The 131,817-nt window shown below is 64.1% G+C and overlaps 9 protein-coding genes and 1 long non-coding RNA gene across 21 annotated transcripts in view; 6 read left to right on the top strand and 4 right to left on the bottom strand.

Annotated features, from left to right (window-relative positions):
• LOC115640964 (valine--tRNA ligase-like) overlaps positions 1–11,999 on the top strand; it is a 16,516-nt gene extending 4,517 nt beyond the window's left edge. For both annotated transcript variants that reach the window (XM_030544022.1, XM_030544023.1), the window contains exons 6-31: positions 69–153; positions 1,298–1,398; positions 1,686–1,813; positions 1,953–2,117; positions 2,248–2,329; positions 2,773–2,892; positions 2,986–3,094; positions 3,736–3,824; positions 3,942–4,032; positions 4,437–4,561; positions 5,012–5,115; positions 5,634–5,792; positions 6,030–6,120; positions 6,501–6,606; positions 6,747–6,817; positions 7,136–7,261; positions 7,374–7,478; positions 7,769–7,837; positions 7,949–8,027; positions 8,629–8,756; positions 9,006–9,161; positions 9,813–10,019; positions 10,493–10,604; positions 10,712–10,887; positions 11,315–11,464; positions 11,792–11,999. In XM_030544022.1, the coding sequence (XP_030399882.1) occupies positions 69–153; positions 1,298–1,398; positions 1,686–1,813; positions 1,953–2,117; positions 2,248–2,329; positions 2,773–2,892; positions 2,986–3,094; positions 3,736–3,824; positions 3,942–4,032; positions 4,437–4,561; positions 5,012–5,115; positions 5,634–5,792; positions 6,030–6,120; positions 6,501–6,606; positions 6,747–6,817; positions 7,136–7,261; positions 7,374–7,478; positions 7,769–7,837; positions 7,949–8,027; positions 8,629–8,756; positions 9,006–9,161; positions 9,813–10,019; positions 10,493–10,604; positions 10,712–10,887; positions 11,315–11,464; positions 11,792–11,860 (3,003 nt within the window). In that variant the 3' untranslated portion in view covers positions 11,861–11,999. The remainder of the gene's footprint in view (positions 1–68; positions 154–1,297; positions 1,399–1,685; positions 1,814–1,952; positions 2,118–2,247; positions 2,330–2,772; positions 2,893–2,985; positions 3,095–3,735; positions 3,825–3,941; positions 4,033–4,436; positions 4,562–5,011; positions 5,116–5,633; positions 5,793–6,029; positions 6,121–6,500; positions 6,607–6,746; positions 6,818–7,135; positions 7,262–7,373; positions 7,479–7,768; positions 7,838–7,948; positions 8,028–8,628; positions 8,757–9,005; positions 9,162–9,812; positions 10,020–10,492; positions 10,605–10,711; positions 10,888–11,314; positions 11,465–11,791) is intronic.
• Positions 12,000–12,398: 399 nt separating this feature from the next.
• LOC115640716 (von Willebrand factor A domain-containing protein 7-like) lies at positions 12,399–29,879 on the top strand. 6 transcript variants are annotated; one of them, XM_030543599.1, is made up of 17 exons: positions 12,399–12,424; positions 15,507–15,758; positions 16,486–16,767; positions 17,996–18,092; positions 18,463–18,585; positions 19,322–19,520; positions 19,856–20,025; positions 21,133–21,245; positions 21,795–21,911; positions 22,287–22,466; positions 22,744–22,921; positions 23,009–23,161; positions 23,493–23,585; positions 24,057–24,343; positions 24,999–25,135; positions 26,173–26,341; positions 28,690–29,879. In XM_030543599.1, the coding sequence occupies exons 1-17, from the start codon at positions 12,422–12,424 to the stop codon at positions 29,062–29,064; spliced, it is 2,928 nt and encodes a 975-aa protein (XP_030399459.1). In that variant the 5' UTR covers positions 12,399–12,421; the 3' UTR covers positions 29,065–29,879. The 6 variants fall into 6 exon arrangements, with proteins under 6 accessions (XP_030399459.1, XP_030399465.1, XP_030399461.1 ...); XM_030543601.1 differs by lacking the exon at positions 12,399–12,424 and adding an exon at positions 12,561–12,744; XM_030543600.1 differs by lacking the exon at positions 12,399–12,424 and adding an exon at positions 12,778–12,835.
• Positions 29,880–30,881: 1,002 nt separating this feature from the next.
• On the bottom strand, positions 30,882–33,159 carry LOC115640965. The gene is made up of 3 exons (XR_003997987.1): positions 33,073–33,159; positions 32,429–32,554; positions 30,882–31,679 (listed from the first exon to the last, which is right to left on the bottom strand). It is a non-coding gene; the product is annotated as an uncharacterized LOC115640965 (long non-coding RNA).
• Positions 33,160–48,769: 15,610 nt separating this feature from the next.
• On the top strand, positions 48,770–61,624 carry LOC115640969 (chloride intracellular channel protein 1). Its single transcript, XM_030544031.1, has 6 exons — positions 48,770–48,880; positions 56,578–56,687; positions 57,829–57,954; positions 58,356–58,462; positions 59,650–59,831; positions 61,403–61,624. The coding sequence occupies exons 1-6, from the start codon at positions 48,842–48,844 to the stop codon at positions 61,562–61,564; spliced, it is 726 nt and encodes a 241-aa protein (XP_030399891.1). The 5' UTR covers positions 48,770–48,841; the 3' UTR covers positions 61,565–61,624.
• Positions 61,625–68,842: 7,218 nt separating this feature from the next.
• LOC115640972 (N(G),N(G)-dimethylarginine dimethylaminohydrolase 1-like) lies at positions 68,843–80,259 on the top strand. Its single transcript, XM_030544033.1, has 7 exons — positions 68,843–69,031; positions 74,184–75,513; positions 76,552–76,651; positions 77,038–77,111; positions 77,618–77,737; positions 78,100–78,243; positions 79,004–80,259. The coding sequence occupies exons 2-7, from the start codon at positions 75,223–75,225 to the stop codon at positions 79,118–79,120; spliced, it is 846 nt and encodes a 281-aa protein (XP_030399893.1). The 5' UTR covers positions 68,843–69,031; positions 74,184–75,222; the 3' UTR covers positions 79,121–80,259.
• A 244-nt stretch (positions 80,260–80,503) lies between these two features.
• Positions 80,504–87,717, bottom strand: LOC115640710 (TNF receptor-associated factor 1-like). The gene is made up of 7 exons (XM_030543585.1): positions 87,481–87,717; positions 85,541–85,752; positions 84,383–84,452; positions 83,639–83,890; positions 82,802–82,979; positions 81,762–81,910; positions 80,504–81,655 (listed from the first exon to the last, which is right to left on the bottom strand). Exons 1-7 carry the CDS (start codon positions 87,715–87,717, stop codon positions 81,434–81,436), a joined length of 1,320 nt encoding a protein of 439 aa, XP_030399445.1. The 3' UTR covers positions 80,504–81,433.
• Positions 87,718–90,070: 2,353 nt separating this feature from the next.
• LOC115640959 lies at positions 90,071–96,550 on the top strand. Its single transcript, XM_030544015.1, has 7 exons — positions 90,071–90,195; positions 91,353–91,676; positions 91,870–92,211; positions 92,907–93,027; positions 93,599–93,645; positions 94,932–95,008; positions 96,122–96,550. Exons 1-7 carry the CDS (start codon positions 90,123–90,125, stop codon positions 96,236–96,238), a joined length of 1,101 nt encoding a protein of 366 aa, XP_030399875.1. The 5' UTR covers positions 90,071–90,122; the 3' UTR covers positions 96,239–96,550.
• Positions 96,551–101,177: 4,627 nt separating this feature from the next.
• LOC115640712 lies at positions 101,178–105,833 on the bottom strand. 3 transcript variants are annotated; one of them, XM_030543589.1, is made up of 7 exons: positions 104,899–105,833; positions 103,706–104,020; positions 103,318–103,605; positions 103,136–103,235; positions 102,868–102,905; positions 101,766–101,868; positions 101,178–101,431 (listed from the first exon to the last, which is right to left on the bottom strand). In XM_030543589.1, the coding sequence occupies exons 1-7, from the start codon at positions 105,038–105,040 to the stop codon at positions 101,389–101,391; spliced, it is 1,029 nt and encodes a 342-aa protein (XP_030399449.1). In that variant the 5' UTR covers positions 105,041–105,833; the 3' UTR covers positions 101,178–101,388. The 3 variants fall into 3 exon arrangements, with proteins under 3 accessions (XP_030399449.1, XP_030399448.1, XP_030399450.1); XM_030543588.1 differs by having other exon boundaries at positions 101,774–101,868; XM_030543590.1 differs by lacking the exon at positions 101,766–101,868.
• An 89-nt stretch (positions 105,834–105,922) lies between these two features.
• Positions 105,923–117,498, bottom strand: LOC115640711 (phosphatidylserine lipase ABHD16A-like). 2 transcript variants are annotated; one of them, XM_030543586.1, is made up of 20 exons: positions 117,320–117,498; positions 115,741–115,800; positions 115,245–115,311; positions 114,611–114,697; positions 114,421–114,506; positions 113,734–113,807; positions 113,395–113,499; positions 112,519–112,633; positions 112,261–112,362; positions 111,369–111,432; positions 110,630–110,679; positions 110,242–110,365; positions 109,976–110,080; positions 108,718–108,781; positions 108,079–108,135; positions 107,773–107,835; positions 107,593–107,669; positions 107,310–107,408; positions 106,968–107,014; positions 105,923–106,203 (listed from the first exon to the last, which is right to left on the bottom strand). In XM_030543586.1, exons 1-20 carry the CDS (start codon positions 117,440–117,442, stop codon positions 106,120–106,122), a joined length of 1,653 nt encoding a protein of 550 aa, XP_030399446.1. In that variant the 5' UTR covers positions 117,443–117,498; the 3' UTR covers positions 105,923–106,119. The 2 variants fall into 2 exon arrangements, with proteins under 2 accessions (XP_030399446.1, XP_030399447.1); XM_030543587.1 differs by having other exon boundaries at positions 115,741–115,797.
• Positions 117,499–119,101: 1,603 nt separating this feature from the next.
• Positions 119,102–122,838, top strand: LOC115640713 (lymphocyte antigen 6 complex locus protein G6f-like). 3 transcript variants are annotated; one of them, XM_030543594.1, is made up of 7 exons: positions 119,102–119,290; positions 119,560–119,853; positions 120,146–120,442; positions 120,895–121,015; positions 121,455–121,492; positions 121,697–121,756; positions 122,539–122,838. In XM_030543594.1, exons 1-7 carry the CDS (start codon positions 119,236–119,238, stop codon positions 122,562–122,564), a joined length of 891 nt encoding a protein of 296 aa, XP_030399454.1. In that variant the 5' UTR covers positions 119,102–119,235; the 3' UTR covers positions 122,565–122,838. The 3 variants fall into 3 exon arrangements, with proteins under 3 accessions (XP_030399454.1, XP_030399452.1, XP_030399451.1); XM_030543592.1 differs by having other exon boundaries at positions 120,892–121,015; XM_030543591.1 differs by having other exon boundaries at positions 120,889–121,015.
• The last annotated feature ends 8,979 nt before the right edge of the window (positions 122,839–131,817 follow it).

Here is a 131,817-nt window from a genome sequence, read left to right as displayed (position 1 = left end):
ACCCCCCGTGGCGAAGGGCAGCATTACACGTCCTTTCTCTTTTCTTCTCTCGTTTCCGCGGGAGCCAGAAGAAAGCAAAAGCTGAGAAGAAAGAGAAGAAAGACCCCGGGGTTCTGACCTACGACACCCCCACGCGCCTGGGGGAGAAGAAAGGTACTAGGGGGGGGCATTCGGCCTGTGATTGGGGGGGGCTGCTCAGCATCAGGGCCCCCCCCCCAGCAAAAGGGAGGTTGCTGCTGGTCTCAGCTGGTGGGGTTGAGGGATGCTGCCAGCAGCGGGAGGCGGAGCCAGCAGTGGAGGCGGAGCTCCCCTCTGCCCCACCCCAATTGGTGTCATAGGGGTGTGGCTTGGTGGCAGTTGGGGATTGGCTGATGGCGGCTAGTTAGGTAGAGGTTGGGATCTGCTTGATTGCTGATGAGTGACTGGTTGGACGCGACTGATGTCTGGTCACTGGCGATTGGTTGTCAATAGTGGGTAGGTGGTTGGGTGTGATGGCTGGTGATTGGCTAAAGCAGCCGGCTCTGGCCAACTGATTGGTTGGTGGTCATGGAGAGTTGATTGGCTATGGTGGCTGGTTATGGTCACTGGTTGGTTAGGGCTGGGTGATGGGCGGGTGATGGTGGTGGGTGCGGGGTGACTGGCCGAGCAGCTGATCGGTCAAAAATTCCCTTTTGGGTTCAGACGTGGAGGGGGTGCTGGATGGGGGGTGTCGCGCGGTTTTCAGAACCAGGCTCCGGCTCTGGGCTGGGGAGATGGCTCCTTCGCCCGGGGGCCTCACGGGGCCCAGCCGGCTCGTCGGCGAGCGAATGGCTTGGAGATCTTGGCTGTTCGGCCTGATTCGAGGCGGGGGTGTGGTAGATGGTTTGGGGGAGTTGTTGGGTGGATTGATAGTGTTGATGGATGGATAGTTGGGTTGCTGGGGGGGGTTGCTGGTTTGGGGCATGGATGGGTTGTTTGGGGGGCAGGTGGGTTGTTGAGGGGCTGGTTGGTGGTTGGATGGTTGGGATGGATTGGGGGGTAGTTGGTTTGCAGGGGGGTTATTGGGTGGATGGATGGCTGTGTTGTTGGAGGCATGGGTTGTTGAGGATGGCCAAACAGACGAACAGCCGGACTGACAGCTCATGCTGAACATCTCGGGCTCTGGAGCCGGGCTGGCTGGCGACGGTGGCTGACCGATGACTGGCTGGTTAACGACGTTTGCCTGTTCATCTCCAATCACTGCTCTGATGTACATGGGGGGGTGCGGATCAGGACCCTGGGGGATTCCTGCTCAGGCCTCTCTCTCCTTCCCCTGCAGACGTGACTGGCCCCATGCCCGACGCCTACAGCCCGCAGTACGTGGAGGCGGCCTGGTACCCGTGGTGGGAAAGCCAGGGCTTCTTCAAACCCGAGTATGGGGTGAGTGGGGGCTGGGCGGGGGCCCAAGGCTGGAATTGAGTGGCCCTCAGATAACAGGAATTGCCCCTGTGCGTGGGAGCAGAAGGAGGGATAAGATACCCAGGACAGGGCTGGTCCCCTCCAGCAGGGGGCGCTGACCCAGGTGTGGGGCTATTTTGGGTGCCGCCGAACCAAAACCAGCCTTGGCCTCCCAAATCTCAGCCTCGTGTGCTCTCAGGGACTCACCCTCCGGGCGGGCAGTACGGGAGTTCTGACACACAGTCTGATTCTCCCCCTGCTTCCCCCAGCGGCAGTGCGTCTCGGAGCCGAACCCCAAAGGGCTCTTCATGATGTGCATCCCACCCCCCAACGTCACCGGCTCGCTGCACCTGGGCCACGCGCTCACCAACGCCATCCAGGACGCCCTGACCCGCTGGTGAGACGCCCCCCACGCCCACCCCACAGCCCCTGAGCTCCCCGCAGCCCTGCTGGTGCCCCTCACTCCCGACCCGCAGCCCCCAGGGCTCCCCGCAGCCCTGCTGGTGCCCCTCACCCTGGCTGTGACATCCCGGCAGGCACCGGATGCGCGGCGAGACGACGCTGTGGAACCCGGGCTGTGACCACGCCGGCATCGCCACGCAGGTGGTGGTGGAGAAGAAGCTGTGGCGGGAGCGGGGACAGACGCGGCACGACCTGGGCCGGGAGGCGTTCGTCCGCGAGGTCTGGAAATGGAAGAACGAGTGAGTGCCGGGATCGGGGTGTCCCCACCCCAGAGCACAGCCCCCTATCGCTGCCTCGGCTGCCAGGGGAGAGCCCCTTGCAGCACAGCACACCCTAGCGCCGCCCTGATTCTCCTCCGTCTCCCCACAGGAAGGGCGACAGGATCTACCATCAGCTCAGGAAGCTCGGATCGTCCATGGACTGGGATAGAGCCTGCTTCACGATGGATCCGGTACGCTCTGCCATGCGCCGTGGGACCTGTCCTCTTTAGGGGGCGCCGGCTCCCATCCGGCCCCAGGGTGGGAACTGGCTGGCTCGGGGGGTGGGGAATGGGGCAGGGACCTGTCCCCTCTAGGGGGTGCCGGCTCCCATCTGGCCCCAGAGGTGGGTCCATGCAGCTCCTATCACCCCCCTCCCCTTTCCCCAGTTCTGCCGTGTGCAGTGGCGTGCCCCCCACCTCCAACGTGAGGAACATCCCATGATTCCCATCCCTGGGGCAGTCAGAGGTCACACTGGGGCGATGTGGGTCAGAGCCGGCCCCGTGGGAACTTGCTCCACACGTAGGAGAATCTCCCTCCCTGGGTGGCAGTGCGGGGTGCAAGACACGGGGATGTGTGGTCTGACGTCTCTCCGGCAGGGGGCAGGGATCTCACCTCTCCTCTTGCTCCTCCGCAGAAACTGTCCTACGCTGTGCAGGAAGCCTTCATCCGGCTGCACGAGGAGGGGGTGATTTACCGCAGCAAACGCCTGGTCAACTGGTCCTGCACCCTGCACTCTGCCATCTCCGACATTGAGGTGTGTGTGAGGGGACCTGGAGCTGGGAGCGGGGTGGTCCAGCTAGAGGGGCTTGCGGGAGGGTTGGTGACGTCTCGGCTTCCCCCCTCCCAGGTGGATAAGAAGGAGCTGTCCGGCCGGACCCTCCTGCCCGTCCCCGGGTACAAGGACAAGGTGGAATTTGGGGTGCTGGTGTCATTCGCCTACAAGCTCGAGGACTCAGGTAGGGCCAGGGAGGGGGATGGGGCAGGGAACAGGACATGGGGCCTTTTCCCTCCGATTTGGCCCCAGGGTGGGGACTGCCTGGCTTAGGGGGGCAGGGAAAGGAGCACAGGGCCTGTCCCCTGTAGGGAGCGCCGGTTTTGATCCTGGGCAGGGAATGGGGCACGGGTCCTGTCCCCTGTAGGGGGCGCCGGTTCTGATCCTGGGCAGAGGTGGACAGGGAATGGGGCATGGGGCCTGTCTCCTGTAGGGGGCACCAGTTCTGATCCAGGTCGGGGAGGGGCAGGGAATGGGGCACGGGTCCTGTCCCCTGTAGGGGACGCCGGTTCTGATCCTGGGCAGAGGTGGACAGGGAATGGGGCACGGGTCCTGTCCCCTGTAGGGGGCGCCGGTTCTGATCCTGGGCAGAGGTGGACAGGGAATGGGGCACGGGGCCTGTCTCCTGTAGGGGGCACCGGTTCTGATCCAGGTCGGGGAGGGGCAGGGAATGGGGCACGGGGCCTGTCTCCTGTAGGGGGCACCGGTTCTGATCCGGTGGGGCAGGGAATGGGACCTGTCCCCTGTAGGAGGCGCCGGTTCTGATCCGGGGTGGGGGTGGGGCTTACTTGGGGGGAGTCTCACCATTTGACACTCTCCCCACAGACGAGGAGGTTGTCGTGGCGACGACGCGGGTGGAGACCATGCTGGGGGACGCGGCCGTGGCGGTGCATCCGCAGGACCCCCGCTACCAGGTGCCTGCCGTGGGTGGGGAGCGTGTGAGCTGGGGAGGGAGGGGCTTGCTGAGTGACCCCGGGGGTGTCTGGTTTTGGGGTCCCCCAAGTGACCCCCTCGTCTGCTCCCCGTTCCAGCATCTCCATGGGAAGCATGTCCTGCACCCCTTCACCGGGCGGCGCATGCCCATCGTCTGCGACGACTTCGTGGACATGGGCTTCGGGACTGGTACGTGGGGGCGGGGCCTAGGGCAGAGGCGGGGCCTAAGAGGGAAAAGGGAGGAGAGGAGGGGCCTAATGGAGTGGGGGCGGGACCTGACAAAGGAGCCAATGGGGCCAGGACCTAGTGAATGGGGGTGGGGCCTAGGGAGGTGTGATGTGAAACACAGGAGGGGCCCAGCCAAGGGAAGTGAAGGGGGGTGGAGTGACTTGGGGTGGGGCCCAGAATCATGGGAGGGGCTATGGGGCATGGAGTGAATACAGGGCCAGGGCCAGGTCCCAGGGTTGTGGGTGGGGTCTTGGTGAGGTCAATGCCTGGGGAGTGGAGTGAGGCTGGGGGTGAAAGGGGAGGGGCCCCAAGGCTGCAGTGAATCACAAGGCTTGTCTGACACCTGCTCCCCCCACCGCCCCCAGGTGCGGTGAAGATCACCCCGGCCCACGACCACAACGACTATGAGGTGGGGCAGCGCCATGGCCTGGACTACGTCACCATCATCGACGACAGCGGGTGCCTCATCAATGTACCTCCCCCCTTCCTGGTATGGGAGGGACCAGCGGGCTGGGGGGTGGATACTGTGCTGGATGGGCCCAGGGCTTGGATCGGTGGTGTCAGCAGTGGGGCATCAAACTGGGGCTGGGGAATTCTTAGGTCTGATCTAGGGCAGGAGATACTAGACTGGATGGGCCCCGGTGTGGGGTCTGATTTGTGCTGGCAGTAGTGGGATACTGGGTTGGGCGGTCCCCAGGGCTCTGATCCGTGGTGGGAGTAGTGGGATGCTCTGTTGGACAGGCCCCAGGGCTCTGATCTGTGGTGGCAGTAGTGGGATACTTGATTGGGCGGGCCCCAGGGCTCTGATCCGTGGTGGCAGAGGTGGGATAATATGAGGCTGAACAGGCCCTGGTGTGCAGTCTGATCTGTGGTGGGAGAAGTAGGATACCAGGCTGGATGGGCCCCAGGGATCTGACCCTCCTTGCTTCCCCCAATGCAGGGTATGAAGCGGTTCGAGGCCCGGGGGGCTGTGCTGGAGGCCCTGAAGCAGAAGGGACTGTTCAAGGAAGTGAAGGACAACCCCATGGTAGTCCCGGTGTGCAGGTGAGGGGGACTCTTTGATGGGGCGGAGGGATATCCTCATAGGGGGGCAGGGGTTAGAGCAGCGCTCGCTAAGGGAGGCGGAGGGGTATCTGTGAAGGGGGGGCTGATTGGCCAGTGGGGGACTTTTGAGGGGTGGGCTGTTGGTGTAGGGGGCCGGGGTGTGGCAGGATACAGGGAGTCGGGGTGCAAAGGGCGGAGGGATATCTGTGCATCAGGAAGGATGTGGGGGGCCGGGTATCTGAAGGAGAGGTGAGGGCGGCTCTCGGTGGCGGAGGGATACGTGTGCAGAAAGAAGGAGTTGAGAGTTCAATCCTTGAGGGGGCTACTTAGGAATCTGGGGCAAAATCAGTCCTTGGTCCTGCTAGCGAAGGCAGGGGGCTGGACTCGATGGCCTTTCAAGGTCCCTTCCAGTTCTAGTTCAAATAAAAATAAAAGCTATGGGGGGCACCGGACGGCTGCCCCATGAGGGGAGCGATAGGGCTGGCGGAAGGACACAGGGACTGTTTGTCACCCCCCAGCCGCTCGAAGGACGTGGTGGAGCCGCTGCTGAAGCCGCAGTGGTACGTGCGCTGCGAGGGGCTGGCCCGGGGGGCGGCCGATGCCGTGCGCCGTGGGGAGCTGCGCATCCTGCCCCCCTTCCACTGCAAGACCTGGTTCCAGTGGATGGACAACATCAGGTGAGGCTCCGGGAGCGCTCCCTCCGCTGCAGCCACGATAATAGGGCTTTTATCCACCTGCTTCACACACCTCTCCGCATTGGCGCAGCTGGAACCTGCTGCCTGCCTCCCTTCCCCCCTGCAGGCCCTGCCTCCCTGGCTGTGGTACAGCAGCGGTAGTAGATCTTTTATCCACCCTGCCCTGCCACAAGGAGGCAGTAATATCCCAGGTGACATCTGAGGCATTTTCTCCCCCAGGGACTGGTGCATCTCCCGGCAGCTGTGGTGGGGCCACCGCGTCCCGGCCTATTTTGTCACCGTGGACGACCCCTCGGTGCCCCCAGGAGAGGTGAGGGGGGGACAGAAACCCCAGGAAGTATTTGGGGACGGGAACAAATTTATGTCAGTGCCCACCCCAAAACCGTAGGTGTGGGGCAGTATTGTGGAGGCAGCAGAAGGAAACAAACTGACACAAGGGAATTCAGCTTTGATTCATGTTAACCTGTGGAACTCACTGCAACATGATTATGTAATGGAGGAAACCGAGCCAGATAGAGCCCTGGATCTGAGCCAGGAGGGGCAGGATGCCGGGGTCGATGGGCCCAGGAGTCTGAGCTGAGCCAGGAGGGGTAGGACGCTGGGGTCGGTGGGCCAGGGGTCTGAGCCGGGAGGGGTGGGACGCCGGGGTCGATGGGCCCTGGGTCTGATGTCTGGTAACTCCCCTCCCAGGACATGGACGGCCGATACTGGGTGAGCGGGCGAAGCGAAGAGGAGGCCAAGGACAAAGCGGCTAAGGCCTTTGGGGTGACCCCGGACAAGATCTCGCTGCGGCAAGGTATGGCGGGGGGGTCCTGGGGCTGCAGGTCGGGTGTGGGGGGCGCTGCTTTTACAACAGCGCCCCCTTCCGGTCGCCTGGCGCGTGCCATGGGCTCCTGTACTAATGTCTGTCCGTCTCTCCATCGCTCTTGTTCTCAGACGACGACGTCCTGGACACCTGGTTCTCCTCCGGCCTCTTCCCATTCTCCATCTTCGGCTGGCCCAACGCCGTGAGTCTGCGATGCGGGGAGGGGGACCCAGGCATCTGGGACAGGGGTGCTGGGTGCTCACCCCTGGGAGGGGCTGGGGGAAATGGGACCCAGGCGTCCAGGTCAGCAGCACAGGGCACCACACCTAGCTGTGTGGGTTGGTGGAGACCGGGCTGGAGAATGGGACCCAGGCATCCAGGGCGCTCACCCCTCGGGAGGGATGGGAGATGGGAAGGCAGCACAGGGGCTCACCGCAGTGGGGCTGGGGATGCGGCTGGGGCTGGGGAATGGGACCCAGGTGTCCAGCTCGGTCGCGTCACCATCTGTCTGTCCCGGCAGAGTGAAGACCTGCAGGTTTTCTACCCGGGGACCCTGCTGGAGACGGGCCACGACATCCTCTTCTTCTGGGTGGCCCGCATGGTCATGCTGGGGCTGAAGCTGACGGGCAAGCTGCCCTTCCGCGAGGTGAGAGCGGGGCACGGTGCCCCCCCCGCCAGTACGGAGCCCCCCCCAACCCCGCCTGGGGGCCTCGGGGTGACCCTGACACCCTCCCCCCCCCAACCTGGCTGTGTTTCAGGTTTACCTTCATGCCGTTGTCCGCGACGCCCACGGCAGGAAAATGAGCAAGTCGTTAGGCAATGTCATCGACCCGCTGGATGTGATCAGCGGTATCACGCTGGAGGTAACCGCTGGGGGGGGGACATCTGGCCCCCCTAACCCATCCTCCCAGATGTAACCGAAGCCCTTGCCCTGCCATGTAGCCCAACAGCCGCCTGGATCGGCAGGGGGCTTCCCGTCTGTGCCTACAGCGGGGTTAGCTGGAAGCTGTCCATCAGTAGGTTTCAGAGTGAACAACCCGTGGTGATTCCTGGGATGGTGTGCGGCTCTCCAGGCAATACTCAGGCTCTCGGCAGCCTGGGCCCATGTCCCCGGTTGGCGCCGTCCTTAGCTGTATCCATTCTCCCTCTGCAGGGTTTGCATGCGCAGCTCCTGGAGAGCAACCTGGAGCCGGCCGAGGTGGAGCGGGCCAGGCAGGGCCAGGTGAGGGGCTTGGGGGGAAAGCGGGGAGCCCGTGGGGCTGAATGTGGGGGGCAGTGATGGGGGGACAATGGCGTTGGCTGGGAGTTGATCCCCCTCTTTCCATCCTTCTAGAAAAGCGATTACCCTGCTGGGATCCCAGAGTGCGGCACGGACGCCTTGCGCTTCGCCCTCTGCGCGTACACCTCCCAGGGTGAGTTCCTGGCTTCCCCTGAGAGTCCTGCCGTGGGGCCAGGGAGGGACCCCTTGGCTGGCCCGGCCCCCCTGCTCCCAGCCCTGGCTGCCCTCCCAGGTCCCCAGCCCCTCGGCTGATCTGGGCTAAGTTTGCCCCCAGCTAGCCCCTTCTGTACTACTCCAGGACCCTTTGGCACCCCTGGGGGAGCCGTGCAACCTACACAGGGAGACTGAGGCACACCTGTGTGCCATAAACACAACAGAAAATTCCCTCGTTGTCTCTGGCTCCGTCTCTCTGTCTGTGGGCACCGGTGTCTCTCCCTGCAGCACCGTCCTGCCCCCAGTCACCTGCCCCTTTCGTTCTCCAGCTTGCGGCCTGGCTCTGCCCCATGTCGACGGCTGGGGGCCGGCCACCCATTGCCGTGGGTCTGTTTCAGCTCGCCCTATAGTGGCCTATTTGCACCACCCCAGAGATCTGAACCCCGCCAGGCCCTGCCTTGCCCTGGCTTCTTAGCTCTTCCCATGCTGAGCCCCAGGGAAACTGAGGCACACATCGGCCTCCTGAAAACACGACTCAAATTCCCACTTTGTGTCCCCCCCCCCCTTGCCTCGCCCGCCAGGCCGTGACATCAACCTGGACGTGAACCGCATCCTGGGCTACCGGCACTTCTGCAACAAGCTCTGGAACGCCACCAAATTCGCCGTCCGCAGCCTGGGGGCTGAGTTCCAGCCCCCGCCCGGACCGGAGGTGAGAGGGACCTGCGGCCCGGTGCCCCGTTATGTCCCCGCCTGGGGCCCCCTGCTGAGCCCATGGCCCAGGGCCCCCTGCTGAGTCTGCGGCCCGGCACCCCCTCTTGTCCCCCACCTGGTGCCCCCTGCCGAGGCCCCACAGCCCAGCACCTCCCTGCGCCCCCTGCCGAGGCCCCACAGCCCGGCGCCCCCCGCTGCCTGCAGCACCAGCCCTCCCCGCTCAGCAGCGTCTCGTCCCCGGCTGTAGCCCAGCGGCGCCGAGAGCCTGATCGATCGCTGGATCCTGAGCCGGCTCAGCCTGGCCGTGGAGCTGAGCGACGCCGGCTTCCGGGCCTACGACTTCCCGGGCGTCACCACGGCCATCTACAACTTCTGGCTCTACGAGCTCTGCGACGTCTACCTGGTAAGGGGGGCCCTCGGGAGGGGTGGGGCTGGCCCCTGGGCACAGGGCTGGCTGGGGGTGTGAGGCAGAGGAGATGGTGCATGGGGCTTCCCCCCCAGGGATGCCGGCTCGTGGCTGGCTGGGGGTGTGAGGCAGGGGAGATGGGGCATGGGGCTTCCCCCCCAGGGATGCCGGCTCGTGGCTGGCTGGGGGGAGGGGCAGGGAATGGAGCATGGGGCTTCCCACCCCCCCAGGGATGCCGGCTCGTGGCTGGCTGGGGGGAGGGGCAGGGAATGGGGCATGGGGCTTCCCACCCCCCCAGGGATGCCGGCTCGTGGCTGGCTGGGGGGAGGGGCAGGGAATTGTGCATGGGGCTTCCCACCCCCCCAGGGATGCCGGCTCATGGCTGGCTGGGGGGAGGGGCAGGGAATGGGGCATGGGGCTTCCCACCCCCCCAGGGACGCCGGCTCGTGGCTGGCTGGGGGGAGGGGCAGGGAATGGGGCATGGGCCTTCCCCCCCCTCCCCCCCGGACGCCGGCTCGTGGCTGGCTGGGGGGGGAGTTCCCCCCAGGGACACCAGGTCCCAGCCCCAGGGCAGGGACTGGGGAGGCTCTAGGAGACGGGGCCTGTCCCCCCCGGGGGCGCTGGCGCTGACCTGCCACCTCCCCCCAGGAGTGCCTGAAGCCCGTGTTCGCCGAGGGGGAGGCGGCTGCCGTGGTGGCCGCCCGCTGCACCCTCTACACCTGCCTGGACGCCGGCCTGCGGCTCCTCTCCCCCTTCATGCCCTTCGTCAGCGAGGAGCTTTTCCAGCGCCTGCCCCGCCGCGCCCCCCAGGCGCCCCTCAGCATCTGCGTCACCCCCTACCCCAGCCCCGAACAGGTAACCGGCCGGGCGGGAGTGAGGGGCACCAGCGGGGCGGGGGGGTGACACCCAGGGGCGGCCGAGCAGGAGTGAGGGGCACCCACGGGGCATGGGAGGGGACACCCGGGGCGGCCGGGCGGGAGTGAGGGGCACCCACGGGGCATGGGAGGGGACACCCGGGGCGGCCGGGCGGGAGTGAGGGGCACCCACAGGGCACGGGAGGGGACACCAAGGGGTGGCCGGGCGGGAGTGAGGGGCACCCACGGGGCATGGGAGGGGACACCAAGGGGTGGCCGGGCGGGAGTGAGGGGCACCTGTGGGGCGGGGACCCAGGGGCTACTGGGACAAGGGCTGTGGGGTGGGGGGGGCTGGGCTAGCAGGGGCTGCGGGTTGGGAGTGAGGGGCACTGCGGGGCGGCAGGGACACTGGGGCTGCGGGGCGGGAGTGAGGGGCACCGTTAACCCTCTCCTCTCTTCTCCTCTCCGCTCCAGTTCTGCTGGCGGGACGGGGGGCTGGAGGGCTCGGTCGAGTTCTCGCTGGGCATCGTCCGCGCCGTGCGCTCCCTGCGGGCCGACTACAGCCTCACCCGGACCAGAGCAGACTGTGGGTATCCGCCTGGGGGGGGATCTGCCCCCCCAAACCCCGTGATCTCTGACCTCTCTCCCAGCACCCCCTGACCTTTCTCCTGTCGCCCCCCTCCCCCTCTCCAGGTTTTCTACAGTGCCTGGACTCGGGTGCGGCCGACGCCGCCAGCCGCTGCTCTGCCTACATCCGCAGCCTCTCCTCCTCCGGCCTGGTGCGGGTGCTGGGCCCGGGCGAGGCCCCCCCCACTGGCTGCGCCGTGGCCGTCGCCTCCGACAAGTGCACCGTCCACCTGCTGCTCAAGGTGAGAGGAGCCAGGGCCTGGGACCCAGGCGTCCGGGCCGGCAGCACAGGGCTCTCAACCCTAGGGGGCTGGAGACTGGGCTGGGGATTGGACCTAGGTGTCCGGGGGAGAGGGGGTTCTCCCCTAGATGGCTGAAGCCAGCAGGCAGGACCCAGGCATCCGGGTGGCCCTGCGGGGGACTCTTCCCATTGATCAGGGTCCAGGACGGCCCTGCAGGGGGGCTCTCCCCACAGAACCGCAGCCAGCGAGTAGGGTCCGCGATGGCCCTGTGAGGGACTCCCCAGCGAGCGGGACCCCGGCGTCCGGGTGGCCCTGTGGGGGGCTCTCCCCAGTGAGCGGGACCCCGGGTGGTCCTGCGGGGGCCTCTCCCCAGCAAGTAGGACCCCAGCATCCGTGCGGCTGACGGGCAGGGCTCTGCACCCCCCAGGGTCTGATCGACGCGGAGAAGGAGATCACCAAGCTGTCTGGGAAGCAGGGTGAGCTGCAGAAGCAGATCGACCGGCTGCGGGAGCGGATGGAGACCCCCGATTATGGCACCAAGGTGCCCCCCAAGGTCCAGGAGTCTGACGCTACCAAGGTACCCAGCTGTCCCCCCAGCAGGGGGCTCCCACCCTCATGCTTCAGGGCAGCCCCCCTGCTGGGGTCAGGAAGGCACATTCCTTCTCGAGGCTCTAGGGGGTGCTGCAAGTGGGGGGCTGTTCTGGGGGGCTAGGGAGGAGATGCTGTGCAGGGGGACAAGGGGGTGCTGCGATGTGCGGGGCCAGGCAGGGGTTGTTGGGGGGACTCGGGAGCAAGGGATGCTGTGTTATGGGGGGGGTTGAGCAGGGAAGCTGGGGAAGGTGCTGTGCTGGAGGGGGCCCGGCCGCGTGTCCCCCCCTCACCCCCGGCCGCGTGTCCCCCGCAGCTGCAGCAGAGCCAGACCGAGCTGCAGAAGGTGACGGAGGCGATGGAAACTTTCCAGAGGATGATCTGAGACAGATGGACCCCGCAGCCCCTCCCCCCCGCTGGGGGGCTGCCCCACGGCCGGCTTAATCCCCAACCCCACTGCTCTCTGATTTCCCCCTGCCCGCTCTATTTTTTTTTTTGGAGATATTAAACTATTTTGCCGATTTAGAAAAGCTCAGGTCTTCCTTGGGGTGTTTGGGGGTGGGGGCTGCGCCGTGGGGGGTGCTCCACCACCACTAGCAGCAGGTGGGCTTTTATCCTCCCTTAATGTGGGGCACCGTGTCTGACTCGCCCTTCACCCCCCTCCAGCACCGGGGCATTCGGACCCCAAAGGGGGCGGGGGAGAGTGTCCTGGTGGGGAGGATGTGGGGTTTAGGGGGAAAGAGGCAAGACTCCAGCCAGCCCCCCTGGCCCCTAGCTGTGGGGCTGGGCTGGCTGGGTCGCTGGTGCACCCTGCAGGCCACTTTCCCTCGTCCCGTCTCTGCCAGGCTGGGGTGACTCAGCGCTGGGCCTGGGGCCAGGGACCTGCTCGGCTGTCGGCTCAGCCGCAGTGCAGGTGGGGGGAGGGCATGGGACCCAGGCGTCCGGGATGGTAACGCAGCGCTTTCGTCCCTAGGAGGGCAGGGAGTGGGGCCCAGGAATCCGGGGAAGGGCAGTGGGGTCTGGCGGGGGGTGGCTGGGAGCCAGGACTCCTGGGTTCTCTGGCTCTGGGAGGGGAGTGGGGTATGGTGGGATACATCAGCGAGGAGGGGGGCTGGGAGCCCTGACAGCTCGATTCTATTCCTGGCTCTGTGCCTCAGTTTCCCCAGTAGGATTTTCCTCCCCTGGTAGCCCCCCTGTCCTGTCAGAGGGAGGCGCCCCAGGCCCCCCTCCCTCCCTCTCTCCTGCCGTCGCTCCAGCCGGAGCTGGGAGGTGCGTAGGGGGCTGGGTATGTGTAGGGGGGGGGACCGCCCACGGGGAGTCAGAAGAGGGGGAAGGAGACGAGGAGGACGGAGCCAGCCAGGTACAGAGAGCCCCGTGTTTGGGGGGTTAAAGGGTGCTGGGGCAGGTGGGGGGGTGATATCCCAGGGAAGGCAGGGGGTGGGTTAGGGGATCCCTGAGGGAGGGGTCAGTTCTGGGGTCTATCCACCCTGGCTGAGCCGGTAGTTGGGGGGCCAAGCTGAGACCCACGTGGCTGAGTAGTTATAGGGAGTAGGTGGTGCTGGGCTCTGGGATTTTGGGGGGGAAGCTTGAGGGAGGGAACCCAGGCATCCGGGGGGCAGGCGTTTGGGGGTGGTTGTGTTCTCTAGGGAGTTGGGGGTGGGGATCTGCTAGCAGCTGGATGTGGTGTCTCGGGGGGGTGGGGGGGATGTATCCCGGCTGGGCGGGATTGTGTGGTGGGGAGAGGGTCTGGCAGTTGCGTGTGGGAGGTGTCGAGTGGTGTCTATAGGTGGGGTGTGGGTTGTTAGTGACACTGGGGGGGGGGTGTTGTGTAATGTGCATGTCTCCAGAGGATTGAGTGTGTTGTGTGTCTCTAGGAAATGTGTTGTGAGGGGTGGTGTGTGTATGTGTGGGGGTGTCTCTCTGGCAGGTATTGAGGGGTGGTGTGGGGTGTGTCTAGTTGGTGTGCACAGGTGTTGTGTGTTTGTGGGAGGTGATGGTGCGTGTTGCGTGTGTGTGCAAATGTATGATGTGTGTGTTGCGGGTGTTCGTGTGTCTCTGGGCGGTGTTGGGGTCTGGCTGTGCTGGGGGGGTTGTGTTAGGGTCTCCAGGGTTGTGCGGTGGGGTGCGTTGTGTCTCGGATGCAGGGGGGAACTGCTGGTTGTGTGTGTGGGGCGCCTGGGGGGATTTGGGGTGTCTCTGCTGTCTGGGACCCCCAAGGAGGCTGGATCCCACATGCCCCCCCACCACCTGGGAACCCCTAACTCACCCCCTGCCCCCAAATGTGTCCTGCTGAGGGCAGATCCCAGTTTGCCAGCTGGGCCCCCCCACCTCTGTGGGTCCTGGCTGTGGGGGGCATAGTGGGGATTGGGGGGGAGGGCATTGCCTGAGAAGCCACTGCTCCCTGGGAGAGAAGCGAGGACCCAGGAGTCCGGGCCGTTACTTCCCCAGGACCCCGCCCCCGTTCCCCACCCTACTGCTCTGCAGAGATAACGTGTGGGGAAGGGGGGAGGCAGCAGCACCCAGGGAGACAGCGGGGAGCTGGGCAGGGGGGCTCTGGGGAGCAGGGTGCGGGCAGCAGGGGGTGCTGGGCTGTGGCAAGCAGGGGGGGCGCTGGGGAGCAGGGAGCGGGGTGGGGGCAGCAGAGGGCGCTGGGCTGTGGGAAGCAGGGTGGGGGCAGCAGGGGACGCTGCAGGACCCAATGCCCCAGGGCGGCACTAGGGGGCGCTGAGCTGTAGGGGGCAGGGTGGGCAGCAGGGGGTGCTGGGTGGGGGGGGCGCTGGGGAGCGGGGTGGGGGCAGCAGGGGGTGCTGGGTGGGGGGGGCGCTGGGGAGCGGGGTGGGGGCAGCAGGGGGTGCTGGGCTGTGGGAAGCAGGGAGCAGGGTGGGGGCAGCAGGGGGTGCTGCAGGACCCAATGCCCCAGGGCGGAAGTAGGGGGCCCTGGGTTGCAGGGAGCAGTGTGGGGGGCAGTAGGGGGTGCTGGGCTGTAGGGAGCAGGGTAGGGGCAGCAGGGGGCGCTGAGCTGCAGGAAGCAGGGTGGGGGGGTCACTAGGGAGCAGGGTGGGGGCAGCAGGGGGTGCTGGGCTGTAGGGAGCGGGGTGGGGAGTTTCTAGGGGGCGCTATGCTGTGGGAAGCAGGGTGGGGGCAGCAGGGGGTGCTGGGCTGTAGGGAGCGGGGTGGGGAGTTTCTAGGGGGCGCTATGCTGTGGGAAGCAGGGTGGGGGGCAGCAGGGGGTGCTGGGCTGTAGGGAGCGGGGTGGGGAGTTTTTAGGGGGCGCCAGGCTGTGGGAAGCAGGGTGGGGGGCAGCAGGGGGTGCTGGGCTGTAGGGAGCGGGGTGGGGAGTTTCTAGGGGGCGCTAGGCTGTGGGAAGCATGGTGGGGGGCAGCAGGGGGAGCTGGGTTGCAGGGAGCAGGGTGGGGGTCACTAGGGAGCAGGGTGGGGGCAGCAGGGGGAGCTAGGCTGTAGGGAGCGGGGTGGGGGTCACTAGGGAGCGGGGTGGGGGCAGCAGGGGGTGCTGGGCTGTAGGGAGCGGGGTGGGGAGTTTCTAGGGGGCGCTAGGCTGTGGGAAGCAGGGTGGGGGGCAGCAGGGGAAGCTGTGTTGCAGGGAGCAGGGTGGGGGCAGCAGGGGGTGCTGGGCTGTAGGGAGCGGGGTGGGGAGTTTCTAGGGGGCGCCAGGCTGTGGGAAGCAGGGTGGGGGGCAGCAGGGGGAGCTAGGCTGTAGGGAGCGGGGTGGGGAGTTTCTAGGGGGCACTAGGCTGTGGGAAGCAGGGTGGGGCAGCAGGGGGAGCTGGGCTGCAGGAAGCAGGGTGGGGGGCACTAGGGAGCGGGGTGGGGGCAGCAGGGGGAGCTGGGCTGCAGGAAGCAGGGTGGGGGTCACTAGGGAGCGGGGTGGGGGCAGCAGGGGGAGCTGGGTTGCAGGGAGCAGGGTGGGGGGCACTAGGGGGCACTGCAGGACCCAATGCCCCAGGGCGGCACTAGGGGGCGCTGCCCTGCCTGGAGCAGCTTCCCCCATTTTAACCCTTTGCTCCCTGCAGCTCCATGTCCCCGCTATGGCGCGTTCTGCAGCCCGGCCGTGGGGCCCCCTGTGGGCCCTGCCCCTGCTGCTCCTGGCGCCCCACGGGGCCCTCGGCTTCTTCCCCAACTTCTGGTCCCGGGCCATGGCCCTGGCCTGGGGCTCCACCACCCACCAGGACCTGACGGAGGACGCGCTGCTCAACGCCACCCTGGAGCTCTTCCGGGACCTGCCGCCCCCCCACGGCCGGCGCCCTGCCTGGGAGCAGTTCCAGGTGAGCCTGGGCCGGGGGCAGCCGGCGCCCTCTAGAGGGGCCAGGGCCCTGCCCCATTCCCTGCCCCCTGAGCCAGCCAGTCCCTGCCCTGGGGCCAGGTGGGAGCTGGTGCCCCCTAGAGGGGAGAGGTCCCGGGCCCCATTCCCTGCCCCCTGAGCCAGCCAGTCCCCCCCCCGGGGCCAGGTGGGAGCTGGTGCCCCCTAGAGGGGACAGGCCCCTGCCCCATTCCCTGACCCCCTGAGCCAGCCAGTCCCCCCCCCGGGCCAGGTGGGAGCTGGTGCCCCCTAGAGGGGAGAGGTCCCGGGCCCCATTCCCTGCCCCCCTGAGCCAGCCAGTCCCTGCCCTGGGGCCAGGTGGGAGCTGGTGCCCCCTAGAGGGGAGAGGTCCCAGGCCCCATTCCCTGCCCCCCTGAGCCAGCCAGTCCCCCCCCGGGGCCAGGTGGGAGCTGGTGCCCCCTAGAGGGGAGAGGTCCCGGGCCCCATTCCCTGCCCCCCTGAGCCAGCCAGTCCCCCCACCGGGGCCAGGTGGGAGCTGGTGCCCCCTAGAGGGGAGAGGTCCCGGGCCCCATTCCCTGCCCCCCTGAGCCAGCCAGTCCCCCCCCCGGGCCAGGTGGGAGCTGGTGCCCCCTAGAGGGGAGAGGTCCCGGGCCCCATTCCGTGCCCCCCTGAGCCAGCCAGCGCCCCCAGGGAAGGCACCGGCGTCTCACGGCCGCTCTCTCTCCCCCCAGGGCCGGCCCCTGCTGGCGGACGAGGTGTTTGCGGCGTATTACGGCCCCGGGGCGTCGGCCCGGCGGTTCCGCGCGGCGCTGGTGGAGGTGGCCAATGCCAACGCGGCCCTGGACTTCCTGCCGGCGGCGCGGGACGACCCGGTGCTGCACTTCGACGGCGAGCTGCTGCGGCCGGCCAGCGCCTCCCTCCTGCACGCCCGGCACGAGGTGCTGCAGGCCCTGGGCGCCGAGCTGTACCTCCTCGCCCGCCAGCGCCTCGGCCAGCTGCTCCACTCCCTGCAGGTCTGCCCCGGCCGCCGGGGTCCCTCCGCCCCCTTGTCCAGCCCCGTCTGTCCGCCCGGCGCTGCTCAGCTCCAGCCCTCTGGTTACCCAGCATCTGTCCGTCCATCTCTGCCCCCGTTTGTCCATCTGTCTGTCTCTTCCCCCATCCATTCATCCACCTCTGCCCCCATCCATCCGTCTGTCCATCCATCCACCTCTGCCCCGATCCATCCCTCTGTCCAATTCTGCTCCCATTTGTCCATCCATCTCTGCCCCCGTCTGTCCGTCCATCCATCCATCCCTCTGTCCATCCATCTGTCCGTCTCTTCCCTCGTCCATCCATTCATTCATCCACCTCTGCCCCATCCATCCGTCTGTCCATCTCTGCTCCCATCTGTCGGTACATCCACCCACGCCCCCATCCATGCCACCTGTCCATGCTGTCTGTCCATCCATCTGTGCATCTGTCCATGCTACTGCTTCATCTCTGCCTCCGTCTGTCCATCCATCCATCTATCCATTCATCCACCTCTGCCCTCATCCATCCCTCTGTCCATCTGTCTATGCTACCCCTTCATCTTTGCCTCCCTCTGTCCATCCTTCTCTGCCCCATCCATCTGTGCATCTGTCCATGCTACTGCTTCATCTCTACCTCCGTCTGTCCATCCATCCATCTATCCATTCATCCACCTCTGCCCCCATCCATCCATCTGTCCATCCATTCATCCACCTCTGCCCCCATCCATCCCTCTGTCCATCCATCTGTCCATCCATTCATCCACCTCTGCCCCCATCCATCCCTCTGTCCATCTGTCTATGCTACCCCTTCATCTTTGCCTCCATCTGTCCATCCATCCATCCATCTCTGCCCCATCTGTCCATCCATCTCTGCCCTGTTCATCCATCTGTCCATGATATCCATCTACTTCTGCCTGTCTGTCCGTCCATCCATCTGTGTCCATCCACGCATCCATCTCTGCCCCCTTCTGTCCATCCCTCCATCCCAGCTCTGTCCATCCACCCATCTCCTCCCATCTCTCTCCCGGCTGCTGCCCCCCTTCCCTTCCGCCCAGCGTGAGGCAGGGGCAGCCTGCGGTGGGGGGGGGGGTGCTCTCACACTTGACGGCCCTTGGGGTGACCCAGAAGGCCAGGAGGGGGTGGCCGGGGGTGCTCCATGGTCCGTCCATTTATTTCTCTCTCTCCCATCTCCCCCCTGCTCCCCCCCCCAATCTGTCTCCCCTCCTGGCAGGATTTCTACAGCCATAGTAACTGGGTCGAACTGGGTCACCGCAGGATCCACCCGGACCTGCTCCAACCCAGCCGTGAGCTGGGCTCCATTGCTGGAGGTACCAGCCCCACCCTGGCCGTCTGCCCGGCCTGAGATCGGGGTCCCCCTTGCGCCGGGCGCTGCCCAGACCCCCCAACCGAGATTGGGGCCCCATTGTGCCAGGTGCTTCCCAGCTTCCCCACACACTGAGATCAGGGCACTGTCACAATGGGCACTGCCCAGACCCCCCCCCACCTGAGATTGGGGCCCCGTCGCGCCGGGTGCTGCACTCCTAAGAAATTCCTGGTCCTCCTTTCTCCTGAGGAAACTGAGGCATGGAGCAGCCACGTGCCCGGGGGAGGGGAGGTTCTGGGACGGCGCTGGGGACAGAACCCAGGTGTGCGGCCGGATCTACCTTCGGACCCCCCCTTTCCCGGTCTCTCCCGCAGCCGATGTCCGGACCTGCTGCTCCTGCACCGGCTGGACGTGCGAGGGGAACCTCCTGGGCTCGCTGCGGGAGCGTGGGCTGCTCACCAGCGGGTATTTTGGCTCCGAGCCAGAGAAACCGCCTGGTATGGCTCAGTGGGGCTGGGTTTGGGGGTGCCCGTTCTCCCCTGGGTAGGGGAGACACCCCCCAGTACCTTCCTCCTGCACAGCCTCCAATTTCCCACAGCCTGGGGGTCTGCAGCATTGACCAGCACCCCAACATTTTGCAGTGCAGAGGGAACAAAGGGGGGCTCTGATCCCCCCAGGGGGAGGGCTTATGTGGGGGTGATGTGGAAACACCAGTCTTGGGGTGCATGTCTGGTGTCTGCCAAAGCATTAGGGAGGGGCTCCCAAGATTTTAAGGGGTGATACCAATGTCGGGGGAGCTATGAAGCTTGCTGATTTGGGGTTCCTGGTTAGGTGGGGGGGCAGAGGGCAAGACCCCAATAATTTACGGGGATGCTGCTTATTTCTGCTGCAAGCAATGAGCACCCAATACTGAGGGCGAATGGGTTTGGGGGGCAAAGACGGTGACCCCGATAATGTGTGGGTTACCTTTCAGGGAGCTCAGGGTTGCTATGGATGATTCGGGGGTGAAGGGGCGGCTGGCTATGCTTTGGGGAGGCAGAGGTGACCCCAATAATTGGGGAGCAGGGTTGGGGTTGATATTGGGATCATGGGGCATCAGCAAAGGGTGACCCCAAAAATCAGGCAGGACAATGTGGGGGGAGATTTTAATGGGGAGGGGTTTTGGGGGGTCCTGGGGGCGATTTAGGGGAGCAGGCAGGCTAATTGAACCCTTTCTCCTCTGTACCCCCCCAGGGAAATGCAGCCATGGGGGGCAGTTCGACAGCAGCCGCCTGCGGGACCCCCAAGGGGGGATAAACAAGGACAGTTCGTCCCCCCTCTTCTCCCCCCACCACTATCTGCACGGCCCGGCGGCCAGCCTGGCCCTCGAGGCCTCGGCCCAGTTCCTGCGCGACCTGCGGCGGGACCTGGCCCATGACAAGCGATTCATGAGGTGACAGCCCCCCACTGCGAGCCACCCCCCCCACCCCGCTCGGGCCCCCTCCCCACACCACCAGATCAGCCCTGTGCCCCCCACCCGGCTCGTGGGGTGATGTCCACCTGCTCAGGCCTGGCCCCCCACACCTGTATCGGCCCCATCCCTGGATCCGGGGTGTCCCCCCACTTGGCCCTGGCTCCCATACCCAGATCCTGGGGTGACGTCGCCCCACTCGGACCAGGCCCCCACAACCAGATCCCCCACACCTAGATCCAGGGTCACATCCCCCTGCTTGGCCCCATCCCTCCCGGCGGTGACCGAGCGTCTGTCTGTGTCCCCCGGTCCCGCAGGCTGCTGGACGTCAGCCCCGCCGTGGGGCTCAGCTTCGTGCTGGACACCACGGGCAGCATGGGCGAGGAGATCGGGGCTGCCCGGCTCCAGGCCCACGACATCCTCACCCGCCGGCTGGGGGGGCCCGAGGAGCCCGACTTCTACCTGCTCGTCCCCTTCCACGACCCCGGTGCGTTCGGGGGTCCCTGGGCCCGGGGAAGGGGGCGATGGGTCCCCAGAGTCGGTGGGAGGGGGGTGGGGCGTTGGGGGTCTGGGGGGTGTGACAGGTTCCCCCTGGGGTCCCACTGAGGCCACCTGACCCACCAGCCCGGGATCCCTTGGCACTGCAGACCCGGTCCCGGTCTCACCCTTTCACCAGCACACGACCCGCCTGGCTGCGGCTGCCCCAGACGCTGGGATCGGCTCCGCATGGGAGGGCGAACCCCAAACGTTACCATCTCGTCCTGCCCAGCGCAGGCTCGCGAAGTCCGCCCCCTCCTTCCGTGGGAAGGGGACCCCCCAGCTTTCTGCCCGGGGCAGGATTCCCAACTCCAGGTTCTAGACCAAACTCACCAAGTTTATTAACTCCAGACGAGAGATTTCCCGTGCCTGTGCGGCGTAGCGAACGGATCAGAGCAACACGCAAACAAAGTTTAATGTGCTAAAGCCGCTGGTTGTAAGCAGCAAGTTCCCCCCCAAACGCCGTCCCAGGCAGCTGGCGGAGGTTTTTGGGGCCAGCTGCCCCGGCCTGCAGCTTAACCCCCCAGTTGTTCCTGTCACAGGCCAGACACCCCCGGCCTGGGCTCAGCCCGTCCCCCCCAAGTCCAGGCTCTTTGCTCTCAGCTGCATCGGCAGCGAGTTATACGGGCCTGGCTCCACCAAACACATGAGCCTGGCTCCACCAGTGTCTGGGCTTCGGGGGGCCCTGTGTTTCGGGGGGACGCCTGGGGGTCAGCAATGGGGCCAGCAGCAAGGGAACGACCGGTCCCACCCCGTCCCGCCAGCTCCCAGCGTCACTCGGGGGCGGAAGCTGGAAAGAGGCGGGATGGGGGCTTGGGGGCAGGGGTGGAGTGTGGGTCCATCCCAGGCTGAGTCCAGGCTAGTGGGTTTTCCCCAAGTGTAGACACGTCTGTAACAGACACACGTCATGGGCTGTGGGGTTCAGAGGGAGAATTGGGGGGCTGGGTGAGGCCGCTCAGGGCATTTGGGGGTGGGGCCCAGCGGGATTTTGGGCGATTGCTCTTTGACTCCCGCCCTTCCCCGAGCCTGGCCCCCCTGCCTCAGTTTCCCCCTTCAGGCTTCGGGCCCGTGCACAAGACGAGCGACGCCGACGAGTTCCTGAGGATCCTGAATTCGATCAGCCCCCTGGCCGGGGGCGACGAGCCTGAGATGTGTTTGTCGGCTCTGCAGGTACCGGAGCCGGGTCCTGCCCCTGGCAGCCCCCCCCCCATTTCTCACCCCTGCAATCTTGCCCCCCATGACCCTCCCACTTCTCAGCCCCCCATTCCCTGCCCCGCAGCCTCAATCCTGCTTCCCCTGCAGCCTCCCCACTTCTCATCACTCCCAATCCTGCTCCCCGTGCCTGCCCCCATAACCCCCCCATTTAGCCACCCAATCCCTGCTCCTCAGCCCCGCAATCCTGCTCCCGCTGCCCCCCACAGCCTTCCCACTTCTCATCCCCCCCAATCCCTGCCCCTCAGCCCCCAATCCTGCTCCCCCGCCGCCCACAGCCCTCCCACTTCTCATCCCCCTCAAATTCCACCCCACAGCCCCCAATCCTGCTCCCCTGATTCCCCCAAACCCCCAGTTTTTACCTCCCGTTCCCTTCCCCTCTCCCCCATTCTACTCCCCCTCTCCCCACAAACCCCCATTTCTGATCTCCCGCTCCCCCCCAACTTTGGTCCCCCCAGGCCACAGCCCCTCCATCTGTCCCCCCCCAACAGCTCTGTGTCCCCCCAGCTGGCCCTGCTGCACTCGCCCCCCATGTCCGAGATCTTCGTCTTCACAGACGCCTCGGCGAAGGACGCCCACCTCCGGACCAGCGTGGAGGCCCTGATCCAGGAGCGCAGGTGCAAGGTGGGCAGCCCCTGGCGGGTGAGAGACCATCCCAAAACAAACGGATGCCCAAGAGACCCTACACTAACAACCTGGCAGAGCAAAGCAAACCGATGTCAGGACTTCCGGGAGGCCCTGCGATAACAAACCACCCAAACCGAGAGAAGTGAGAAATCGAAGGAAGGAGAGCACTTTTGGTAGGCCCTACAATAACACACCAAGAGGAAACCAGAACAAAAAGAGCATTGGGTTAGGCCTGGATATAACACAAACCGTCCCACTAAGGATTAAATAACAAACCCCAACCACCCCAGCGCTTTGAGTAGGCCCTACAATAACAAAGCCATGGTCTCGCAGCTCCCTGGGGAGTCTCACCTCCTCTTGCTTCCTCACCAGGTGACTTTCCTGATCACGGAGGACCCCTCCAGGACGCGTGTGAGGCGGGAGGTGCTGGCCGCTGACCGCTTTGACCTGTACGTGGGCCTGGCCCGCACCTCCGGGGGCCAGGTCATCTTCACCGACAACGACAACATCCGGCAGGTGGCAGGCGTCATTGGAGAGACCACTGCTTCCTCGGTATGGAGAGGGGACCCAGGCGTCCAGGACGGCAGCGCTGGGTTGTCACCCCGGGTGGGGCTGGAGACAAGGATGGGGAATGGGACCCAGGTGTCCGGGACAGCAGCACAGAGTTGTCCCCCGGGAGGCAGAGACAGGGATGGGGAATGGGACCCAGGCATCCGGGACAGCAGCTCATGTCCCTTGCTTCTTGGAAGGGGATGGAGAGGAGGGACCTCGGCGTCCGGGACAGTGCTGACCCTGCTGTGTTTTGGGGGTGGGGGGCCTGTGTTTCCAGGTGACCCTGTTCCAGTACCAGAAGGGGGGCAGCTCGGGCCCTGGGGGGCTGGGCCGGAGGGGGCGAAAGAAACGGGCCGCCTGGGAGAGCCACCACTTCTGGGTCGACAGCCGGGTGGACGGGGCCGTCGTGACCGTCCAGGGGGACGTCGGCACCTTCCAACTCCGCGACCCCACGGGTGAGTCCAGGGGGAGACGCCCCACCCAATCGGGGGGAGGGATCTGCATGTCCCGGCCTCCTCCCCATCTGCCCCTTCGCCCCACAGGGACCTCCCAGACCTCAGACGCCACCAGCGGCCCCCTGGGCACCAGCCGGCGATTCGGGACTTTCCACCGGCTCGAGCTCTCGCCCCGGCCGCCCGTCGGCCTCTGGACCCTGGAGGTGCAGGCGCAGGGCAACTATTCGGTGCACGTGCGAGGTGAGGAAAGGGTTAAACGTGGGAGGGAATGGGGTATGGGGCCTGCTCCCTCTGGGAGGCGCCGGCTCCCACCCGGCCCCAGGGCAGGGACTGGCTGGCTCGGGGGGGCAGGGAATGGGGCAGGGGCCTGTCCCCTCTGGGGGGCGCCAGCTCCCACCCGGCCCCAGGGCAGGGACTGGCTGGCTCGGGGGGGCAGGGAATGGGGCAGGGGCCTGCTCCCTCTGGGGGGCGCCGGCTCCCACCCGGCCCCAGGGCAGGGACTGGCTGGCTCGGGGGGGGGGAATGGGGCAGGGGCCTGTCCCCTAATGGGGTCCCCCCGCTGTGTTACCAGGCAACAGCTCGCTGGATTTCCTGTATTACTTCGCTGTCCCGGCCAAGGGGCCCCACCCAGGACTTTTCAAGCTGGACAGTCGTCCCGTGAGAGGTAAGAGCGGGGGGCGGAGGGGCTTAGCAGGGGGCTCTCCCCTCCCATCAGGGCTGGCCCCATTGCCCCAGGGCAGTGCTAGGGGGCTGTGTATGGGGAGCCCCAGTGCGCTGGCCAGATTCCAGCCTGGGGTCACTCTGCTTTCACTCAGCTGTGAATCTCCCATCACTTCCTCTCCCAAGTTGTTGTGGGGCTGTTCCCCCAGCTGCCCCGCCCTAGAACTGGCTGCATCTCCGTGTCGGGCGAGCCGGTCCCATGTGGCGTTGTGTGGCTGTTCCCCAGCCACCCACCCCAGAGCTGGCTGCATCTCCGCGCTGGGCGAGCCCTCCCCATGTGGCGTTATGTGTAGCTGTTCTCCCAGCTGCCCCGCCCCAGAAGCGGCCGCATCCGAGCCCAAGGGCTTTGGGCTCTGCCGCGGTCGGGGATTGTCTCGATGGGGGCTTGGACTCGGCTCTGGTTCTGACCCGACAGGGCTGCCGCTGTCGCTGGTCCTGGCCGTGACGGGGCTGACCCGGCCGGGTGGGGGCTCGGTGTGGATGGAGGCTGTGGAGCTGGCGGACCCCGTCACGGGCCGGCGGCTGGGCGAGGAGCTGCCGCTCCAGGAAGTGGCCAAGGGGACAGGGCTTTATGCCACAGCCCTGCCCCCGGCCCTGCCCCGGGGGGGCTTTGTGCTGATCCTGCGAGGGTCCGACAGCCGGGGCGGGCGCGTGGAGCGACCAGCCCCCCAGGTCACCTCGGCCGTGGGGTTCCTGCTGCAGGTCGGTGCTGCTGGGCCCAGGGTGGCGCTAGGGGACCTGGGCTCCAGGGAGGGGGCGAGGGGCTCTGGGGGGTGCTGTGGGGCAGGGAGCTGAGTGGGGGGTGCTGTGGTGCAGGGAGAGGACCGGGGGTGCAATGAGGGGCTCTGTGCTTCAGAGAGGGGGTGGGGAGGCTATGGGTGTCTCCATGCAGCAGGGACGGGGCCCAGTGGGGGTCAGCGTGTGGTAGGGAGGGGGTAGGGGCTCCGTGCTGCAGGGAGGGGGTGGGGAGGCTATGGGGGTTGCCATGCGGCAAGGAGGGGGCCCAGTGGGGGTCAGCGTGTGGTAGGGAGGGGGTGGGGGCTCCGTGCTGCAGGGAGGGGGTGGGGAGGCTATGGGTGTCTCCATGCAGCAGGGAGGGGGCCCAGTGGGGGTCAGCGTGTGGTAGGGAGGGGGTAGGGGCTCCGTGCTGCAGGGAGGGGGTGGGGAGGCTATGGGGGTTGCCATGCGGCAAGGAGGGGGCCCAGTGGGGGTCAGCGTGTGGTAGGGAGGGGGTGGGGGCTCCGTGCTGCAGGGAGGGGGTGGGGAGGCTATGGGGGTCGCTATGCGGCGGGGGGGGCCCAGTGGGGGTCAGTGTGCACTCCACCCCAGAGCCAGCTCTCCCCGGTTCTCCCCCCAGCTGAGCAGCACCGGGCCCCTGTTCCCAGGGCAGACAGGCGCCGTCTCCTGGTGGGTCTGGAACCCCAAGGAGCCCCAGGAGCTAGGCCTGGCCGTGAGCAGCGACCCCAGCTACCCCGTCAGCACCTCCAGCCCACGGTAACGCCCCGGGGCCCCATCTGTCTGTCTGTCTGTGCTCGGCTCCGCAGGCTGGCCGCCCGTCTGTCCGTCCATCCGTCAGCTCCTAGGGTCGGTGTGTCCTGCCTATCCATCCCCTGGCTCGGTCTGTCCATCCGTCCATCCATCCCCTGGCTCGGTCTGTCCGTCCGACCGTCCATCGCCTGGCTCCCTGGGTCGGTCTGTCCATCCAACCATCCATCCATCCCTTGGCTCCCTGGCTCGGTCTGTCCGTCCGACCGTCCATCCCCTGGCTCCCTGGCTCGGTCTGTCCGTCCGACCATCCATCCATCCCCTGGCTCGGTCTGTCTGTCCGACCATCCATCCATCCCCTGGCTCCCTGGGTTGGTCTGTCCATCCGACCATCCATCCATCCCCTGGCTCGGTCTGTCCGTCCGACCATCCATCCATCCCCTGGCTCGGTCTGTCCGTCCGACCATCCATCCATCCCCTGGCTCGGTCTGTCCGTCCGACCATCCATCCATCCCCTGGCTCGGTCTGTCCGTCCGACCATCCATCCATCCCCTGGCTCCCTGGGTCGGTCTGTCCGTCGGCCTGTGCATTGCCTCCCAGGGTCGGTCTGTCCATCCATTCATCGGCTCCCTGGGTTGATCGGTCTGTCCGTCGGTCGGTCCACTGGCTCCCAGGGTTGCTCTGTCCACCCATCCGTCCCTTGGCTCCCAGGGTTGCTCTGTCCGTCCATCCATCCCTTGGCTCCCAGGCTGTCTGTGCCTCTGTCCATTGGCTCCCTGGATCAGTTCGTCCATCCATCCATTGGCTCCCAGGGTTGGTGTGTCCGTCCATCCATCCCTTGGCTCCCAGGCTGTCTGTCCATCTGTCCATTGGCTCCCTGGATCGGTCCGTCCATCCATCCTTTGGCTCCCGGGGTCGGTCTCTCTGCCCGTCCCTCCTTGCCCCAGAGCATCCGTCTGTCCCTCTTCGGCTCCCAGCTTGCATCCATCTGTCCCTTTCCCCGGCCCCGCCCGCCCCCACCGGTGCTGACCCCGCCTCTCGCGCAGGCTGCAGCTGGGCAGGAACCAGACAGCGACGGGTGTCATCTCGCTGCGGGTGCCCGGCAGCGCCCCCCCCGGTTCGGCCGTCACCGTCACCCTCCGCGCCGACCCCCTTTCCCCAGCCGGGGACGCCAACTTTGCCTTCATCCAGCTCCTGGTGCTGCACTGGCCGTCGGTGAGTCCGGGGGGGCGTGCACAGCCGCAGCCAGCCGATGGCACCAGGGCGCTTGCTCTGCAATGGCTCTTGGCTGTTCAGCAAAAAAGCAGGGAAATGAAACGTCCTGCAGCAAAACTTCCTGAGCTGCTGAAACTAAAATGCAACGGCCCAAACTTTGTGAGTTTCTGAGAAAACTCTGTGACGGGCTGGATCACAGAAACCCCCTTGGGGCTGCCGACTGCTTCTGCCCCTGCTTTCCCTGCCAGCTCGGGGCCCCCAGCACTCCCTCCTGCTGAGCCAGACACGCCCGTCTGCTCCAGCACAGACTCAGGGTCTGAATTACCTGCCCCAAAGCTGCAGGTTTACCTGAAAGCAGCTGACAGAAGTGTGCTTGTCTCTAACACTCAGATGCCCAACTCCCAGTGGGGTCTAAGCCCAAATCAATCCGTTTTACCCTGGATAAAGCTTATGCAGGGTAAACTCATCACTATAACACTGATAGATATGCACAGCTGTTCCCCCTCCCCCCGGTATTAACACACACTCTGGGTTAGTTGATAAGTAAAAGGTGATTTGATTAAATACAGAAAGGAGGATTTAAGTGGTTCCAAGTAGTAACAGGCAGAACAAAGTGAATTACCAAGCGAAATAAAATAAACCGCGCCAGTCTAAGCTTACTGCAGTAATAAACTGAATACAGATAAAATCTCACCCTCGGACGTTTCAATAAGCTTCTATCACAGACCAGGCACATTCCTAGTCTGGGCACAATCCTTCCCCTGCTCCAGCCCTTGTTCCAGCTCAGGTGGTAGCTCGGGGATTCCTCATGATGGCTCCTTCTCTTCCACCCATTTATAGATCTTGGGCACAAGGCGGGAATCCTTTGTCCCTCTGGGTCAGAGCCGTAACAAGGAATTTTTGCAGCCGAGGGAAGGGCCGGCTCCAGGCTCTTCGGCAGCGGGTCCCTGAGTCCCTGTCGGAGGGAAGGCTCTGCCGCCGAAGAATGAATGAAGCAGCAGTGGCAATTCAGCGGCAGGTCCTTCCCTCCAAAAAGGGATTCAGGGACCCGCCGAAGCGCCACTGATCATGGTGGAGGCTGCGTCCCTCCGCTTTGCGTGCCCGAGACAGGTGCCTCATTCACCTGGCCCTTGTTATGGTGCTGCCCTGGGTTCCCACCCCTCCTTCTCAATGGAAAAGCGCCCATTTAAAGATGGATTCCAGTTCAGGTGACATGATCACATGTCACGGCAGGACTTCATTGCCCACCTGTCAGCACACACATCTGCAGGAAAACTTCCAGGTGAAACACATCCATCTGCAGCCAATTGTCCTGGCTCCTGGGAGCCATCAAGATTTCAAACCACCATTAACAGCCCACACTTTGCACAAGTACAATAGGCCCTCAGAGTTAATATTTCATGATTCTAGTTTCAGATACAAGAGTGGTACATTTATACAAATAGGATGTCCACGCTTAGTAGATTGTAAGCTTTGTAATGATACCTTCCAAGAGACCTTTTGCATGAAGCATGTTTTAGTTACATCATATTCCCACTCCTCAGCACACTTCATAAAATCGTACAGAGTGCAACGTCACACACTCCCAGAGAAATCAAATGCCAGAAAGCTTTGTGAGTCATTGAAAAAAACAGGGACCGAGAAGGTGGCCAGAGCATTGTCAGTCAGCCATAGAAAACCAGGCTAATTAATTCCCTAGACTCTGTGAATCATTAGCATAAAACTGGAGAAATGAAATAATGATTCCCAAGATTTTGAGGTAAGATGAGAAATGTAAAGGCACCCCCAAATTGTGACTCGTGAGTATAAAATTAGGGAAAGTCAATGCCATAAATGTTGCAATCTGCCCATGTAAAACTAAGGAAATGAAATGTTAAAAAAACAACATTGTGAGTTTTCACTATAAACTGAGGGAAGCGAAATGCCAAAGCGTAATTGACCTAAAACTAGGGAAATGAAATAGTCAAAGACGACGTGAGTTGTCAGGGTAAAACGAGGGCTGTTAAAGGCCGTTAAACGTCATTGAGCGTTAACAGAAATGAAATAGCGAAGAAATGTGGTGATTTGTTAATATCAAATGAGGGCAAATAACAACCCAAACACTTTGTGAAGCGTTTCTATAAAACTGGGGAAGCGACACACAAAGAAACGGAGTGAGCTCCCGATACGATGGGGGAAATTCAATACCCAGGAAGCTTTATGAATCATTAAGACAAAAACAAAGGAAATGAAACACCCCTAAACGTGGTGAGTTGTTAACGTGTAAAAATCTGTGTGCGCCCCCCTAGCCGGTGGGCTCATGTCCCAGTGCTGGCCTGTTCGCCCACCCTGTCGGTTTTTTCCTGCAGGTGCCGAATCGCGCCTCTCCTCCCTGCAACGTCACCTCGGTGGCTGGCACCTGTGGCCCGCCAGGGTCCCCCTGCCGCGAGCGCCGCTGGACGGCCAGGCTGCGGATCTGGGACGGGGACGGCATCCGGTCGGTGCAGGCAGGGGGCACGGCTGTGCCCCACTGGGCTGATGGCCAGGCTGCCACCGCCACCTACTCCTCTGATTGCTGCACCCGGGAGGCGGAGCTTCTGGTGACCAACCGGCTGGGAGAGGAGTATCGGTGCCCAGTGGCGGCGCCTCCTGCTGGCGCCGCGGGGGACCTGGTCCTCACCCCCTGGTGGGGAATGGCAGCGTTAGCCGTTCAGGTGGCCTTTTATGTTGGGCTGGGGCACTGATGCTACAGGGCGCCCCCTAGTGTGTGTGTAGCTAAGGTACAGCATCCAGTCCTGGCTATGGCACCCCCTAGTGGAGATAGGTGGTACTGCACCCGGCTGGGATGCTCTTCCTGTAGGGTACCCCCTAGTGGAGACAAGTGGTACCGCACCAGCCCGGGACGCTCTTCCTATAGGGTGCCCTCTAGTGGAGACAAGTGGTACCGCACCGGGCTGGGACGCTCTTAAATTAATGGCGCTATCCTGTCTCCTAGAACTGGGGTGGGGGTCATACCGTGACACCCCCAGGTCGGGAATCCGGGACGGGCTGTTTGAGATGCTTTTCTGAGCTGACACCAGAAATACGAATAATTTCCAGCAAAAAATAATATATTTCCCCCCAACTTTGTGGGATGAACGTTACACCCCTGACTCCATTTCCCAGCACCATCGCCCAGTGTGAGTCATGGCGAGAGCTCCTGGAGGTCAGGGCCTCTCAGTCACAGTGGTGGGATTCAAACTCAGAACCTCCTGGGTGCCCCTCTGCTGAATGTTCTCCTAGGCCGCAGAGCACAGAATGGCCAGGCTGCCTTGTGTTAACGCCCAAGGCTGCATGTCTGGACTCCTGGAGTCAATTCCTGCCTCTGCTGGGCAAGTCCCTTTCCTTGTCTGTGCCTCAGTTTCCCCTTGGTCTGTCTAGTCTGTAAGCACTTCCAGGCTGAAACTATCCAGTGTCTGTATGCAGACCTAGTGCAACAGGGGCCCTGATCTTAGTCAGGAGGGGTATGTGCAGCGCCTGGCGCCCTGATCTTAGTTGGGGAGGGCGGGGTTTGCAGTGCCTGGCGCCCTGATCTTAGTTGGGGAGGGCGGGGTTTGCAGTGCCTGGCGCCCTGATCTTAGTTGGGGAGGGCGGGGTTTGCAGTGCCTGGCATGACAGGGCTGTGATCTGTATTCTGCCTTTCGAAGCTGCCCACGATCATCCCGACCCGCGATGCTTTTTAAATTTCATCTCCTAATAGTTGGAAGAGTTGTGGGGGATTTGTATATTTTGGCTACTTATTTTCAATAAGTGAATTATTTTTGGATTATATTTATTTATTTCCAGTGATTCTGGTATTTCTGGGTGATGATTATAAATTGGGTTTATTGTTTGGGTGTCTGTGCTTTTTTTTTTTTTTTGATTAGTTTTGTTTTTGGTTAGTTTTGTTTTTGTTTTTGTTTTTTAATTAAACTGCTGTTAATAAAGGAAATTGATAATGCCGCAGAAGAGGTGAATTCCAGTTCTGATTTGGGACATGGGGCCTGTCCCCTCTAGGAAGTGCTGGCTCCCACCTGGCCCCAGGGCAGGCACTGGCTGGCTCATGGGGGTGGGGAATGGGGCAGGGGGCTGGCCCCTCTAGGGGGCACTGTCTCTCATCCGGCCCCAGTCCAAGGGACTGGCTGGTTCAGCAAGGCAGGGAGTGGGACAATGAATGAAGAAGTGAAGCTTGAATTCTGTCCTTTCCTTTTGACCAAGTTTATTATATTAATTGCAGTCAAGCTATTTACAGCCATTAGAATAAATACCTTGGAGTCTTCCCCCCCACCTCCATCGTCTGAAGTGGGGGAGGATGGGGGCTAACGTGGAGGGTAAAGCTCACGCTATGTGTTGTCAAAAGGAGAATCCCCATCAGCTTTAAGCACTAGAGGGCTAATGACACATGTGCAGGTCTGAATCCAGCCACTAGAGGGCACTTAAACATAGACAATGTGTCACACCCCACAAAGGGGTCAGGGAGGGAACCCTGAAAATGCACACAAGTAAAAGTGTGGGTTGAGGGGGTGGGGGAAGCAGAGGGGTATGCAGGATGGGATGGGGACCCCATAGATCTATAGCTAAGGGTCATGCTGGAGCTGGTGCAAAGCACTGTGGGTATTCCCCATTGAAAGCCTCTTTGGACAGTCAGTTATTAGCCCTCTTGTTACCCATAATCCAGGAAGTGATGTCAGTGGGAGGCTCCCAGATGACAGGAAGCCAGGAGTGTGACATCATGGAGTGTTTGTGTCAGACTGTGTATGTGTGTCCACAAGAAAGGCCGTGACCTCTGAGGGTGGGGCAGGGTTGGACTTGACTATGAAACAACCACATGGGCTGGAGGAAGAAGGGACGGGAAGTGAAGAAGTCAGTGACATCACCAGAAAAAGCGAGGAGGAGGAAGTGACGCCTAAAGGCTCTGAAGAGGAAGTGATGTCAGCAGAGTCTGAAGATGATGTGATACCATCAGGAGCATGACATCATAGACCAATGACAGGACAGAGGAAATGACATAATAGGACAGGAGGAAGAAGTGAGCTAGTTCCTTCCAGGTCCAGCAGGAAATGACTGCCCTGGGGGGGTGGGGTAGAAGGAAGTGACCTCACTGGCCTTGGGCAAATGACAGGAAGTGACATCATTGCCCCAGGAGAAAATTACATCTTTGCTCTCAGAAGGAAGTGACCTCGTCTGGTAGGTCGACGGGAGGAAGTGACCTCGTCCGTCAGATGAAGGTCGACTCCTTGTGGCTGGGCAGCCGGTAGCCCGGGCTCTCCTGGAGTCGCCTGCACAGAGCCGCCTTCTCCTGCTCCAGCTGGGCGATGCGGTCGCTCTTCTCCGACACCTCCTGCCGCCGAGAGGACAGCGGTCACGCTTGGGCGGCCATATTGGCCTCCCCCCACCCCCCTGGAGGGGAAGGGGGGAAGCGCGGACTCCTCAGGCAGCCAGCGGGTGGCGCTAACCTCCCGGTCTCCTTGAGCCCCCTGGATGCGCTGGGGCAGGGAAGACGTCTCAGACGGCCATTTTGTTGCGCTGCCCATCACTTATCCCTCGCTTCTCGGGCGGCCATCTTGGGCCTTCACCCAATCTATCAAGGAAGACCATTGTGGTGGCCATTGGGTGGCACTGCCTCTTCCCCAGGTGGCCATCTTGGGGCAATACCTCCTTGCCCCACCTTCTAGCTACCTGGCAATGAAGACTTGTGAGGTGGCCATCTTGAACCCACCGCCGAAACATGGCAGCGAAGAGCTCTCCACTCGTTGTCCTACGCCCCCGCCCAACCTCACCGCTAGGCACCCTGGGCCGCCATCTTGAATCCGGGCCTCAAACCCAACCATGCCACAAGATCGTTGGCCATCTCGAATCTCACCCCTTTCCACTCTAGGAATAGAGTGACCAGGTGGCCATCTTGTTATGCGACTTCTGAGCCAACCAAGCCACAGGGCAGGGACCCCCACAGTGCTGGCCATCTTGCCCAATTGCTGCACCCTGCAGGAGGCGGGGTGGACTTTGCAGAGTCAGCCATCTTGAACCCTTCTCTGCTGCCATTTTCTGAGTCCTGAATTCCCCCTCCTGGGCCCATGAGCACCACCGTACCTTGATGAGCAGGCGGTTCTGCTCCTTCAGCACGTTCACGGCTTGCTGCTGAAATTCCTGCTGCTTCCCCGTTTGGAAGAGGGGGGCCCCAAACGGGCTGGAGGGGAAGCAGGGGGGAGGGTCAGCCTGGATGGGGGGGAAGAACAGATCAGTCGAGTCCCTTTTCATATTAGCCAAGAGAGTACATAGCTCCCCATTCTCCCCCCACCCCCGCTCTGCTGGTGCCCCTCACTCCCGACCCGCAGCCCCTGCTAGCCCAGCCCTGCCACCCCCAGCTCTGCCAGTGCCCCTCACTCCTAACCCACAGCCCCTGCTAGCCCATCCCTGCCCCCCCAGCTCTGCCGGTGCCCCTCACTCCCGACCCGCAGCCCCTGCTAGCCCAGCCCTGCCGCCCCTAGCTCTGCCAGTGCCCCTCACTCCCGACCCGCAGCCCCTGCTAGCCCAGCCCTGCCACCCCCAGCTCTGCCAGTGCCCCTCACTCCCAACCCGCAGCCCCTGCTAGCCCATCCCTGCCCCCCCAGCTCTGCCGATGCCCCTCACTCCTGACCCGCAGCCCCCTGCTAGCCTAGCCCTGCCCCCCTCAGCTCTGCCGGTGCCCCTCACTCCCGACCCGCAGCCCCTGCTAGCCCCCGCCCCCCGCTGACCTTTCCAGGACTGGCCAGTAGGTTTCGCAGCCCGAGATTCACCTCCTGGATCTTGGCCAGCAGGAGGCAGCTCTGATTGGGGCATGAACCCAGGAAATAATCCTATGGGGAGGGGAGAAGAAATAGTCAATGGGGAAAATTTCTGCAACGAGTGTGCAGGTCCCCTGCTGGATGCCTGGGTCCCCTGCTGGATGCCTGGGTCCCCTGTACCCACCCTGGGCAGCTTGGGCATCCCATATCACAATTCACCCCCCTGTCATGGGAAAATGGAATGATCCATTTCACTCCCCCAACACTAAACAATGGAATGACCCATCCACACTAAATATTTATGGAATGATCCAATATCTTCCATCCAGTAGTAACAATGGACTGTTCCTCCCCTTTATTCCCCTAATAATAAGAATGGAATGACCCATCGTCTCCTCCCCATAATACCGTGGATCCGTCTGTCCCACAGCAATTACAATGGATCAGTCTATTTCCCCTTCATGAGACAGTGACAATAGACCAGTCCATTCACCCCTTATGGTAACAATGGACCAGTCCACTCCCCCTCCACATAACAATGGACCAGTCCATTCACCCCTAATGATAACAGTGGACTGATCCACCCCACCTACTTTTTATAATAGAACAACCCACCTCAATTAGGGCTGCCAACTTTCTAGTCACACACAACTGAACACCCAAGCCCCTCCCCTTCCCAAAACCCTGCCCTCTCCCATTCCCCCTCCCTCATTGGCTCGCTCTCCACCACCCTCACTCACTTTCACTGGGCTGGGGCAGGGGGTGGGGTGCAGACTCTGGAGTCAGGGTGGAGATGAGGGCCTTGGGGTGCAGGAGGGGCTCCAGGTGGGAGGGCGGCACCCAGGGATTTGGAGTGTGGGAGGGGCTGCGGGTTGGGGTGCCATAGTGGGTGACGGGTTCAGGATGTGGGAGGGGGCTCTGGGATGGGGCAGAGGGTTGGGGCTCAGGGCATGGGCTTGCCTTGGGCGGCTCCTGGTTCGTGGGACAATGAAGTGGGGGGGGGGATAAGGCAGGCTCCCTGCCTGTCCTGGCCCCTCTGACCACGCTGTGTGCACCCCGGAAGCAGCCAGCAGGTCCGGCTCCAAGGTAGTGGGGCCAGGAGGCTTCACGCGCCAGTCTCACTTGCAGGCACCGACCCCACAGCTCCCATTGGCCGTGGTTCCCAGGCAATGGGAATGCATAGCCGGTGCTCAGGGCAGGGGCAGCGCGTGGAGCCCCATGGCTCCCCTGCCTAGGAGCCGAACCTGCTGGCTGCTTCTGGGGTGCAGTGCGGTGCCAGGACAGGTAGGAATTAGTTTGCTAGCCCCACAGCACCCCCAACCGGACTTTTAACGTCCCAATGGGCGGTGCTGACCTGAGCCCCCAGGGTCCCATTTCGACCGGGCGTTCCAGTCGAAAACCGGACACCTGGTAACCCTCTCTCCTCTGTACAGTAATAATGAAATAATCTCTTCTCTCCGCACCCCCCATTAAACACACTGGACTGCTCCATCTCCCCATTATTAATAATGGACCAAACCACTCCCTTCACACAATGGACTGAGCTCTGCTCCCACCGCCCCCCACAGTAACAACAGCTTGCTCCATTACCACCCTATTCATACCAATGGCCCAATCTATTCCCCCCATAATCCAAATGGACTGATCGTTTCACCTCCCCATGTTAACAATGGACTGAACCATCCCCATTCTAATCACGATGGTTTGATCCACCCCAAAGATTGATCCATCCCTGTCTCCTAATTAATACTAACAGATCAATCCAGTCCCCATCACAATAATAATGGATTGATCTGTCCCTCCTTCCAATAAAAATGGTTTGATCCATATTCCCCAGGCTAATGGCTTTATTCACCCCCATTAAAAACAATGGACTGATCTATTGCCCACCCCAACATGACCCCCCATTGTGAGAATGGACTGATCTGACCCCTCCCATCCCCCCCAAAGACAATGCCCTGACCCATTCCCCCCGCGCATTAAGGTGGCGATGGTACGTACCGGCTCCGCCCCCGCCTGCTCCTGCCCGCGCTGGGCCTCCAGCAGGTGGCGCCGGTACCAGCCCCGCAGGCGCTCGGCCAGTTCCAGCCCCTGCAGCAGCGCGTCCCGCTCCCGCTCCCGCGCCCGCCTGCGCTGCAGCTGGGGGGAGACGGGGGTCAGCGAGGGGCGGGGAGCCCGGACGCCTGGGTTCTCCCCCCGGCTGGGGGAGGGGAGTGGTGTCTAGTGGTTAGAGCAGGGTGGGGCGGGGAGCCCGGATGCCTAGGTTCTCTCCCCGGCTCTGGGAGGGGAGTGGGGGCTGGTGGGTCAGAGCAGGGGGGGCTGGGAGCTCGGACTCCTGGGTTCTCTCCTGGCTGTGGGAGGGGAGTGGGGTCTGGTGGTTAGAGCAGGGGGGGCTGGGAGCTAGGACTCCTGGTTCACTCCCTGGGGAGGGGAGTGGTGTCTAGTGGTTAGGGCGGGGAGCGTTAGGACCCAGGACTCCTGGGTTCTCCCCCAGGTCTGGAAAGGCAGTGGGGTCTAGTGGTTAGAGTGGGAGGTGAGGGGCTGGGAGCCAGGACTCCTGGGTTCTCTCCCCACCTCTGGGAGGGCAGTGGGGGCTGGTGGTTAGAGCAGGGTGCCCCGGACTCCTGGTTTCCCGAGGGCGAGGCTGTCACTCACCCCCAGGAAGAAGTGCTCCGCCTCCCAGCTGCCCAGCCCGGTGCCCAGGGGCAGGATGAGGATGGTGTAGCTGCGCTGAACGGCCCCGGGGGGCAGCAGCAGCGACAGCAGGGGGCAGCGCCGCATGGCAGGGTGGGGGGGCTGGCGGGGCACCCCCTCCCTCATCCCAGCCCCTGCGCCGTGTCCTTCCCCTTCTGCGCTGCCCTCTTCACACCTCCTCTCTGCCCCTCCGGCGGCTCCCGCTCGGCAGCCCAGCCCGGTGCTGACTGAGGGGCCTGGCTCAGGGAGCCCAGTTGGGGGGGGGACCCTGTGCCCGGCTAAGCCGCCCGGCCGCTGAGCCCAGCATTTCCTGCAGCGCCGAGACAATGGCCCCTAAGCCCCGGCTTCCGCCCGGCTGGGCCAGGCAGGGGGACAGAGCTGGGGATGGAAAGAAACTGCCCCCTCCAGCCCTAGAGGGGACAGGCCCCTGCCCCATTCTCTGCCCCCCTGAGCCTGGGGCCAAATGGGAGCCGGCTCTCCCTAGAGGGGACAGGCCTGGTGCCCCATTTCCTCCCATCCTCTAGGACTTCTGTTCCTCACCAATAGAGAACATCTGGGGGGCTGCGGGTCGGGAGTGAGGGGCACCGGCAGAGCTGGGGGGAGCCCGGGGGCTGTGAGTCTGGAGTAGGTGGCACCGGGGTGGACCCACGGGGCTGTGGGTCAGGAGCGGGGGGGCTGGGCCCAGGGGACTGCGGATCAGGCGTGCAGGGAATGGGGCTGGGCTGGGAGGCGCCTGGGGGCCTGCGGGTCGGGAGTGGGGGGGGGCAGGTGGGGCTGGGCCCAGGGGACTGCGGGTCAGGAGCGCGGGGAATGGGGCTGGGCTGGGGGGTGTCTGAGGGGCTGCGGGTCGGGAGTGGGGGGCGCCGGGCCGGGCTGAGGGGACTCACCGCCCCATAGTCGATGCCGTGGGTGATCGTGTGGCGTCGTGGCTCCTTCTGGACGCGGAGGCTCCGGGGACGCCCGGCCTGGCCCAGCGAGCTGTTGATGCTGCGGGATCGGGTCACGCCCCTCGGCTCCCCCTCACCTGGGGTGAAAGGGTGGGGGTGAGCCCCAGCCTGGCCATGGGGCCAGTCCCCTCTAGGGGCGCCAGCTCCCCCCCCCCCGGCCCCAGGGCAGGGACTGGCTGGCTCAGGGGGCAGGGAATGCGGCAGGGGCCTGTCCCCTCTGGGGGGCACCAGCTCCCCCCTCGGCCCCAGGGCGGGGACTGGCTGGCTCAGGGGGGCAGGGAATGGGGCAGGGACCTGGCCCCTCTGGGGGCCTTTGTCCTCTTGTCCCGTCCTCGCTGCTGTAATTAAACCACTAATTAATTACAAGGCTCATTGATTGCCCAGCTGGGCCTGTACTGATCCATCAATCCTCGTATTGGAGACACGGACACAGTCCTCCTCAATGTAATTAACTGGCCCCGTGCGTCCCACACTGGTGCTCCTCACTCCCGACCCGCAGCCCCTGCTAGCCCAGCCGTGCCCCCCCAGCTGTGCCGGTGCCCCTCACTCACGACCCGCAGCCCCTGCTAGCCCAGGCCTGCCCTGCCCCCCCAGCTCTGCCGGTGCCCCTCACTCACGACCCACAGCCCCTGCTAGCCCAGCCCTGCCCCCCCAGCTGTGCCGGTGCCCCTCACTCACGACCCGCAGCCCCTGCTAGCCCAGGCCTGCCCTGCCCCCCCAGCTCTGCCAGTGCCCCTCACTCCCGACCCGCAGCCCCTGCTAGCCCAGCTCTGGGCTCCCCCCATCCTCCTCTCTGTGTCTCAGCCCCTCGGCTTGGCCTTGCCGTGCATGGTAGAGAAGGAGGGCGATTTAAGGGGTGAGGGAGAGTTTGGGGGGGACTGAGGGGGATGGGAGGCTCTAGGGTTGGCTGAGGAGCTGAAGGGTCCATGGGGCTGGGTTCCCATGGAGACAGAGGGAGGGACACAGCCGGGGCTTCTCTCCCAGCCCGGCCGACTCAGCAGGAACAGGGCAGCCGGGGCCTGGTGCCAGGAGCGACCCCCCCTCCCGAACACAGCTGTGCTGCCCGATGCCCAACAGCACGTAGGCAGCACCGCCGGTGCCCGTCACTCCCGACCCGCAGCCCCTGGGCTCCCCCCTGCTCCGCCGGTGCCCGTCACTCCCGACCCGCAGCCCCTGGGCTCCCCCCTGCTCCGCCGGTGCCCGTCACTCCCGACCCGCAGCCCCTGGGCTCCCCCCTGCTCCGCCGGTGCCCCTCACTCCCGACCCGCAGCCCCTGGGCTCCCCCCTGCTCCGCCGGTGCCCCTCACTCCCGACCCGCAGCCCCTGGGCTCCCCCCTGCTCTGCCGGTGCCCCTCACTCCCGACCCGCAGCCCCTGGGCTCCCCCCTGCTCCGCCGGTGCCCCTCACTCCCGACCCGCAGCCCCTGGGCTCCCCTCACTCCGCTGGTGCCCCTCACTCCCGACCCGCAGCCCCTGGGCTCCCCCCTGCTCCGCCAGTGCCCCTCACTCCCGACCCGCAGCCCCTGGGCTCCCCCCTGCTCCGCCGGTGCCCCTCACTCCCGACCCGCAGCCCCTGGGCTCCCCCCTGCTCCGCCGGTGCCCCTCACTCCCGACCCGCAGCCCCTGGGCTCCCCCCTGCTCCGCAGGTGCCCCTCACTCCCGACCCGCAGCCCCTGGGCTCCCCCCTGCTCCGCCGGTGCCCGTCACTCCCGACCCGCAGCCCCTGGGCTCCCCCCTGCTCCGCCGGTGCCCGTCACTCCCGACCCGCAGCCCCTGGGCTCCCCCCTGCTCCGCCGGTGCTCCTCACTCCCGACCCGCAGCCCCTGGGCTCCCCCCCTGCTCCGCCGGTGCCCCTCACTCCCGACCCGCAGCCCCCGGGCTCCTTCCAGGTCCGCCAATGCCCCTCACTCCCGACCCGCAGCCCCTGGGCTCCCCCCTGCTCCGCCGGTGCCCCTCACTCCCGACCCGCAGCCCCTGGGCTCCCCCCTGCTCTGCCGGTGCCCCTCACTCCCGACCCGCAGCCCCTGGGCTCCCCCCTGCTCCGCCGGTGCCCCTCACTCCCGACCCGCAGCCCCTGGGCTCCCCCCTGCTCCGCCAGTGCCCTCACTCCCGACCCGCAGCCCCTGGGCTCCCCCCTGCTCCGCCGGTGCCCCTCACTCCCGACCCGCAGCCCCTGGGCTCCCCCCTGCTCCGCAGGTGCCCCTCACTCCCGACCCGCAGCCCCTGGGCTCCCCCCTGCTCCGCCGGTGCCCGTCACTCCCGACCCGCAGCCCCTGGGCTCCCCCCTGCTCCGCCGGTGCCCGTCACTCCCGACCCGCAGCCCCTGGGCTCCCCCCTGCTCCGCCGGTGCTCCTCACTCCCGACCCGCAGCCCCTGGGCTCCCCCCCTGCTCCGCCGGTGCCCCTCACTCCCGACCCGCAGCCCCCGGGCTCCTTCCAGGTCCGCCAATGCCCCTCACTCCCGACCCGCAGCCCCTGGGCTCCCCACTGCTCCGCCGGTGCCCCTCACTCCCGACCCGCAGCCCCTGGGCTCCCCCCTGCTCCATTGGTGCTCCTCACTCCCGACTCGCAGCCCCTGGGCTCCCCCCAGCTCTGCCGGTGCCCCTCACTCCTGACCCGCAGCCCCTGGGCTCCCCTCACTCCGCCGGTGCCCCTCACTCCCGACCCGCAGGCCCTGGGCTCCCCCCTGCTCCATTGGTGCCCCTCACTCCCGACCCGCAGCCCCGGGCTGTTTGAGGTTCCCCTCCCTGTCACTGTTAGACCAAAGATTTTCTGGGCTCTGTCACTCATGCCCAATGGCCCCAGGCTGGAGCCCCCACCCCCGGCATTGAGATGCAGCCACTTCTGGGGCATGGCAGCTGGTTATACAGGGACCCCTCTCCCAGGGTGGAGATGCAGCCACCTCTGGGGCAGGGTGGTTGGTTATATGGGGACCCCTCCCCCGGGGTGGAGATGCAGCCATCATTGGGGCAAGGCGGCTGGTTATACAGGGACCCCTCCCCCGGGTCAGAGATGCAGCCACCTCTGGGGCGGGGAAGCTGTTTGTACTCTCTGGTGGGAGTTTCGTGGGCCAAGGGCGGCGATCCGGGAAGGGAGGCGTCCTCAGCAGCTGGGGCTGGCGCTCGGCCGGCCGGTGGGTCGGATTAGACGCCTTAATCTGCGGCTTAACCCGAAGGAAAACTCCCAGGTGCCAGGCCGGGGGCGAGACGCTGGGAGCAGCGCCCGTGGGAGCGGGGAGCAGCATCGGGCCCCTCTGGTAGCTGAACTGAATGGTTCACCCCTCCCCCGCCATGGGGCCGGCGCCCCAGGGCTCTGGCTGGCCGTGGGGTCGGGGCGGGCCCAGCTCTAAGAGGATTGGGGCTCTCCATGGCTGGGCAGACAGGATCAGCCCTGCTAAACCCCCGGCCTTATGCTGCCAGGCTGACTCCCGCTTCCAGAGAGACTGGGGGGGCTGGCCCCACAGCATCATGGCTGCCCTCCATTCCCCTACAGATCCTGTACCCACCCCACCCCACCCCCGAGAGCTGCCATTGCCCCTCCCCCTGCACTAACCCACCAGCCCCCACTCCCCTTCCAGAGCCAGGGAGAAAACCCAGGAGTCCTGGCTCCCAGCCCCCCTGCCCTAACCCACCAGCCCCCACTCCCCTCCCAGAGCTGAGAGAGAACCCAGGAGTCCTGGCTCCCAGCCCCCCTGCCCTAACCCACCAGCCCCCACTCCCCTCCCAGAGCTGAGAGAGAACCCAGGAGTCCTGGCTCCCAGCCCCCCTGCTCTAACCCACCAGCCCCCACTCCCCTCCCAGAGCTGAGAGAGAACCAGGAATCCTGGCTCCCAGCCCCCCTGTTCTAACCCACCAGCCCCCACCTCCCTCCCAGAGCCAGGGAGAGAACCCAGGAGTCCTGGCTCCCAGCCCCCCTGCCCTAACTCACCAGCCCCCACTCTTGTCCCAGAGCTGGGGAGAGAACCCAGGAGTCCTGGCTTCCAGCCCCCCCTGTTCTAACCACCAGCCCCCCACTCCCCTCCCAGAGCCGGGGAGAGAACCCAGGAGTCCTGGCTCCCAGCCCCCCTGTCCTAACCCACTAGCCCCCACTCCCCTCCCAGAGCCAGAGAGAGAACCCAGGAATCCTGGCTCCCAGCCCCCCTGTTCTAACCCACCAGCCCCCACCTCCCTCCCAGAGCCAGGGAGAGAACCCAGGAGTCCTGGCTCCCAGCCCCCCTGCCCTAACCCACCAGCCCCCACTCTTGTCCCAGAGCCAGGGAGAGAACCCAGGAGTCCTGGCTCCCAGCCCCCCTGCCCTAACCCACCAGCCCCCACTCTTGTCCCAGAGCCGGGGAGAGAACCCAGGAGTCCTGGCTCCCAGCCCCCCTGTTCTAACCCACCAGCCCCCACCCCACTTCTGGAGTTCGGGAGAGAAGCCAGGAGTCCGGGCCCCCCGCCCTGCCCCCTCACTCACGCGTCTGGCCCCCGCTCGGCCTCTCCTGCGCCGAGTTGGGTCCGGTCTCAGCCAGCTCCGGGCCAGGCCCCTGCTCCCCCTCCTGGTCCTGGAGCAGCGCGATTCTCAGCCCGGCCACCAGGCGGGGGAAGCTCAGAAACCCCCCGCTGGGCCCCGCCACCTGCTGCAGGGCGGGCAGCACCCCGGGGGGCAGGTGCTCGTGCTGCGCCCCCACCGGGGGGCTCAGGCCCGGGCCCCCCCGGCCCCAGCGGCTCTCGATCTCCGACAGGTGCACGGCCCCGTGCCGCTGCTCGTCCAGGATCTCGAAGAGGGTCCGCAGGCTGCGGAGGAAGGACCGGGGCAGCCGTGGGGCCAGGCCCAGGGCAGGGTCCTCGGGGGCAGCAGGGGGAGGGGAGGCGACCAGGGAGGTCATGGGTCAGACCAGGGTGGGGGGCTGGGAGCCAGGACGCCTGGGTTCTCCGGGAGGCGAGTGGGATCTGGTGGGTTAGAGCAGGAGGAGCTGGGAGCCAGGACTCCTGGGTTCTCCGGGAGGGGAGTGCGGCCTGGTGGGTTAGAGCAGGGGGGGCTGGGAGCCAGGACGCCTGGGTTCTCTCCGTGGCGGTGGCTTCGTCTGTCTGTCCGTCCCTCGCCTGCCCATTTTGGAGTCAGAGCAGCTGGGGGGAGAGGCGGGGGGTGATCCCAGCTGAAAGCCGGTCATGTGACTCACCAGCCTGTCCTCTTAATCCTCCAGGCCAGCTGATTAGCGGCTCCAGCTAATGAACCTTCCCCACTCTGGGATCTGGGCCAGGGGGCCAAGCCCTGGGTGGGAGGAGACCCAAAGAACCCAGCCGCTGCCCCCATCAGCTGCCCTCCCTTTAGCCCCCTCGTCTGCTCCCCAGGTCTGGGCACCCTTTGTTATTGTAGGGTCTCCTGTATCAAAACGGGTGTGGGACAGGTTGGTTATGGTTGGGTCTCCAGTGAGCGCTGGGCAGGGCTGGTTTGTTATAGTCGGGTCTCCAGTGAGCGCTGGGCAGGGCTGGTTTGTTATGGTCGGGTCTCCTGTCAGCACTGCAGGGTGGGTGGGTTGTTATTGTAGGGTCTCCAGTGAGCGCTGGGTAGGGCTGGTTTGTTATGGTCGGGTCTCCTGTCAGCACTGCAGGGTGGGTGGGTTGTTATTGTAGGGTCTCCAGTGAGCACTGGGCAGGGCTGGTTTGTTATGGTCGGGTCTCCTGTCAGCACTGCAGGGTAGGTGGGTTGTTATTGTAGGGTCTCCAGTGAGCGCTGGGCAGGGCTGGTTTGTTATGGTCGGGTCTCCTGTCAGCACTGCAGGGTGGGTGGGTTGTTATTGTAGGGTCTCCAGTGAGCGCTGGGCAGGGCTGGTTTGTTATGGTCGGGTCTCTCTGGTTTGTTGGGGCCGGGTTTGCGGAAATGCTGCTTGTTGCAGGACCTACTGTAAAGTCAGCTCAGCCCAAGCCAGGGACTGGTGGCCCCTGTACCCCCCCGTGGAGCGAGGGGCCCTCAGCCTGGCCCCCCCCCCGGCCTTCCGCCCCTCCCCCACACACTGTCCCCCGCCCCCCAGCACCCCCCGCTGTCCCCCTCCCCCCGATCAGGGCATCCACCCCCAGCTCCTGCGGGAGACTCCTGGAGAAGGGGGCTGGGTGGAGTGGGGGGGTTAGTGGTTGGGGGGCGGGGGAGGGAGGTTGAGTGGCAGAAGCCTGAAATCTTGTGGCCAGTAGCAGCACTGCACCATGCGGACGGCAATGCACCCCCAGCTCTGCCGGTGCCCCTCACTCCCGACTCGCAGCCCCCCGCTAGCCCAGCTCTGCCCCCCTCCCCTAGCTCTGCCGGTGCCCCTCACTCCCAACCTGCAGCCCCCCGCTAGCCCAGCCCTGCCCCCCCCACCAGCTCTGCCAGTGCCCCTCAACTCCTGACCCACAACCCCCTGCCAGCCCAGTCCTGGGCAGGCCCCCCCACCCCTGCTGCCACCAGATCACTGATTTTTTTCTGCCACTTTCCTCCTTTGTCCTGAGGCCCGAGGCCGGTTCCTGGGGCTCTGAGTCCCAGATGCCGTGAGTGGCAGCTGCTGTGTTGGCTGGGCCCACGTCCCCCCCTCCCCGGTGCCCAGGGGAGATGAACAGACGGTCCCTGGGCCTGGAGCCGACAGCTGCTCCTGCCAACCCGCCAGAGCCAGGAAACTCGATCTGGAGGCGCCAGCCCTGGGGACCAGAGAGAGAAACAGCCAGACATAGAACGGCCAGAGTCCCCCTGGGCTGGCAGGGGCTGCGGGTCGGGAGTGAGGGGCACCAGCAGAGCTGGGGGGGAGGGGCTGGGGTTGCAGGGGCTGCAGGTCGGGAGTGAGGGGCACCGGCAGAGCTGGTCTGGGAGGGAGATGCGGGTCGGGAGTGAAGGGCACCGGCAGAGCTGGTCTGGGAGGGGGCTGCGGGTCGGGAGTGAGGGGCACCGTCAGAGTTGTTCTGGGAGGGGGCTGCGGGTCAGGAGTGAGGGGCACCGGCAGAGCTGGTCTGGGAGGGGGCTGCGGGTCAGGAGTGAGGGGCACCGGCAGAGCTGGTCTGGGAGGGGGCAGACCAGGCAGGGGGGAGCTTGGGGCTTCCGCCCTGGGGGTGGTGACAGATCGGGGCAGAAGCCCAGGTCCTGGCAGGCTGTCACGGAGTGTGGGGGAGTCCGGCCCTGCACCCCTCTTCCTGGGACCCACAGTGACTCTCAGCCAGCCAGTAAAACAGAAGGTTTATTGGACAACAGGAACACCGGTTACAGCAGAGCTTGCAGGCACAGTCAGGACCCCTCCAGCGAATCCTTCTGGGCTTTCAGGGTGCCTGGGTCCAGCATAGGATCCCCTGAATTCCCCTCATCCAGCCCAAAACCGAAACTGACCAGCCCCTCCTCCAGGCCGATTCCTTTGTCCAGCTTCCCGGGCCAAGGTGCTAACCCCTCCCCCCACCTGGCCCAGGTTACAGGCTCAGGTCCTGTCCCTCACCTAAAGACATCCCCGGCTCTCCCATCCCCACACAGACAGCCCCTGCTCCATCACACAGGCTCTACCCCACGGGGCAGTTTGTGGGCATCTCGTGGCCCTTGAGCGGCTGAGGATTCTTGTTCGTGGCTCGCTGGGCCCCTATGTTTGGCTGTCCCATCACTGACCCCGAGATGCAGCCACCTCTGGGGTAGGGGCTGGTTATACAGGGACCCCTCTGGGGTGGGGCGTGGCGGCTGGTTACCTAGGGACTCTCGCCCGGCACGGAGACGCAGCCCCTCTAGGGTGGGGGGGGGAGCTGATGATATGGGGACCCCTCACCCGTGAAAGGTGCGGCCCCCCTAGGGTGTGGGGGGCTGACACGGGGACCCCTCACCCGTGCAAGGTGTGGCCCCCCTAGGGTGTGGGGGGCTGACACGGGGACCCCTCACCCGTGCAAGGTGTGGCCCCCCTAGGGTGTGGGGGGGCTGACATGGGGACCCCTCACCTGTGCAAGGTGCGGCCCCCCTAGGGTGTGGGGGGGCTGACACGGGGCCCCCGAACCTGTGCAAGGTGCAGCCCCCCTAGGGTGTGGGGGGGCTGACACGGGGCCCCCTCACCCGTGCAAGGTGCGGCCCCTCTGGGGTGGGACGCGGTGGCTGGTTACCCAGGGACCCTGGTGCTGGCCTGGAGCTGCAGGCTCAGTCCCAGGGCAGGGGAGGCTGCTGCTGGTTAATGGGTAACCCAGGCCGAGCTGCAGTCCAGGGGATCCCTTGGGTGTACTGGGGAGGGATATGAGCTACCAGGGGTTAAATCAGCCCCCCGTGGGCAGGAGCCTGGCTGGGCCCCTCAGGGAGCAGCTCAGGGTCCCGAGGCGTCCCCCAGCCCCCAGCCCCGGGCTCCGGCCTCCAGCAGGGGTCACAGGCCCCCGGGCAGCTGCCAAGCTCAATATTGACAGAGCAGGCATGGCATGAGCGGAGGGGGCGGGGCAGCTTGGGGGGTGATGTTGGAGTGGAGGGGGACAGGGGACGCATGGGGGGGCCGAGGATTAGCCAGATGGGGGGGATGGATAGAGGTCGGGGGGATCAGGAGAGCGCAGGATGCACAGATACACATGGGGGAGGGGGGAGGGGCAGCAGGCCGGCTCTGGTCCCTATGGGACTGGCCAGGCCTGAGACACCCCAAGCACTGGGGTGGGGGGGGGAGAGTGGGGGAAGCTTTGTGATCAGCCTCCCCCTGACCCTGGTAAACAACAGAGCTGGAGGGAGGGGAACATGGGACCCAGCTCTGCCGGTGCCCCTCACTCCCGACCCGCAGCCCCTGCCCCCCCGCAGCCCTGCCGGTGCCCCTCACTCCCGACCCGCAGCCCCTGCCAGCCGAGCCCTGCCCCCCCTCGCAGCCCTGCCGGTGCCCCTCACTCCCAACCCGCAGCCCCTGCCAGCCCAGCCCTGGGGCCCCCCTGGAGCCCTGCCGGTGCCCCTCACTCCCGACCCACAGCCCCCGCTAGCCCAGCCCTGCCCCCCCGCAGCCCTGCCGGTGCCTCTCACTCCTGACCTGCAGCCCCTGCCAGCCCAGCCCTGCCGGTGCCCCTCATTCCCGACCCGCAGCCCCTTCCAGCCCAGCCCTGCCCCCCCGCAGCCCTGCCGGTGCCCCTCACTCCCGACCTGCAGCCCCTTCCAGCCCAGCCCTGCCCCCCCGCAGCCCTGCCGGTGCCCCTCACTCCCGACCCGCAGCCCCTGCTAGCCCGGCCCTGCCCCCCCGCAGCCCTGCCGGTGCCCCTCACTCCCGACCTGCAGCCCCTGCCAGCCCAGCCCTGCCCCCCCGCAGCCCTGTCGGTGCCCCTCACTCCCGACCCGCAGCCTCTGCCAGCCCAGCCCTGCACCCCCAGCTCTTCCGGTGCCCCTCACTCCCGACCCACAGCCCCTGCTAGCCCGGACCTGCCCCCCCGCAGCCCTGCCGGTGCCCCTCACTCCCAACCCGCAGCCCCTGCCAGCCCAGCCCTGCCCCCCAAGCTCTGCCGGTGCCCCTCACTCCCGACCCGCAGCCCCTGCTAGCCCAGCCCTGCCCCCCCGCAGCCCTGCCAGTGCCCCTCACTCCCGACCTGCAGCCCCTGCCAGCCCAGCCCTGCCGGTGCCCCTCACTCCCGACCCGCAGCCCCTGCTAGCCCGGCCCTGCCCCCCCCGCAGCCCTGCCGGTGCCCCTCACTCCCAACCCGCAGCCCCTGCCAGCCCAGCCCTGCCCCCCTGGAGCCCTGCCGGTGCCCCTCACTCCCGACCCGCAGCCCCTGCTAGCCCAGCCCTGCCCCCCCCCCCGCAGCCCTGGCGGTGCCCCTCACTCCCGACCTGCAGCCCCTGCCAGCCCAGCCCTGCTGGTGCCCCTCACTCCCGACCTGCAGCCCCTGCCAGCCCAGCCCTGCTGGTGCCCCTCACTCCCAACCCGCAGCCCCTGCCAGCCCAGCCCTGCCCCCCCAGCTCTGCCGGTGCCCCTCACTCCCGACCCACAGCCCCTGCTAGCCCAGCCCTGCCCTCCCCAGCCCTGCCAGTGCCCCTCACTCCCGACCTGCAGCCCCTGCCAGCCCAGCCCGGCCGGTGCCCCTCACTCCCGACCCGCAGCCCCTTCCAGCCCAGCCCTGCCCCCCCGCAGCCCTGCCGGTGCCCCTCACTCCCGACCTGCAGCCCCTTCCAGCCCAGCCCTGCCCCCCCCGCAGCCCTGCCGGTGCCCCTCACTCCCGACCCGCAGCCCCTGCTAGCCCGGCCCTGCCCCCCCGCAGCCCTGCCGGTGCCCCTCACTCCCGACCTGCAGCCCCTGCCAGCCCAGCCCTGCCCCCCCGCAGCCCTGTCGGTGCCCCTCACTCCCGACCCGCAGCCTCTGCCAGCCCAGCCCTGCACCCCCAGCTCTTCCGGTGCCCCTCACTCCCGACCCACAGCCCCTGCTAGCCCGGACCTGCCCCCCCCGCAGCCCTGCCGGTGCCCCTCACTCCCAACCCGCAGCCCCTGCCAGCCCAGCCCTGCCCCCCCAGCTCTGCCGGTGCCCCTCACTCCCGACCCGCAGCCCCTGCTAGCCCAGCCCTGCCCCCCCGCAGCCCTGCCGGTGCCCCTCACTCCCGACCTGCAGCCCCTGCCAGCCCAGCCCTGCCGGTGCCCCTCACTCCCGACCCGCAGCCCCTGCTAGCCCGGCCCTGCCCCCCCGCAGCCCTGCCGGTGCCCCTCACTCCCGACCCGCAGCCCCTTCCAGCCCAGCCCTGCCCCCCCGCAGCCCTGCCGGTGCCCCTCACTCCCGACCTGCAGCCCCTTCCAGCCCAGCCCTGCCCCCCCGCAGCCCTGCCGGTGCCCCTCACTCCCGACCCGCAGCCCCTGCTAGCCCGGCCCTGCCCCCCCGCAGCCCTGCCGGTGCCCCTCACTCCCGACCTGCAGCCCCTGCCAGCCCAGCCCTGCCGGTGCCCCTCACTCCCGACCCGCAGCCCCCTGGGGGGTGTCAGTTATCAGTGTGGGGTGATTTTACATCCGTGCCCGCCCCCCTCCAGTTTTCCGGCCCCCGGGTCTGTGAGCCGTTGAAATGACTGACACCGGATTTCCGTGGCCTCTCGCCAGGGGCTGCTCATTCATGGCTCAGGACAGCGCTTTATTGTGTCGCTTCAAGTCTCCGCCCTGCCACGGCCACGTGGGCCTTTCCTCCCTGTACCCGCCCCCCTGCTCGACCCAGAGCCGGGGAGAACCCAGGAGTCCTGGCTCCCAGCGCCCCTGCTCTAACCACCAGCCCCCACTCCCCTCCCAGAGCCGGGGAGAACCCAGGAGTCCTGGCTCCCAGCGCCTCTGCTCTAACCACTAGACCCCACTCCCCTCCCAGAGCCGGGGAGAACCCAGGAGTCCTGGCTCCCAGCGCCCCCCACTCTAACCACTAGACCCCACTCCCCTCCCAAAGCTGGGAGAGAACCCAGGAGTCCTGGCTCCCAGCCCCCCCTGCTATAACCCACCAGCCCCCACTCCCCTCCTAGAGCCGGGAGAGAACCCAGGAGTCCTGGCTCCCAGCGCCCCTGCTCTAACCACCAGCCCCCACTCCCCTCCCAGAGCCGGGGAGAACCCAGGAGTCCTGGCTCCCAGCGCCCCTGCTCTAACCACCAGCCCCCACTCCCCTCCCAGAGCCGGGGAGAACCCAGGAGTCCTGGCTCCCAGCCCCCCCACACTCTAACCACTAGACCCCACTCCCCTCCCAAAGCTGGGAGAGAACCCAGGAGTCCTGATCCGTGGGGGCCGCTCTGTCTGTCTGCCGCTGCCCCCAAAGGACTCGAATCTTTCACTGGTACCATCTGTCTGTCCCGGACAGGGGGAGAGGGCGGGAAGTGGGGGAAAGTGGGGGGCAGAGGGCGCCGGGGAAGGAGGGGTCGGGGGGCAGAGGGAGGGAGGGAGGGGGCGGGGCTGGCAGGAGAGAGAGGTACCCCCCCCCGCCCCAGCCTGCCCCCTCCCCTCCCGGTGACTCACTCTCTTCCTGGGTGGGGCTGGCGGGGCGGACCCGCCACTCCGGATCGGCTCCGTGTTGCGCCGAGAGTTGCTCGCAGGACTCCGAAGTGGGGCGATTCGCGCCCCACGACCCGGCCCCGGCTTTTCCCGCCCCGTGGGGGAGCCTTGAAACGCGCCCGAGCCGCGGAGCAGGGGTGATTTGTCCGTTTCTAACCCCCCGCCCCGGAGCCAGCCCCGGGCCATGGCCGAGGAGCAGACGCAGGTTGAGCTGTTTGTGAAGGTAAGGGGGGGGCGCCCCAAACTCCGGAGCCGCTCCGCTGTGACCCCCCTTCCCGGGGGGAGCCCGGCCTGCCCCCCCCCACAACGGGAGTGGGGCCAGAGAATGAGACCCCGGGAAGGAGCAGAGAGACCCCCCAACCCCACTTTACTCCCCGCCCTCTGAATCCCCCCCCAGGGGCGGGGGGAGCTGATTATCTGGGGGGAGGGGGACCAACTTCCCTCCTCCTTCCCCCTGAAGTGGGGGGGCTCTGACTCCTTCCTGCCCCCACTGCCCCCTTCCTTTCTCCTTCGTCTTGCACACCCTTCCCGCTCCCCTTTTCACTCCCCCTCCTCCTTTCACCCCTCCTGTCTCCCTCCCTCCAGGGTGCTTCCCTCTTCACACCCCTCCCCTCCTTTTCACACCCCTTTGCCCCCTTCTGTCTTTTTCACACCCCCTTTCCCGCCCCTCGCCTGGCTCCGGTTCACTTCCCCCCCCACTTCCTCCCTTCCTCTTCTGCCTTCCTCCTCTGGCTCTGCCTCGCTCTCCTTTTCCCTCCCCAGCCTCTGGGTGGGTCCCGCTTTCCTGCGCCCCACCCCCCGGCTCTTTCTCGGGGTCTCTCGGAGACTCACGTCGGCCCCATTTGGGGAAGTGTCTTCAACGGATTCCGGCCCCGAAATGCCACAGCCCCAGCTGGCCACGCCCGGGTGGGCCATGGGACAAGGTGTGCTGGGCCGGGACCCCACAACCACACACGGGGTCTGTCCCGTACCCTATAGATCACTAGGTGCACTTCTTGGGGGTGCAACTCTTTTTGGGGTGCGTGTGTGCGAAAACTGCAGCTTGGGAGACCCCGACGTGTCCCGCGAATTCGGGGCTGCTCAGACGAGCTTTGTGGCTTAGAAAAATTCGAAGCTTTTCGATTCATTTAGTTTTTTGGTGGGGGAGAAATTAACTTTGCGGCCTGCATCCTTCCTCTCCTCCGACGCTGAAAGGGTTGAAAATGAAACTGCTTCGTCAGCCGGGCGTTCGACCAGAAAGAAGCTTTGTCTGACCCCAGCCCCAATTAATCCCCCCCCCCCAACCACCTTTTCAAAATGACCAAGGAACTGAGCAATCTGCCGTGGCCGCCCCAGCTCCGGCCTGATCCCGCTCTGAGATCTGCGTGTAAGACGTTTCCAAGCGTGGCTGGGGTGTCACGGGCTCGGCAGAAGACACTCGTGCAGGACTGGCCCAGGTGGGAAAGTCAGACTGATAGAGGCTAAAGTTAGCACCGGATGCAAATACACACGGCCTCTTTGCATGGCTTTCATTCCCTCGGCGGCGGGTGTGTTTTGTTTCTCTCCGGCCTGGCCTACGCCCAAATCGAAAACCACCGAGCATCAGGAGCCCTGAGCTCGCTGCTCTCCGTTGACGTCCACCGTTTATTCAGCACCTGGACTCCTGTGCTTTAATATTCAGCCCCCGGAGGGGCTGCGAAATTCCTAGATTTGAGGATCCGTTGTGATCCAGCGTCTGTTTGACGCAGACCTGGCACTTCCTTGCGTTGATTCCTGGCCCAGCCTGGGCAGATCTTTGCATCTTGAATTAAAACCGGAGACTCTACCATCTCCGTCAGCAAGTTGTCCGAGTGGTTAATTCCCCTCCCAGTTAAAAAAATTTACACCTTCTTTCCCCTCTGACTTTGTCCAGTTTCAACTTCCAGCCGTTTGCCCTTGCTAGATCTGAATTCCCACGGCACAGCACGTGATTTTACAGCGGTTTTGCCTCCCTCAGATACAAACTGCTTTGAGACGCTTTTAACCTGATTTGAAATCGCCCACGTCCAGCCGAGCTGGGTTGCTGCTGGCTTCCCCAGCCCACGAATATCTTAAAGCTTTGCATGGAGAGAGAAAAGTGGCCATTTCCACCAGACGTGACTGAAAACCCCCAAACGTTTGGTCAGTTTGGGTTAATCAAAATGTTGAATTCCTGTTTTCAAACTTTAAAAAAAACTGTTTTGGTCTGATTAGTTTAAGGTGTCCCAATAAAAAGCTGGTTTGAATCGTAAAACCGGAGTTGTTTGGTTTTGTTTCGAAAATGTAGCCACAACTTTTGTCGGTAGTTTTCTTTTGAGTCGGCGATTTGTCAAAACCGATCCTGTTTTGCCGACGTTTTCGACAAAGTGACACTTTTTAATGCAAAAAGAGCTGTTGAAAAATCACGACGAGCTGTAGGGTTAATGAAAGCACTTAAGTCCTGGATTAATCTTCCCCTGAGTGCAGCGTTACTCGTGCCTGGCTTGGCCCAAAGACTGTACGGGGTGCGGGAGAATTTTCTCCATGAAACATTTTTCACTATGAGGGGAACCCCAGTTTCCCAGCACCTACATTCCTTTGTGAAAGTGTCAATTTCAATGAACGTTTCTGTTCCGGGGTGAAAAAATCGGGGGGAAAAGTTTGGCGAATGTTGACCCATCCTGTTTTTTGCCATTCTTGGAATGAAAAGCTTTGGCTTTCGCTTGGAAATGACTTTTGGGTTGGAAGTTTGAGTTTTAAAAAGATCCAGACCGAAAAGAAACACTTTGAAATGAACCAAATGTTTTGATTCACCAGAAGCGGGTTTTTTGGTCAGATTTCCGGGTGGCGTAAAATGTTGAGATTTTGGCTTTTCGTCCCAATTTGGGAATGAAAAATGTTCAAACTCTCAAATTCGCGCATGATTTGAAAGCCGTTTTGGGTTTAGTCTGAGGCTTCGGGTTGAAACGGCGCAACTGATCAGCGGCTAATTCGCCCGCTCTGGGGATCTTGGGAGTTAATTTGTCCTGTGGGCAGTCTCACTGCAGCTCGACTACGCTATCTCGAATGCAGCCAACTCGAATTAATTGGCCATGCGGCCGAAAGACTCAACTCTGTCACGTAAGGTGACATGAAACCACCACCAGGCCGCCCAACGCATCCCCGGAGCACCTGCATCTGTTCAAACACTGAAGCGAGTTTCCCATGTAAACAAGGCCGGTGGTGAGCAAGTGGCCTAAGCTAAACCGAAATAAAGCCGCTCAGAAGCCAGTGTGCCTGGGGCGGGGTTTGCAACACCCGAAACTGGGCCAATTTTTGAACCGAGATGGGGAAAAACCAGTGATTCAGCTGGAACCATTTTTTTTGCCAGCAGTTTGAAACATTTGATCTGGGGAAAAGTTCATTGGAGGAAAACTTTTCAACTGGTCTGAAGATCCACCTTGGACAATCAAACTGGGGCTGCTTCTGTTTACACAGCTGGGGGGGGTCTGTCCAGTTCCTCTTCTGTTTCGCTCTCCTTCCCTCCTTCTCTGCCTGCCTTTCGTTCTCTCGCTTGCTGGCCGGTTTAACTGGGCTGTGCTTGGGGATGGGCTCTATTAAACTGTCTGCCTCTCTCACGGCTCTGTCCCACTCCTCTTTTCTCTCCCTCCCTAGTAGGAGGCCCCCGCCCCATAAATCTCACCCCCGGGAGATCTTAATCCAAACTTTATACGAGCTTTGTACGCCCCAGCAGCTGAGTAACGCAGCCACGGCCTTTCCTTCTGCTCTGTCTCCTCCTTTGACTTTCTTTCTTTCTTGCCGTGTCTGTTCTGTTCCCCTCTTTCTATCTTTTTCTTCCTCTTTCCTGTGTGTATGTCTGGATCAGGGTGGGGCAGGGATACAAAACAGGACTCTTGGCTTCTCTCCCAGGGGAGAGGAAGGGAGGGGCTAGTGATTAGAGCAGGGGGCTGGGAGCCAGGACTCCTGGGTTCTCTCCCTGGCTCTGGGAGGGGAGTGAGGGCTAGTGGTTAGAGAAGGAGGTGCTCAGAGCCCGGACTCCTGGGTTCTATCCTCAGTGGTGCATGGTCCCTCCTGTGTCTGGTTTTCCTTCCTAGCTACCCCTGCTTGTCTCCTGTTGTTTTCCCCTGGAGCAGGTTCCTGGACCAGATTTTCTTTGTCTGTTTAAAATCCAAACAGGGCTGAGGGCTGGTTTCCGTGGGCTGGGCTCACCCACTCCCTGGGGTGCGGCGCCTGGAACTTCAGAGTGGCTGCAAATTAGTGTAACTTTAGTTACAGCAGAACAGGACTCCGGTGTGGGAGGGGAGTGAGGCCTGCTGGGTTAGAGGGGGGGCTTGGAGAGCCAGGACTCCTGGGTTCTGTCCCTGGCACTGGGAGGGGCGTGGGGGCTGGTGGGTTAGATCAGCAGGGTAGGGAGCCAGGACTCCTGGGTTTTCTCCCCAGTCCTAGGAGGGAGGACCCTGGGAAAGTCACTCGATCTCTTGTGCCTCAGTTTTTCCATCTGTTGAATGGGGATCTGATTTCTCTCTGGTTTCTCTAGGTAGAGAGTAAATTCGTCAGGACAGGGCCTGCCTCTCTCCTTACGTGTCTGTGCAGCACCTGGTGCGGGTCCCTGATTCTAGAAAGGCCCCAGACAAGCCGCCTGCCCTGCCCCCTGCTGACCCCCCACCCGGCTCCCTGCAGCCCAGCACCCCCTTCTAACCCCCCCCCCGCCCTGCTCCCCGCAGCCCGGCGCCCCCTGCTGACCCCCCACCCGGCTCCCTGCAGCCTGGCACCCCCTGCTGACCCCCACCCTGCTCCCCCGCCAACCCCCCCCCCGCCCTGCTCCCTGCAGCCCGGCGCCCCCTGCTGACCCCCCACCCGGCTCCCTGCAGCCTGGCACCCCCTGCTGACCCCCACCCTGCTCCCCGCAGCCCAGCAACCCCTGTCAACCCCCCCTCCCTGCTCCCCGCAGCCCAGCACCCCCTGCTGACCCCCCACCGGGCTCCCCGCAGCCCAGCACCCCCTGCTGACCCCCACCCTGCTCCCCGCAGCCCAGCGCCCCCTGCTCAGCCCCCTCCCTGCTCCCTGCAGCCCAGCACCCCCTGCTGACCCCCTGTCCTGCTCCCTGCAGCCCGGTGCCCCCTGCTGACCCCCACCCGGCTCCCCGCAGCCCAGCACCCCCTGCTGACCCCCTGTCCTGCTCCCCGCAGCCCGGTGCCCCCTGCTGACCCCCACCTTCCTCCCCGCAGCCCGGCACCCCCTGCCAACCCCCCCTCCCTGCAGCCCGGCACCCCCTGCTGATCCCCCTCCCTGCTCCCTGCAGCCCGGTGCCCCCTGCTGACCCCCCGCAGCAGATCCATGATGGGGGGGGGATGACTGAAGTTAGAGGAAGGAACCATTTAACCCAAGGGGGTGAAGGAATGTGACTGAAATAACCTGCTGGGATGACATCACTGTAGGGAAGGGGGTGAGCGGGCCACAACCACTGCGCAGTAAAGAACCTGCCTCGGGTTGACGCAACGTTTCCCAGCTCCGCCTGGCCAGATTATACCTGGGAAGGGCGAGTCTCCCTATAAAACCCTCCTGGAGTCCCTGGGGCTGGAATGTCCCTCCAGGGCTGATGTAAGGACGGGGGGGGGGCGTTACACGGAAAGGGGGGCTGGTTTTAAAGGGACAGGCCCTGCATTTCCTTTTCTCAGACTGTCAGGCAGGGATGGGGCCCGCCGGCCCAGGAGGAGGGGGGACAGATTGGAGGTGGGAATGGGGGTGCCGGGCGTTATCTCAGGGATCTGGTTGTTTGAGGACTGGGTGAAGGTGGATGCTGGGGGCTTGGACCCACAGGGGAGAGCAGGGAGGGGATAGTCAAAGGGGAATCACTGCAGCACTTCATGGTACAGGGCATATGACACACACCCAGGTCTACTGGTGCCCCTCACTCCCAACCCACTGCCCCTGATAGCCCAGCCCCAGTCTCTCCCCGGCCCCAGGGCTGTCAGCGCCCCTCACTCCTGACCCGATGCCCCGATATCCCAGGCCTGCCCCCCCCCAGCTCTGCCAGTGCCCCTCACTCCTCACCCCCTGCTACTCCCTGCCCAGCATTAACATTTTTCTACTGGGACTTGGCTAGGGATGAATCGTCCCCAAAGCCACCGACTGCCTCCCCCTCCCTGGCTCAAAGTAAACCCATAAACCCAGCCTGAGTCGGATCCCATCCCCCGCTGCGCCTCCCCCCCTCCCCAGCCAGCTGGGCTCCTGCTCTGGGGCTGGGTCAGAGCTGGAGGCCCCAAGATGGGGAAGGCCCCATGTCCCACCCCTCATCCAGAGACAGGTAGTCAATCAAAAAATCGAACCCAGGAGTCCTGGCTCCCAGCCCCCCCTGCTCTAACCACTAGACCCCATTCCCCTCCCAGAGCCAGGGAGAGAAACGAGTCCTGGCTCCCAGCCCCCTCTGCTCTGACCACCAGACCCTACTCCCCTACCAGAGCCAGGGAGAGAACCCAGGCGTCCGGGTTTGCCAGCTATAGCAGGGAGGGGCAGGTGTGTCTCTGTAATAACCATCACTGGACAGAGTGTATTGTTCTCCATGGCAACCCAGCAGGCCTGACACCTTGTGTGTGGGTGTGACCTGTTTGTACAGCAACCGGCTGTGGGTGTGGCCCAGACGAGAGGGGTGGGGCCTTGTGTCACTGTAGCCACCCTTTGCAGGGGTAGTTGTGTGTGTCAGGTTGTGTTTCCAAAGGCACCGGTTGTGGGTGCTGGTAGAAAGAGCGAGTGTGAAGCAGCTGCCCAGTAACGGGCTCTGCCTGTCACCTGGTGGAGGAGGCTGGTTGCCAGGCATCTCCCTGGCAACTCGCTGGGGGCCTGGCGGGTGTTGGCAACAGGCAGCAGGATCTGGCTCAGGAGCGGGATCCTGTTTCCAGGGCCGTGCCCTGTGACCCCTGCGTTGGGGGGGGGCAGGGTGTCCTGTGGCCCCCTGAACTGGAGGGGGCGGGGGGGTTAACCCCCCAGCCAACTCCCTCCCCAACAGCGAGAGATCTGTGCCCCTCCTCCTGCCCTGAACCTCACACTCCTACCAGCCCCCAACACCCCCTCCTGTCCCAGAGACCCCTGCCTCCCGTCCCCCATAGACATCCCCTCCTCTTTGCCCCTACCCCATCCCCTCGTGCCCCAGACAACCCTTCCTGCCCCCACCCCTGCCACCCATAGACACCACCTCCTCTCTGCACCCACCCCATCCCCTCCTACCCTGAGACATCGCTGCCTCCCTGCCCCGCTGCAGACTCCAGCTCACCCCACAGGTCCTTCCCTTTCCTGCTGCTACCCCCGCCCCCAGCACCCCTCCCCCCCATCAGCCCCCAAGGCACTGTCAGGAGAGGGCCTGTCAGTCAGCGCCTCCCCCCCCATGGGGTGCACCTCCCCCCATATCCCTGGAGATCCAGTCCCTGCCCCGCCCCCATGGCACTGAGCAGGAGGGGGTGAGCGGAGGAGCACAGCCCCTGGGGGAGCCGAGGGGGCCATGGGGACTTGAAAAGGGGAACCCGCTGCAGGGTCCCTACAGGGCAGGTTTAGATCGCCACCTGGTGGCCAAGGCTGGTATGGCAGCCACACCCCCTATGGGTCTGTCTAGCAAGGGGGCGCCGCCTGGTGGCCAAGGCGGGTATGGCAGCCACACCCCCTACGGGTCTGTCTAGCAAGGGGGCGCCACCTGGTGACCAAGGCGGGTATGGCAGCCACACCCCCTACGGGTCTGTCTAGCAAGGGGGCGCCACCTGGTGGTGGCTGCCGGTATTGCAGCCTATATAACGCCGGGGGCGGGGCAGCACTGCCCCATTGTGGGGTGGCAGCTCCAGGGCAGGACAGGGGTGGGCAGGTGGAAGCTCTGGGGACGATCCTTCCCCTCTCTGGGCCCGGGGGAGGTGGGGCCGGGCACTGGGTGGATGCTGAGACCCCTCTGCTCTGTGCCAGGCTGGCAGCGATGGGGCCAAGATCGGGAACTGCCCCTTCTCCCAGCGGCTGTTCATGGTTCTGTGGCTCAAAGGCGTCACCTTCAACGTCACCACGGTGGACACGAAACGGTGAGACGTGGCCGGTGCCCTCACTCCCGACCCGCAGCCCCTGCCAGCCCAGCTCCCCCAGCTCTGCCGCTGCCCCTCAATCCCGACCCGCAGCCCCTGCTAGCTGAGTCCCCCCGAGCTCTGTCGGTGCCCCTCACTCCTGACCCACAGCCCCCTGCCCTGCCCACCGTGCTGGTGCCCCTCACTCCTGACCCACAGCCCCCTGTCCCGTCCACCCTGCCAGTTCCCCTCACTCCCGACCCGCAGCCCCTGCCAGCCCAGCTCCCCCAGCTCTGCCGCTGCCCCTCAATCCCGACCCGCAGCCCTGCTAGCTGAGTCCCCCTGAGCTCTGTCGGTGCCCCTCACTCCTGACCCACAGCCCCCTACCCCGCCCACCGTGCTGGTGCCCCTCACTCCTGACCCACAGCCCCCTGCCCTGCCCACCGTGCTGGTGCCCCTCACTCCTGACCCACAGCCCCCTGTCCCGCCCACCCTGCCAGTTCCCCTCACTCCCGACCCGCAGCCCCTGCCAGCCCAGCTCCCCCAGCTCCGCCGCTGCTCCTCACTCCCGACCCACAGCCCCTGCCAGCCCAGCTCCCTCAGCTCTGCCGCTGCCCCTCAATCCCGACCCGCAGCCCTGCTAGCTGAGTCCCCCTGAGCTCTGTCGGTGCCCCTCACTCCTGACCCACAGCCCCCTACCCCGCCCACCGTGCTGGTGCCCCTCACTCCTGACCCACAGCCCCCTGTCCCGCCCACCCTGCCAGTTCCCCTCACTCCCGACCCGCAGCCCCTGCCAGCCCAGCTCCCCCAGCTCTGCCGCTGCCCCTCAATCCCGACCCGCAGCCCCTGCTAGCTGAGTCCCACCGAGCTCTGTCGGTGCCCCTCACTCCTGACCCACAGCCCCCTGCCCTGCCCACCGTGCTGGTGCCCCTCACTCCTGACTCACAGCCCCCTGCCCTGCCCACTGTGCTGGTGCCCCTCACTCCTGACCCACAGCCCCTGCCCTCCCAGCTCTGCCAGTTCCCCTCACTCCCAACCCGCAGCCCCTGCTAGCTGAGTCCCCCCGAGCTCTGTTGGTGCCCCTCACTCTCGACCCACAGCCCCCTGCCCACCCTGCCAGTGCCCCTCACTCCCGACCTGCAGCCCCCGCCTCTCATTGCAGGAGGACTGAGACGGTTCAGAAGCTTTGCCCGGGCGGGCAGCTCCCCTTCCTGATGTACGGGACCGAGGTCCGGACCGACACTAACAAGATTGAGGAGTTCCTGGAGGAGGTGCTGTGTCCCCCCAAGTACGTGCCAAGGAGCCGGGCCAGGGTGGCAGGGAGCGTGTGCGGGGGAAGGGCCGGATGGGACTCCTGTCATGTGGCAGGGAGTTCCGCTGGTCACTGGGGAAGGAACGATCCCCGCACCTGGTGGGTTGCTCCGCCCACCGTGTCGCTGAAATGGGGGATCTGAGAACTCTGGAGAGGGGCTTTCCGGGGTGGGGGAGGGGTGTGTTTCCTGTTTTTTGGAGGGTGGGGGAGCTGGATCTTCTGAGTGTGGAGGTCACTAGGGAGGGGTATCGGGGCAGGTTTTGGAGGCTGGAGGGGAGGTGTGGGGGGGCTGGAGTGTGTGAGGAAGGGGTGTCTGGGGGGATGGATGACAAAGGAGGGGGGATCCCACATGCCTGCATCTTTCACTGCCCCCCCAGATACCCCAGGTTGGCCGCCCGTAACCCCGAGTCCAACACCGCCGGGCTCGACATCTTCGCCAAGTTCTCCGCCTACATCAAGAACTCGAACCCGGCGCAGGACCTCGGTGAGTGGGGGAGGGGGATCCCTGGGGCAGGGGGAGGGATGAAGGGGAATCCCCCTGGGGGAGGGGGAGGGGAAACCCCTCACTTCTCATTGGCTGCCCCAGGTCGCTCTCTGTCTTGCCATTGGCTGCTTCCTGGGCAAACCTTCACCCTCCCCCATCTCCTGCTTTTCTCCTTGGTGGCCTGTCTGACTCCACTTTGTTTCCATTGGCTGCCCCCCCCCATTCCCATTGGCTGGCTCTCTGCCACTACTTATCTGTCTCTTGTTCTCATTGGCTCTTTCTCTTGGCTGCCTCTTGTCATTGGTTGGCCCCTCTGTGTCTCTTTCCCTCAGTCTCATTGGCCACCCCACATCACACCCTGCTTCTCATTGGCTCCCTCTCTTGGCGGCATCGTCTCCTCTCAGTTCTGATTGGACATGTCCCCTTGCCAGCTCCTCTCTCCTTGGTTCTGGTTGGTTCCAGCTCTGTCCTCTCATTGGCTGCCCCTTGTGTTCCTTCCTCATTCTAATTGGCTCCTTCTCTCTGTTAATACAATCCCTCTGTCGCCTCTCATTGGTCGCTCCTTGGTCTTCCCTTGGGTCTCATTGGCTGCCGCTGTCTGCCATTGGATCGCCCTGATCTTGCTTTGATTTTCATTGGCTGCCTCCATTACCCTCTCTTCTGATTGGTGCCCCCTCATCTGCACTAGATTCTCATTGGCTACATTCTTGGCCTTCCTGGGTTACCTTTTCCTCTGACTGGCTGCCTCTGACCTCGCCTTGACACTCATTGGCTGGCTCCCAGCTTCCCTGGATTTTGATTGTTTGCCTCTCTGCTCCCGTGAGCTTCTCCCCCTTTTGATTGGCTGCCACATATCTCCTTATTGATTCTCATTGGCTTCCCCCCCTTTACCCTCTTGTGACTGGCTGGATGTCACACCCTGGATTCCCATTGGCTGCCCTTCTGACTGCCCCACTCTCATGACCTCCTCTTCTGATTGGTTGTCCTCCGTTTCTGCTCTGTTTTCATTGGCCACCTCTTTTTCTATCCCGCTTCCTTCATCCTCTCTTCTGATTGGCTGCCCTCCATCTCCCCTGGATTCCCATTGGCTGCCTTTCTGTCTTCCCCATTCCGATAACGTTCCCTTCTGATTGGCTGCCCTCCATCTGCTTGTGCGTCTCATTGGCTGCCTGTCCCCCCGCCCCCAGTGCTGGAGAAGGGGCTGCTGAAGGCGCTCACGGTGCTGAACAGTTACCTGATGGCGCCGCTGCCGGACGAGCTGGACGAGACGAGTGCCGAGGACGAGACCCGCTCGAGCCGCAAGTTCCTGGACGGGGACGAGCTGACGCTGGCCGACTGCAACCTGCTGCCCAAGCTGCACATCGTCCAGGTGGGGGCGCCGCTCCCAGCCACGGCCAGCAGGGGGCAGCAGGGGGCGTGGGGCCGGGGCCAGCCACCAGGGGGCGCCTCTCCCAGCCACGGCCAGCAGGGGGCAGCAGGGGGTGCGGGGCTGGGGCCAGCCACCAGGGGGCACCTCTCCCAGCCACAGCCAGCAGGGGGCGCCACTCCCAGCCACGGCCAGCAGGGGGCAGCAGGGGGCGTGGGGCCGGGGTCGGCCACCAGGGGGCGCTGCTCCCAGCCACGGCCAGCAGGGGGCGCGGGGCTGGGGCGGGGGGCAGCAGGGGGCGCAGGGCCGGGGCCAGCCACCAGGGGGCGCTGCTCCCAGCCACGGCCAGAGGGGGGGTGCCGCTCCCAGCCACGGCCAGAGGGGGGCAGCAGGGGGCGTGGGGCCGAGGCCGGCCAGCAGAGGGCGCCGCTCCCAACCACGGCCAGCAGGGGGCACGAGGCTGGGGCTGGCCACCAGGGGGCGCCACTCCCGGCCATGGCCGGCGGGAGGCAGCAGGGGGCGCGGGGCTGGGGCCAGCCACCAGGAGGCGCCGCTTCCAGCCACGGCCGGTGGGGGCAGCAGGGGGCATGGCGCTGCGGGGTGTGGGCAGCAGGGGGCGCGGTGCTGCGGGGTAGGGGGCAGTAGGGGGTGCTGTGCTGTGGGATAGGGGCGCGGCTCTGCGGGGTAGGGGGCAGCAGGGGGTGCAGCGCTGCAGGGTGGTGGGCACTGCTGCGGGACAGGGGCACCAGGGGGCGCGGCGCTGCAGGGGGGCAGAGAAGGGGGCACAGCGCTGCGGGGTGGGGGGCAGAAGGGGGCGTGGTGCTGCAGAGTGGGGGGCACTGTGCTGCAGGGTGGGGGGCAGAAGGGGGCGCTGAGCAGGGTGGGGGCAGCAGGGGGCGCTGTGCATAGGCAGGCAGGACTGGGCCCCGTGTGGCACTAGGGGGTGCGGCACTGCGGGCTGGGGGGGCAGCAGGGGGCGCTCTGCTGTAGGGCGGGGGGCGCTGTGCTGCGGGGCGGGGGCAGCAGGGGGCGCTCTCCTCTGGCCCCAGGGCCGTGCTCGGTAGCTCAGGATCCTGCAGCCGGGCTGTCTCTGGGGCTGGTTTTCAGGCTTCGCGTCGTGCCCGGGACAGCGTTTCACTCTCTCCCCGGCTCTGTCGCTCTCGGGGGCTCCAGCTCCTGGCTGAGAATCTGGGAGCAGCCGGTGAGCGCGGGACGGATGGGTCTGGCTGGTGCTTTCTCGATCTTTTACTAACCTCTGTATCTGTGGGGCCGGCTGTGGGTTTAGTACAGGATCTAGGTGCAGGACTGTGGTTTATCTATAGCTCTGTGGGTCAGGCCATGGGTCAGGCTGTGCGAGGGGCCATGGATCCAGCTATAGGGTCATGGGTTGGGCCCTGGGTGGGGACGTGGATCTAGCTGTGGGGCCGTGGGTCAGGCTGTGGGTTTAGCTATAGGGCCGTGGGTCAGGCTGTGGAGTTGTAGGGCCGTGGGTCAGGCCGTCAGTCCCCAGGGCTCCGTGGGCCCTGGCCTGGCCTGGCCTGGCCTGGCCTGACCCCCATTCCCCCACCCCCCAGGTGGTGTGTAAGAAGTATCGGGGATTCACCATCCCAGAGGCGCTGGAGGGGATCCACCGGTACCTGCGAAATGCCTACGCCCGCGAGGAATTCGCCAGCACCTGCCCCGATGCCGAGGAGATCGAACTGGCCTATGAGACGGTGGCCAAGGCCCTGAAATAGCCCAGGGGGCCGGGGGGCCTCACCCCAGCATGGGGGCTGCAGAGCCCGGAGGAGGGGGGGGGCTGATTTCGGGGGGTCTGTACTTGGCCCAGAGGGGGGCAGGGGATTCGCGCTGAAATGTTAAACCTGTTAAATAAACCTTTAAAACTCCCCTTGTTGAAGTCATGAGAGTCGGGGGGAGGGGAGGGGAGGGGACCCAGGTGTCCGGGATGGCAGCAAAGGGCTGTCATCCCTAGGGGGCTGGAGAGGGGGCTGGAGAATAGGACTCAGGTGTCTGAGATGGCAGCGCAAGACCAATAATGGGACCCAGGTGTCTGGGATGGCAGCGTGGGGCGCTCACCCCTAGGGAGCTGGAGACCGGGAATAGGACCCAGGCGTCCGGGACGGCAGCGTGGGGCGCTCACCCCTAGGGAGCTGGAGACTGAGAATGGGACCCAGGTGTCCGGGATGGCAGCGTGGGGCGCTCACCCCTAGGGAGCTGGAGACTGAGAATGGGACCCAGGCGTCCGGGACAGCAGCGTGGCGCGCTCACCCTTAGGGAGCTGGAGACTGAGAATGGGACCCAGGCATCTGGGATGGCAGCGCAGGGCGCTCACCCCTAGGGAGCTGGAGACTGAGAATGGGACCCAGGCATCCGGGACAGCAGCGTGGGGCGCTCACCCCTAGGGAGCTGGAGACCGAGAATGGGACCCAGGTGTCCGGGATGGCAGCGCAGGGCGCTCACCCCTAGGGAGCTGGAGACTGAGAATGGGACCCAGGCATCCGGGACAGCAGCGTGGGGCGCTCACCCCTAGGGAGCTGGAGACTGAGAATGGGACCCAGGCGTCCGGGACAGCAGCGTGGGATGCTCACCCCTAAGGAGCTGGAGACGAAGAATAGGACCCAGGCGTCCGGAACGGCAGTGTGGGGTGCTCACCCCTAGGGAGCTGGAGACTGAGAATGGGACCCAGGCGTCCGGAACGGCAGTGTGGGGCGCTCACCCCTAGGGAGCTGGAGACCGAGAATGGGACCCAGGTGTCCGGGATGGCAGCGCAGGGCGCTCACCCCTAGGGAGCTGGAGACTGAGAATGGGACCCAGGCGTCCGGGACAGCAGCGTGGGGCGCTCACCCCGAGGGAGCTGGAGACCGAGAATGGGACCCAGGTGTCCGGGATGGCAGCGCAGGGCGCTCACCCCTAGGGAGCTGGAGACTGAGAATGGGACCCAGGCGTCCGGGACAGCAGCGTGGGGCGCTCACCCCTAGGGAGCTGGAGACCGAGAATGGGACCCAGGTGTCCGGGATGGCAGCGCAGGGCGCTCACCCCTAGGGAGCTGGAGACTGAGAATGGGACCCAGGCGTCCAGGACGGCAGAGTGGGGTGCTCACCCCTAAGGAGCTGGAGACCAAGAATGGGACCCAGGCGTCCGGGACGGCAGTGTGGGGCGCTCACCCCTAGGGGCCCTGCTTCCCTCCCAGCGCCTGCGTGGTGGGGAGAGACCAGGACTGGTGCTGGGGGTATGAAGCTTGGAGCAGTTGGGGGGGGCAGTATTTGGGAGCGGGAGGGTTCAGAGCTTCTGATTGGTTGGCAGTGGTCACATGGCTAGAGGTAGCCGGACACTTCGAGGCCCCACCTGGTTAGCGCTAGGAAGTGGGGCAGAGCCATCGGTGGGGCCTTGAAACCACCACTAACTTCATCCCACTTCCCCCACCAACTCCAATACTCTGTAACCCCTCCCCCAGTTTCACCCCGCCCCGTTTCCTCCAATCAGTCACCCCCCAGGGGGCGGCTTTTAACTCTTTATTTCCCAAGCACAGTTCGGGGGGGGGAGGGCACATATCTTCAGAGGGAGGAGTCAGTCTTGGAGGAGGCATGTTGGGGCTTTCAAGGGGGGGACAGAGGGGGAAGAGGAGGGGTCCCAGGTGCTGTGGGGTGGGTTGAGAGGAGGCTATCAATGGGTTTTGGAGTGGGGCAGAGCCTCAGCAGTGGGGCTGAGAAGGAGCTGGGATGGTGGGGGGGAGGAGGGCGGGACTTGGAGAGAAGGTCTCAGAGCTGCTGGAGGATGGGGGGTCCCAGGGCAGGGCGGGGGGGGGGCTCTGAGAGCTGGGTTCAGGGGCTGAGGCCCCAGGCAGTGGGGGGGGTCTCAGAGCAGCAGGGCGGGGGGCAGGATGATCCCCAGTGCCCCCCAGGCCGGGCGGGCACCTCCGTTGCAGAGGTTGCTGGAGCAGCAGGCCGTGGAGTAGGTGAAATTGGCCCCCAGCAGCCAGCGCATCCCCCAGATCCCACAGAGCTTGGCCTCCCCACAGCTCTTCTCATAGCTGACCAGCTCCAGGGCACCTGGGGGGCAGGGGAGGGAGGGAGTGAGACAGAGACTGAAGGCAGCCCTCCTGCCACTTCCCAGCCCCTGCGGCCGGGGATCCCACCGCTCCCACCATCATCCAGTCCCAGTAACCCCGGCTCAGCCCCCGGAACCTGGCTCCCTGAAATCCAGCAGCAGGGAGTTCCGCAGGCACTGCTGAGTCCCCCCACCCCGCCCGATGGGGCCAGTGCTTGGCCAGCCGGACTGACCTCGGCGGCCCATGGCGACGGAGGTGAGGCAGCGCCGCAGCGAGGCGCAGGGGATGATGAACTTCAGGCAGTCCAGGGGCGCGATGGTGGGGAACAGGCAGGTGTAGCAGCGCAAGCCGTCCCCTAGAGGGTAGGGGAGAGGGTTAGTGAACCCAGGCGTCCGGGCGGGGGACAGGGACCCAGGCGTCTGGTCCATGTGGAGTGGCTGCAATTGGCCAGAGCGGCCACCAGGGGGCAGCACAACCCACGTGAAAGGGAGCAGCCCTGAGAGCACGTGACTAAAGAAACTGTCAATGAAACTGGGGGGTGCCCCTCACTCCCGACCTGCAGCCCCTGCTAGCGCAGCCTTGCCCCCCCCCCCCCAGCTCTGCTGGTGCCCCTCACTCCTGACCCACAGCCCCTGCCAGCCCAGCCCTGCCCCCCCAGCTGTGCCAGTGCCCCTCACTCCCGACCTGCAGCCCCTGCTAGCCCCCTGCCCACCATAGCTCTGCTGGTGCCCCTCACTCCCAACCTGCAGCTCCCTGCCCCCCCGCCAGCTCTACCAGTGCCCCTCACTCCCGATCCACAGCCCCTGCCAGCCCAGCCCTGCCCCCCCAGCTCTGCCGGTGCCCCTCACTCCTGACCCGCAGCCCCTGCCAGCCCAGCCCTGCCCCCCCCCAGCTCTGCCGGTGCCCCTCACTCCTGACCCACAGCCCCTGCCAGCCCAGCCCTGCCCCCCCAACTGTGCCAGTGCCCCTCACTCCTGACCTGCAGCCCCTGCTAGCCCCCTGCCCACCATAGCTCTGCTGGTGCCCCTCACTCCCAACCTGCAGCCCCCTGCCCCCCAGCCAGCTCTACCAGTGCCCCTCACTCCCGATCCACAGCCCCTGCCAGCCCAGCCCTGCCCCCCCAGCTGTGCCGGTGCCCCTCACTCCCGACCTGCAGCCCCTGCTAGCCCCCTGCCCCCCCCAGCTCTGCTGGTGCCCCTCACTCCCAACCTGCAGCCCCCTGCCCCCCTGCCAGCTCTACCAGTGCCCCTCACTCCCGATCCACAGCCCCTGCTAGCGCAGCCCTGCCCCCCCCAGCTCTGCTGGTGCCCCTCACTCCTGACCCGCAGCCCCTGCTAGCCCAGCCCTGCCCCCCCAGCTGTGCCAGTGCCCCTCACTCCCGACCTGCAGCCCCTGCAAGCCCCCTGCCCCCCCACAGCTCTGCTGGTGCCCCTCACTCCCAACCTGCAGCTCCCTGCCCCCCCGCCAGCTCTACCAGTGCCCCTCACTCCCGATCCACAGCCCCTGCCAGCCCAGCCCTGCCCCCCCAGCTCTGCTGGTGCCCCTCCCTCCCGATCCACAGCCCCTGCTAGCCCAGCCCTGCCCCCCCGCCAGCTCTACCAGTGCCCCTCACTCCCGATCCACAGCCCCTGCCAGCCCAGCCCTGCCCCCCCAGCTCTGCTGGTGCCCCTCACTCCCGATCCACAGCCCCTGCTAGCCCAGCCCTGCCCCCCCCCCAGCCCTGCTAGTGCCCCTTACTCCCGACCTGCAGCCCCCTGCTGAGTTTTCCTGAGATGCCTGGAGCTGACACCTGACCCGCTCACACCATCTCTGATTCCCCATCGCCCGGAGTCGATCCCAGGCCCCGGCTGTGCTTCCCACTCACTGGCTGGCCAAGCGAACAACCCGCCCAGCAAGGCCGAGCCCAGGGCTGCATTCATGGCTCCGTCCGTCCGGCGTCTGGCCACCTCCTCATCCCTCCCAGCTCCGAATGCCTTCGGGTCCGAGCCCCAGGGTGGGGCAGGGGCACCCGATCGCACCCTTCCCCGCTGTCATGCTGCTAATGAGAGCCCAGTGCCCTCCAATTAATGCTGTAATTCGATTGCCAGTCCTAGGCGGGGCAGCGGGCTGGAGAAGGCCGAATGAAAGGCCGATGATGCTGCTGTCGTCCAGCCTCCTGGCTAACGTGGGGCCCAGGGCTGCCCTGGTCTGTTGCCGGGGTCTCTCCACGAGACACCCCAGCTCGATTTAATGACAGGGGGTGTTCGCCCTGATGCTGCTGAAGCGAGGATCCCGTTCTCAGGTGGGTCCTGAAAGCACAGATCCCGCCAGCCCGTCACCTTCCCGGCGTGGCATGAAATCGATCACGCGCCTGGAGCCTCTCGCACTGAGGCCTGGACTCGCCTTCTCTGAGCCCTCAGCAATTCAGCGATGTCCCCCCGGAGCCCGGAGATGTGTTGGCCTCACCCTGTCACTTGCCAGTTCCCAGTCACTGCCACGATCCTCCTTGGACAATGTGCACTAGAGGGGACATGACACACGCTCGCCAAGTGGGCCGGGAGAGTTTGCCACATGCGCTCAACTCTGTTCAATATCCTGTAATTTTGGCTGCAAGTTGGGAGTGAGGGGCACTGGCAGAGCTGGGGGGAGGGGCAGGGCTGGGCTGGCAGGGGCTGTGGGTCAGGAGTGAGGGGCACCAGCAGAGCTGGGGGGAGCCCAGGGCCGAGCTAGCAGGGGCTGCATGTTGGGAGTGAGGGGCACCGGCAGAGCTGGGGGGTATACCAGGGGGCTGTGGGTCAGGAGTGAGGGGCACTGGCAGAGCTGGGGGGTGGGGGGCAGAGGGCTGCGGGTCAGGAGTGAGGGGCACCGGCACAGCTGTGTTTGTTTTAATTCTTTTTCCTCTTCCCTCCTGATGGTCACGGGTCGGGGGGGGTGAGGGGGTCCCATCTGCTGAGCCGGAAATTAGCAGAGGAAGGCGAGTCACAGACGAGCTATTTCCCCTGGGGGCTGGCAGGAGGTGGGTGGGGGCGGGTTGAAGGAAGCGTAAAGTGGGGGAGGGGCCGTTCATCCATTTATCACCCTACAGGAAAAGGGGCCCCGTGGGGATCCCCCCTCCCCCCTGAAACTCCTGTTCCCCTCCGGCTGCTGTAACCCACCCCCCCCAGCTCTGCCGGTGCCCCTCATTCTTGACCCGCAGCCCCCGCTAGCCCAGCCCTGGGCTCCCCGATGTCTAGGTCTGTGGGTGTTGCTTTCTGGCACTAGGCCCCCCCCCCCAAGAGATTTAGTCTGTATGTGTCCAAGGGCATGGGGGGGCCGGGGGCTCCAGCTGTGGTTTGCTCAAACATGGCCGGGGGGGGATTTTCCATCCCTGCCACCCTGTGTGTGGCTGCTTGGAGCCGGGTGTGCCTCCTGCGTAACCCCTAGAGGTGAGTGTGGCTCTGCCTCGGCCGTGGGGGCAGATGGGGGGGCCCTGCCCTGGGGCGAGGGTCTCTCTGAATGAGCCGTCACTGCAGCAGAGCGCCCCCTACTGCCACCCTGAGGCATGGGCACCAGCAGTGGCTGCTGGGGGGTGCCTCCTGCTGAGCCCCCCCTCCCGCTCCCTGCAGGCCAGAGCCCCCTAACGCCACCCTGTGCACAGCCTGGGGGGCCAGAGGCTCTTGTGTCAGAACTGCTGGGCTAGCAGGGGCTGCAGGTCGGGAGTGAGGGGCAATGGCAGAGCTGGGGGGGCAGGGGCTGCGGGTCGGGAGTGAGAGGCAATGGCAGGGCTGGGGGGCAGGGCTGGGCTAGCAGGGGCTGTGGGTCGGCAGCGAGGGGCAATGGCAGGGCTGTGGGGCAGGGCTGGGCTAGCAGGGGCTGTGGGTCGGCAGCGAGGGGCAATGGCAGGGCTGGGGGGCAGGGCTAGGCTAGCAGGGGCTGCGGGTCGGGAGTGAGGGGCAATGGCAGAGCTGAGGGGGCAGGGGCTGCGGTTCGGGAGTGAGGGGCACCGGCAGCGCTGGGGGGCAGGGCTGGGCTAGCAGGAGCTGCGGGTCGGCAGTGAGGGGCAATGGCAGGGCTGGGGGGGTAGGGGCTGCAGGTTGGGAGTGAGGGGCACTGGCAGAACTGGGGGGCGGGGGCTGCAGGTCGGGAGTGAGGGGCACTGGCACAGCTGGGGGGGCAGGGCTGGGCTAGCAGGGGCTGCGGGTTCGGCGTGAGGGGCAATGGCAGAGTTGGGGGGGTAGGGGCTGTGGGTTGGGAGTGAGGGGCACTGGCAGAACTGGGGGGGCGGGGGCTGTTGGTCGGGAGTGAGGGGCACTGGCAGGGCTGGGGGCTGCAGGTCGGGAGTGAGGGGCACGAGTAGAGCTGGGGGGCAGGGCTGGGCTGGAAGGGGCTGCAGGTTCAGCGTGAGGGGCACTGGCAGGGCTGGGGGGCGGGGGCTGCAGGTCGGGAGTGAGGGGCACTGGCAGGGCTGGGGGGCAGGGCTGGGCTGGCAGGGGCTGCGGGTTCAGCGCGAGGGGCAATGGCAGGGCTGGGGGGAGCCCAGGGCAGGGTGCCCCTCACTCCTGACCCGCAGTCCTTGCCCTCACTGCCCAGCACCAGGCCCAGCAGGATCAGGCCCAGCCGGGGGCAGAGCAGGAGCAGCCAGGCCAGGGCCAGGGCCCCCTCGGCCAGCAGCAGCCCCAGACCCAGCAGCGCCCGCAGGGTGGGCACCAGGAGCAGCAGCTGGAGACCCCCCAGCACCAGGGACAGGAGCAGCCCCCCAGCCCCATGGTGCCCCTAGAAGGGACCCTGACTCCCAGCCCAGAGCCCCCTGGCCAGCTGCTGCCTGTGGGTTGGGGGGCTCCGCCCCTAGTCCAGCTCCCAGCTCCCCCCAGGTCTGTTAATCCCAGTAAGGGCCCAGTCACGCCCATTTTAAAGCCCTGGGCCTCAGTGGGCGGAGCCTGGGGAGTGAGTGGGTGGGGCCTGCCTAGCCCCGCCCCCCGGGCAGACAATGCGCTGGGGCTGGCGCTGGCTGGGCGGCTGCCTCAGTGCTCGGTGCTGGGCGAGGCTTACGCGTCCCGGGGTCCCCCCCGCTTGGGCAGCCGGATCGGGGGGATCGCTGGCAGGAACTGCCCCCGCGGCAGCCCTGGGGCATTCTGGGGCGGGGCCCCCCTGCCGGGGAGAGAGACCCCCCCAAAGCCCCTTGGCGGGGCGCAGGGAGGTAAGAGCGCGGGGGGGGCTGGATTTCTGGGGGGCTCCTTGGAGAGGGGAGCTACGGGCTGAGGGGACCGGGGGGGCTGGGATTGACTCTTTGGGCGGTTTGCCGGGGGGGCACTGGGCTGGGTTAAGGGTGGAGCCCTGGGGGGCTGTGTGGTGCGGGATGGGAGGGGCTGTGGGGAGGACCTGGCCCGTGGGGGGAGTTGAGAGGGGACGATCTATGGGGAGCTGGGGTGGTTTCAGGGGGGCCGAGGTGGGGGCGTTGCCGAGGATGGGTTGGTGGAGGATTCGGGGGGGCAGAGTTACTGGGGTGCTCTGGCCAAATAAGGGGGTCTGGGGGCAACGCTTGCGGTTTGGGACTGATCTTACAGGGGATGTGGGGTGACTGGGTGTAGGGGGTCCTGAGGATTTTGGGGGCTGTGAAAGCTAGGGCTCTGCCGGGGGGCAGCCGTTATGGAGCGCTGTTTAGGGAGGGCTGAGATGAGTGGATACTGGGGGGGCTGAGATTGGGGGGTGACCCTCGGGCAGCAGGCGGAGCTGTGGGGGTGTTGCAGGATTTGGGGGTGACCCGGGGAGATAGCTGGGTTGTTTGGAGACCGAGGGAGGGTATTGGGTGGGGAGCAGGGGTGCTGGGAGCCCGGACTCCTGAGTTCTCTCCCCGGCTCTGGGTGGGGACTGGCCTGTGGTGGGTGGGAGCAGGACGGGCTGGGAGCCCGGACTCCTGGGTTCTCTGCCCAGCTCTAGGACGCGGCTGGGTGTGGTAGGGGGGACTGGCAGCCCGGACTCCTGGGTTCTCTCCCGGGCTCTGGGTGGGGGCTGCGCTGTGGTGGGTGGGAGCAGGACGGGCTGGGAGCCCGGACTCCTGGGTTCTCTGCCTAGCTCTAGGACGCGGCTGGGTGTGGTAGGGAGGACTGGCAGCCCGGACTCCTGGGTTCTCTCCCGGGCTCTGGGTGGGGGCTGGGCTGTGGTGGGTGGGAGCAGGGGGGATTGGGAGCCCGGACTCCTGGGTTCTCTTTCCGGCTCTGGGTGGGAGCTGGGCTGTGGCGGGTCGGAGCAGGCCTGGCCGGGGAAGTTAAGGAAGCAGACGCCCCCCCGGAGGAGCTGTGGAAGGAGCCAGATTTATTATTTATGGTCCTAGGGGACAAATCCGCCCAAAAACATTCTGGTGGCTACTTTGGGAGGGTGGGGGCGAGGAAGGACCCGGAGGAGGGATCACAAGGCCTCGGAGCTGGGCTAGGGCAGTCTGGGGGGAGAAGGCCCCCCCCCCAAAGCTCCTGGATTTCCCTGCTGCGAACATGTGTGTGTGTGGGGGGGTGTTATCCCTTCTCTCCCTGGGCTGTCCCAAGCCTGTTTTCTCTGTTGGGGGGCGGGTGGGGTTGGTCTGTCCTGGGTCGGGGTGTCCATCTGTCTGCCGGGGGTGGGGGGGCTGGAGGTTTGTGTTGTCTCAGGTTGCGGCTGGGTGAAAGCAGATTGCGGGGTGTGGGGGGGAGTGTTGTGGTGGGGGGTGAGCTATTGTCGCCCCAGGGTGTGGGATTCTGGGTGTGTCTCCAAGGCCCAGTGCAGTTGTGTGTGTGCATCTCTCTCTTGCCAGGGTTGTGTGCGTGGAGGCCTTGTGAGGTGCGGGTGTGTGTGGTGTGTCTTGCTGGGGGTGCAGTGGGGCTGTGGATCTGGCTGTGTCGAGTGGTGCATGTCTCTCCTGGGTTGTGGGGGTGTGTGTCTGCCTCAGATTGTCTCAGGTTGTGTGTGTTTGTTTCTGTCTGTCTGTGCGTCTCTGGGGGTGTGTGTGTGTGTCAGTTTGTGTTTCAGGAGTGTCTTTCTGGGGTGTGTGTGTGGGTGAGTGAGGCTGGGTCTCTCGGGGGTGTATGTGTGTGGATGGGAGAGGTTGTGTCTCTCTTGGGTGTGTGGGTGGGTGAGGTTGGGTCTCGTGGGTGTGTGTGTCTGGGGTGGGGGGGAGTGAGGTTGAGTTTGTGTCTCTCCGGGGTGTGTGTGGGTGTGTGTGTGTCTGGGGGGGGAGTGAGGTTGTCTCTCTCCGGGGTGTGTGTGTGTGTCTGCGGGGGGGGGAGTGAGGCTGTGTCTCTCCGGGGTGTGTGTGGGGGGCTGGGTCTTGGGGGTGTGTGTGTGTCTGGGGGGGGAGTGAGGTTGTGTCTCTCCGGGATGTGTGTGTGTGTCTGTCTGTCTGTCTGGGGTGGGGGGGAGTGAGGTTGTGTCTCTCCGGGGTGTGTGGGGGGGGTTGGGTCTCGGGGGTGTGTGTGTGTCTGGGGGGGGGAGTGAGGTTGTGTCTCTCCAGGGTGTGTGTGTGTGTGTGTGTGTGTGTGTGTGTCTGGGGTGGGGAGGGTGAGGTTGGGTCTCTCGGGGGTGAGGCTGGGTCTCTCCCGGGTTTGTGTGTGTTTTCTCCTCCGCCGCCTTCCCCCCTCCTGATACACAGTTAAAAGGAACCAGCTGTTGCATATTTTTGCCCTGAGCGAATCTGGGCCCGGCCCCTGCCTGGCTCCCCAGGCCCTGGGTGGGGGCAGGCGGAGAACGGGCTGGGGGCACCCGCTGGCTGGCCTGGGAGATCGGGGCAAGGGGGGGCAGGCGGGGAATGGGCTGGGGAGATGGGGGGGCAGACGGGGAACGAGCCAGCGGCACCCCCTGGCCGGGGAGATCGGAGTGACGGGGGGGGGGAAGAGGCGGGGAACGGGCTGGAGGTCCCAGACGGCCTGCTGGGCAGATGGGGGGCGGGCAGGCGGGGAGCGGGCTGGGGGCCCCTGATGGCCGGCTGGGGAGATGGGGGGGGGGAGGCGGGGAACAGGCTGGGGGCACCTGCCAGCCGGGGAGATCGGAGTGACCGGGGGGGGGGGAAGAGGCGGGGAATGGGCTGGAGGCCCCTGGCTGGGAAGATGGGGGGCGGGCAGGCGGGGAACGGGCCGGGGAGATGGGGGTGGGGGCAGGTGGGGACCGGGCTGGGGGCACCCGCTGGCTGACCGGGGAGATCGGGGTAAGGGGGGGCAGGCGGGGAATGGGCTGGGGAGATGGGGAACGAGCCAGCAGCACCCGCCGGCCGGGGAGATCGGAGGGGGGAGGCAGGGAACGGGCCGGGGGCCCCTGAGGGCTGGCTGGGGAGATGGGGGCGGGGGGAGGCAGGGAACGGGCCGGGGAGATTGGAGGGGGAAGGCAGGGAACGGGCGGGGGGCCCCTGAGGCCTGGCTGGGGAGATGGGGAACGGGCCAGGGAGATCGGGGAGGTGGAGAGGCGCGGAAGGGGCCGGGGGCCCCTGATGTCCGACCGGGCAGATCGGGGCGGGGAACACGTGGCATTGACAGGGTCCCACTCCCTCCATGCACAGGGCTTATGGGACAATTAGTGTCCTGACTAGTGATTATTAATTAAGGCTGGTTTCAGAGGAGCAGCTAAAATCCCCAGTGTGCCAGGTGCTGCACACCCCCCACCCCCCGAGACAGGGCCGACGGGGGTGTGGGGGGAGCCGGTACAAATTACCGGGACCCAGCAGTCCGGAAGGGGGCCCGGGCCTGGCTTCGTCGGCCAGTTTAGCTGGCCCACCCTTGCTGGGGAGCCTGAAAACTTTTTTCACCAGGGCCTGGACCTGCTGTCGCCGGCCCTGCCTGGACATTGGGGTCCCTGTTGTGCCGGCCACCACCCAGACCCGCCCCCCCCACATTGGGCATCACGCTGCCCTTCCCCCGTCACACTGGGTGCTGAACCCTGCCCCCACTGAGACCACAATTTACATTAGAACCCAGGAGTCCTGGCTCCAGCCCCCTCCCCCTGCTTAACCACTGGACCCCACTTCCCTCTCAGAGCTGGGGAGAGAACCCAGGAGTCCTGGCTCCAACAACACCCCCCCCCGCTCTAACCGCCAGACCTCACTTCCCTCCCAGAGCTGGGGAGAGAACCCAGGAGTCCTGGCTCCAACAACACCCCCCCCCCGCTCTAACCGCCAGCCCCCACTCCTCTCCCAGAGCTGGGGAGAGAACCCAGGAGTCCAGGCTCCCATCCCTCCTGCTCTAACCACTAACCCCCACTCCCCTTCCCAGAGCTGGGGAGAGAACCCAGGAGTCCTGGCTCCAACAACACCCCCCCCCCGCTCTAACCGCCAGACCCCACTTCCCTCCCAGAGCTGGGGAGAGAACCCAGGAGTCCAGGCTCCCATCCCCCCTGCTCTAACCACTAACCCCCACTCCCCTTCCCAGAGCCAGGGAGAGAACCCAGGAGTCTGGGCTCCCCGCCCCCTTCCCCTTCCTTTTCCTCCCCACCCCCACCTCTGGACTCCTGAGTTCTCTTTCCAGCTGGACACGGGCACCATTGTGTGTTGGCGGCACAAACAAGTCACAGCCAGTCCCTGTCCTGAAGATAAGGCAGACGAGAGGGGGGGGAGAGAAACAGAGACTCAGGGACAGGAGAGATTTGCAGAAGGGCCTGGAATGGAACCCAGGAGTCTGGGCTCCCAGCCCCCCTTTTCTAACCACCAGCCCCCACATCCCTCCCAGAGCCGGGGAGAGAACCCAGGAGTCTGGGCTCCCAGACTCCCCCATCCCTGCTCTAACCATCAGCCCCCACTCCCCTCCTATAGCCAGGGAGAGAACCCAGGAATCCGGGCTCCCAGACCCCCCCAGCCTGGCTCTAACCACCAGCCCCCACTGCCCTCCCAGAGCCAGGAGAGAACCCAGGAGTCCGGGCTCCCAGACCCCAGCTCTAACCACCAGATCCCCACTCCCCTCCCAGAGCTGGGGAGAAAACCCAGGATACTGCTGAGATCTTTGATCTGGGCTCAAAGCTCTCATGGGGGCAGAGTCCAGCAGGGTGTTTGGGGTGTGAGTTACCTGGGGGGGTAGCATTTGGGGGCACTGGTGGTGGATAGAGATTTGGGGCACAGGGCAGATTTTGTGTGACTTTCAAGGGGATGAGTTTTTGGGGTCCCTGTTAGTATGGGGCTGACTCTGGGGTCACCTGGGGGCAGATCTTTGGGGTGCACAGAATCCGGTTGATTTGTATGGCTTTTTGTCTTGGATAGTTTGGGCAGACAGCTTTTTAGGGTGACTCTGAGCACCGTTTCGCAGGGGGGTCCCGTTCATGAGCGACAGAACTCAGAGCAGGGGACGGATGGAGCCGAGAAAACCGACCCGACCCTAATCGCACGTGTCTCTCTCTTCTCATAGGTGCTGGTGGATCTACTCTCATTTGTGTGGATGCAATAAATAGCTTTTTTTCCTCCCCAAATTCCTGGAAAGGGGGAGGGAATTTTTATTTTTATATCGTCTGCAGTGAGCGAGATCTGCAGAGAATTTCCCCTGGCATCGGGGACTCCAGGATGAAGCTTGTTTGAGCAGAGAACTTGATAGAACCCAGGCGTCCGGATTCCCAACGCCCCCCATTCCCCTCGCCTGGGATTTGATCTGCGGAGGATTTAACCGAGGAAGAAACCGCATCGACCTGGTGCCGGAGGAAAGGATTTGAGTTGTTGACAGACTGATGTGGTGGGAGTTGGTTAATAGGGTAACTGGCTCTCGGAAGAAATGGATCAATGGAGGCACTGATCCAGGACTTGGGTGCCAAGGAGAAATTGAGTGGCTGATTGCTTGCTCAGGTCGTTAATGCTAACGAGCTATCGATCGGCCTCCTGCCCCGGGGTAATGGATCGGCTGGTGGGAGAAGCAGGCCCCAGGGGAAATTGATTGGCCGGTGGCCACAGGTCAGGAAGAGAGAAGGGGGAAGAAATTGAGCTGAGATCTGGGGCTGGAGATGCTCTCAGTCGGATAATCGGGGCTTGCTGGGAAGCAGGACCGATTGGCGGAGGGGTGCCCCCCCCGGGCGATATTGACTGGAAGATGGCTGGAATTGATCAGCTGACCAGGGAGTCGGTGCCCAGGGCATGACATTGATCAGAGGAAACTGACTCATTGACTGGGAAATTGGTCGGGTTCAGGGAGAACAGGGGCCCAGGAGAGCTTGGCCGGGTGGGTGATTTGCCTGAGGGTCCGTTGAAATTGATCCGAAACACTGCTCCAAGGGAAACTGACTTTGGTCAGGTGATCGGGAGTCACTGATTGGCCGGTGAGAGGGGAGACCTGCCGGTCGATTGGAGACCCCTGCGGGGAGACGACTGAGCCGAGTTTCTCTCGCCCTCTGCGAGGATCGATCGGTCTCTGCTCCCGGCGTGGAGATTGCCCCGACTGGGGCAGGGGTGAGCTCCCAGCCATGGCGGGCCCCTCCTCCTTCGGCAGATACACCCACGCCATCGTCCGCAGCGTCCCGGACTCGCTGGCCGCCCAGCCAGCTGGGGACGGGGTGGAGCCGGTGGACCTGGCCAAGGCCCACCGGCAGTACGGGGTCTACACCGGGATCCTGCGGCAGAAGCTGGGGCTGCAGGTGATCGAGCTGGCGGCGGACGAGGGGCTGCCCCGCTCGGTGCTGGTGGAGGACGCGGCCGTGATCCAGGCCGATACGGCGCTCGTCACCCGGCCCTGGGAGCCGGCGCGGCGCGGAGAGGTAACCAGGATGCCTGGGTTCCTTCCCCGGCTCTGGGAGGGGAGTGGGGGCTGGTGGTTAGAGAGGAGGTGAGGGCCTGGGAGCCAGGACTCCTGGGTTCTCTCCCGACTCTGGGAGGGGAGTGGGGGCTGGTGGTTAGAGAGGAGGTGAGGGCCTGGGAGCCAGGACTCCTGGGTTCTCTCCCGACTCTGGGAGGGAAGTGGCGTCTAGCAGTGCCAGTGCTCGGCTCGTTAACCCATCAATTTATTGTAGCGGGGGTGGGGCAGAGGCTAGTTCTCCATCTGCTTCCTCCAGGGAGGCCCTGGGACTTGTCTTCCCACCCCCGCCCCCCCTCCAGTGGGGTCTGGAGAGGAGAGTTGGTCACCTGACCCTAGTTGCTGAGGCAACTGGTCATCCCAGCATGACCTCATGGGTGATGCAAACTCCTCCCTTACGTCTCTGGAGACCTTTCGGGAACCCCCCCCTACCCTCCGCAGCCAGTCCCTGCCCTGGGGCCGGGTGGGAGCTGGTGCCCCCTAGAAGAGACAGGCCCCATGTCTCGTTTCCTACCCTCCGGTGCCCAGCCCGTGTTGCTGAACCTTGCCTGGTGGTGGTAACACTGGAGGCGCGAGCTGAATGTTGGGGGATGAGGGCGCACATTGGGTGGGTAGGTCGGGGACGTGGAAGAGAGGTGTTGACTTTCTGAACCCCCACAATCTCTGACTGGTGTTGGGTGTAGGCCGCTGAAGCCTGCCTAGGAGTAGTGAAGTTTGAGGCCTGGATTGGGAGCCATTGGATGGGGTCAAAGAGCCCATGTTGGCAGGGTTGGCTGGGGAGGACAAGGGTGTCAACTGGGGGGCACTGGCAAGAGGGTGTTGGTGGCAATTTCAGAACCCTCCCAATCTCTCTCTCCTTGGGTGTAGGCCCTGAAGCCTGTCTGGTAGTTCATCTCATGGGGTTGCTAAAGGATGGGCTAGTGGAAGGGGGCAGGGGAGTGTAGGGGAATCCCCTGAAAGAGTTCATCTCTGTTGTTGGGGGTGGGGTGGGGGCCCGATCTAGATCAGCAGCATCAGGAAGGTCCTGGAGGAGCTGAAGATGCGGGTGGTGGAGGTGACGGACGACGGGGCCACCTTGGACGGCAGTGACGTGCTCTTCACAGGTGAGTGCCCCACCCCTGGCAGCGGGAGGACAAGTGTCCTTGGCTTGAACCCTGGGTGTGAACCAGCAGGGGGTGGTGTGGAGCAAACTGCCTTCCTGTAACCCCCTAGTCCTCATTCATTTCCCAGAGCTGGGGAGAGAACCCAGGAGTCCTGGCTCCCTGCCCTGCCCCCTCCTGCCTCATTCTAAGGGCATTGGTCAATTCCCAACTGCACTGGGAGGTTGGTTAGAGGTTTGGGGGCAAGGGGAGGTGGGGATGATGGGGCACCCGAGGGGCCAGCTCCAGCTTGGGTGCATCTGAGTGAAGCCAAAGCAACGGGAGTTAATTTGGCCATGGCATCTTGAGGGTTAATGAGTCTTGTCCTGCCCCTTCCTGTCTCCTTACAGGTCGAGAGTTCTTTGTGGGCATCTCCCAATGGACCAATCACCGAGGGGCGGAGGCGGTGGCGGACGCTTTTCGGGTGAGCTGAAATTTTGGCAGGGTCAGGGATTGAACCGAGGAGTCCTGGCTCCCATCCTGCAACTCTCCCTTTTCTCAGGGCTGCAGATCGGGAGTGAGGGGCACCGGCAGAGCTGTGGGGCGGGGGGCAGGGCTGGGCTAGCAGGGGCTGCAGGTCAGGAGTGAGGGGCACCGGCAGGGCTGGGCTAGCAGGGGCTGCGGGGCGGGAGTGAGGGGCACCGGCAGGGCTGGGCTAGCAGGGGCTGCGGGACGGGAGTGAGGGGCACCGGCAGGGCTGGGCTAGCAGGGGCTGCGGGGCGGGAGTGAGGGGCACCGGCAGGGCTGGGCTGGCAGGGGCTGCGGGTTGGGAGTGAGGGGCACCGGCGGAGCTGGGGGGCAGGGCTGGGCTGGCAGGGGGCTGTGGGTTGGGACTGAGAGGGGCTAGCAGGGGCTGCGGGTTGGGAGTGAGGGGCACCACCAGAGCTGGGGTCCATGCATGTGTTTTTCTCACCCTTCCCCGGGTGCCAGGATTTTGCTGTCTCTACGGTCCCCGTGGCGGGCTCCTCCCATCTGAAGAGTTTCTGTAGCATGGCTGGGCCCGACACAATCGCCATCGGAAGCAGTGAGGCTGCCAAGAAAGCCATGAGGGTAACGGGGCCTATACTGGGCTGGCTGGGCCCAGGGGGCTGAGCGGTGGTGGGAGCGGTGGGATACCGGGCTGGGTTGGCTCAGGGAGGCTGAGTGGTGGTGGGAGCGGTGGGATACCGGGCTGGGTGGGCTCAGGGAGGCTGAGTAGTGGTGGGAGCGGTGGGATACCGGGCTGGGTGGGCTCAGGGGGCTGAGCGGTGGTGGGAGCAGTGGGATACTGGGCTAGGTGGGCTCAGGGAGGCTGAGCAGTGGTGGGAGTGGTGGGATACCGGGCTGGGTGGGTTCAGGGCACTGATCTATGGACTGCGTGGAGGAGGGGGGACACCAGGCCCTGCTCTCACCCCCATTTCCCCCACCCCCAGACCATGGAGCAGCTGACCGATCACCACTATGACACGCTGACGGTGCCGGACGATCCCGCCGGGAACTGCGTCTACGTGCGCCTGGGGCCCAAGGGCAGCGCCCTGCTCCACCGGAGCCCCGAGGAGTTCCCCAGCAGCCTGCCGGTGAGGGGGCGGAGCTCTTGGGCACTGGGGGCGGGGCTAAAGGCTTTGCTGAATAGAGGGTTCATGGGCTGCCTTAAGGCCCTGCGGGGGTGGAGGGGGGGTGGTTTGGGGTCACTGGGCGGGGCTTAAAGATCAGTGGGATTGGATGGGGGTGGGGTTTAGGCCAGTAGCGAGGGTGGGGCAGGGTTTTGAGTAGGGAGGTTGGAGTTTGCAGCTGCAGGCTGGGAGGGGGCGAGGCTTTGAGAACAGGGGCTTTCTTGGGCCTGGCTTGGGGTGGGGGGCACGGGGGAGGGGAGTTGTCTGGGACAAGGCTTGAGGTGGGTGGGGGCGTGGCATGTGGCTCTAGGGGTGGGACTAGGAGTGAGTGGGGGCAGGGCAGGGGGATTTGGGGGCAGAGTTTGGGGTAGGAGTGGGCATGGGAATTTGTGACTGGGTCCTGGGGCCAAGGTTAGGAGTGGGTGGGGGCGGGGCTTCGGGTCTGGGGGAGGGGCATGAGCGACCAGGTATGTGGAGACCTGGGGGCAGCATTTGGGATAGGAGGGCGGGGCCTAGAACTGGGGGCAGGGCTAGGAGAGGGTGGGTGGGGCATAGGGGATGGGTGGTGTGGAATGAATGGGGGCAGGATTTGGCAATCTGGAGGCGGGGTTTGTGGTAGGAGGGCGGGGCTAGGAATAGATGGGGCTGTCAATGCAAAGGGCGTGGCATGGAAATGGCTCCTCCTTACCCACAATGCCTTGCTGACCCATGGGTCTCCCCGCAGCTGTTCCAGAAGCTGGCCGACCTCACCCTGATCCCTGCTGCCTGCAGTGAGGTGGCCAAGCTGGGGGGGGCCCTCAGCTCCTGCTCCCTTCTCATCAACAAGAAGCTGGACCGCTAGTGCCTCCGTCCCCCCAGCTACGTGGGGGGAGCCCCTGACCCCTCATCCTCTCTGTGCACCCGTCTTACCCAGCCCAAGCCCTGCACCCCCAAACCTCAGGGTGCCCCTCAACTTGCTGCCTCCCATCTGGGAAGTGATCACCCTTCCCCCTATTGCCTCCCCCACCTGTCTGGAAAGGGGGGTCCCCCGATCCCCCAGAAGCCTCCCCTGAGTCCCAGCCCGGGGGCATATTTTGAACCTACCACATCATGTGGACCCTGAAAATAATGGGGTCCTGCCTTCTTGGGAGGTGGAGAGCAGGGGGTCTGGGTACCCCATTAGCAGGAGAGGGTGGAAGCCCTTTGGGTGGGGCCTCCCAAATTGTTGGGAGTCCCTTTGTTCCTTCTTCAGGAGCAACAGCGGGTGGGACCCATCTATACTTAGTGGGTGGCCTGGGGAGGGAGGTGTTACATCCCCATATGGGGGTTTGGGGAACCCAGCTATGTCCCACTGGGATAGTGGAGGGTTTAGGGGACCCTGATTTATCATACCACTATGGGGGGGAGGTTTGGGGGACACCGGCATGTTATACCATGCAGTGGGGACCCCAATATTGAAGCCATGGAATTGGAGGACCCCCAATACCTGAGAGCCCTGAATTGGGTGTGTGTGGGGGGGAATCTTTCATTGTGGTTAGGATCTTCCAGCCCCCCTGCTGCCCACCTCTGCCATTCATCCACTAATCTATGGTGCTGGTGTTTTGGGGGTTACCCCTCTCACCCCCTTGAAACACAACTTGCTCCCTGCTGCCACATCCCAATAGCACGACCCCTTCCCCCGTTAGCTGTAGCAACTGTGGGTCCTTGGGGCTGATCGTTGGTGATAGCACTGGGATACCAGGCTAGATAGCTCTGCTGTGGGGCAGCTGGGGATCCCAGACCTCTAGCTATGTAAGGGTGACTGCCCCCCCAAAGACAGGGGTGCCTTGTGTGTGTGTGTGTGTGTGTGCTAGAGTAGTTAGGGGGGCTCCTAGGAGCCCCCCGTGATGTGGAGTAGGAGCGCCCCCTAGGGCAGAGCCAGGCTGTTGATCAGAGGGAGTGGGTGTTGAGCTTCTCGCTCCCTCTGAGATCCTTGACACAATAAAGAATTGAACCAATTTAGCTCCCTCTGAGTCATGTCTCAATTGGGGGGACTTGTACCCCATTGCTTACCCCCGGAGCCAGCCAGTGACCCCACCCCCAGAGCCAGCATCCCCTAGAGGGGAAACCTCACACTTCAATTTCGATTCTCTCCTCTGGACCCGCTTTAAGTTATTTTTAGGGGGGTGCAAAATGCCGATCCCCCCCCCCCAGAGCAGCCGCTGCGATCCATAAATAGATTTAATGTCAACTAAATAAATAAGTTTAATTCAATTACAAATATTTTCCCTCTTAAATATTCCAGTCTGCTTTGGCGTATTGAAAACAAAAACGCCCCATTTCTGGCTATCCTGTTCCCTGTCCCAGCGGGATAATCAGACTCCCGAAAAGCCCAGAGCTGCTTGGCACATTGCTGCTGAGGTCGCGTTCAGTGTGATTTTGTGTAGGGTCTACAAAAATAAGAGCTGGTCAACAAACCCCCCAGGAACGGCTGTGCAGCTGGTCTCTGAGGTGTGGGGGGAACTGCAGGCATTGAAAGCGAGCTCCATACTGTGGGAGGGGGGGCTTTGTGTTTATGGGGCTCTGTGGGGGGGATCTCCCCATAGCTGACCCTCCCTGGGTGAGGGAGACCTTAGGTGGGGGCCACCAGCTGGAGAATCATCCTACATCTCCCTTCACTGTCAGAACAGCTGCCAAGGTGGCTGCCACAACAGCCCCCCGCGGTCAGCCATCTTGGACGACACTTAAGGGTCTCCCTCCACCTTCGTCTCTTCCAAGATGGCTTCCCCGAGGGCTCATCCTCCATTAATCGCAGCCACTGTCTTGGACTAAGCTTTCAAAGGAGCTTAGAACCTATTCATGGGTGGCCATCTTGGAAGAGACTTCAGGGTCATCTTGTCTTGAAAACCTCTTCCATGGTGGTTACCAAGAAGGGTCAACCTCCACTTTTCATGGCCAGCTTCTTAGATGAAGCCATTGGAGGGGAAGCGAAGTCTTGGTGACCATCTGGGGCGAAGGCTTGGCAGGGGAGGGGCGGTGTGGGCAGCCATCTGGGGTGAAGGCTTGGCGGGGGAGAGGCGGTGTGGGCAGCCATCTTGAAAGACGCCAACCCAGGAGTCCAAGCTGTCGGCTATGTCTCTAGGCCCGAGTGAGGCCCAAGCCCCAGTCCCGTGAGCCGCAGGCGATCTGCCCCACCCTAGAGGTTGGTGTCGCCGATCAGGACCTTGAAGGCTAAGGTGTCCTCGTGGATGTAGGTGGCTTCCGGGGCCTGGAGCTGGCACAGCGGGAAGAATTCAGGGACGCCGCTGGCTATGTTACAGTTGCTCACAGGCCGCTGGAAGGAAGAGGAGGCTTCCGACGGTCGGAAAGAGCTCGAGACGTGACGCTCGCCGACTTGATCCAGGAGCGTGAAGGTGACCTGGGGAGCAGATTGAAAGGATTAAAGGTCGTTAGAGGTCTGTGGGGCCAGATGGGAGCCAGCGCCCCCGAGAGGGGAAAGACCCTGTGTCCCATGCCCCTCTCACCTTGTGATGGAAAGGCCATTTGAGCCAGCAATCGTATTCGCCCCTCATCAGCACCAAGAAGAGGGAGATGTGTGTCCCGGCCCCGGTGCCGTCCCCGTTGAGGTAAACCTTGAGGCAGAGTTTGTAGCCGTAGCGGCCGGTGTAAAAGGCTGATGGAGGTAGAGAGAGAGAGATGACTGATATCTGCCTCTCCCACTGACAAACACGTGTTCCTGTGGAACTGCCTGCCCCATGATATTACCACACCAAGCTATTTCACAGGAAACGATTGCGTGGTGGGGGAATTTCTGCTTCCCTCCCCCGTGTTCCACCAAGTGCACTGACCTGGGGACAGTGTTAACCTGTGGGACTCCAGGCCCCATGACGTTGTGGCAAGGGCTATTCCAAGCTGACACACGCATCACAGGAGAGTCATTACTTCCCACCCCTGTTGCCTGGTTGTCTGCTGTAGAGCTAATGACTTTGAATAGTGTTCACCTGTGGAACTCCCTGTCACTAGATTTCACCATGCGCAAAGTGTTCCGGGGGATAATGCCCATTGAGGTGCATTATGTGGGATTTATGCTATACTCTGCCCACTGTTAGCCTCTGGAACCCCCCACAACAGGAAATCACTGTGCTGAGGACATTCCAGTTGTGGGGCTTTGCTGTCTGGTGAGGGGCATTATAGGGTCACAGACCTCAACATGGCCATCTGGTCTTGGTGTTTTGCCTGCAGGACTGTCTGCTATTGGATCTTTATGTATCTAAAATATTCCCAGAAGGCATGTTGCCTCCATGGAGAGCACTGCAGGGGATTTCTGAACATCGTCCGCTGTGTTCCTTGCTGTAGGCTGGTATTAACCTATGGAACTCCCCGCAGCAGGATATCCTCCATGGTGATGCATCCCTGTTGAGTTGCATTATGGGGGATGTGCTACCTCTTGCACTGACCCACACATGGTTTTGGGCTGGGGAACTCTCTGCCACATGCTATTGCTGTAGCCAAGGTTTGGTGCATGCTGGGGGATTTCCTTCTGCTCCCCGGCGATGGCACTCACGGGGAGAGGTGAGGGCTGGTGTCTGTCTGGAAAGGGCTTGCTGCATCTTTCGCCCGATGTCAGGGAGCCTCCAGAGAAATTGCCCGTTGTAGGAGGTCTGCTCCAGGGCCTCGACCCGGGCCCCCAGGTTGCTGATCATCACGTCCTTGAGGGCCAGGAGTGTGTCCTGCTGGGCCACCTGGAAAGAAGGGGATGGAGAAGTTGGCGGGAGTTGAGTTCTGGGGTCAAGTCGGTGGCTGGGATGCTCATGGGTGGGGCGCAATATACCACAAGGGAGGAGACAGGACAATGTGGCTAAGGTCATGGGTCAAATGTCAAACGTGAGGTCATGGGTCAAGGTTCAGGCCTCATGGGCCCACGATGAACCATGGGGGAGCAGGTGCAAGGTGGTAGCCAATAGGGGGCGTTGTAGGGCTACTCTGAAAGGTCTTTGGTCTACTTTTGGACCCTGGATTGAATGGGAGAGGTCAGAGGTCAAAGTTGAGAGCACATGGGCCAACCATGGGTCCAATGCAAGGGGGTCAAAGGTGAGAACTCACAGGTCACCATGAAGTCACAGGTCAACGCTGAAAGCTCTTGGGGCAACCATGGGACCAACCTGAAGGGTCAGAGGTCAAAGTCGAGAGCAGTGGGGTCATAGGTCAACCCTGAAACGGCTAAACCATGGGGGCGGAGGCTGAATCTGAGGGCTCATGACACAAATGTCAAATCCTTGGTCCAAGCTGGGGTCATAGGTCAACCGGGAGCAGGGGCCAAACGGGAGAGGTCAGAGGTCAACGGTGAGCTGGCCAGGGGGGTTCTGACCTCCTTCCCCCTAGTTGTGGGGCGAGCGCTGACCTTCTCCTCCAGGTACAGGATGCGGGCCATGGCTTCCCCCAGGACGTCGGCCGAGCCTCTGGCCCCCTCGCGCCGGCCCATCTCCCGGCTCAGCACCGTCACGATGTTCTGCAAGGTCTTCTGCTGCGCCTCCACCTCGGCCAGCCGCTGGTCCAGCCGCCCCCGGGCCTCCTGCGGCCCCTGCAACAGCTCCACCACGAGGCGCCGGTGGGACTTGCCCTCCTCCACCATCCCAGCCTGCTGATGGTGCACCTGCCAGGAGCGAGTGGAGAGCTGAGCCCACGGGCCCCCCAGTCCTGCCATGGGGCCAGCGCCCCCTGCTGAGCCTCCCGCCCAGCTCCCTGCCCCACAGCGCCCCTGGAAATACTAGTCCCCAGATCTCCATCCGCCTCGTGCTAGGACAGCGCTTTGATGGGGGGACTAGCTTTCGTCTGAGCACTAGCGCCACGTGTCTGTCCGCCTGCCCGCGGACTTACCCGCATGTGGCAGCTCAGCACCGTACGGCCAAGAGACCAGCTCCTCCGGGGACAGGGAGTGTCCGGGGGAGGCCAAGCCCCAGGAGTGGGTTGGGGGGAATGGTTAGGGGGCTCCAAGGCGCCCCATTCCCTGCCTCCCTGAGCCAGCCAATCCCTGCCTTGGGGCCAGGTGGGAGCTGGTGCCCCAGACCCCACCCCTTGAACCAGGCTGGGGAGATGGGGTGTGGCTGGGGTTGAATTTGGAATCATCCCCCCCAGACTGACGTACTCGGTCCAGGTCGTTGAGCAGCTGCTTTCCCTGGTCCTCCAAACACTGAAGACAGGATAGGATCCCGGCCCTGCAAAGCCCAGGAGAGAAAAGGTGTGAGGGTATCAGCACTGCCTGGCATGGGAGAGCACCCCCGGCTGCCCCCCACAGCCCAGCCCCCCTGCTGCCCCCCTGCCCCTTACCCTGCTACCCGTTCCCCACAGCGCAGCCTCCCTGCCCCTTACCCTGCTACCCGCTCCCCACAGCGCAGCCTCCCTGCTGCCCCCCTGCCCCTTACCCTGCTACCCGCTCCCCACAGCGCAGCCTCCCTGCTGCCCCCCTGCCCCTTACCCTGCTACCCGCTCCCCACAGCGCAGCCTCCCTGCTGCCTCCCTGCCCCTTACCCTGCTACCCGCTCCCCACAACCCAGCCCTCCTGCTGCCTCCCTGCCCCTTACCCTGCTACCCGCTCCCCACAGCCCAGCCCCCCTGCTGCCCCCCTGCCCCTTACCCTGCTACCCGCTCCCCACAGCCCAGCCCCCCTGCTGCCCCCCTGCCCCTTACCCTGCTACCCGCTCCCCACAGCCCAGCCCCCCTGCTGCCCCCTGCCCCTTACCCTGCTACCCGCTCCCCACAGCCCAGCCCCCCTGCTGCCCCCCTGCCCCTTACCCTGCTACCCGCTCCCCACAGCCCAGCCCCCCTGCTGCCTCCCTGCCCCTTACCCTGCTACCCGCTCCCCACAGCCCAGCCCCCCTGCTGCCCCCCTGCCCCTTACCCTGCTACCCGCTCCCCACAGCCCAGCCCCCCTGCTGCCCCCCTGCCCCTTACCCTGCTGCCTCCCTGCCCCCTACCCTGCTGCCCGCTCCCCACAGCCCAGCCCCCCTGCTGCCCCCCTGCCCCTTACCCTGCTACCCGCTCCCCACAGCCCAGCCCCCCTGCTGCCCCCCTGCCCCTTACCCTGCTACCCGCTCCCCACAGCCCAGCCCCCCTGCTGCCCCCCTGCCCCTTACCCTGCTACCCACTCCCCACAGCCCAGCATCCCCTGCTGCCCCCCTGCCCCTTACCCTGCTACCCGCTCCCCACATCCCAGCATCCCCTGCTGCCCCCCTGCCCCTTACCCTGCTGCCCGCTCCCCACAGCCCAGCCCCCCTGCTGCCCCCCAGCAGCCCGGCGCCCCCACCTGCTCGAGTCTCGCTCGCACTCTTTGCAGACGCGGTGCCCGCAGCCCCTCCTGTGCCCCTGCTCCGCCAGCTGCTCGCACCAACCGCACCGGGATCCCCCCAGGGACCCCTCCGGCTCCCCCTGCTGGGTGGGGCTGGGAGCCGAGCGCAGCTGGGCGCTGCCCCAGGGGCTGAAGATTATTGAGCTCATCTCGGTGGGGGGAGGGGATGCCTGCGGGGAGAAAGAGCCAGACAGGAAAGGGTTAAAAGGTGTTGATTGGCTGAGAGCTGGAACGCCCTCCCTCCCATGCTCAGAGCTGATTGGCTGAGAGGCAGTGATCTATTCCATGCCGAGCTCTGATTGGCTGTGAGTGGGTCTGTCCCATTCCCTGAGTCTGATTGGCCAGGGGGCAGTGGTCTATCCCACTCCCGGAGCTGACTGGCTAGGAGCGGTGGTACTTCCCATTCCCCAGGCTCTGATTGGCTCAGAGACAATGACGTCTAACATTTAACTCTGTTCCTCTGCTGATTGGCTGAAAACCAGGGTCTAGACCCGCCTCCGCGTTCTGATTGGCTGAGAGACCAGAAACTTTTCCTGTCCATTCATTCAATCCCGGGTGCACGAGGCCCGAGTACCGCTGGGGAATCCCCCCGGGGGCCGCGGACGTTCCCGGAGAGACCCGCGGGGATCCCCCGCCGGGGCCTTCCCATTGGGGGCGCCCCCCCAGCCATGCCCCCACCCTCCCCCAGCCAGCCCCACAGATCCCCCCTCCCCACCCCACCTGCTAGCCTCAGACCCCCCCCATCCGCCCCCTCGGCCCCACAGATCCCCCCTCCCCGCCCTATCCGCCCTCCCCCACAGATCCCCCCTCCGCACTATCCACCCCACCTGTCCCCCTCTCCCCCCTGCCAGCCCCAGACCCTCCCATCCCCCCCTCCCCACCATCCCCCCCCCTTTCTTCCCCCCCTGCCAGGCCCAGACCCCCCCGGCCCCACAGGTCTCCTCACCCTCCCGCCCCACAGAGCCCCCATCCGTCCCCCTCCCTCCAGCCAGCCCCAGACTCCCCCCATCCGACCCCCCCGACCCCACAGATACCCCTCCCCACCATCCGTCCCCCTCTCGCCCCTGCCAGCCCTACAGATCCCCCCTCCCCACCTGTCCCCCTCTCCCCCTGCCAGCCCCAGACCCTCCCATCCGCCCGCTCGACCCCACAGATCCCCCCTCCCCACCATCCACCCCATCCGTCCCCTCTCCCCCCTGCCAGCCCCAGAACTCCCCGGCCCCACAGGTCTCCTCACCCTCTCGCCCCACAGATCCCCCATCCGTCCCCCTCCCTCTAGCCAGCCCCAGACCCCGCCATCCGCCCCTCCCGGCCCCACAGATCCCCCTCCCCACCATCCACCCCACCCGTCCCCCCGGCCCCACAGATCCCCCCCTCCCCACCATCCACCCCATCCGTCCCCCTCTCCCCCGTGCCAGCCCTACAGATCCCCTCTCTCCACCCCACCCGTCCCCCCGGCCCCACAGATCCCCCCCTCCCCACCATCCACCCCATCCGTCCCCCTCTCCCCCCTGCCAGCCCTACAGATCCCCTCTCTCCACCCCACCCGTCCCCCCGGCCCCACAGATCCCCCCCTCCCCACCATCCACCCCATCCGTCCCCCTCTCCCCCGTGCCAGCCCTACAGATCCCCTCTCTCCACCCCACCCGTCCCCCCGGCCCCACAGATCCCCCCCTCCCCACCATCCACCCCATCTGTCCCCCTCTCTCCCCCCCTGCCAGCCCTGAACCCCCCGGCCCCACAGGTCTCCCCACAGACCCCCCATCCTTCCCCCCTCCCTCCAGCCAGACCCACAGACCCCCCCATCCTCACCATCCCGCCCACAGACCCCCCCCATCCGTCCCCCTCCCCCCAGCCAGCCCCACAGACACCCTCCGGCCAGCCCCGTCTCCGCTCACCTTCTGCCCATCCAGCCCCTCAGGTTCCGGCCCGGCCCCAGGGTCGCTCACCGCCCGATCCAGCCCGTCCGTGTGTCTGGGGCCCCGGCCGCGTCCGTCTGGCTGAGCCCCGCGCCGGCCCAGGGACCCCCCCCCCCGCCGCGAGCGCCGCCCCCAGTGACGTACCGGCCGCGCTCGGAAATTTCCTACCCCCCCGCAGGGAATTCCAGTGACGTCACCAGGAGCCCCCAGGGACATGCACCCCCCGCCAGCCGGGAAAAGGCGCCCTCGGGTGTGTGTGTAACTGTGTGTGTGTGGGTGTCCCCCTGCCAGTTCCGTGTGTGTGTGTGTGTCCCTGCCGGGCCTGTGTGTGTGTGTGTGTGTGTCCCCCTGCCAGCTCCGTGTGTGTGTGTGTGTGTATGTGTGTGTGTCTGTGTCCCTGCCGGGCCTGTATGTGTGTGTGTGTGTGTGTCCGTCCCTGCTGGCTCCATGTGTGTGTGTGTGTCCCTGCCAGGCCTGTGTGTGTGTGTGTGTGTGTGTGTGTCCCTGCTGGGCCTCTGTGTGTGTGTGTCCCTGCCAGCTCCGTGTGTATGTGTGTCCCTGCTGGGCCTGTGTGTGTGTGTGTGTGTGTCCCTGCCGGGCCTCTGTGCGTGTGTGTCCCTGCCGTGTGTGTTCTGTGTTTGTCCCTGCTAGGCGTGTGTGTGTGTGTGTGTGTGTGTACGTACCTGCCGGCTCCATGTGTGAGTCTGTCTGTCCCTCCCTGGTCTGTGTGTATGTGTGTGTGTGAGTCAGGGCCGGGGCACTTCCATTGAGGCGACCTAGGTGGTCTCCGGCGCCAGGATTCGGGAGGGCGGCAGGCGGCTCCGGTGGGCTCCCGCAGGTGTCCCTGTGGCCTGTCCGCTGGTCCCGCGGCCCCGGTGCAGCATCCACAGGGACGCCTGGGGCAGGTCCACCGGAGCCGCGGGACCGGCGAGCCGGCCCTGCGCCTAGGGCGCCAAACCCCTGGCGCTGCTCCTGCTGAGACTGTCCCTGCTGGCGCTGGGTTTGGGGGGAACCAGGGCGCAGTCTCCAGCCTGTCGGACTTCAGCCCCCACCCCAGCGTCTGCCTGAACCAGAACCGGCCAGAGCAAAGACGTGGGGCGGGGGGAACGCACCTAGACCCCCCCCCCCAGGGTGGCCGGTGGAGTCTCCTCCACTAGCGCCGGGTTGGAGAGCAGAGAACCGCACTGAACTGTGGGGCCGGGAGAGCCGGGACCCACGGCTACCCGGGACTCTCAACAGCCCCAGCTCTGCCCGCGCCCGGCTCGGCGGGGATCCGCCCGGTTCTAGCGATGGATCCGTGACTGAACTCGAACTGCTGCGGCTGGGGGGCGGCAGGGTGAGCTCCCTGGTAAACCCCCCAGAGCCAAGCGCCAGCAGCTCCTGCTGCCCGGCCTGAGGAAAACCCCGGAGCCACCAGCGCACCCACAACCCAACCCAGCGTTCGCCCTCCAGCCCGAGTCAGGGCTCTGCCGCCGGGAGCCAAACTCTGCGTCTGGTTCCCTGGGACTCCCTCATCGTCGGGCTGGGGGCTCTGCCTGGCTCCTGCCATCAGCTGCCAGCCTCACCTGGGACCCCCGACCAGTTCTAGCCCCGTGGAGTGGGCGAGACCCCCCCCCACTCTGTTTTCTTCTCTACCTCAGGTATTAACAGTGTCACTGCGCTGCTGGTTTAGGCTCCGTGTGTGGTTAGCACTGTTATTCAATAAATCACTTCTATGGTTAAGCTGCCTGTGGCTCTCTCTCTGTCTCCTACTCTTTTGTGTCTTTAGCTTCCCTTTTCACTCTGCAGCAGCGCTCCTCTTACCTGAGCTACAAAAATCCTGGGGGGTTTGCTCAGCCACTGGGTTCCTGCCCATACAGGTGGGAGGTGAGAGTGGGGACAGGGAGGTGCTGAACCCGGGACATACGAGAGGGGCAGCCTGGAAGTGCTGACTGACCTGGTGTGTGTGTGTGTGTGTGTGTGTGTGTGTGTGTGTGTGTGTGTGTGTGTGTGTCCCTGCCGTCTCTCTCTCTCTGTATGTGTGTTTGGGGAGGGTGGATGGTTAATTCCTCACAAGCAGCCCCGCAATGGCTGGTCTGTGGGGCTGTGGCCCCCTGGCACTTAACTGATCAGTGTGGGACCGGGGTAGACAGACAGCCCAGCCCCTAGCGCCGCCCTGGGGCCATGGGGAGCCCTGACTGCCCGGGGACAGCGCCCCCTGCTGCCCCCCCTCGCTCCCTGCAGCCCAGCCCCTAGCGCCGCCCTGGGGCCATGGGGAGCCCTGACTGCCCGGGGACAGCGCCCCCTGCTGCCCCCACCCCCTGCAGCCCAGCCCCTAGCGCTGCCCTGGGGCCATGGGGAGCCCTGACTGCCCGGGCAGACCCCCTGCTGCCCCCACCCCCTGCAGCCCAGCCCCTAGCGCCGCCCTGGGGCAATGGGGAGCCCTGACTGCGCGGGCAGACTCCCTGCTGCCCCCACCCCCTGCTGCCCTCCCCGAGTGCCAGAGCGGAAGGGTTACAGCTGCCCGAGCTCTGTGGGTTTCCTGATTTCTTCACAACCTCCTTCCTCTTCCCCTCAGCGCCTGGGAGCAAGGCCCCTCCCCAGAGACAGATGCCCCAGATCACTCCCCCCCCAGCTCCACCATGCGCCCCCAGCTCCGGCCCCTGGCCCTGGCCCTCGCCCTCCTGGCAGCGGTGCCCCCGAGGGCTCAGGCAGGTAAGGAGCCAACCCGGCTGTGGGCCTGTCCTCTCTCCCCAAGTGGGGTGGGGCCAGGCCTGGGCTTGGCCGGGGCCTGCAGCGAATGGGGCGGGAGGCTCTGGGCTTGTCCCAGGGCAGAGGGGTCCCTGTATAAACCGCTGCCCCACCCCAGAGGTGGCTGCATCTCCGCCCCGGGGGAGGGGTCCCTGTATAACCAGCCACCTCACCCCAAAGGTGGCTGCATCTCTACACGGGGGAGGTTTCTCTGGATCCCCAGACTTGCCAGTGGTTCTTCCCAGACACCAGTGGCCGGCTGGCCACCTCCCCGGCCGTGCCTGGCTTGCAGAGGGGCTGGGGGGGAGCAGAGCGGCTGCCCATGACCCACCGGGCATAACATGTCTCGGAGAGGCTGAACCGGGACGCGCTCACACCGGAGCGCGAAGCGGGGCCCAGACACCGGCAGGGCCGCGCTGCAGCGGAAGCCAGGGGCTGCATTTGCCGGGGGCTGGGGCGTCCACACTGGTTTGTAACCCCCAGCCGGGTTCCGGTGTCTCCGTGATGTCTGGCCGCCCGTGCCCCACACACCCTGGCCACCCTCGCGGGAGGTGGGGGCAGGGCAGGGAAAGGTGACTGGCGCCCCCCGCCATCACGAGCCCAGCCGGGCAGCCTCCACACTGCAACGCAACGGGCCCCGGATCCTGGCTTGACTCCGGCTCGGCCCCTCCGTCCCCAGGACACTGGTGTCGCGTGATGCGGGTGCAGCCGGCCCCTTGGCGGCACGGCCGGGCCCTGGCATGAGGCAGCCCGAGCGACGGGAGCCGGCTGCTGGGGGCCGTGTGCCGTGGTGCCCGCGGGTGGCTTGTCCTGCCAGCAGCCTGGCGCGCCCCTCAGGGCCGGCTGCAGGGCCGCAGCCGGGAGCTGTTAGCGGCCTCGCCCGGCCCCAGTGGATAAATCCTGCCAGGGCGAGGGGCTGAGGGCCGGGGGCTTTGGCCAGGGGTTACTGGTACCGAACGGCGACCCTTGTGCTCGTTAGCAAGGAGGGGCTCTTAGCGTCACAGGGGGATCCCTGTATACGGGCCCCACCCCAGAGGTGGCTGCAGCTCAGTGCCAGGCAAGGGGTCCCCGTCTCTCCAGGGCTCCATCAGGCAGGACCCATCCGGCTCTGGTGTTCACAGGCTCAGAGGTGACGGCAGAAGCCGGCTCGACTGTGAATCTCTCCTGCAACCTGACGGGGCCGAGCCTGAGCTGGCGGTGGGTCCCGCGGTACCCGCGCTGCGCTGGTGTCAGCAGTGGGATACAGACAATTTACACAGCGACGGCGACTGGGGCACACGACACCCCGGAGGGGAGATTTCAGGAGCGGCTGCATCCCCCAATGGGTCAGGGCACCCGACTCTTCCTCCTCAAACTCCAAACCCTCCACATGAATGACTCGGGGGCCTTCATCTGTGCCAGCCCCAGCCAGGCCGCCCTGCCGATCTCCGTGACCGTCATGCCAGGTAACAGCACTGCCGGGGGCCGGGAGCCAGGACGCCTGGGTTCTCTCCCTGGCTCTGGGAGGGGGAGGGAGGGGTTAAGGATTTTGATGGGAGGGGGCTATAGCCTGGGGCAGGGGTGGGGAGGGGCGTGACACGCCGCCAGCAGAGGGTGGGTTTCTAACTGAATCCATCACTTTCGGCTCTGCCCCCACAGGCTGCCCGGCCGGGTTGGCCATTGCCGCGGCCCCCCAGGAGCCGGTCGTGGAGGGAGCGTCTGTGTCCCTCTCCTGTACCCCGTGTGGGGCGCAGGGACCCACCTCGTCCCCAGCAGTGGGCGCCACGTGGCTGCTCAATGGAAAGCCGCCACCAGACTCCTCAGCCCTTCGGATCCTGAGGTCCAACACGCTGACGATAAAGGGTTTCTCCAGCCGGTTCGAGGGTCTGTGGAGCTGCCACCTGCCTGGGGATCCCTCCCGGTCTGGGGGCTACTGCCTGGAGCGCGACCTGGGGGCGCACAGGACCCAGGAGAGCCCCTCACCCGGCCCCAATAGTCCAGGTGTGTGGGTCTCCCCAGGCCCTGCGCCCCCCTCACGTCTCCGCCCGATTCCAGCTCAGCTGGGGGTGCAGGCGACCGCCCAGAGGGGCAGAAATTAAAAGCTCCAGCCCTGGGCGAAGCCGTTCCCCATGGCTGTTCCCTAGCTCCCACCCAGAGGTGGCTGCACCTCAGCACTGGGCGAGGGATCCCTGTGTAACCAGCCTCCGTGGCCCACTCCAGCCTAGGCACCAACTCCGTGGGTGCTCCAGAGCTGGAGCACCCACAGGGAAAAATTAGTGGGTGCTCCACACCCACCTGCAGCCAAGCTCCCCCCTCCTCACCTCCTTCTCCCCACCCCCAGCGCGCCGCGCCCCCCTCCTCCCCCTCCCTCTGCGCTTCCTGCCGCTAACAGCTGTTTGGCAGCAATTAAGGACTTTCCCTGCTCGGGAGGAAGCGAAGAGACGGGGCAGGGCGGGGACTTGGGGGGAGGGGGTGGAATGGGGCTGGGGTGACGGTGGGGCAGGAGCAGGGCCATGGGCGGAGGGGGCTGTCGAGCTCCCACCAGGAACTGGAGACGTTGGTGCCGAAGCACCCCAGAGGTGCCGCATCTGAGCTCCAGGTGAGGGGGTCCCTGTGTAACCAGCCCCGCGTCCCGCCCCAGAGGTGGCCGCATCTCAGCGCCGGGTGAGTGATCGCAGCCCCCATTCTTTCCCCAGGCCCCAGGCCCACTCCGCTCCTGCCTCTGGTTGGGGGCTGCGTGGGGGCCGCTCTGGGCCTGGTCCTCGTGGGCGCCGTCGCTGTTATTTGCCGTAGGAGGCGCCGGGCCAGGGATGCCAGGTACGATGGGGGGCGGTGCGGTGCTGGGGGCTGTACGATCCTGGGGGGCAGGGGAGGTAGGTGGAATTAGTCCATGGGGGGGGGTGATGGACTGGGGCACCAATAGGGGGAGATTCCATGCGGGGGGCAGGATGGGGAGGGAGTCGGGGAGATCCCATGGGGGGTAATGGGGCTACAGGGAGAAATATTTCTATAGGGGACAGGGGGTGATTGGGGAATGAAGGGTGGGGTGTCCTATAGGGGCCGGTAGATACAGGACAGCCTAGTCTATAGGGGAGGGGCCCAGGATGGGAGCTATAGAGTATGCTGTTCTATAGGGACTGGGAGAGGCAGACACAGAGCTCCGTACCCTGGGTGGGTATAGACCCTATAGGGGTGCTGGGGAAGGAATAGCAGGAGAATTCGTCTATAGGGGCCTGAAATGTGTCCGAGGCAGTGGGGCAGCCTGGGGGGCCGTAGGGCAGGGGATTCTCTAGGGGGCGAGGCCACTGGCCGCTATAGGGGGTTATTCCATAGGGGCCGGGCCTGGCCCAGGCGTTTCCCTGCCTCTAACTGTGTCCGTCCCTCCCAGCGTGACCCCCATGGTGACGGAAATGGACAGAAAATCGGAGCAGGCAGGTGAGCCCGGGGGCGGGGAATGGGGCAGGGACCTGTCCTCTCTAGGGAGCGCTGCTCCCCGGGGGATGCCCGGGACCTGCTCCCCACGGAGCTGGGCAGGATCTGGGGGACCCTCCTCGCTCGGAGCGACTGTCCCCAGCTTCCACCTCCCTGGGGCTGACCCCGGAGCATCCAGCCTCCCCCACCCCACCCGGGGTGGGGCCCTGGGGGGGCCAGGGCCGAGCTGGGCTGTTCTTGCTGGGGGGTGTGAGTGCTGAGTGGGGGGGTTGGCCTGGGAGGAGGGGCTGCATTGGGGGAGGGGAGACTGGCTGGGGGGAGAGTCACTGAGCAGGTAACGGGAGACCCCAGGACGGGGTTAGGGGCCAGGTGACCCCTCTGCCCGAGAAGCTGAACAAAGGCTGGGGAAGGAGACGCTGGGGGAGAGAGGGTTGTCAGGAGGTGGCTGGTGTCATGGAGGGAAGCCCAGAGGGGGCTCTGATCCCCCAATGGGGCTGGGGTTCCCCTGGGACCCCAAGATCGACCTAATTGGGGAGGATCCTGTTGTCTGTGCCTGCAAGACCTGTCTTGGACTGTGTTCCTGGCGTCTAAATAAACCTGCTGCTTTTCCTGGCTGGCTGAGAGTCCTGGGGAATGCAGGAATGGGGGGTGCAGGGCCCGGACTCCCCCACACTCCGTGACAGGGCCCTGCCCCCCAACTCCGCAGCCCCACGTGACTCAGGCAGCTGGGGGGACAGCAGGTTTCCCAGTCGGCAGGATCAGGGCGCAGGGCAGAGCCTGTTAGCACAGAAATCAGGGACTTTCAGCCAAGTCCATCTTGGGGAGTCCTGGGCCAGACGCCATGGACTCCCCCCTCCAGCCCCCCCCACGCAGACCCCCAGCTTCCAGCCACCCCACCTCCGACACCCCCCTTTGCCCCTCTTACTCCTCTCGCTTCCTGGGCCAAAGGTGTCACCGGTTCGCCCCCCTGTCCTGGGTCCCAAGTCACACAGGTGCAAACAGCCTCTCCTGCCCCAGGGCCCCAGCCAAACTCACACCCCCAAGTCCCACCCCCAAAGTATCGGTGCAGCACACAGGGAAACTGAGGCACACAGTGTTACGCTAGGACAGGAAGATTCACATGCAACATAACGTGAATAACCCCCCCTTTGTCACACTCCCACCCGGCCCCAGGGCAGGGACTGGGGCAGGGGCCTGTCCCCTCTAGGGGGTGTCGGCTCCCATCCAGGGCGGTTGGGTGGCCCAAACCCTGACCTCCGTCACCTTTCGCTGTCTCTCCCCATTCCCAGCGGAGCAGCCCGGCCCCACAGCGCCTGGCGGAGCCGAGCAGAAGCCGCCGTCCTCCGCCCCCCACCCCGATGGCGAGGTGACTCCCCCAGCAGTCAGGGCGGGGGACTAGGAAGGGGGCTCTGGGCTCAGGGGAGCAGGCTGGGGCCCTGGCAGGGGGCGGGGGCTGAACAGGGAGTGCTGGGCAGCAGGCAGTGGGGTGCGATCTTGGCAGGGGCCTGCAGGGGGCGCTGGGCTGGGGGAGCGTGTGGGGCTCAGCAGGGGGGTGCTGGGTGGGGGCAGCAGGGGAAGCGGGGTGAGGGCTCGGCAGGGGGCGGGGGCTGAACAGGGGGTGCTGGACGGGGGGAGTGGGGGGTCTCAGCAGGGGGCACTGGGCTGGGGGAGCGAGGTGGGGACTTGATCAGGGCTGGGAGGGGGGCTGACGAGGGGGCGCTGGGCAGGGGGCGGGAGAATGGGGGGAGCGGAGTGGGGGCTCGGTCAGGGCTGGGAGGGGGGCTGACGAGGGGGCGCTGGGCAGGGGGCAGCAGGGGGCGGGAGAAGGGGGAGCGGAGTGGGGGCTCAGCAGAGGGGCAGCAGGGGGCGGGGGAATGGGGGGAGCGGAGTGGGGGCTCAGCAGAGGGGCGGCAGGGGGCGGGGGAATGGGGGGAGCGGAGTGGGGGCTCAGCAGAGGGGCAGCAGGGGGCGGGGGAATGGGGGGAGCAGAGTGGGGCTCAGCAGAGGGGCAGCAGGCAGCAGGGGGTGGGGGAATGGGGGGAGCAGAGTGGGGGCTCGGTCAGGGCTGGGAGGGGGGCTGACCAGGGGGCGCTGGGCAGGGGGCAGCAGGGGGCGGGAGAAGGGGGAGCGGAGTGGGGGCTGAGCAGAGGGGCAGCAGGGGGCGGGGGAATGGGGGGAGCGGAGTGGGGGCTCAGCAGAGGGGCGGCAGGGGGCGGGGGAATGGGGGGAGCGGAGTGGGGGCTCAGCAGAGGGGCAGCAGGGGGCGGGGAATGGGGGGAGCAGAGTGGGGCTCAGCAGGGGCCGGGGGGGGGCAAGGCTGAGCAGGGGTCTCTCCCCTGGCAGTCAGGGCTGGCTCCGATGCGACCCCAGCGGGCACTGTGCTGCAGGCGCTCACTGGGGGGGTGCTCTGCCATCAGCTCGCCCCCCGGGGCCGTAACGCCCCCCCTAACGCCCGCTCTGTCCTGCCTGGTCTCCGCAGGGCCCCGAGGGGATCTCGTACAGCACCCTGCACTTCCAGGGGCCCTGTGAGGCAGGGGCCAGGACGGAAACTGGCCCGGCCACCATCTACTCTGAAGTGGCCCCTGGCCACGGCTGACGCGGCTGGCGAGCGTGGGCACTTCTGGGGCACAGCCAGGCCCCAGCTCGGGTAAAGACACCCCCTTCCCTGGAGACTCCCAGCCCCATGCGATTAGGGTGGGGAGGAGACTAGGTTGACAATATTGTAGGTCCTACATTATGTATTGTAAATAAGTCCAAGAGGGGCACGGCCCCTATGAAGTTTTCTGAGGTTTCAATTGGCAAAAGACAGGAGCAGGGGCCCTCGCTCTGTTCCTGCCCCCTGAGACTCATGTCATAGGTCCTACATTATGTATCATAAACAGTGCAAGGTTAAATAAAGTGAGTGTTAGCAACAAATGACATTTTCTATGGTTTGGAACAACAGGAGTGGGGAGGGACGGCATGTGCCGAGGAAACTGGTGCTGATGGGAATCGGTCATGATCCACAAACAAATGGTAGGTCCTACATTATGTATTGTAAACAAATCAAAGCATAAACAAAATGTGCATGAGTTCTCAATAACTTTACCCTCCTTTCTCCAAAGAGAAACCAGTCCCCCCTCCATTACAGTCCACTGAGAACAATATTGTAGGTCCTACACGAACTATTGTAAACAAGATAAACCATAAACAAACAGGATCTATTTTTTGCTGGTTCAAACGGTGGAATACCCTGGGAGATGAGTGGGGATCCTGGTCATGGCAATCAGTACCCCCCACCTTCCTGACTGCTGAGAATAATATTGTAGGTCCTACCCTGTGCATTGTACAGAAACCCAAGTGTAAACACAACCGGTACTAGCCCCACAGGACATTTTCTGCTTCTCCAAGTGGCAGTAGCTGAGGGCTCTTACATTATGATGCCCTGAATACAAGATTGTAGTTCCTACATTTTGTATTGTAAACAAAGCAAAGCATCAACAAAAGGGGTTATTTTTGATCGATTGCATCCTCAAAGAGCAGAATGGGGGTGGGGCGGGGGTTGGGTCCAGTGGGGGCAAGGTCCGTGGGAACCGGTCCCTCTCTCATCCTGTCTCCTGGGAAAAATAGGGTAGGTCCTACCTTATGTATCACAAGCAAACCAACTGTAAACAACAGAGGTAGGTCGTGCAAAGCACTTTAAGGCGTCTCCAAAGGGGAGGGATTCCCTCAGATCCTGCCCAGGCAGAACCTTGTTATAGGGCCTACATTATGTTTGTAAACAAGCCAAGCTGTACACAAAGTGGGTGTGGGTTGCGCATACAACGTTCACCTTCCCCAGGCAACAGCAGGGGGCAAGGCCCTTCCCAGCGGGGACCCTAACCGTGGGAACTGGCCATTCTGTACTCCTGCCGGGGGGAATAATAATGTAGGTCCTACATTATGTGTAGTAAATACGTGGTCGGTGAACAGACCGGATGGGGGCCCAGAGGGGAGCGTCCGGCGTCTCAGGTGAGTGGAAGGGGATGGGGGTCAGGGCAGTGTGGACGCAGCACCTGGGGAGCGGAGGCCTCAGTCCCGCTGGGGCCTGAAAGACAAGAAAAGAGGGAGACAGACGGCGTGTGAGGCACACGGCAGAGAAACGATGGGGCAAGGGGGTGCTGGGTTGCAGGGGGTGGGGCGGGGGCAGCAGGGGGCACTGTGAGCAGGGGGGCAGCAGGGGGAGCTGTGCCTGGACACTCAGAGCTCCCCATTGCCCCAGGGAGCAGGGCAGGGGCGCCCCACAGGGGGCGCTGGGCTGCAGGGGGCAGGGTGGGGGCAGCAGGGGGCTCTCCCTGGGCACTCAGCGCTGCCCCGTTGCCCCATGGAGCAGGGCAGGGGGAGCCCCGCAGGGGGCGCTGGGCTGCAGGGAGGGGGACAGGGGAGCCCTGCAGGGGGTGGGGGCAGCAGGGGGAGCCCCGCGGGGGGCGCTGGCGTGAAAGGGGGGGTACCTGCTGGCCGGCCGGGCCCGGGTTCTCCACTGCACGTAGCCGACAGGTGAGGCCCCAGCGCACGGCCAGCACCGTCACCCCCCCACCGCTGCCTGGCGCTGAGCCTGCGACCGGACACACAAACTTGTAGTGGCCACGAACCCGGCGCTGAGATGCGGCCACCTCTGGGGCGGGACACGGGGCTGGTTACACAGGGACCCCCTCACCGGGCGCTGAGATGCAGCCACCTCTGGGGCGGGACACGGGGCTGGTTATACCGGGAACCCCTCACCGGGCGCTGAGATGCAGCCACCTCTGGGGCGGGACACGGGGCTGGTTATACCGGGAACCCCTCACCGGGCGCTGAGATGCAGCCACCTCTGGGGCGGGACACGGGGCTGGTTATACCGGGAACCCCTCACCGGGCGCTGAGATGCAGCCACCTCTGGGGCAGGACACGGGGCTGGTTACACAGGGACCCCCTCACCGGGCGCTGAGATGCAGCCACCTGTGGGGCGGGACACGGGGCTGGTTATACCGGGAACCCCACGAACCCGGCGCTGAGATGCAGCCACCTGTGGGGCGGGACACGGGGCTGCCACCACAGGGACCCCATGTTACATTTTCCACCACAGGTATGGTGTGGCCTCCAGCGTCCAATCTCAGGGGTCCCAGCCGACCTCCCCCCGTGGCATCCAGCTCCCCCATCGCTCCCCACCCCCACCCTGGGGTGTCACTGTTCTGTGCGGCTGGTACCCAGCTGCCCCGCCCCAGAGGTGGCCGCATTGACTGTGACAGGGACACACGGCTGAATACGCAGCTGGACTGATGGGAGTGGGGCCAGGTTGGGGGCTCTCCTGGGTCCTGTGAGCCCCCAGGTCGCTCTCTAGGCAGTAGCCCCCAGACCGGGAGGAATCCCCAGGCAGGCGGCAGCTCCACAGACCCTCGAACCGGCTGGAGAAACCCTTTATCGTCAGCGTGTTGGACCTCAGGATCCGAAGGGCTGAGGAGTCTGGTGGCGGCTTTCCATTGAGCAGCCACGTGGCGCCCACTGCTGGGGACGAGGTGGGTCCCTGCGCCCCACACGGGGTACAGGAGAGGGACAGACGCTCCCTCCACGACCGGCTCCTGGGGGGCCGCGGCAATGGCCAACCCGGCCGGGCAGCCTGTGGGGGCAGAGCCGAAAGTGATGGATCCAGTTAACGATCCGGCCCCTGCTGGCTGCTTCCTGCTTCCCGCTCCCAGAGCCGGGAGAGAACCCAGGAGTCCTGGCTCCCAGCTCCGCCCTGCTCTAACCCACCAGCCCCCACTCCCCTGCCAGAGCCAGGGAGAGAACCCAGGCGTCCTGGCTCCCCCCCGCCCCCATTCTAACCCACCAGCCCCCGCTCCCCTGCCAGAGCCAGGGAGAGAACCCAGGCGTCCTGGCTCCCCCCCGCCCCCATTCTAACCCACCAGCCCCCGCTCCCCTGCCACAGCGGGCAGAGAACCCAGGCGTCCGGGCCCCCAGCTCCCCAACTCTAACCACCAGCCCCCGCTCCCCTGCCACAGCGGGCAGAGAACCCAGGCGTCCGGGCCCCCAGCTCCCCGCTCTAACCCACCAGCCCCCGCTCCCCTGCCACAGCGGGCAGAGAACCCAGGCGTCCTGGCTCCCCCCCGCCCCCATTCTAACCCACCAGCCCCCGCTCCCCTGCCAGAGCCAGGGAGAGAACCCAGGCGTCCTGGCTCCCGGCCCCCCCGGCAGTGCTGTGACCGGGCGCGGCGGGCACGGAGATCGGCGGGGCGGCCCGGCTGGGGCTGGCACAGAAGGCCCCCAAGTCGTTCATGTGGAGGGGTCGCAGCTGGAGGACGGAGATTCGGGTTCTCCGACTCGTTAGGAGCCGCAGCCGCTTCTTAAACCTCCGCTCCGGAGTGTCGTGTGCCCCGGCCACCCTGTGTAAATCGTCTGTATCCCACTACTGCCACCAGCGCAGCGCGGGTACCGCGGGACCCACCGCCCGCTCAGGCTCGGCCTCGTCAGGGTGCAGGGGAGACTCACTGTCGAGCCGGCTTCTGCCGTCACCTCTGGGTCCGCGAACTCCAGAGCCGAGCGGTTCCTGCCTACGAGAGGGCTCGAGTGACAGGGACCCCTGGCCCGGCCTGGAGATGGAGCCACTTCTGGGGCGGGTAACAGCTGAACACAAGTTTGGGACAGGAAGTGAAGGGGAGGGGTGCATCAGGTGATGCCGCAGGGGGAGAGTTTTAGGGCTCATCGGCTCTGGGGTTCTGCTGGGAGTTGGGTTCCACACGGAGCGCACTGAGGCCAGGGCAGAGCGCCCCCCCCCCGAGCCCTCCGTTCCCCAGCCGAGCCCCCACCTGGCGAGTGAGAGAGCCCAGCCCCATGGCCCGGTCGGCTCCTCCACTTGCTGAGCCTCCAGGGGCACCGCTGCCAGCAGGGTGAGGGCCAGGGGCAGGAGAAGGGGCTGCATGGTGGAGTGGAGAGGGGTCTCCGGGTGCAGGGTGCGTCTGCCTCTGGGCAGGGGCCTTGTTCACAGGGCTACAGCAAAGAGGAAGCTGCAGCCAGCCAGGCACAGGATATGACACGGGCCCTTGTTCAGTAGCTGCCCGGAGCTAGGGACAGAACCCAGGAGTCCGGGCTCCCACCCCCCTGCTCTAACCGCTGGGCAACACATCCCTCTCCCTGCTGGGGTTTGAACCCAGCTGTCCTGGCTCCCAGCCCCCAACACCCAGGATTTTACCCACTTACCACCTAGCAGTTTGTGCAGTTAACAGGCGGGGCGCAAAGCTGAGGGTCGTGGGTTCAAATCCTGCCCACGGAGGTGGGTGGCCTTGGCGTGAATTCACCTCATCGTCACTTGTCCCTTGCCAAGAGCAGAGACGTGGTTTACTCTGGGGGGGGGTTTAGGGGGCTGGTTATAGGGGGACCCCTTGGCCCGCGCTGAGACGCGGCTCACTCGGGGAGGGCATGGGGGGGCTCTGCGCAGACGTTGGGGGCAGGAAAGGAGGGGGAGCCGCATCTGCCTGACCCACACCCCCCAGAGCCAGGCCCAAAGGGTGGGGTCTTAAGGACAGAGGTGACATCACAGACACGAGGTTTCAAAGGCAGATTTTAATGCCACAAGCCGTTAACCTGGGGAACTCCCCACTACAGGATTTTAACAGGGATTTCTAGCACCTTCCAGCTGAATTTCCCATCACCTGGGACAGGAGTCGGGCTGTGAACACAACACAGGAGGGGGGTGTCACACAATAGTGGCATAGACTGTGGTGCCATGTGGGGGAGGAAGTGGGGCTCGAGCCATCAGGGGGTGCTGAACTTCAGCATAAAGCAGGGGGTCTGGGGCCTGGGGAGAGAAAAGTTAATGAGCTAGAGATATTTCTCTTTTACCCCCTGCCCCCACCAGCCCTGCCGGTGCCCCTCACTCCCGACCCGCAGCCCCTGCTAGCCTGGCCCTGGGCTCCCCCCAGCTCGGCCAGTGCCCCTCACTCCCGACCCGCAGCCCCTGCTAGCCCAGCCCTGGGCTCCCCCCAGCTCGGCCAGTGCCCCTCACTCCCAACCTGCAGCCCCTGCTAGCCCAGCCCTGCCCCCCTCCAGCTGTGCTGGTGCCCCTCACTCCCGACCCGCAGCCCCTGCTAGCCCAGCCCTGGGCTCCCCCCAGCTCTGCCAGTGTCCCTCACACTCTCACTTCTCTTTCCCGACTCTGGGGCGTGAGGCGTCTTTCAGTCGATTTGGCTCCGAGCCGCGGCTCTTCCGGGGGGGATAAATGGAGCCTGGGGGCTCCTTGGCACAGGATGGAGAGAAGGAGAAAATGGAGAGGGAAGTAGGGATGGGATAGTGTGTGTGGGGGGTCTGAGCAAGGAGCCAGTTGACCTGTGGAACTACCCACCACTGGGTCCTTGCGGACTGAACATGGCTGGGAGGGTTACGGACCCGGCTACTCAGGCAAGAGACCTGGCATTCACCCTGCACTCAGCTGGCGAGGTGGGATACTGGGGTAGCTGGGCTCCATGGCTCTGACCCATGGTGGGAGCGGCGGGATATTGGGGTAGCTGGGCCTGTGGCTCTGACCTGTGGTGGGAGCTGTGGGATACCTGGGCCCCACGGCTCTGACCTGTGGTGGGAGCGGTGGGATACCAGCACAATGGGTCTGCGGATGGAGGGTAGCTGGCCCTACAGCTGACTCATGGTGGGAGCGGTGGGATATTGAGGTAGCTGGGCCCCACGGCTCTGACCCATGGTGGGAGCGGCGGGATATTGGGGTAGCTGGGCCTGTGGCTCTGACCTGTGGTGGGAGCTGTGGGATACCTGGGCCCCACGGCTCTGACCTGTGGTGGGAGCGGTGGGATACCAGCACAATGGGTCTGCGGATGGAGGGTAGCTGGCCCTATGGCCGACTCATGGTGGGAGCGGTGGGATATTGAGGTAGCTGGGCCCCACGGCTCTGACCCGTGGTGGGAGTGGTGGGATAGTGAGGTAGCTGGGCCCCACGGCTCTGACCCGTGGTGGGAGTGGTGGGATAGTGAGGTAGCTGGGCCCCACGGCTCTGACCCGTGGTGGGAGCGGTGGGATAGTGAGGTAGCTGGGCCCCGCGGCTCTGACCCGTGGTGGGAGCGGTGGGATATTGAGGTAGCTGGGCCCCGCGGCTCTGACCCGTGGTGGGAGCGGTGGGATATTGAGGTAGCTGGGCCCCACGGCTCTGACCCGTGGTGGGAGCAGTGGGACACCGGGGTAGCGGGTCTGTGAGTGCGGTGGTTGTGTGCGTTTGTTTCTTTCTCTCACCCGTTTCTTTCTCTCGTTTGTTTTGATTCTGTTGGTTCCTGAAGGAAGAACATGGGAGACACACGATGAAAACACGTTTCTCCCCAGCCCCGGACTCCTGGGTCCCTTCCCCCACCCCCGGGGGCTACCACTCCCCAGACTCCTGGGTCTCTCCCTCTTCCTCCCCACGCCAAGCTGGGGCTCTGCTCCCCGGACTCCTGGGTCCCTCTCTCCCTCCCCATCCTCTGCTGGGGATGCAGTTCCCCGGACTCCTGGGTTCCCGACTCACCTGCCCCGCCTCCATCTCCACAGGCACCAAGCGCCCAGCCCTGCCCCGATCAGACCCAGAGCCGCCGCCGCGACCCAGATCCCCCACTGAGAGCCGGGGCCTGGAACAGAGGCAGAGTCAGGGCCAGCAGAGGCACCGTGGGGCAGGGGTGCGGGGGGGCAGGGTGTGGGGCACAATCTTACCTGGGCCCCCTGCCCTGAGGGGAGGCTCCACGCAGAACTCAAAGCCGCCAGAGGCGGCGCCGAGGAGGCGACATTCCCAGCGCCCCCAGGCCGCCCGCCGGGACGGGTCCAGCTGCACGGTAGCCCCCCGCTCCCTCTTGGTAGCCCAGCGCTGGTTGCCCAGGGGCCGGGATTTGAGGAACCAGCGGAAGGAGGCTGGGCCGGCCAGCAGGGGGCAGCGGTGGCAGCGGAGGGTCAGGGCCAAGGGGGAGGTCCAGTTGGAGGAGACGGTGAGGTTGTTCCGACAGCCTGGGGGGGGGCAGATGGGGGTGAGCGAGGTGGGGCCCTGGCTGGGGAGCCCCCGGTGACCCCAGAGCTGATGGGGGGCAGGGAGGGGGTCTGGCCTCACCTCCTGTCACCTCCAGTTGGATGGGGGGCTCGGGCTCAGACTCCCTGAGGCAGGTGAAGGTCCCCGAGTCGCTCATGACCAGGTCCCGGAGCAGCAGGGCCCCCGGGGCTGAGGGGTGGGGGTCCAGGCGCCCCCTGAACTGGGCTGGGGGGAGCTCCAGCCTGGGGGGCAGCCGGGCGATTTCGAGGTTTCCGGGGTCACCAGCACATTTGGGGTATTGGGGGGCCCAGACCCAGCGCACCTGGGGGCCCGGAGCCCCACAAGGGAGCAGAATCTGATCCCCGGCCCCCCGTACCTCCAGCCGTGGGGGGAAGCCTGTGGGGGGGGGGGAGTTAGCGTGCCCCTCACTCCTGACCCGCAGCCCCTGCCAGCCCAGCCCTGCACCCCCCAGCTCTGCCGGTGCCCCTCACTCCTGACCCGCAGCCCCTGCTAGCCCAGCCCTGGGCTCCCCACAGCTCTGCTGGTGCCCCTCACTCCCGACCTGCAGCCCCTGCTAGCCCAGCTCTAGGCCCCCCCAGCTCTGCCGGTGCCCCTCACTCCTGATCCGCAGCCCCTGCTAGCCCAGCCCTGGGCTCCCCACAGCTCTGCCGGTGCCCCTCACTCCCGACCCGCAGCCCCTGCTAGCCCAGGCCTGGGCCCCCCAGCCCTGCCGGTGCCCCTCACTCCCGACCCGCAGCCCCTGCTAGCCCAGCCCTGGGCCCCCCCAGCTCTGCTGGTGCCCCTCACTCCCAACCTGCAGCCCCTGCTAGCCCAGCCCTAGGCCCCCCCAGCTCTGCCAGTGCCCCTCACTCCCGACCCGCAGCCCCTGCTAGCCCAGCCCTAGGCCCCCCCAGCTCTGCCGGTGCCCCTCACTCCTGACCCGCAGCCCCTGCCAGCCCAGCTCTGCCGGTGCCCCTCACTCCGAACCCACAGACCCTGCCAGCCCAGCCCAGCCCTGGCCCCCCCAGCTCTGCAAGTGCCCCTCACTCCCGACCCGCAGCCCCTGCTAGCCCAGCGCAGCCCTCCCCAGTCCTGGCTCACTCCCGACCCGCAGCCCCTGCTAGCGCAGGCCTAGGCCCCCCCAGCTCTGCCGGTGCCCCTCACTCCTGACCTGCAGCCCCTGCTAGCCCAGCCCTGCCAGTGCCCCTCACTTCTGACCCACAGCCCCTGCTAGCCCAGCGCCCCCTCCCCCAAGTTCTGCCATTGCCCCTCACCCCACAGCAGGCCGGGCACCAGCAGGGCCAGCAGGACCCAGACGGCCGAGCCCATCGGTTCAGGGCATCTCCCCGCCAGGGTCCGCATCTCGCTCCAGGGCAGGAACTGACAGGGGCGGGGGGAAATGGGGGGAGCCGTCATGGTTGGCACCTCCAGGGCTGAGTCAGGGGCCGGAGCCCTTATCACGGCAGCCCAGACTTCCCCCAGCCCAGCCGCACCCAGGTCTGCCGGGAGCCTGAGCCAGCCGGTCCCTACAGCGTTAACTCTGAAACCTACTGATGGTCACTCCCCTGCTGTTCGTGCCTGCAGATGCCCCCCCTACCAAGCTGCCCCCCAGGGCTGAAATGCCCCCTACTGCCCCAGCTGCTCCTGCTTGTTGACAGAGGGCAGTGAGTTCTGACAACTGCCCCTGGGAGCCCATCCTTTCATTGTGGGGCAGGCGAATGAGGCGCCTGCCCGTCTCCGGAGACCAGCGCTCTGGTCATTTTAACTGGAAAGGAAACGGTGGCGGGTTTCTAATTCCAGGCTGCAGCTAGTGGCAGTGAGTTCCCCAGGTTAACGACTGGTCACAGGGGAGCCTCCCCAGCCTGGTTTGATCAGAGCCTGGTGCTCAGGGGCCCACAGGTTAATTAAGGCCTTGGCGTGCGGGAGAGAGCTCCGCCAGCTAACGAGGGGCGTAAGTGGGCGACCCCCGGTGAAGGGGGCTCAGCACCCATAGCGGAGAAGAGGCCCCATGGGACAGGCCCAGCCGCCCTGGGAGATCATCTGGCCCCACATCCAGTAGCTGGGAGTTCCCCAGCCCCTGCACGGCCGCATTGAAGCAGCTGCCAGGATGAACGTTAGGCACCGACCCCTCCCCGTCTCTGCCCACCCCAGCAGGCCTGGGAACGAGGGGTTGCCCCCTGCTGGAGGAAAGTGGAGCCACTGTGGGCCAGGGCCCCCTGATGGCCGGGCCGAGGATCCAGGCATAGGGGGGCTGCCCCCCAGAGCTGGCTGCATCGCTGCAGGCACACAGACCCCAAGTACAAAAAATACCTTCTTTACTGTTAGTTTCTCCAGCTCGGGGGGCCCCCAGGTTTGGGGGTGGGGCGGATTTACAGCGTGCGGGGGGGGGGGGCGCTCACACAGCAGGGAGGGGGGCACCCGGCTCCATATAAAACAGACCAACGGGGGAAGGGGTTGTCAGTGCAATTGATGGGCATGATGGGGGGGCCCCCTGGCTACAAGTGCCAGGGCAAACGGAAGGCTGGGGGGGGCAGTGGGGTGCAGTGTGTCGCCTCGAAGTTCTGCAGGTGCTTCCGGGCCTGGGGGGCAGAGAAGAGGGAGGGAATCAGTGATGGGGGGCAGGGAGGGACACCTCAGCCCCTGTTGTGGCCACTAGCTGGAGAGAGAACCCAGGAGTCCTGGCTCCCAGCCCCACCCTGCTCTAACCACCAGGCCCCACTCCCCTCCCAGAGCTGGGAGAGAACCCAGGAGGCCTGGCTCCCAGCCCCCTGCTCTAACCACCAGCCCCCACTCCCCTCCCAGAGCCAGGGAGAGAACCCAGGAGTCCTGGCTCCCAGTCCCCCTCTTGCTCTAATCCCCCACCCCCCACTCCCCTCCCAGAGCCAGAGAGAGAACCCAGGAGTCCTGGCTCCCAGCTCCGCCCCGCTCTAACCCACCAGCCCCCACTCCCCTCCCAGAGCCAGGGAGAGAACCCAGGAGTCCTGGCTCCCAGCCCCCGCTGCTCTAACCCCCCAGCCCCGACTCTCCTCCCAGAGCCGGGGAGAGAACCCAGGAGTCCTGGCTCCCAGCTCCCCCTGCTCTAACCCCCCAGCCCCGACTCTCCTCCCAGAGCCAGGGAGAGAACCCAGGAGTCCTGGCTCCCAGCCCCCGCTGCTCTAACCCCCCAGCCCCGACTCTCCTCCCAGAGCCGGGGAGAGAACCCAGGAGTCCTGGCTCCCAGCTCCGCCCTGCTCTAACCCACCAGCCCCCACTCCTCTCCCAGAGCCAGGGAGAGAACCCAGGAGTCCTGGCGCCAGGCCCTGCCCCCCACCCCGGGAAGGAGGGGCTATCAGAGTACACTCACCAGGAACAGGGCCAGCTGCCGTCGCCCCTCGGGCATCATGTCCTCCCCTGGGGGAAGGTGAAAGGCCAAAGGTTAGGCAGAGACCCACGCCCCAGGCTGATTCCCCTCCAACCCCTCCCCCCGCAACAGCCCCACTGGCTGCTGCCACTCCAACTATCCGCCCCAGCTACCCCCTGGGTGGAGACCTCCCGCCCCAAACATCACCCCAGCCACCTCACATGGGCTGATCCCCAGCACCCGCGCGGGCCGGTTCTCAGCCCAGCCATCCTCCCGCCCATGCCAAGCTGATTGGCCGGACCTGCGGCCCCAGCATCCCACCGGCCACCCCAGCCCCACACTCACCCATGCTCCATGGGAAGCGGCGGCCGTGCTCGACCTGGTAAGAGTTCAGCACGGACAGGCACCAGTCCTCATCCACCTCGTAGGAGCTGTACACGGAGGCTGCGGGGAGGGGTCCGGTTAGAGTGGGCCTGGGGGGGGGGGGCAGGACGCCTGAGTTCTCTCCCGGGCTCTGGGAGGGGAGTGGGGGCTGATGGTTAGAGCAGGGGGGGCTGGGGGCCAGGACTCCTGGGTTCTCTCCCTGGCTCTGCGAGGGGAGAAGGGGCTGTTGGATTACAGCATTTACCTTCCTCCACAGCATTAGAAGCCTCTAGCCATTCCCGAACGACTCGCACCCCCTCCTCGGCCATCACCTTGGGGTACCTGGAACCGGGGGAGAGGGGTTAGACACGCTGCGTTCCGGTGGTGGCCCTCACTCCCAACCTGCAACCCCCTGCGATCCCAGCCCTGGGCTCCCCCAACTCACCGGTGCTGGAGGAGTTTCAGCAGCAGGTCATTCCCCCTGTTTGACATGATATCTTCCGGGACTCTACGGCACACCAAACAGGGGGCAGAGTTAAGGGTATTTTCCGAACTCTTCACTGACATGAGTTTGATGGTTCTCTGAGTTCTTTATACGGCACACTAGAAATCCAGTATCCACTCCCCGAAACCCTCTAGACCCCACTTCCCTCCCTGTGCCGGGGATGGAACCCAGGAATCCTGGCTCCCGCCTCCATCTCCTCCCGCTCTAACCACTAGACACCCACATCCCTCCCCGACCTTTACTCACGTGGTTGTGATAATTTCATCCTTTGTTCTTCTGACCAGCAACACGGGCCCCTGGTATCTTGGGAACCAAAGAAAGAGAAACTCCTAAGCAAGGCCGCATGTCCGGGTGGGGTGGGTGTGGGGGAGACAGTACATTAACACCCCCTCCCCCGTCCAAGATGAGAGACTTCACCACAGCAAGTAGTCCCGAGGGTTAGTCCTGAGGGCCAAGGTTGTGCATGGGTTCAAGAAGGGATAACGTTAACCTGCGGAACTCCCCACCCCATGATGTGTCCTGATCAACGTGCCACTAGATACCAGAGGCCAGGATAGAGGGAGAGAGTTAGACTTCACCATTGGCTTTCACTGGGTCATGGAGCCAGCTGCCACAGGATATGAGGACAAGATTTTGGCGGGATTAGGGGAAGAAAGGATTTAGCCAGGAATACGCATGAAATAACACGGCAGGCAGTTCCACAGGTTATCAGTATGGCCCGGAGTTTAGCAGGCCAGGGCCCAGAGATCGGGTTTCACAACCATGCTCTGTCGCCCGGGGCTGGGTTTTTCTGAGCCGAACACCTGCAGAGCGCCACCCTGAGAACCTGAGATTCGTCAGGTCTCAACTTTCCCCCGCCCCCCACGCCTCAGTTTCCCTTTTTACCTGCAAAGCTGCTCGCCGTTGTTCAGGTTCAAGTATTGCCTCACCGTCCTGGTGACCAGCCCTCCTAGGACACGCAGGTTTCAGAGGAATTAGAACTCAAAAACAAAATCGTTGAGAGTCAAGTACACTGTAGCCGCAGAAACACCCAGGGGGCTTTCGTCAACACCCGGGGGTGTTTCATCAACACCATGCTTAATAAACAGGTTTCTAAGGAACGAGCAGGATTGACGCTACCCATGACCAGGCTCTGCTTCCAAACGGGTGTCATATAAAACATCGGTTGCAACGGTGACGCAGTACAAGCGCTGGCTAACTCGCGGCAGGGCGACACAGCCCAGGAGGTCTTCCACAGCCCATTTCCAGGCTCTCAAAGAGCTTTATGAAGGAGGCCAGTCCCCATCAGCTCCATTTTACAGATAGGGAAACTGAGTCACAGAATGGTGATGTCACCCAGCAGGCCAGGGAAAGCCGGAAATAAACCCCAGGTCCCGGAGTGCAACGCTCTATCCAAAGGCCACCCCACCCACTGGAGAGATCGGAGCCATCTAGCCGCACGTTGTGCACCAGGCAGGTGCAATGTAGAACATCAGTTGCAACAGTGACCGTATGTTGCCTCGTTAGGCCAAAAGCAGCTGGTCACTAACGAGCGACAGACGCAGCCAGAGGCTGGGAGCTGCTCTCTGGCAAGCCAGCCCGGCTCACGCCTTGCGCAGGTGCAGGACAGAACACTGGTTGCAACAGGGACGCTTGTATTAACAGTGGACTGACCCATTTTCCACAGGGGTAGAAATGAATCCCCCGCACAAACAGCTAATGGAACCTCTCACAGGGGAGAGGAAGCTATCCCCCGCCTAACCCCTGATAATGGAAGCTTTCTCCATTTCTGCAGCCAATTGGGTTTGCCCACCCCTACCACCGCCCACATGGGATGCTCCAGAATGTCATGGCTCAGGGGAATTGAGTGGCTGGGTGGGGTCATATGACCTCCTGGGGGGTCGGAAAGTGGGGGAACTGTGAGATGGGATAGGCTGGCGGGTTCTCAGACTAGTCCATGTGTCTGAGGCAAGGGGCCGAACCACGTGGGCAGTGTGAAGAGGGGGAAGGGCTGAACCACATGGGCAGAGGGAAAGGGGGGGTAAAAAGGCGGAACCATGCGGGCAGCTTAGAGGGGAAGGTCTGAACCACACAGGCGTGGTGCAGGGGTGTGAGGGGGGAAGGGCTGAACCACATGAGCAGAAGGGAAGGAGGGGTCACTTACTGCAGCTCTCTGGCATGACCTTGAGTGCCAGGGGGACCAGGTCGTCAAAGGAGGCGTCCAGCACCAGGGCGCTGATGTCTGGGTATGACATGGCCGCCCACGTGGCTGCAGGAGAGAAGGCATCAGCGGCGGGGTGGGTGGGAGGGAGTAGATCAGCCCCCTGCCTGGGACAGCGCTTCGATCTGTCCCCTCTTCTGACCCTCCTCCCGGTATATGGTCCCTCCCTCTCCAACCTAGCCCCATAGTTCCTACCCCCTCCCCGGTACCTGTGAAGCCCCCGATGGACCAGGCGTACACCACGATGTCCTCAGGCAGGAAGCCCAGCTGGTGGATGGCGTATTGCATCACCACATCCATGGCGTTGGCCTCGTTCTGTGGCAGGGGGATGCCCTGTGGGGGAGAGTGGGGGTGTTGGGAGCCCAGATTCCTGGGTTCTCTCCCCAGCTCTGGGAGGGGAGGGGGGGCTGCTGGGTTAGAGTGAGGGGGCTGGGATTCAGGACTCCTGGGTTCTCTCCCCGGCTCTGGGAGGGGAGTGGGGGCTGCTGGGTTAGAGCGGGGGGGCTGGGACCCAGGACTTCTGGGCTCTCTCCTAGGTCTGAGAGGGCAGTAGGTCTGGTGGTTAGAGCACAGGGAGGCTGGGAGCCTGGGACTCACCGTGCTGCCAGCGAAGCCGGGGTGGTTCCATCCGAGCACCGAGTAGCCGGCTGGGAGGGAGAAGCGGGGGGGGGAGGGGGGTTAACGTGAGGCCATGCGCAGCAGGGACAGAACCCGCCGGACGGATGCCAGAGAGATCATCAGTTGAAACAATGTGCAGGGAGCTGCTGGACAGTTCCACTGCGGAGTATGGGGGGGGCCACAACTCACCCCTGGTGTCCTGGAGTTTAGGACAACCCATGCCCCCAAACTGGAGTGCTCTAGGGCAGACAGAAAGGTGGCGGCCCCAACCCCCTCCTCAAATAGAAATGGATCCTTCCCAATGAACCCCCATCCCATGCAGAGAAATGGACTGGGCCAAAGAAGGTTACCTGATCCCTGCACCCCCATCCTGCACAGTGATATGGGATAGTCGAACCAGGACCATCCCAAGGAAAGGTGGATTGGCCCAAATGGGGCTGCCCTAACCTGTCCCCCCACATACAAAAAATGGGTGGGTTCAAAGGCCGTCCACCCCAACCCCCTATCCCAAAGCATAGGAATGATCTAATCGAAAGGGAGACACCCCCCCCACCCCAGCCTCCACCCCCATCCAGAGCAGGTAGATTGGTCCAAAAGCAGTGCCCCCCCAAGCATAGAAGTGGACTGCTCCAAGCAGAGCTGTGCCCTACTCCTCCCAAAGGGATTGGATTCTACCAAAGTGGAAAGGGGGGAGATCACCAGTGATGCCGGATCATACCATCCAGGGGGGTAGGCAGGCAGCCAACCTCATAGAATCCAGCGTTGCCTTCACAACAGATCACCTAAGGGTGGGTGGGGGACACAGAGGGGACAATGAGGGTCCCACTGAACCTCAACTCAAGCGCGTCCATTCGGCCTCCCTAAAATCAGATACAGGCTCCGCCCTCTCCCCCCCTCTCCTGGGCCCATCCTAAGTTGCTGCAGCATCGTCATGCGTCTGCTCCCCAGCTGCCCTGCCCCAGAGGTGGCTGCATTTTGGTGGGGAGGAAGTCATCCCTATGTATTAAAATACTCTGTGACTTCAGTTCCATTTCAGGCAGGCGCAGGGAGTTCTGTCCTCGGCCAGGGGACTGTTTTCAAGTTGTTCCCCCACCCTCCTAGTTGGCAGGAGGGGGCATTATGAGCGCAATGCGAAGCTGGGCCCCCTGGTCAAATGTGGACCCCAGCTGGGTTCTATGTCCCCTTAGCATAGGCAGCGCCGGGAATAAAGCTGCTACGAACACTGTCGGCTGGGAGACAGGAAAGCGTTACACCAAGGGAGAGGCCGCCAATCATTCCTGGTGGTGCCAAGTGGGGACCCCTCAATCCCCACTGGCTGGCACCAAGTGGCTGGTGCTGCCTCCAGCCCACAGGGCCCGATTGCCCTGTGATCGGCTCTTTCACTATGAATTACTGGCATTTTATACCACCAGCCGTCTGCCTGGCGCTGCGCCACCTCCTGCTCGATCTGGCCTGCTCCCAGGACAGGGTTCGCCCCATCACCATGGGAAGCGCCTGGGCCGTGGATCTCTCTCCCCAGAGCCCCTGCTTTCCAGATCCAGACCCCCCATCCTGTGTGATCCACGTCCCGGCTGGACTAAGCCCCCGCCGCCGAGCAGAGAAACGCTCACCAGTTTCTTGCCGTGGGGCTCGGAGCTTTCCCGACGGTCCACGAACATCGTGTCAATCTCGTTGCCGTCACAGGCTAACAGCTTGGCTCGTTTCCCGTTGTACTGGGCCGCGAGGGGAGAGATTGGAGCAGGGTTAAACCAGAAACTGGCTCGGGGAAGAGAGTGGGGGCTAGTGAGTTGGAGTGTGCGTGTGGAGGGGCTGGGAGCCAGCTGCATCCTGTTCTCTCCCCAGCTGCATCCTGTGCCTCCTGGACTCACCTCCTCCACCAGGCGGGCCTGGCCCTGCAGCAGCATGGGCATGACGGCTTTCTGCAGCAGGTAGACGGAGCCCGGATACAGCATCCTGCGCCCGAAGGTGTGCGCCACGATGTAGCTAGGGGGGCAGAGGGAGGCGGTAGGTGGGGGCAGCACAGTCCCCTGGCCCCTCCCTTGGAAGGGAATCCACCCAGCCTCCCCCCTCCCCCTAGGAGAGCTGTTTATGGGTCAGTTTGGGGATGAAGTCACATGACAACCCTCCCCAGCCAAACAAGGTCTGGGATACACAGGTCCATGGCCTAAAAGTCCCATGTCCCACTTAACCTCAGCCAATAGGCAGCAAGGAGCACTCCAGCCAATCAGAAGGCAGGATTCTACCCCTTCCCCCAACATCCCAAAGCTACCACCCCGTCAACCAACCAGAATTCATGGAGTTGCACCCCCAGCCAATCAGCAGCCAGGATCCCCTCCCAGCATTCCAAGCCCACTCACCAGCCCTCAGCCAATCAGTATCCTTCCCTCTCAGCATTCCAGAACCACTGTGCCTGCCCATCCCTGTGGCCAATCAGCAGACAGGACCCTCTATCAACATTGCAAAGCCACCTCCCCCTCCACAGGCTGACCAATCAGCATCCAGGAGTCACTCCCAATGTGCCAGTTCCTCCCCCACACCATCTGGCCAATCAGCACCAAGGAGTCCTCTCTGCCCTTCCCTGCATCTCCCATGATGCCCTGGTGCTGATGCCATGACTCCCATAATGCCTTGGAGGGGTTTCTAGAAGTCGGGGAGACCCAAGCAGTCTGCAGCCCTCCCTCCAGCCAATGGGAACCCAGGATCTGGCAAAGTCCCTCCCCTGGGTGCCAGGGGGCGGAGCCTACCTGGCGATCTGGCAGGGCAGCTTCTTGATGGCATGGAGGAAGCCGTTGGCCGCGCTCCGGTGTTTGGGCTCCGGCCGCAGCAGCGAGACGCCCCGGGAGTCCGACCTGCGGGGCAGCGAACAAGAGGCTTACAGTGGGGGCTGGGAGCCAGGACGCCTGGATTCTCTCCCTGGCTCTGGGAGGAGAGTGGGGTCTAGTGGTTAGAGCGGGGGGGGGGGGGTAGAGCCAGGACTCCTGGGTTCTCTCCCTGGCTCTGGGAGCAGAGTGGGGTCTAGTGGTTAGAGCGAGGGAGAGGGAGGAAAGAGAGCCAGGACTCCTGGGTTCTCTCCCTGCACCCACCGGCTAGCGACCTTGTCCCAGCGGAAGTCCACGGGCCAGCTCCGAAAGTCGAAGTTGTAGCTGGCGAGTTTCTTCTGCAGCAAGGAGAGATAGAGAAAAAGGAAGGAAGGAGGTGAGACGGACCTAGAGAGATCGACGGAGGGGTGCGCTGGGCTGCCCCCTCCCCCTGGCTGGAATGGGTCATTCCAGCCAGCCCGTCCGCCCCCTCACAGCAGAGTGAGCAGCATGTCAGCACCTCCTGCTGGCCGGGGGCTGCTCTGGCAGGTGAGCTCAGCCCCAGCATGGAGAGGGACAGGCCACGAGGGGAACCGAGCATCATGGGAGGTGCAGTGCGGAGGGGCTGGGCCGCCAGGCATCCTGGGAAACGGGCTGGCACCGAGGGAAGCCACAGGCACCATGGGAGATGGCAAATGGCACCGGGGGAGTGGGCAGCAAGGTATCCTGGGAGATACAGGCAGGGTTGGCCCCTGAGCATCCTGGGAGACCACAGGGGGAAGCGGAGGCAGAAAAGCATCATGGGTGACAGGTTGGAGCAGGCTGCAGGGTGTCCTGGGAGCTGGGTGGGACGCAGCTGTGGAGGATCATGGGCGACAACCCCCTGGGAGGAGGGCTGTGTTGCTTCCCCCCAACCGTAGCCGGGCGGGGGGGAGCCGAGGGGAGAGGTCAGGGTTCCCCCATCCTCTTCACCTTGATTTCTGGGGTGCCGATGCGGTGGCTATCTTCCAGGATGGTGATGAACTGGATGTACTGGGGGTTGGCCCAGCGCCCGATGCCTGTGACAGAGGCACCAAGTTAAACACATTCGTATATCCATGGAAAGAACCCAGGAGTCCTGGCTCCCAGCCCCCCAGTCTAACCACCAGCTCCCACTCCTTACCTCTCAGGCAGGCGACCCCGGCCAAAAGGAGCAGCATGGTCCCAGCGTAGTGAGAGAAAGGAACCACCTTCGACATAGTCAGGTATCCTGTGGGGGGTGGAGAGGCACGTGTCCCTTAGCCAGGGTTCAGCAGACACCCAAGCTGCGCCCCCAGGGAGGGGTCAGCCTGGAGTGATGCAGCCACCTCTGGGGTGAAGCAGCTGGGGAACAGCCGCATGTAACACTGCACTGAGATGGCTCACTTAGCTGGCTGCATCTGATGCCATGGGGCAGGGTCTGGCAGTAGCCCAATGACACCACTGCATTTTGGGACAGGAAGTGAATGGGAAATCGCAGCTATAAAAATAACTGCTGGGTGGGATGTTTAAGGCAGACAGAATTGAGCAAGGGCCAGAGGAGAGTGCCCCCGGCTGAAACTCCCAGCCCAGCTCCTGGCAGCACAATGCCCCTAGCACTTCCATGGACCCAGCCCTGACCGCCAGGGAGAGCCTCCCCTGCTGACCCCCCCGGCAGCCCTGCTCCCGGCAGTGCTGCTCCCCCTAGCACTGCCCTGGGGCCAGCCCTGACCGCCGGGAGAGCACCCCCTGCTGACCCCCCCCCCCAGCCCCGCTCCCGGCAGCGCAACGCCCCCTACCTTTTCGGTACAAGTAGAACATAGCCAGGGGGGAAGTGTAATAGGAAATAGACCAGAGCACCGACGCCTGCAAGGAACAGGAGAGGGCCAGTAGGATGATACAGCCAACAAAACCCAACCCCAGGGCTCCTGGGTTCCCTCCCCAGCTTCAGGTGGGCTGTAGTGGTTAGAGCAGGGGGGCTGGGAGCCAGGACTCCTAGGTTCTATCCCAGCTGTGGCAGGGAGTGGGTTCTGGGGTTCACCGAAGGGCAAGGATTGCAGGTTGCTGCAGGGCCAGAGTATCTAACCCAGCCAGGGCCCGTGGGACGGGATTAGAAACAAACATGTTTTCACTGCAGAGTGAGTCATTGCTTCCCTCTGGGGCAGTTTATGGAGGGGTGAGAGGGACCAGGAAATGCGGTGCAGAGAGTGGAGTCTAGTGGTTACAGCAGGGGCTAGAAGCCAGGATGCAGGGTTCCACTGAATGACCCAGCCCCGAAGGTGCAGGGGGACTCACCAAGGCCAAGATGCTGTCAGCATGCTTCTCCAGTGTCCGTGGCTGGTAGTACGACTCCTGCTAGGAGAGACCCCATGTCATTTCGAGCCCCCTGGGGCCCCTTTTAGCCCCTGGGGGTTCGGGTGACCAGGAGGGTGTGGGAAACTCTGGGAGTTAAGCCTCCAAATTAGATGGGGGGAAACCCAGACAGATCCCCATTCTGCCACCAAGGAGCCAACAGGGTGTTATGGGTTGGGAGAGGGGGCATATACCATAGGGCTGGAATCAGTCCATGTGGGGCCCATGGGGGTAAGAGAGGCAGCAACACCACGCCAACTTGGACCACCCATCGAAGGACATGGTGGCCATTTTGGTGAGATCACACGAGGGGTTATGCCAACCCAATGGCCATACTGGAGACACACCAACGTGGCGGCTCAGGGAGGAGGAAGAAACAGCAGCAGCCATTTTAGAGTAACGCCAGCCTGGCACTGCAAGGGTGGGGGTGCGTCAGCCATTTTGGTGACGCCACGCTGGAACTGGGCCAACCTCATGCCTCTGCAGTGGACACGCAGCAGCCATTTCGGTGACGCCATTTTGCAGTCAGGCCAACTTGGCACCTCAGGGATGGGGCCACGGTAGCCATTTTGTTTACATCACACAGGAGTCACGCCAAAACGGCGCCTCTGGGGATGGCATCATGGTGGCCATTTTGGCAAGGCCACATACACAGGAGTCATGCCAACTGCTGGGGGAAGGTGTCATGGCAATAGGATGAGAATGGAAGCTAAGGTAAGGGGAATATTTATGGTTGGGGGGCTGGGAGATATCAGATAGTGGAAAGGGGTAAGATGCCCCATTGATGCTCTCCTCCCCCCATTTCCTATAATAGTCTGTCCCAGGTGGATATTAACACTCACTCCTGGAAGATACCATGCTGGATAATGGGGGGAACTGGATTTCTTCAAGTACCATACACAGTGGACTGATCCATTGGGATATCAATACACTAGAGCCTAGGAGAGACCACGTACAGCCATGTCCCCCACCATCCTTGTGATGGGTCTCTCTTGAGTAGGTGAGAACATCATTACCTCAAAGGCTAGCAGCTACCACATCAGGTGCTGCAGAGTGGCACCCCCCCATGTCCTACAATGGTTTCTCCAAGGCAGTATCAATAGCTGCGGGGTTGGGACGATATCATTGGATAATGGGGATGAAGGTCCAATTCCTTGTGACTCCCCCAAATTTCCTACAATGGTCTCCCCCAAAAGCGGGGGCCCGTCAATACCATATTGGAGAATGAAAAGGGTTCAGCTCAACCCCTCCATGTGCTACAATGGTCTCTCCCAAGGGAGGAGTATCAATCCCCTGGGGATACTATGCTGGATAACGGGGAGCAGCCCAGACGACCAACCCCCCCCATGTTCCATTATGGTAGCGCCCAGAGGGATATCAAGATCCTGGGGCTCAAAACATTCCATGATGGACAATGGGGAGCTGCCCCCTTTCTCCACCATGGTCTTGCCCAAGCCCCCATAGAAATAACGGGAGCCCGGGCGATACCATTGTCTCCAGCGGGGGGAGGAGGCGGACTCACCCAAGAACCATCCTGGGTCCCCTCGGCTGCCTCGTCCCCATCCCGGGGAGGCCTGGCCGGCCCCCGATCTCGATAGACCCGGTACAGCCGCGGCCCCAGCACACAGCTCAGCAGCTTCGCCATCTTGGCCCGGACCAAAGCCGGGAGCCGGGTAGACGGGGGGGGCGCGGGGGTAAAGAAACTCCACTTCCGGGTTCTCTACAGGAGCCCGGGGCGGACAGACTTAACCAGAGGATTTCAGAACGCTTCCCTCTGAGAGACGGTTCTTAAAGGGCCAAGCGACCGTTTTCTCGTGCCCCCCCCCCGCTCTTAAAGAGCCAGGCCTTCATTTCCCCCCATCTTCCCCCCTCAAATTTAGTCCTGTGGTGGGGGACGAAAGGGGGTTGCACCAGCCTGGCACGTCCAGGGTGGGGACGTGGTGGCCATGTTGGGAGTAATGCCAACTGGGCAGCCATTTTGGTGCTGGCTTAGGGGGCAGAGGGGGTCACACCAACTGGGTGGGGGCCTGGCAGCCGTTTGGGAGCTGGCGTCAACTGGCCGCTGGGGTGGGGACACAGCCGCCATTTTTGAGCGTCTGTATTGGTCTCATGCCAACTTGGCAGCTCTGAGCTGGGGGATGCGGCGGCCATGTTGGTATCTCCATGTTGGAGCTAGGCCAAGATGGCGTCTCTGGGATGTGTCGGCCATTATTGGTCTTATACCAACTTGGCGTCTCTGAGCTGATGATGTGGCAGTCATCTTGGTATCGCTACACTGGAGCTATGCCAAGATGGTGTCTCTGGAATGTGTCGGCCATCTTGGTATCACCACACTGGAGCTATGCCAAGATGGTGTCTCTGGAATGTGTCGGCCATCTTGGTATCGCTACACTGGAGCTATGCCAAGATGGTGTTTCTGCGATGTGTCGGCCATCTTGGTATCACTACACTGGAGCTATGCCAAGATGGTGTCTCTGGAATGTGTCGGCCATCTTGGTATCACCACACTGGAGCTATGCCAAGATGGTGTCTCTGGAATGTGTCGGCCATCTTGGTATCGCTACACTGGAGCTATGCCAAGATGGTGTTTCTGCGATGTGTCGGCCATCTTGGTATCGCTACACTGGAGCTATGCCAAGATGGTGTCTCTGGAATGTGTCGGCCATCTTGGTATCACCACACTGGAGCTATGCCAAGATGGTGTTTCTGCGATGTGTCGGCCATCTTGGTATCACCACACTGGAGCTATGCCAAGATGGTGTCTCTGGAATGTGTCGGCCATCTTGGTATCACCACACTGGAGCTATGCCAAGATGGTGTTTCTGCGATGTGTCGGCCATCTTGGTATCACCACACTGGAGCTATGCCAAGTTAGTTTCTCTGGGATGTGTCAGCCATTACGGGTCTCCTGCCAACTCAGCGTCTCTTTGGGGATGTGGGCGGCCATGTTGGTGTCGCCACATTGGAGCTAAGCCAGGCTGGCATCACTGAGATCTGGTGGCCATATTGGTGTTGCTCTGTTGGGCTCATGCCCACTCAATAACTTCGGGTTCAGGAGTTTGGTGTCGCCAGGCGGAAATCTCCAGAACATGGCAGCCATATTGGTGGCACCAATTTTCTAGCTCCCAAGAGGGTTCACGGTGGGTATTTTGCCGTGCTGACATGCAACCGTCTCTGGGGTGGGGTAGCTGTTTATACAGGGATTCCCTCCCCCGGCGCTGAGATGCAGCCACCTCTGGGGTGGATCACACCACTCCACTTTCCCTCTAACTCACGCCCTCTGCTGCTGCTGTGTGTCTCTGATAAGCCGGTCACCAAACCCCCAAGTCACTCCGGAGACAGCTACGTCCGGCTCTATTTCGGTCTCTTCCTCCTTAGGTCTTGGAGATAGAGCCCCAAGGTGGTTCCCCACAGAAGGACCCCAGCGTTCGGGGAATCATGACCCCCATCTGGATCTTACTCCTTCTCCAGCTGCGACTCACCAGGGAGGAAGGTAAAAACCTGCTTTTTATTGTCCACTCCAGAGGCGGCTGCATCTCAGCGCCTGGTGAGGGGTCCCTGTGTAAACAGCCGCCCCACCCCAGAGGCAGCTGCATCTCAGCACCCGGTGAGGGGTCCCTGTGTAAAGAGCTGCCCCACTCCAGAGTCAGCTGCATCTCAGCACCTGGTGAGGGGTCCCTGTATAAACAGCTGCTCCACCCCAGAGGCAGCTGCATCTCAGTGACAGGAAATCTAACCCCTGTGAATTCCCCTCTCCCGCAGATGCCTACGTCCAGAAGGGGCAGGACCAGGTGTTCCCTTGTGGCCTGGTCGAGCCTCCCTTGGGCAGGGAAGAAGTGACGTGGTCCTACAATACCGGTGTTCCCGGGTCCTCGTCAGTGCTGTTATTCCAGGGCGTGGCAGATCAGCCCCTGAAGAAGGAGGCCGGGGAGCGGCTCTCCGTGTTCCCCAACCACTCCCTGTACCTGCAGGGGGCCGAGGACGGGGACATGGGGACCTACTGGTGTTCGGTGCAGGGAGTCACCCGCCACACCTACCAGCTGAATGTTGTCACAGGTGGGTCATGGTTGGCGCCCCCCAGAGGGGACAGGCCCCTGCCCCATTCCCCACCCTGCTGAGCCAGCCAGTCCCTGCCCTGGGGCCGGGTGGGAACTGGTGCCCCCCAGAGGGGACAGGCCCCTGCCCCATTCCCCACCCCCCTGAGCCAGCCAGTCCCCGCCCTGGGGCCGGATGGGACCTGTCGCCCCCCAGAGGGGACAGGCCTTGCCCCATTCCCTGCCCCCCTGAGACAGCCAGTCCCCGCCCTGGGGCCAGGCCCTGTGCCCCATTGCCAAACTGTCCCCTGCAGAGACCCAGACGGTGCTGACGACCGGCCCCACCAACATGACCTGCCACCAAGTCTCCTGCATGATCTTGGACCGGCAAGCGCTGCCGGCGGTGACATGGTGGGTCGGCGAGCAGCGGGTGCAGGACACCGGCGGGCAGCAGGTGCAGGACACCGACGGGCAGGGCTGGCAGCTCGTCTTCTCGGGCTCGCGGGCGGCGCTGCTCCAGGCCTGCTGGAACAGGAGCGACCCGGGGGCCAGGAAGAAAAGACGGGTCAGGTGTGAGCTGAACAGCATGCGAGTCACCTTCGACCTCACCGGTAGGGACAGGGCCAGGACGCCGGGGTTCTCTGGGCAAGGAGTAGGGGAGAGGGGTGTCTAGTGGTTAGAGCGGGGGAGGGGAGAGGCTGGGAGCCAGGACTCCTGGGTTCTCTCCCAGCTCTGGGAAGGGAGTGGGGTTTAGTGGTTAGAGCAGGGGGGCTAGGAGCTAGGACACCTGGGTTCTCTCCCCAGCTCTGGGAGGGGAGTGGGGTTTAGTGGTTAGAGCAGAAGGGCCAGGAGCTAGGACTTCTGGGTTCTCTCCCCAGCTCTGGGAGGGGAGTGGGGTTTAGTGGTTAGAGCAGAGGGGCCAGGAGCTAGGACTTCTGGGTTCTCTCCCCCGCTCTGGGAAGGGACTGAAGTCTTGTGGTTAGAATAGGGGGGGCTGGGAGCCAGGACTCCTGGGTTCTGTTCCTCACTCACCCCTTGTGTTTTCCCCGGGCAATGGGAGCTGTGAAGGACCCCCCCTCCTGTAGCTCCGCCTGGATCCCCCTGGCCGTGTGCGCAGCGCTGGAGTTCCTGCTCCTCCTTGCCTTGGGGGTGGCGCTGTGGTGGCGGGGGCGGCTGGCCCAGAGGTAAGTACTGGTGGGGGGAGGGAAGTGGGGGCTGGTGGGTGAGAGCAGGGGGGGCTGGGAGCCAGGATTCCTGGGTGCTCTGCCTGGCTCTGGGAGGGGAGTGGGGGCTGGTGGGTGAGAGCAGGTGGGCTGGGAGCCAGGACTCCTGGGTTCTCCCCTCATCTCTGGGAGGGAAGTGGGGTATGGTGGGTGAGAGTGCGGGGAGGGGCTGGGAGCCAGTACTCCTGGGTTCTCTGCCCGGCTCTGGAAGGGGAGTGGGGACTAGTGGTTAGAGCGGGGTGGGCACCAGGACTCCTGGATTCTCTGCCTGGCTCTGGGAGGGGAGTGGGGGCTAGTGGTTAGAGCGGGGCGGAGGTGGGCACCAGGACTCCTGGGTCCCACCGCTGAAGCTCAGAAGAGAGGCTTCCTGCTCACTTGTCCCCCAATTTCATCTCTGCAGGTCACACCTGGGCGACCTTCCTGCGCACACCCAGCCAGGTAGGTGCCCCCACTGCGATCTGTGGGGCCCACTGGGGCGAGGGGCAGCGGCCAGCGTTCGCCCTGCCCCACTGTGGGGTGGGGGGCAGGGCTGTTCTGCCTTCACTCAAGGGCCTGGGGAGGAGGGGGAGGGATTTCTCTCCCCCCACCCCCAGGAGATCCCATCACTTATCATGCGGTTTCCCTCCTGTCTCCTATTCCGAGAGCCTCCCGGACCCAAATCCCAGATGCAGCTGTATGAGAACGTGGGGGCTGGATACGCAGGTGGGAGGCCGCGACCCCTGGGGGGACAGGCCCCTGCCCCATTTCCCTGCCCCCCTGAGCCAGCCAGTCCCTGCTTGGGGCCGGGTGGGAGCCGGCGCCCATAGAGGGGACAGGCCCCTGCCCCATTCCCTCCCCCTCTGAACCAGCCAGTCCCTGCCCTGGGGCCGGGTGGGAGCCGGCGCCCCCCAGAGGGGACAGGCCCCTGTCCCACTCCCTGCCCCCCTGAACCAGCCAGTCACTGCCCTGGGGCCGGGTGGGAGCCGGTGCCCCACAGAGGGGACAGGCCCCGGGCCCCATTCCCTCCCCCTCTGAACCAGCCAGTCCCTGCCCTGGGGCCGGTGGGAGCCGGCGCCCCCCAGAGGGGACAGGCCCCTGCCCCATTCCCTGCCCCCCTGAGCCAGCCAGTCCCTGCCCTGGGGCCGGGTGGGAGCCGGCGCCCCCCAGAGGGGACAGGCCCCTGCCCCATTCCCTGCCCCCCTGAGCCAGCCAGTCCCTGCCCTGGGGCCGGGTGGGAGCCGGTGCCCCCCAGAGGGGACAGGGCCCTGCCCCACTCCCTGCCCCCCTGAGCCAGCCAGTCCCTGCCCTGGGGCCGGGTGGGAGCCGGCGCCCCCTAGAGGGGACAGGCCCCTGCCCTATTCCCTGCCCCCCTGAACCAGCCAGTCACTGCCCTGGGGCCGGGTGGGAGCCGGCGCCCCCTAGAGGGGACAGCCCCTGCCCCATTCCCTGCCCCACTGAGCCAGTCCCGTTTCCAGGGTGACTGTGGGCTCCTGTCATCCCAGCAGGGGGCGCCGATCCTGCCCAGTTGTGATGGCCCCATTGGCCCCTGTGGAGCGACCGCCGCCCCTCAAGCCCTGTGCCGGGGTCCGGGCGGGGCCAAGCCGCGTGTCAACACCTAGCGCCCCCCGCAGGGTGTGGTCAGAGGCTCCCTGAGGCCACCAGGGGCTTTCCAAGGAGAAGAGCTGGAAGAGGAACCCAGGCGTCCGGCTCCCTGCCTTCCCCACCCCCGTGGGGGCTGGGGTGACAGATGGGGACTGGGCGGTTGTGGGGGTTGGAACGGAGAATAAAGAGAACAGAGCAGCATTTGTGACAGGAGTGTGGGGCTGAGAGAGAGAACACACAACTACACACATCCAACCACAACCACACAAACAGAACCCGACGCGATCACAAATGCACACACACAACCACACACACACACACTCCCTACCAAAACCACACCCGCCCACTTACCCAACCACAACCGCACGCACACACTCAGACACAATCTCATACACACAGAGAAAACCAGACACAATAACAACCACACACATGCACACGATAACATAATCCCCACAGACCCCCCCTCCCACAGGAACAGACACAGACACAATAACACAGTTGCACACACAGAAAACCACACACACACACACACACACACACACACACATACAAAACCCATAACACAATCACACCCACAGTGAACCCCCCATAATAACACAATCACACACCGCACAAACACACCCACAGAGAACATAAGAACATAAGAGCGGCCAGACTGGTCAGACGAAAGGTCCATCCAGCCCAGAGTCCGACAGTGGCCAGTGCCAGGTGCCCCAGAGGGAATGAACAGAACAGGGAATCCTCCAGTGACCCACCCCCTGTCGCCCAAACAGAGGCCGGGGCCACCATCCCTGCCCGGCCTGGCTGCTAGCCATCGATGGACCCATCCTCCAGGAATCTGTCCAGCTCCTCTTTGATCCCTGTTCTAGTCTTGGCCTTCACAACATCCTCTGGCGAGGAGTCCCACAGGTTAACACTGTGTTGGGTGAAAAAATACTTTCTTGTGTTGGTTTTCAACCTGCTGCCTGTTCATTTCACTGGGTGGCCCCTGGTTCCTGTGTTGTGAGGAGTAAACAACCCTTCCTGATTCCCCGTCTCCACACCCGGCAGGATTGTACAGACCTCTAGCCTATCCCCCCCAGCTGTCTCTTTGCCCAGCTGAAAAGTTTTATTAATTGCTCCCCATACGGCAGCCGGCCCAGACCCCTCAGCAGTTCTGTTGCCCTTTTCTGACCCTTTTCCAATCCCAGTCGATGGTTTTGGCGACGGGGCTGCCACATCTGCCACATCTGCACCCAGGTGTGGGCGTCCCCTGGATTTATCTAGACGCAACATGAGATTTTCTGTCTTACTCTCTCTCCCTTTCCTGATGATCCCCAACGCGCTGTTCGCGTTCCTGGCCCCGCTGCGCACGGAGCAGCTGAGACCCCGGCACAGTCACTCCGGGATCGTCCTGGAGAGGGAACAGCTTGTTCAGGCCCCTCATTGGGTGTGTGCAGCTGGGATTGTGTTTTCCCCTGGGCGTCACTTCACATTTCTCAACACTGAATTTCACCTGCCAGTTGGTTGCCCAGTCCCCAGATCTGTGAGCCCCTTGGTCGCTCTTCGCCGGCTGCCGGGGACGTCACGATCTGGAGCGGTTTTGTGTCAGCTGCAGATTTTGCACCTCTCTGTTTGCCGCTTGTCCCAGATCGCTTATGAATATGGTAAATAGAACTGGGCCCAGTACAGACCCTGGGGGACAGAACCCCACAATCACACACACACCGCTCCCCCAATAACACAATAACACACCACACACACCAACAGAGAAACCCCCAATAACACAATCACACACCACACACACCGCTGCCCCAATAACACAATCACACACACACAGCTCCCCCAATAACACAATCACACACCACACACACCAACAGAGAAACCCCCAATAACACAATCACACACTATACACACAGAGAACTCCCCCAATAACACAATCACACACCGACAGAGAAACCCCCAATAACACAATCACACACCACACACACTGCTCCCCCAATAACACAATCACACACACACAACTCCCCCAATAACACAACCACACACACACAACTCCACAGAGAACCCCCATAATAACACAACCATACACACACACACACCGCTCCCCCAATAACACAATCACACACCACATACACCAACAGAGAAACCCCCCAACAACACAATCACACACACACACCACTCCTCCAATAATGCAATCACACACACACACACCAACAGAGAAACCTCCCAATCACACACCACACACACACACAACTCCCCCAATAACACAATCACACGCCACACACACCGACAGAGAACCCCCCAAATAACACAATCACACACCCCCCCCCCACAGAGAACCCCCATAATAACACAACCATACACACACACACCGCTCCCCCCAATAACAATCACACCCCCACCCCCACAGAGAACCCCCATAATAATACAATCACACACACACACTACAATAGACATACAGAAAAGTAGCTACACTGAGAGCAAGAAACACACAACACAATCACACAGACACAAAGTTACACACAACAACATAGTCACACACACAGAGAATCTTACACACACAGAGATGCACACAGAAATGCACATTTACACAATAGAACGAGCCCCCCACCTATAACTATGCAGCAAACCCAGCACAGAAACCCAGCTACACACAACACAATTACACACACACTTCACCGCTACACCCAGTCACACCCAACAAAACCCCATCCGCACCTGTGACGGACGTGGCAACACAACATAACCGCACCGTGCCAAGACAGGCTTTATTCTGGACACGTTTCAGGAGGACAAATACACACCACACACAACACAGCTGTACCCTGTCCTGGTCCACAACTTCAGAGCACACACAGCACAAACTCCCTGGTACGCAGGCACACAGCGTCTCCGCGCTCGGCTCCACACTTACCCCCGGCACCCAGCCCCACCTGCCGCCGAGCTCCCAGCCTGCCCGCTCACGCCCGGCTCCGGGCGCTAACCCGTGTGCAGCACGGGGACTGTCTGCTCCCCCCGGCCACATGCCCAGTGAGAACAACACAACAACCGAGCTCTGAGTCACGGCCCAGCCGCAGCCTTGTGGGGCCCAGCTCCGACCCACAGGGGATTTCAGAGAGCTGGGGGGAGCACAGGGCTGGGCTGGCAGGGGCTGCGGGTCGGGAGTGAGGGGCACCGGCAGAGCTGGAGGGGACAGAACTGGGGTAGCAGGGGCTGTGGGTCAGGAGTGAGGGGCACCAGCAGAGCTGTGGGGGCAGGGCTGGGGTAGCAGGGACTGGAGGTTAGGAGTGAGGGGCACCAGCAGGGCAGTGGGGGGGCAGGACCGGGGTAGCAGGGGCTGCAGGTCGGGAGTGAGGGGCACCGGCAGAGCTGGGGGGGACAGGACCAGGGTAGCAGGGGCTGCGGGTCAGGAGTGAGGGACACCGGCAGAGCGTTGCGGGGGCAGGACCGGGGTAGCAGGGGGCTGTGGGTCGGGAAGAAAGTCACAACCGCCAGGCGATCGGAGCCGAGACAGGATTTATTCTGGACGCGTTTCAGGAAGACATGAGCAGAGAAAGCCGAGGCGCTGATCCTGCCTGCACCAGCAGGGGGCAGCACCAAGCTACCGTGCCCGCGTGTGGGGTCAATACAACACTCCCGCCTCCCAGCGCCTGCCCAACCTCTGTGGGCATTGGGACGAAGAGCAGAGCCCCCCCGCCCCCAGCGCCTTCCAGGTGATCATTGCCCCGATGCCAGCCCTGCAGCGGGGCGAAGACATGGGGCCAGGTGTGGGCAAGGCTGGGGAACAGAAGTGCTTCCCCCAGGTGCGGGTGGGGCTGGTGCAGAAGGCAGTGAACATCTGGCGCCAGATGTCTGTAGTGCCAGTGAGCATGAGAGGTGTAGCCAATGGCAACAATTGGAGCCAGATGTTTGTGGAGGGGAGGAGGCAGAGGGAGAAATGCAGAGGCCTGGACAGCTGGAGCCAGAGCGTGGGACCCCAGCTGCAGCCCCGCGGATCCCAGCGCTGCCACCAACGGGGCATTGGCAGCTGTGGCGAGGGGGCTCAAGGCAGGGGACGATGCCGCAGCGCCCTGTTCTTAAAGGTGCATTTGTCCGCAGGCCACGGCTCCCTCATTGACAGTCCTGTGTCATCGGGAGCCGGCGAGGACAGGTGGGAAAATCAGCTGCTCGCCTGTCTTTTTTTTTGGGGGGTGGGGTATACAACAATGGCAGTGGGGTGGGTTTGGGGGCTGGAGACTGTAGCAATGGGTAGCTTATCAGACCGAGCATGAGACTTGACAAAAAGAAACAGAACCAATGAGTGAAAAAGTTTGGGGGGGGCACCACGAAAGAATGGGGGATCCCATTTTCCTTCTCCGGACAGACCCCGAGGGTCTTGCCCCCTCATCCTCGGGTTATAATGATTGAAGACGACCAAGAAAAGGCCAAAGATCGGGTCTCACCTCTGGCTGACAAGTGCCCCTTTAAGAAGAAAAGGGGCGGGGTTATTTAAAGGCAAGGTAAGGCTGGATTTTTTTTGCCCCCCCAACAGAAATGATTTCCTCTTCCCTCCCGGCTTGCGGAGCAGGGATTAGAGGCCCCGGGCGAGCCAGGCCCCCAGCATGGCCAGCCCTGCGGCCAGGGAGAGCTGGGCCCCGGCGCCCGCGGCCGAGTTGCAGAATTCGCCCTCGCAGCACTCGTAGGTAGGTGTGTAGGTGATGCCGGCGAAGGACGAGGTGTCGTTGGTTTGGCATTTCCCCTTGTCAACGCAGTTCTTCTTCATGATCAGCTTGTGGCCGGCTGGGGGCAGAGAGTGAGAAAGGGGGAATGAAAAAGCAACAAATGGAGAGGGAGAGAAAATGAGGGAACGCGATAGAGAGAAATGCAGAGGGCTGGAGAACGAGGGGGACACGAGAGAATGGAAGAGGGGGCTGGTGAGGAGGGACGGGTGTTACCTGCGCGGCCCCGGATGGTGGCACAGAGCTGGTTGTCCAGGCAGGTGACGGTGGTGGTGTGGCAGGGGATGCCAAATACGGTGAAGTCGCATTTCAGGCACTTCAGGGCCGCTCCTGGGAACAGAGAGAGGAAGGGTGAGACCAAGTCTGTCTCCTTTTTGGGCTTTCGGGGAGGGCGTAATGATCAGATTTACTAGCATTGGTGGCAGTCGTGGGATGGATGGCGACACTTTTATATTTAGCCCTGCCCCTTTAAAAACAGCTCGATTCTGGAATTCACATGCATCCTGACCTTGGTACTCCAATGATTTTCACCCAACACACAGGGGTTACACAAAAACACTGAGATGCACAAGAACACAGTTGTATAGCTACAAACACCCAAGTGCAATGCTGCACACCACACAAACACCAGGCTAGCCTTACAAAGCGATGCGTGCATGCACACACACATAACATTGGAAGAGACACAGTCAGGACCGGGTGCAACCATTTAGGCGGACTAGGCAGTTGCCTAGGCACCAAGATTTGGGGGTGCCAAAAAGCAGCTCCCTCAAATTTTTTTTAAGTGGTTGAGCGGCCGCTGCAGCTGGGATGGAGAGGGAGTCTGAGCTGCTGGCGGCATCGGCAACGGCAGCCCAGGGTGTCCTCTGGGTCAGCATGCCATTGCCAGCAGCCCAGGGCTCTCCTCTGGGTCAGTGCGCCGCAGGGCCACCCGAGGGGTCGGGCACGAGGGGCAATTGTGTCCACAGACGCCCCCACGAGAGTTTTTCGGGGACCCTGGGGCGGGGTCCTTCACTCGCTCTGGGAGCCCTGGAAAACTCTCATGGGGCCTGGCCCCGGGAGCTTTCTTCTGCTCCCGGTCTTCGCCGGCGGGGGGTCCTTCTGCTCTGGGGCGGAAGAACCCCCCGCCGGTGAATTACCGCCAAAGCGGGACCCGCCTGCCGACATGCAGCCCAGTCTTCGGCGGTAATTCGGCGGCGGGGGGTCCTTCCGCTCCGGGACCAGTCACCGAAGTGCCCCGGAGACCTGCGGCGGGGGCCCTCCGCCACCGAATTACCGCCGAAGACCTGCTGCACTTCGGCAGCTGGTCCCGCTTCAGCATCAATTCGGCTGCAGGGGGGGCCCACGACGGGGTCTCCGGGACACTTCGGGCGGTGGGTCCTGGAGCAGAAGGGGCCCCCCGCCGCTGAAGACCCCAGGCCCCTGGAATCCTTGGGCGGTCCTGGTTCGCAACCGCCAGTCCAGGGGTTCCTGGGGTCAGAGCGCCACGTCAGGCAGCCGCCAGCCCAGGGGTTCCACTGCGCAGGTCCTGCTTGGAGAGGACGCGGAGCAGAGGTGAGCTGGGGTGGGGAGGTACCGCCGGGCTCTCGGGCTTGGGGAGCTGCCACGGGGGCGGGGGGTACACTTCAGGGCCGGGGGGGCGGGGAGCTGCTGCAGGGCTGGGGGGTGCACAAGGTGGACTTCCTTGCACCGTCCGTGAACACAGGTACCACACACAGACATCCGACACATGACACAAACACACAAAATACATGGCTGTAAAACCAACCACAAACACCCACAAAAACACGCCGAGAAGGCCACACCCACATAACACAAACATGGGCCCGCAAAATCAACACAGGGCACCAAACACAAACGAGGCACAAACACGGGCTCGCCAAACACGACGACACACACACAACCCCATGGAGGACACGCCGCAAAGAACCAGGGCAGCTCACACAGCACAAAGCCGGCTGCACGCACAAAGGACAACAGCACAACAAACACACCCGTGAGAAGCTGGGTGTGTTTTGGCAAGCGAGATTTCAACCAATGGGAAAAAAACAACCCAGCCTGGAAAATTAGACTCAAGGCCAAACCAAATCCAAATGCCTTCCCCGTGTGTCAGGCGGGTGTGTGGCCGCTGCACGGCAATTCCCTTGACCCACTGGGCTCTGGGTCCCCCAGCCTCCGGCCAGCGCCCTGCCTGAGCCGAGCCGAGGGTGAGGACATCTCCCAGCCGCCCCCTTGGCCGGGAAATGGTGGTGAGGGGGAGAGCCGGGCTGGCGCTGATCCGAGGAGCAGAGCTTCGTGTGTCCCCTGGACTGGGGAGGAAGAGGGAAAAACAGCCCCCCGGACCTATTTCAAACCATAGTTTGAAGAAAGGGAGTTGTCTGCTGAAAATACCCAGCAGTCCTGGCTTCCACCCCCTGCTCTAATCACTAGACCCCACTCCACCCTCCCAGAGCTGGGAGAGAACCCAGGAGTCCTGGCGCCCTGGTCTAACCACTAAACCCCACCCCACTGCTAGGCCCGGGAGAGAACTCAGGCTCCCAGTCCCCTCCCTGCTCTAACCACTAGACCCCACTCCCTCCTAGAGCCAGGGAGAGAACCCAGGAGTCCTGGCTCCCAGCCCCCACTGTTCTAAACCACCAGCCCCCACTCCCCTCCCAGAGCTGGAGAGAGACCCAGGAGTCCTGGCTCCCAGCCTGCTCCCCCCCATCCTACTAAACTCCCCCTCCTGGGAGTGCAACATCTGGGCAGGTGGAAAGTTTTTAAAGGCAGGTTTAATCGGGGATGTGGGTGAGTCTGTGGGTGGGCATGACCTGGGGGGAAAATAGGAGGGGCCAATAGAAAATGGGTGCAGTTTCCCCCAGAAAATGTGGGGGGGGGGGCGGGGCAGGGGGTTCTGGTCACATTCCCGGGGCCTAAAGAAAAACCATGAGTTGAGGGACCATCTGCTGACGAGGGGGGCTGGGAAGTGGGCAGACTTGGGGTGCTAACAGGAAAGCATGGGAGTGGGCTACTCCCAGCTCCAGATTGGTGCAGCAGTGGGGTGAATCTTCACCAATCTGCAGCCAGAGAGCGGAGGTGTAATCCCTAAAACCCATGAGCCCCTCTGAGCCCTATAGCTGGGGGGACACTTAGGGGGTTGAACCGCAGGCCCAAAGGGGGGAAGGCCCCCCCCACTTCCGAACAGCACTGTTCAGAGCCACTTCCCTGCCACCCCCCCCCCAGTTTGGTTTGTTGAGTGGCAAAATTTTACCCCAGGCTCGGAAGGGAACCTGGCAAAGACGGCAGGAATGGGAGATTTTCCTAGGGAGGAGATGGATTGGGGGGGATTTGTGTGGGGCAGAGCTGGGGCTTACCAATCCGACAAAGCTCAGCGCGGCCAGGCACAGAAGGAGGACTTTGCCCATGGTCGTCGAGGGTGTGAAGATCAGACAGTCCTTGGGCTGGGCAGTCGGAGGAGAGTCAGTCGGGTTGTGATCTGTGCCGTTATATTATATACTTTGGCACAAACACACACACCCATGGGTGTGGCAGGGGCCTGGTGCCAGGGACAGCTGCAAAGGCAGGACCACATGATCGCCGAGGGGTATAAAATAGCAGCCAGTTAGTGAGTCGAGAGCGATGGCAATGCAAGGGGACTAGGTGTAACACACACAAACACAACACAGCTACACACACACCAGCTACACTCCTCCAGTTACACACACAGACAGACAGACATGCCCCATCTACATGCCAGCTACACCACACCCACCCACACACCAAACCCACAAACTAGCTACACACGACACAACCACCCACCGCAACCTACACTACCCAGCTACAACCACACATACACCCCCAGCCACCACACACAGCTACACACACACATGCCCCAGCTACGACCCAAACCTACACACCACACACACACACACACACCACACACACACACACACACAACACACACACAGAGTGACAGGTACAAAGACACAAACAGGGATAAACAGTAAACAAACAGAGAACACACTACACTGACAACAGACACAACAACAGAGATCCAGGAGGGGAATCTAGTGGTTAGAGCAGGGGGGGCTGGGGGCCAGGACTCCTGGGTTCTCTCCCAGCTCTTGGAGGGGAGTCGGGGCTGGGGGATCAGAGCGGGGGGGGGCTGGGAGTCAGGACTCCTGGGTTCTCTCCCTGGCTCTGGGAGGGCAGTGGGGCTGGTGGGTTAGGGCAGGGAGGGCTGGAAGCCAGGACTCCTGGGTTCTCTCCTCGGCTCTGGGAGGGGAATGGGGCTGGTGGTTAGGGCAGGGGGCTGGGAGCCAGGACTCCTGGGTTCTCTCCCCCACTGGGAGAGGTCTGGGGGCTAGTGGCTGAAGTACAGGGGGGGAAGCTGTGATGTTCACAGGTGGGAGGAGCTGGACCACCATGAGGTCACAGCCACGATGACATCATCGTGGGCACCATGTGAGAGGTCAGGAGGTGGGGGAGATCCCCGCCTTGATG

Source organism: Gopherus evgoodei, unplaced genomic scaffold (assembly GCF_007399415.2).
Source record: "Gopherus evgoodei ecotype Sinaloan lineage unplaced genomic scaffold, rGopEvg1_v1.p scaffold_32_arrow_ctg1, whole genome shotgun sequence".
In the NCBI taxonomy this organism is placed as follows: domain Eukaryota; kingdom Metazoa; phylum Chordata; order Testudines; family Testudinidae; genus Gopherus; species Gopherus evgoodei.
The sequence above is the reverse complement of the archived record's forward strand: the minus strand, read 5'-3'. Positions and strand labels throughout refer to the sequence as shown.

Coding starts and splice junctions, on each gene's coding strand:
- LOC115640711 (XM_030543586.1), bottom strand. CDS start 117,442: ATGGCGAAGCTGCTGAGCTGTGTGCTGGGGCCGCGGCTGTACCGGGTC. Junction 112,634..113,394: donor CTGCCCTGCCAGATCGCCAG/GTAGGCTCCGCC, acceptor CTGCCCCCCTAG/CTACATCGTGGCGCACACCT. Junction 107,670..107,772: donor CTGAAACTCCTCCAGCACCG/GTGAGTTGGGGG, acceptor CCCCGGTTCCAG/GTACCCCAAGGTGATGGCCG.
- LOC115640713 (XM_030543591.1), top strand. CDS start 119,236: ATGACCCCCATCTGGATCTTACTCCTTCTCCAGCTGCGACTCACCAGG. Junction 120,443..120,888: donor AGTCACCTTCGACCTCACCG/GTAGGGACAGGG, acceptor CCCGGGCAATGG/GAGCTGTGAAGGACCCCCCC. Junction 121,757..122,538: donor CGTGGGGGCTGGATACGCAG/GTGGGAGGCCGC, acceptor TCATCCCAGCAG/GGGGCGCCGATCCTGCCCAG.
- LOC115640972 (XM_030544033.1), top strand. CDS start 75,223: ATGGCGGGCCCCTCCTCCTTCGGCAGATACACCCACGCCATCGTCCGC. Junction 76,652..77,037: donor CAGTGACGTGCTCTTCACAG/GTGAGTGCCCCA, acceptor GTCTCCTTACAG/GTCGAGAGTTCTTTGTGGGC. Junction 78,244..79,003: donor AGTTCCCCAGCAGCCTGCCG/GTGAGGGGGCGG, acceptor GTCTCCCCGCAG/CTGTTCCAGAAGCTGGCCGA.
- LOC115640969 (XM_030544031.1), top strand. CDS start 48,842: ATGGCCGAGGAGCAGACGCAGGTTGAGCTGTTTGTGAAG. Junction 56,688..57,828: donor ACCACGGTGGACACGAAACG/GTGAGACGTGGC, acceptor CTCTCATTGCAG/GAGGACTGAGACGGTTCAGA. Junction 57,955..58,355: donor GAGGTGCTGTGTCCCCCCAA/GTACGTGCCAAG, acceptor CTGCCCCCCCAG/ATACCCCAGGTTGGCCGCCC.
- LOC115640712 (XM_030543588.1), bottom strand. CDS start 105,040: ATGACGGCTCCCCCCATTTCCCCCCGCCCCTGTCAGTTCCTGCCCTGG. Junction 103,236..103,317: donor CCTCAGGGCAGGGGGCCCAG/GTAAGATTGTGC, acceptor CCTCTGTTCCAG/GCCCCGGCTCTCAGTGGGGG. Junction 102,906..103,135: donor TGGAGATGGAGGCGGGGCAG/GTGAGTCGGGAA, acceptor TTCTTCCTTCAG/GAACCAACAGAATCAAAACA.
- LOC115640710 (XM_030543585.1), bottom strand. CDS start 87,717: ATGTCCCTGGGGGCTCCTGGTGACGTCACTGGAATTCCCTGCGGGGGG. Junction 85,753..87,480: donor AGGGGCTGGATGGGCAGAAG/GTGAGCGGAGAC, acceptor TTCTCCCCGCAG/GCATCCCCTCCCCCCACCGA. Junction 84,453..85,540: donor TGCGAGCGAGACTCGAGCAG/GTGGGGGCGCCG, acceptor TGGGCTTTGCAG/GGCCGGGATCCTATCCTGTC.
- LOC115640959 (XM_030544015.1), top strand. CDS start 90,123: ATGCGCCCCCAGCTCCGGCCCCTGGCCCTGGCCCTCGCCCTCCTGGCA. Junction 92,212..92,906: donor ACCCGGCCCCAATAGTCCAG/GTGTGTGGGTCT, acceptor TTCTTTCCCCAG/GCCCCAGGCCCACTCCGCTC. Junction 93,646..94,931: donor CAGAAAATCGGAGCAGGCAG/GTGAGCCCGGGG, acceptor CCCCATTCCCAG/CGGAGCAGCCCGGCCCCACA.
- LOC115640716 (XM_030543599.1), top strand. Junction 23,586..24,056: donor GGACAGTCGTCCCGTGAGAG/GTAAGAGCGGGG, acceptor CTGACCCGACAG/GGCTGCCGCTGTCGCTGGTC. Junction 25,136..26,172: donor GTCAGCACCTCCAGCCCACG/GTAACGCCCCGG, acceptor CCTCTCGCGCAG/GCTGCAGCTGGGCAGGAACC.